Source organism: Symphalangus syndactylus, chromosome 14 (assembly GCF_028878055.3).
Source record: "Symphalangus syndactylus isolate Jambi chromosome 14, NHGRI_mSymSyn1-v2.1_pri, whole genome shotgun sequence".
Taxonomy (NCBI): Eukaryota; Metazoa; Chordata; class Mammalia; order Primates; family Hylobatidae; genus Symphalangus; species Symphalangus syndactylus.
Genome location: NC_072436.2, coordinates 69,367,797 through 69,509,587, shown reverse-complemented (window position 1 = coordinate 69,509,587; position 141,791 = coordinate 69,367,797). Strand labels below are relative to the sequence as shown.

The 141,791-nt window shown below is 48.5% G+C and overlaps 4 protein-coding genes, 2 long non-coding RNA genes and 2 pseudogenes across 9 annotated transcripts; 4 read left to right on the top strand and 4 right to left on the bottom strand.

Annotated features, from left to right (window-relative positions):
• The first annotated feature begins 26,972 nt into the window (after positions 1-26,972).
• VAX2 (ventral anterior homeobox 2) lies at positions 26,973-59,905 on the top strand. The gene is made up of 3 exons (XM_055242723.2): positions 26,973-27,281; positions 47,411-47,598; positions 59,033-59,905. The coding sequence occupies exons 1-3, from the start codon at positions 27,035-27,037 to the stop codon at positions 59,468-59,470; spliced, it is 873 nt and encodes a 290-aa protein (XP_055098698.1). The 5' UTR covers positions 26,973-27,034; the 3' UTR covers positions 59,471-59,905.
• Positions 56,578-56,690, bottom strand: LOC129463369 (uncharacterized; annotated as a pseudogene).
• Positions 59,906-62,150: 2,245 nt separating the features above from the next.
• On the top strand, positions 62,151-91,525 carry ATP6V1B1 (ATPase H+ transporting V1 subunit B1). The gene is made up of 14 exons (XM_055242722.1): positions 62,151-62,323; positions 69,874-69,929; positions 84,153-84,251; positions 84,441-84,534; positions 85,138-85,215; positions 86,058-86,197; positions 87,005-87,106; positions 87,680-87,777; positions 88,882-89,005; positions 89,267-89,417; positions 89,676-89,758; positions 90,533-90,637; positions 90,831-90,960; positions 91,053-91,525. The coding sequence occupies exons 1-14, from the start codon at positions 62,206-62,208 to the stop codon at positions 91,214-91,216; spliced, it is 1,542 nt and encodes a 513-aa protein (XP_055098697.1). The 5' UTR covers positions 62,151-62,205; the 3' UTR covers positions 91,217-91,525.
• Positions 68,229-74,906, bottom strand: LOC129462612 (uncharacterized). Its single transcript, XR_008650901.1, has 3 exons — positions 74,532-74,906; positions 73,844-73,981; positions 68,229-68,651 (listed from the first exon to the last, which is right to left on the bottom strand). It is a non-coding gene; the product is annotated as an uncharacterized lncRNA (long non-coding RNA).
• LOC129462611 (elongin-C-like) lies at positions 82,065-82,447 on the bottom strand (annotated as a pseudogene).
• Positions 91,526-101,818: 10,293 nt separating the features above from the next.
• Positions 101,819-108,629, top strand: ANKRD53 (ankyrin repeat domain 53). 4 transcript variants are annotated; one of them, XM_055241519.1, is made up of 6 exons: positions 101,819-102,187; positions 102,497-102,641; positions 102,959-103,158; positions 105,220-105,384; positions 105,861-105,981; positions 107,899-108,629. In XM_055241519.1, the coding sequence occupies exons 1-6, from the start codon at positions 102,021-102,023 to the stop codon at positions 108,586-108,588; spliced, it is 1,488 nt and encodes a 495-aa protein (XP_055097494.1). In that variant the 5' UTR covers positions 101,819-102,020; the 3' UTR covers positions 108,589-108,629. The 4 variants fall into 4 exon arrangements, with proteins under 4 accessions (XP_055097494.1, XP_055097492.1, XP_055097493.1 ...); XM_055241517.2 differs by having other exon boundaries at positions 101,883-102,187; positions 102,395-102,641; XM_055241518.2 differs by having other exon boundaries at positions 101,887-102,187; positions 105,166-105,384.
• A 601-nt stretch (positions 108,630-109,230) lies between these two features.
• Positions 109,231-118,201, bottom strand: TEX261 (testis expressed 261). Its single transcript, XM_055241983.2, has 6 exons — positions 117,950-118,201; positions 116,958-117,037; positions 115,092-115,245; positions 113,033-113,100; positions 112,198-112,300; positions 109,231-112,000 (listed from the first exon to the last, which is right to left on the bottom strand). The coding sequence occupies exons 1-6, from the start codon at positions 118,017-118,019 to the stop codon at positions 111,885-111,887; spliced, it is 591 nt and encodes a 196-aa protein (XP_055097958.1). The 5' UTR covers positions 118,020-118,201; the 3' UTR covers positions 109,231-111,884.
• LOC134732469 (uncharacterized) lies at positions 117,647-118,920 on the top strand. The gene is made up of 2 exons (XR_010115669.1): positions 117,647-118,004; positions 118,601-118,920. It is a non-coding gene; the product is annotated as an uncharacterized lncRNA (long non-coding RNA).
• The last annotated feature ends 22,871 nt before the right edge of the window (positions 118,921-141,791 follow it).

The following is a 141,791-nucleotide window of genomic DNA, read 5'->3' as shown; positions in this document are numbered from 1 at the left end:
TCTTCCTCAAAGAAAATAAGTTTGAAGCTCAGCCCAGTTGCCCCAGCCTGCACCCCATGAAAATGTTACTTTTCTGCTCACCACACAGCCCCACATAGCCTCGGCCCAAAGGGGAACAGGATGGAGTCTCCCCAGGGAGTGCGGGCTGCCTCCCTGAGGGAGTGCTGGAAAGAGAGACATGTCCTCTTCGGTAGGAGATAGCTGGTGAGAGAGCGATCCTAGGGACCGTTTTGTGCAGCTGACCTGAGGCCAGGGAGCCCTAGCACTGTCTTCTCCCTCATGGCCCAGAGACAGGGAAAAAAAATCTCTAAGAATTAGCTCAGGGCAATTTTTTCAGTCCCCATTTACCTTCTGGACCAGGTAACCTTATGCAATGCATAACATTCCCAACTGTATATGGCAGAAACCTACAACCTTCTGCTTTCATAGGAAGTAAGATCTCAGACTGTGAAGAAGACTGTGACCAGGCAGGTGTCCACTTGTCCACCTTTGCTCTCTGGGGCCATCAGGGGAAGGTGGTGGTCAATGTTCCTGTGAAAAAATACTGCTTACTCCTGTCAGTGGACCCACAATTCCCTTGTTGCTCCTTCCAGAGCAGCTGCCTCTGGGCCTGATGGTATTTACGGAGCAGTTTCAGGAAACCTGTGTCCTCCCTTTCCACTGCCTGGCACATCCCAGCCAACATGGGACTACCCACCTGTGCTTAGCACTGTCTCCTGGCAACTGTCCTTATTACCTAACTCCAGCTTCAATGCCTCTTCCTATTTCTCAAATCAGGAACATTTCTCAGTGACACCTATTTTCCTCCTAAACTGTGGTCTCTGACTAAGTTCCTGGTCCCCACCACAGACTTGATGACACTGTTATATCTGGCTAAATATGGCGTCCTCAAACATGCATGCTAAACTAAAAACACCACTTCTAAAAATTTATCTGAAGAAATTCTGGCACAAGTGCAAAGATGTATGTTTAAGGAGGGTTATGGGAGCATTCGTTTGTGGTAGTGAAAAACCTCTGAAGACTCCAGATGCCCATTAATAGGGAAATGGCTTAATACTTTATGGGTCACTCAAGCTATGCACTTCCATGCAGCTGATAAAAAGCTTTTCAAGACATTTAAAGAAGTGGAGGTTGGGAGGGTGGGAAAACAATACGAACAGTCAGAGCCCATATAGGTTTTAAGAAAATAGAGGACTACATGCAGCTAAATGCATAGACCTGGAAAAGCCAAAGGCCAATAAGCACTGGGGTGGATGCTCAAGATCGTTGGTAATTTCCAGAGACATGGAAATTAGAGCAACAAAATATCCCTTGATGCCTAGCTGACTGGCAAAAACTTGAGAGTGGGAAAATACCAAGATGACAGTGGAGGGGATGTGTGGATACACAAAACTATGTGCACATTGGTGAGTGTGCACTGGAGCAGCCATTCTGGACAGCAAGCTGACAATGTTTAGGCAAGTTAGATGTTCCTAGTGACCCAGAAACTCTACTCCTGGTATGGATCCCAAAGATATTTTCCACAGATGCTTAGGGAAACCTGTACAAGGATGTTTGTTGTGGCATTTTTTTTTTTTTTTTTTTTTTGAACAGGGTTTTGCTCTGTCACCCAGGCTGGAGTGCAATGGCACCATCTTGGCTCACTGCAAGCTCCACCTCCTGGGCTCAAGTGATTCTCCTGCCTCTGCCTCCTGAGTAGCCAGGAGTACAGGCACATACCACCACACCTGGATAATTTTCGTATTTTTTGTAGAGACAGGGTTTCACCATGTTGCCCAGGCTGGTCTCGAACTCCTGAATTCAGGTGATTCACCTGCTTCGGCCTCCCAAATTGCTGGGATTACAGGCATGGGCCACCACGCCCAGCCTGTTATGGCATTATTTGAGGAGGCAGGCGAGTTGTTGGGACCACCTAGATATCTAATCTTGGGAGAGCAGAGAAGTAAAATGAAGTGGTCCCACACCATGGAGAGTTATAGAGCCATCTGAAGCAACGGAGATGGATCTTTAAAAATATAACATAGGGCCAGGTGCGGTGGCTCATGCCTGTAATCCCAGCACTTTGGGAGGCCAAGGCAGGCAGATCACTTGAGGTCAGGAGTTCAAGATCAGCCTGGCCAACATGGTGAAACCCCATCGCTATTGAAATACATAAATTAGCCAGGTGTAGTGGTGCACACCTGTAGTCCCAGCTACTTGGGAGGCTGAGGTGGGAGAACTGCTTGAACCCAAGTGGCAGAGGTTGCAGTGAGCTGAGATTGCACCACTGCACTCCAGTCTGGGCGACAGAGCAAGACTCCGTCAAAAAAAAAAAAAAAAAGATGGCCAAATAGGAACAGCTCCAGTCTGCAGCTCCCAGCGTGATTGACACAGAAGATGGGTGATTTCTGCATTTCCAAGTGAGGTACCTGGTACATCTCATTGGGACTGGTTGGACAGTGGGTACAGCACTCGGAGGGCGAGCTGAAGCAGGGCGGCTCACCCAGGAAGTGCAAGGGGTCGGGAGATTTCCCTTTCTTAGCCAAGGGAAGCCATGACAAACTACCTGGAAAAACGGGACACTCCCACGCAAATACTGTGCTTTTCCCAAGGTCTTAGCAACTGCCAGATGAGGTGATTCTCTCCCGTGCCTGGCTTGACAGGTCCCATGCCCACAGAGTCTTGCTCACTGCTAGCACGCAGTCTGAGATCCATCTGTGAGGTGGCAGCCTGGCTGGAGGAGGGGCATGCATCATTGCTGAGGCTTGGGTAGGTAAAGAAAGTGGTCAGGAAGCTCAAACTGGGCGGAGCCCACCGCAGCTCGACAAGGCCTACTGCTTCTAGACCCCACCTCCGTGGACAGGGCATAGCTGAACAAAAGGCAGCAGACAACTTCTGCAGACTTAAACGTCCCTGTCTGACAGCTCTGAAGAGAGGAGTGGTTCTCCCAGCCCAGGATTTGTGCTCTGAGAATGGACAGACTGCCTCCTCAAGTGGGTCCCTGACACCCATGTAACCTAACTGGGAGACACCTCCCAGTAGGGACCAACATGCACCTCATATAGGCAGCTGCCTCTCTAGGACAAAGCTTCCAGAGAAAGGATCAGGCAGCAATATTTGCTGTTCTGCAATATTCACTGTTCTGGAGCCTCCGCTGGTGATACCCAGGAAAACAGGGTCTGCAGTGGAACTCTAGCAAACTCCAACAGACCTGCAGCTGAGGGACCTGACTGCTAGAAGGAAAACTAACAAACAGAAAGGAATAGCATCAACATCAACAAAAAGGTTATCTACACCAAAACCCCATCTGTAGGTCACCACCATCAAAGACCAAAGGTAGATAAAACCACAAAGATGGGGAGAAACCGGAGCGGAAAAGCTGAAAATTCTAAAAATCAGAGTGCCTCTTCTCCTCTAAAGAATTGCAGTTCCTTGCCAGCAACAGAACAAAGCTGGACGGAGAATGACTTTGACAAGTTGACAGAAGTAGGCTTCAGAAGGTCTGTAATAACAAACTTCTCTGAGATAAAGGAGGATGTTCGAACCCATTGCAAGGAAGCTAAAAACCTTGAAAAAAGACCAGACGAATGGCTAACTAGAATAAACAGTGTAGAGAAGACCTTAATAGCCTGATGGAGCTGAAAACCATGGCACAAGAACTTTGTGGTATATGCACAAGCTTCAATAGCCAATTCGATCAAGTGGAAGAAAGGATACCAGTGATTGAAGATCAAATTAATGAAAAAAAGCAAGAAGAGAAGTTTAGAGAAAAAAGGGTAAAAAGAAACAAACAAAGCCTCCAAGAAATATGGGACTATGTGAAAAGACCAAATCTACGTTTGATTGGTGTACCTGAAAGTGATGAGGAGAATGGAACCAAGTTGGAAAACACTCTTCAGGATATTATCCAAGAGAACATCCCCAACCTAGCAAGGCAGACCAACATTCAAATTCAGGAAATACAGAGAACACCACAAAGATACTCCTCAAGAGCAACCCCAAGAAACATAATTGTCAGATTCACCAAGGTTGAAATGAAGGAAAAAGTGTTAAGGGCAGCCAGAGAGAAAGGTCGGGTTACCCACAAAGGGAAGCCCATCACACCAACAGCGGATCTCTCAGCAAAAACCCTACAAGTCAGAAGAGAGTGGGAGCCAATATTCAACATTCTTAAAGAAAATAATTTTCAACACAGAATTTCATATCCAGCCAAACTAAACTTCATAAGCGAAGGAGAAATAAAATCCTTTATAGACAAGCAAGTACTGAGAGATTTTGTCACCACCAGACCTGCCTTACAAGAGCTCTGAAGGAAGCACTAAACATGGAAAGAACAACTGGTACCAGCCACTGCAAAAACATGCCAAATTGTAAAGACCATCAATGCTAGGAAGAAACTGCATCAATTAACGGGCAAAATAACCAGCTAACATCATAATGACAGGATCAAATTCACACATAACAAGGTTAACCTTAAATGTAAATGTGCTAAATGCCCCAATTAAAAGACACAGACTGGCAAATTGGATAAAGAGTCAAGACCCATCAGTGTGCTGTATTCAAGAGACCCATCTCACAAGCAAATGTAAAGAAAAAAAAAAAGCAGGGGTTGCAATCCTAGTCTCTGATAAAACAGATTTTAAACCAACAAAGATCAAAAGAGACAAAGAAGGTCATTACATAATGGTAAAGGGATCAATTCAACTGGAAGAGTTAACTATCCTAAATATATATGCAGCCAATACAGGAGCACCCAGATTCATAAAGCAAGTCCTTAGAGACCTACAAAGAGACTTAGACTCCCACACAATAATAATAGGAGGCTTTAACACTCAACTGTCAATATGAGACAGATCAACGACACAGAAGGTTAACAAGTATATCCAGGACCTGAACTCAGCTCTGCAACAAGCAGACCTAATAGACATCTACAGAGCTCTCCACCCCAAATCAACAGAGTATACATTCTTCTCAGCACCACATCACACTTATTCTAAAATTGACCACGTAATTGGAAGTAAAACACTCCTCAGCATACGTAAAAGAAGAGAAATCACAATAAACTGTCTCTCAGACCACAGTGCAATCAAATTAGAACTCAGGATTCAGAAATTCACTCAAAACTGCACAACTACTTGGAAACTGAACTACTTGTTCCTGAATGACTACTGGGTAAATAACGAAATGAAAGCAGAAATAAAGATGTTCTTTGAAACCAATGAGAACAACGACACAATGTACCAGAATCTCTGGGACACATTTAAAGCAGTGTGTAGAGGGAAATTTATAGCACTAAATGCCCACAAGAGAAAGCAGGAAAGATTGAAAATTGACACCCTAACATCACAATTAAAAGAACTAGAGAAGCAAGAGCAAACAAATTCAAAAGCTAGCAGAAGGCAAGAAATAACTAAGATCAGAGCAGAACTGAAAGAGATAGAGACACAAAAAACCCTTAAGAAAGTCCATAAATCCAGGAGCTGGTTTCTTGAAAAGATCAACAAAATTGATAGACCACTAGCAAGACTAACAAGAAAAGAGAGAAGAATCAAATAGAGGCAGTAAAAAATGATAAAGGGGATATCACCACCAATCCCACAGAAATGCAAACTACCATCAGAGAATACTATAAACACCTCTATGCAAATAAACTAGGAAATCTAGAAGAAATGGATAAATTCCTGGACACATACACCCTCCCAAGACTAAACCAGGAAGAAGTTGAATCTCTGAAGAGACCAATAACAGGCTCTGAAATTTAGGCAACAATTAATAGCCTACCACCCAAAAATAGTCCAGGACCAGGTGGATTCACAGCCGAATTCTACCAGAGGTACAAAGAGGAGATGGTACCATTCCTTCTGAAATTATTCCAATCAATAGAAAAAGAGGGAATCCTCCCTAACTCATTTTATGAGGCCAACATCATCCTGATACCAAAGCCTGGCAGAGACACAACAAAAAAAGAGAATTTTAGACCAATATTCCTGATGAACATTGATGTGAAAATCCTCAAGAAAATACTGGCAAACCGAATCCAGCAACACATCAAAAAGCTTATCCACCACGATCAAGTCAGCTTCATCTCTGGGATGCAAGGCTGGTTCAACATATGCAAATCAATAAACATAATCCATCACATAAGCAGAACCAACGACAAAAACCACTGGATTATCTCAATAGATGCAGAAAAGGCCTTCAACAAAATTCAACAGCCCTTCATGCTAAAAACTCTCAATAAACTGGGTGTCGATGGAACGTATCTCAAAATAATAAGAGCTATTTATGACAAACTCACAGCCAATATCATACTGAATGGGCAAAAACTGGAAGCATTCCCTTTGAAAACAGGCACAAGACAAGGATGCCCTCTTTCACCACTCCTGTTCAACATAGTGTTGGAAGTTCTGGCCAGGGCAATTAGGCAAGAGAAAGAAAGAAAAGATATTCAATAAGGAGAAGAGGAAGTCAAATTGTCCCTGTTTGCAAATGACATGATTGTATATTTAGAAAACCCCATCATCTCAGCCCAAAATCTCCTTAAGCTGATAAACAACTTCAGCAAAGTCTCAGGATACAAAATCAATGTGCAAAAATCACAAGCATTCCTATACACCATTAACAGACAGACGGCCAAATCATAAGTGAACTCCCGTTCACAATTGCCACAAAGAGAATAAAATACCTAGGAATCCAACTTACAAGGGATGTGAAGGACCTCTTCAAGGAGAACTACAAACCACTGCTCAATGAAATAAAAGAGGACACAAACAAATGGAAGAATATTCCATGCTCATGGATAGGAAGAATCAATATCATGAAAATGGCCATACTACCCAAAGTAATTCATAGATTCAATGCCATCCCCGTGAAGTTACCAATGACTTTCTTCACGGAATTGGAAAAAACTACTTTAAAGTTCTTATGGAACCAAAAAAGAGCCTGCATTGACAAGACAATCCTAAGCAAAAAGAACAAAGCTGGAGGCATCATGCTACCTGACTTCAAACTGCACTACAAGGCTACAGTAACCAAAACAGCATGGTAGTGGTACCAAAACAGATATATAGACCAATGGAACAGAACAGAGTCCTCAGAAATAACACCATGCATCTAAAACCATCTGATCTTTGACAAACCTAACAAAAACAAGCAATGGGGAAAGGATTCCCTATTTAATAAATGGTGCTGGGAAAACTGGCTAGCCATATGAAGAAAGCTGAAACTGGATCCCTTCCTTACACCTTATACAAAAATTAATTCAAGATGGATTAAAGACTTAAATGTAAGACCTAAAACCATAAAAACCCTAGAAGAAAACCTAGGCAATCCATTTCAGGACATAGGCATGGGCAAAGACTTCATGACTAAAACACCAAAAGCAATGGCAACAAAAGCCAAAATAGACAAATCGGATCTGATGAAACTAAAGAGCTTCTGCACAGCAAAAGAAACTACCATCAGAGTGAACAGGCAAACTACAGAATGGGAGAAAATGTTTTTAATCTACCCATCTGACAAAGGACTAATATCCAGAATCTACAAAGAACTCAAACAAATTTACAAGAAAAAAACAAACAACCCCATCAAAAACTGGGCAAAGGACATGAACAGACACTTCTCAAAAGAAGACATCTATGCAACCAACAGACACATGAAAAAATGCTCATCATCACTGGTCATCAGAGAAATGCAAATCAAAACCACAATGACATACCATCTCATGCCAGTTAGAATGGTAATCATTAAAAAGTCAGGAAACAACAGATGCTGGAGAGGATGTGGAGCAATAGGAATGCTTTTATACTCTTGGTGGGAGTGTAAATTAGTTCAACCATTGTGGAAGACAGTGTGGCGATTCCTAAAGGATCTAGAACTAGAGTTACCATTTGACCCAGCAATCCCATTGCTGAGTATATACCCAAAGGATTATAAATCATGCTGCTATAAAGACACATGCACACATATGTTTATTGTGACACTATTCGATAGCAAAGACTTGGAACCAACCCAAATGTCCATCAATGATAGACTGGATTAAGAAAATGTGGCACATATACACCATGGAATACTACGCAGCCATAAAAAAGGATGAGTTCATGTCCTTTGCAGGGACATGGATGAAGCTGGAAACCATCATTCTCAGCAAACTATCACAAGGACAGAAAACCAAACACTGCATGTTCTCACTCATAGGTGGGAATTGAACAATGAGATCACTTGGACATAGGGCAGGGAACATCACACACCGGGGCCTCTCAGGGGGTGGGGAGCTGGGGGAGGGATAGCACTAGAAGAAATACCTAATGTAAATGATGAGTTGATGGGTGCAGCAAACCAACATGGCACATGTATACCTATGTATCAAACCTTCATATTGTGCACATGTACCTAGAACTTAAAGTATAATAAAAAAGGAAAAAGAAGTGAAGCCTGAAGATGTGACTGAATTGCTGCAATCTCATGATAAAACTTGAATGAATGATGAGTTGCTTCTTATGGTTGAGCAAAGAAAGTGGTTTCTTGAGATGGAATCTACTTCCAGTGAAGATGTTGTGAACATTATTTGTAATGGCAACAAAGGGTTTAGAATATTACATGCACTTAGTTGATAAAGCAGCAGCAGAGTTTGAGAAAACTGATTCCAATTTTGAAAGAAGTTCTACTGTGGGTAAAATGCTGTCAAACAGCATCTCATGCTACAGAGAAATCGCTCATAAAATAAAGAGTCAATTGATGTGGCAAAAAAAAAATACATATATATATAGTTACTCTTCCTCTCCTGAAAATTTCATCCAAAAGCCATTAGGTAGGGCCAAGCAAGGTAAGCATCTCCATAAGGGAGAGTGTCTGCCATGGTGAATCCACATGGGTGTGTTGGGATCCAAGCCGGGAGACATCCACACAGTGTCAGCATCAGATACCTCAGCCACAGTGGGGTGAGCAGAGCCTCCTCAGTGGGGGTGGGGCACAGAGAGGCAATGCAGCCACAGGAAACTGGTTACACACCAGGAAACCGATCAAATATACATACTGAGGAAAATAGGAGACAGATTTCTCACTGTTCGAGAAGGTAGCTGTAAATACAGAAAAGAAGAAAACTAGGAAGAGCCATTCCAGCCTGGGCAATATAGGAGGACTCTGTCTCTACAAAAAATGAAAAATTAACTGGGCATGGTGGTGCACACCAGTAGTCCTGGCTCCTCAGGAGGCTGAGGTGAGAGGATGACTTGAGCCCAGGATTTCGAGGCTGCAGAGAGCTGTGATTGCACCACTGCACTCCAACCTGCGCAACTAGAGGACTCTACCTTAAAAATATAAATAATAATTAATAAAACTCAATAATATAAAAAGAAATAACCCAATGTGAAAATGAGCAAAGGATCTGAATAGATATTTCTTTACAGAAGATATACAAATGGCCAAGAAACACATGAAAAGATAGACAACATCATTAGTCATCAGGGAAATGCAAATAAGAACCACATTGAAATACAAAGTCACATCCACTAGGATGGCTATAATTGAAAAAACAGACAATAACAAGTGTTGCCAAGGATGTGGAACAATTGGAATTCTTATTCGTTGCTAGGGGGAAATGTAAAATGGGACAGCCACTTTGGAAGACAGTGTGGTAGGTCCTCAAAAATTTAAAGATAGAATTAGTTGTTTGACCTAGCAGTTTCACTCCTAGGTATATACCCAAGAGATATGAAAATATATGGCCACCAAAAACTTCTCCAAGAACATTCACAGAAGGATATATTCATAATAGCTAAACAGTGGAAACAACCCAAATGTCCATCAACTGACGAATAGATAAACAAATTGTGGTATGTCCATACAATGGAATTATTCATCCATTAAAAATGAAGTACTAATTTATGCTACAATACGGATGAAACTTGAAAACATTATAAGGGAAAGAAGTCAGTCACAAAAGACCATATATTGAACAATTCCATTTATATGAAATGTTCAGAATAGGCAAATCTATAGAGACGCAATGTAGATAGTTACCTAGGGCTGGGCAGGGGTGGGAGAATTGGGAGGTGAAAGCTAACAGGAATGGGATTTCTTTTGGGAATAATGAAAATGTTCTAAAATTGACTATAGAAGTGGTTGTACAACTCTGTGAATATACACATTAAAAAACATTACACAGTGTATTTTAAATAGGTGAAGTGTATGATACATGAATGATATCTCAATAAAGCTATTACCCCCAAAAAAAAGGACATTTGGGACAATTTGCAAATTAAATAAATAATATAGTAACAAAATATAGCCCATTGAATACAATAGGAATCCATTTGTTGATATCGATCTAAACAATGCACAAAGAGTTTGATGAGGGGCAGGATATATAGATAGTCTAAAAGTTCCTCCCTGCAAAATACTTATTAAATGCAAAGGGAAAAATAACCTTACAGGGAGAAACTTAATTCTTACTCAAGTGATCAAAGTTAACATCGCCAGTACAGGATATATCAAAATCATGTACCATCTGATAGGATACAATGAGAAGAATTCAATATCACTTCTGTGATATTCCTGCCACAGATGCATAGTCTGAATTGAATTGTGAGGAAACATGAGATAAATCCACACTGAGGGGCATTCTACATAATAACTGGCCGTGAAAGTCAAACAAAGACTGGAACTAACTGTTACAGATGGAAGGAGACTAAAGAGACATGACAACTGATTGCAATACATCTTTACTGCATCCTTTTGATAATAAAGGACATTTCCAGAACCATTGACAAGGTTTCATGGGGTCTGAGGAGTCAATTGTGATAGCATTAATTAATTTTCTAATTTTGATGATTGTATTGCAATTTCAAGGGAGAATGTCCTTGTTTGTTAGAAATACAAAATAAAGCATTATGTCAGCAACTTGTGTTCAAACAGGTAAGTGGAGGAGGGGGTTTCTTTGTAATGCTCTTGACAATTTCTCTGTAAGTTTCAGACTGTTCAAAATAAAACAAGGAACTCTAATATATACAATCTAACTAACTGGTCCATATTCTTCAAAAATACCTGTTACAAACATACACAAAAAAAGTTGATAAACTCTTTCCAGGTAAAGGAGACTAACAAGAACTTAAAAACTAAATGCAATGGGTAATATTAAATCTTGGACCAGAAAAAATAATAATATTATAAAGGACATTATTGGGACAACTGACGAAATTTGAATAAGATCTGAAGATTATATATCAATGTTAAGATTCCTAATTTTAATCATTGCAATGTGGCATGTAGGTGATGGCCTTCAGGAAATGCATGCTAAAGTATTTAATAGTAAAACGCCATGGTGTCTGCAACTTATCCTCAAATGCTTCCATAAAAATAATTTTATAAGAGAATGATAATGCAATTGCAGCTAAAAGACAGCTATACTAGAGTTTTGCAATATTCTTGCAACTTTCCCATAAATTTGAAATTGTTTTTAAAATTTTAAAATAATATTTAAAATGAAATATAAAAATACCATGTACATAAAATAAAAACACACACCAAAAAAAAAAAGCTTATTTTGTGAGAATATATGACAACAAAGACTAACGCAGTGAATACAACCCAGTGGTTTGGAGGAGGGTGTTGTGAAATTCAGGGAGGAGGAGAATGTGAGTGTTTGAGTGCTCAGTTTAAAAAGATTAAACACACAATTTTTTTTTTTTTTTTTTTGAGGCGGAGCTTCGCTCTTTTCGCCCAAGCTGGAGCGCAATGGTGCGATCTCGGCTCACTGCAACGTCCGCCTCCCGGGTTCAAGTGATTCTCCAGCCTCAGCCTCCGGAGTAGCTGGGATTACAGGCGCTCGCCATCACGCCCAGCTAATTTTTGTATTTTTAGTAGAGACGGGGTTTCACCATGTTGGCCAGGCTGGTGATCTCCTGACCTCAGGTGATCAGCCCACCTCAGTCCACCTTGGCCTCCCAAAGTGCTGGGATTACAGGTGTGAGCCACCATGCCGGGCCTAAATACACAATTTTTAAAACAGACTAGGGAGGGGAGCTGCCGAAACAATCCCCAAATTTCTCACCTCACACTTCTGAGGAATGAGATGGAGTAGAAGTAGGGACAAGCATGAAGGGAGGTTTCATGTTTTATCTTTATCTTTTGGCATTGTTTGAACTTTTATTATATAAACTACAACCACATAATTAAATATGTAATTTTTTAATACAGACAAAAAAATGGTGGAACATCTATATAATGTTACCAAGACAGCTGTTAGGAATGAGATAGAGCTGCGTCCATTAACGTGTAAGAAAACTGTGACCTAATTTTTTAAGGCAATTTGCAGAGTGGCAGGGAATATAAATCATTGTTGCAAAAAACATCTAAATAGTTCACACATGCAACATAGTAACTAAAAGCCATGCTACTTCTGGAGAGAGGATTAAGGAAGGACTTGTGTACACTTGTCTGAGTATTTTATGGGTTTGTGTTCACTTATAATTTTTAAATTAATCTTATGTGAATATATTTTAATAAAAAAATCAAATAATATATGTATTGCTTTTATGATTTAAAATACATATTACTGTGGTTAGAGAAGGAATTGTTTCTTAAAGGACAATTCGTATTTCTTTCTTCAGCCTCAAGAGTCAGAAGGCAAGACAATTAGTATTTTTAAATAAGGAAATGTAAACCACTTTTCAGTAAAACATAATTTACAACAATGATTATGTAATCATGCCTCTATTAATACAGCAACCATTTAAAATAATGCAAATGCACAATAACCAGGCTGTCTGTTTCCAATTTCCTTGGACTGGATGGCGAGAATCCCACTTTCCTGGACTTTTCCACCCACATTGATGATCCCGCGCAGCGTATAACCACTACGTACTCTCCAAACCCAACAAACTTTGCAGCCTGCGCAGACGAAGGTTTCTATGTTTCTTTCTCTAGTTCTACTTGACAAACCCCTGCCTGGGGCTGTACGCGGGAGTCACCTTCACTTCCTTGCTAAGTCAGGTGAAGCCTTACCTGGCTTTCTCCAGGCTGGGGAAAGAACCCCCACACTCCTCACCCACTCCCGGCTCCCAGTGCCTCTTCTTTCCTCTCCCCACGGTGCTCCCCACTTTGAGCGGTAATTTTTGCTCCAAAGGCCTGCCTCCCAGAGGCTTGGGGTGCAGGGAAAGTGCTCTAAGGGTGGGACTGATTTAGTCTGGACATTCCTGACCGGTAGCACCACGCCCATAATGACCCCAAAATAAATGCCTGCGTAAACTGCTTTGGGAAGCGGTTGGGCAATTTATTAAGAGTAGTGAAAATGTCCCCTTCCTTCTGAAACAGTAAGAATCTTGAAGAAATAATCTTCCCCAAAGGAGAAAACTATATACACGAAGATTTTAGGTTGTGTATTATTTTCATACAGAAAAAAATGGACACGGAAGAATATCAGGTAATTGAACGGTTAAGTAAATTACACAGTAACATAATAGAGCATTACTCGGCCATTGAAAAGTATACTTATAAGGATAATAGCACATAGCAAATACTGAAGTGTGGCCTCAAGTAGCAAAGAGTGAATACAAAGCTACATGTTCACCAGGACTAACATTATGCAAAATAAGGATGCGCATTAAAAAAAAAAAAAAAAAAGACTGAGTCTTTTAGGGGTAGCGCGGGGATATTTTTCCTGCTTTCAATTCTATGATTGCTGTTCTAGCCATGCGAATAGTGCACAGAGGTTGGAAGTGGCGTCAAGAGGAGTCTTACCATTGTGTATATGACTGTAAAACTGAGAAAAAGAAGGTATTATGAGCCAGGGGAATGCATTTCTAATGGAGGGACTTCCTGCACCTTGACCTGCCAGTCGGGGTTGGGGCCCGGCAGTGGCATTCCCAAGGGGGTCTCAGAACAAAACGAAGGCCACAGAGTCCACCTGGATGAAAGGGCAGGGAAGGGGCCCCTCGCCCTTGACCCTTGGGCTCTGCTCCGGCCACCCGGAGCGGAAGGCCGGAGCCGAAGGCCGTTTGGGCGAATGCGTGGGGTTTCTCCAGCGATCGATCCCTTTGGACTGGCTTCCCCACCAGCAACCTGCGCGTCCCCACCAGAACCAGCCGGCTGGCCGAGCGAACGCCTGGATTCGGGAGACCTTGCGGGGAGAGCAGCTGGCCCTCGCCGACCCGGCTGCGCTTTGTCTGGGGCGCGAGTCCGCCCGTTTCCGGCCCCGCCCCTCGCCCTGGTCCCAGCCAGCGCCTCCCCCTACCCGACTCCCGCGCCTCCGCTCCCGCGCGGCCGGCTTCCGCGGCTTCCCGCACTTCTCAGCCGGCTTCCGTCTCCCCTCTCCTTCCCTTCCTGCCCTTTCACGCTCGCGCCCCAGCCCCCGTCACCATCTCCCCCAAGGACTTGCAAACCGAGACTCTTCAGTTCTCCGTGGAAAATCAACCAGACCCAAAACAGAGGTCCCGGGTTTGGGGATACCAGGCCGCGCGCCTGAGCATCCGGGCTCCATTTCTCCAGGCGACATCTGCGGGAAGGGAGACCTAAAGGCCAAGGCTGGGGAAGAGAGGCAGGTGCCTGGCGTAGTGGACGGTGGAAATGGCGATGGCGGCCAGGCGTCCTGCACCCAGCGATCCCGAAAGTGCCCATGTATCCGTCCATCTGGGCTTTTTTTCTTAGATCATCCACCAAGGCAGGGGTTTCCGAGTGAGGCGCCCACTTCGCATCTCACCGTACAGCCACGTGTGTTTCCCATGAGCTCTTTAAGAGAGAACCCAAGAGCTCTTTAAGAGAGAACCCAAATAATATATGAATACCTTCTCCAATAACTTTCAAGTCAGGGGCTCAGACACACACAGACACACACACATACACATACACACACCTAAAACCTATTTATTTCGTGGAAGAGCGTGTGTCCCTCGGCTGTCCTTCCAGCGCTCCCTTGGTGCATGTGCAGGACGCACAGAAGGGTGGAGTGTGGGTTGCGATTATTTTTACACAGAAGGTGTCACACTCTGGGATCTATCCGTTCGGCAGGGAGGCCACAGGTGCCAGGAGACGGGGGAGAGACTGGCTCCTGGCAAGAACATTTCTTTGCATTGTTCAGTGCAGTTTTTTTTTTGTTTATTTCTGACTGTTTGTTTGCCTAAGAGATGATCTCCCTTGCCAGAAAAAAAAAAAGTGTTATAAAAATAAAAGGAAACGGGATTACGATGTAAAAGACGAATAGATAAACCCAGTTCTGCAGATCTGCGGCGCGCGCGCCTGGCGACCTCGGATACATTCATTGAAGTTGCCGCGCACTGGTACCTGGGTTCACCTCGCCCCTCGCTCTTTCCTCCCGACCAACGCCCATGGTCAGAGGTGTCCTCGCCCCGTGGCCGTCAGAGGGCGCGGCCTACGCTGGAAAGCTGGCCGAGCCCTCCACGCGCTCGGAACTCGGGCTTCCCGGTGAAGCCTCCCCGCGATCGCAATGTCCGCTGCCTTTCCCGAGCCGGGTCCGGAACCCGCCTCTCTCGGGGACCTTGACCTCGCGCGGACCTCGCCGCCTTGCTTAGCTCTCCCTGACCTGCTTTTGAACCCGCTAATCCCGTCCCGAACTCTCGCCCCGCGGCAATCCCTCGCCCCGGCCCCGGCGCGCTAATTCCCGCTGACCCCGCCGCCCCGCCGGCTCTCTCGGCTCGCGCGGCTGTGACCAGGATGAGGGGCTTCCCGCCTCTGCGTGCAGGTGTGATTTGGAGCTCAGGCCACGACTGCCCCCGCATTGTCCCCAGCCCGCGCTCGCACCCCCTAGGACCTAAGCAAAGCGTCTCTTGCCGCAAACATTCTGCCCTTCTCTTGCTTCCTCTTGTTTCCCTAGCATAATTCATGTATTTCTTTAAGAAACCCATCGGACCCACAAAGATGAAAATCTTCGATCACACACTAAGCTGGCGACGCTGTGGGAAAGCAAGCACTCTCCCACGTGGCTGGCGCGCAGCGAGGGTGCAGGAAAGGTAAGCAGGAGACCCGCCGCTAGGAGCCAGCGCCAGGCGCTGGCTAGGCTGGCAGGCAGGAAGAACCGCGGACAGGGCGACTTGATCTCATTTTTAAAACCGGAGAGTGAGATGGGACGAGAGCTTGAGCTTCTAGGGATGGAGCTGAGATTCTGGAGAGACACCTAGTAGTCATTTCTTAATCTTTTGTGCTGCTTAGAATTTTTTTCTCAGATGCATGTTTTCCTTTTAAAAGAAAAAGAAAAAAAAGAAAAGGCAGAGCGGGGTGGCTCACACCTGTAATCCCAACAGTTTAGAAGGCCAAGGGGGGAGAAGCCCTAGGGACCAGGAGTTCCAGACCAGCCTGGGCAACATAAGGAGACCCTCGTCTCTGCAAAAAAAATAAAAATAAACAATTAGGCAAGTGTGGTGGCGCCTGCCTGTTGTCCTAGCTACTCAGGAGGTTGAGGCAGGAGGATAGCTTGTGCTTAGGAGTAGAAGGTTGTAGTAAGCCGTGATCGTGTCACTACAACCAGCATGGGCAATAGAGTGAGACCTTGTCTCTTAAAAAAAAAAAAAGTAAAAGTCATTATTTTAAAAGTTGATGAAATTAGTTCACACCACACGCGTTTACAAACACAGGTCACACACACACACAAACACCTCCAAGGCAAGGGTCTGCATGTTTGTTTGGGGTTGTTCTGTTTTGTTTTGTAAGCGAACTGGACCCAACACAAGGCACTGTACTCCCATTTTTGGTGTTTCATTATTACAGGACCATGGAGGCTTCGTAAAAAGCATTTATTTAAGGGGAGTTGTTTTCAGAGGCTGTTTTCTAGCCAGGAAAAAAAAAATCGGATACTTAGACTTATCCCCTGGTGTGCACAACATGTAAACAACCAGGTAGAATGCTCCTCCCACCCCCAAAGATCAAACTCCAGGGTTCCAGCCTTGGCCCTGTATCAGTCTGACTGTCCCGGGAAGGCTGGCCATCTCCAGTGATGTAGGCTACATGACCGACTATTCGAATCTGTTTGGCTCACAGCTGTCCCCTAGTGCCTGGCATATTTTAGGAACTCAATAAACACTTGTTAGATGACAAATATTTCCAAGGATGTGCAACAGCTCCTGGAGAACTGTTTCCAGTAGATATAAATTCCTAGCAGCATCTTGGGGTAAGAGGACGGGCCCTCTAGGCTGCCACTTCTAGAGGGCCTTGGATAGTGGCCAGTGCCTTCCCACAGAGGCCCAACAGTCACCCAACACAGGCTGTCATTCAGCTCCTCACCCTTGCATTTTGAAAGTCCTCTCCCAGGGTCAAGAGATAGAGAATTCCTCTAGCCTGGTCCCACCCAGGCCGGTGGCTCCTAGAGACCCAGTCCCTAGGTAACCCCTCCTATTCACCATGGACAATGGGCCACTCAGCAGACAGGCCTTGGGTGCTTGTGTTGGGACCCGCCTGAGCCCGAGAGCAGAGCTTCTGGCTCACATGGTGAAGCAGAAACCAGAGAGAGGGTGACCTAGGAAGAGGTGCCAGAGATGCCTGGCTCCTGATTGCCAAGCTCAGTCTGGAACCCGCTTGCAGGTGACACAGATCACTGATTGCAAATGATTATTGCTTGAGGCAACAGGGCCCTAAACCTGAGGCTTTCCTAGCACTGGGGATATGGGAGACAGGTGGTTAGTGACCTTGAATGTACAGTGTTTTGGCTTGCACAGAAGGTATGGCAAAGACAAAAAGGACAAAAAGATGAAAAGGAGAACTGCCTACTTTGTAGTAACTAGTGGCAAAGACAAAAAGGAGAACTGCCTAAGTGGTAAGTCACTGTAGGCAAGCTCTCTGAGGCACAGTCAGGAAGGAAAGATGAGCCACTGCCCTTGATGGAAACACGGAAACAAAACGCTTCAAACCCATTCTAACAATGACATTTAAATTTGTGTTTTACTGGATTTGTTTGACTTTTAACACACCACAAATTCAAAAGGTATCAAAGGATATAAAGGCCACCCATGCTGGCCTCCAGGCCCCTCCCCAAAGATAGTCCAGAGAGCAGTCCCAGTGATCCCAGCTGCACCCTGAGCTTTCCAGGAGCACCACATGGGAAATGCCTGGGAATGATGCCTGCCCCCTCCCGTGTCTCCCCCGCCACACACACACACACACACACACACACACACACACACACACGGCCTTTGCAATCTCCCTTTGCCTCTTTGCCAGAGGACTCAGATCTTTCTTGGGCTCGAGTTGCTGTTCCTTCCCTGAATTATTCTTCCCTGGGCCTCAGGAAAGGCTGATGGATAAGCTGGGGTTCTCAGGTTGGGAAAAATGCAGGATCTGGCTTTGGGTATGAGACTGGAATGATAAACTCAGAATGCTCCCCAGGGTCTGTGCCAGGGCCGAGTTGGATGTAGAAAGACAGGGCTCCAGCCTGGGCCTCACAGCACACTGTCCTCTGAGCCCAATGGCCACTTTTGGGAAAAAGAAGGTTGAGCCAAACTGGGAGGAGAATTGCTGTCCTCAGCCTTGGCGGCCAGTTGCATTTCTCCTGCACCCACCACATGGGACGGGCACTAAGGTAGTCAATGTGGAGGGCCCTGGAATCTGGGTTCACAACCCGCATGCTGGACAGTCTCCCGCTGCTCCCCTTGGGCATAGCTAACCTCCTCATTTCTTCATTCACCCTGGCAGGAGGAGGAGAGGGAGCAAGTAGGGCTACAGTGTGTTCTTGGCTTTAAGCCTTAAATGATACAAGCTTAAGTCTTTCCTTCGGCACCCACAGAGTGCCAGTTAAAGTGCACTGGGTAAAGTGCTCTGAATATATTAATTTACTCCTCTTAACATTTCCAGAGGTTGATACTAATATTAACTCCCACTTAATGGATGAGAACACTGAAGCATAGAGAGGTTCAGCAGCCTGTTAGCAACTAGTTAAGTGGTAGAACCAGGATCTGAACCCAACCTAGCCAAGAGCCACGACTCTGAATCATTTGCTCCAGAGACTGTATTCCTCCAAGGCTGCAGTCCAGGTGGCTCCTCCCCATTGGACAAAACCAGAAAGAATGCTTCCAGAAGGTGACTGATTAGCTGGGGACCCATAGGCATCCAGTGGCATTTCCCAAGCCTTGCCGGGCTCATCTAGCTGTTCCCAGGAAACCTCCCCTGCTCTTCTGGTCAAGCTGCTGACCTGCAGGCTGAAAACCAGTTTGGGAGTCACAGACATGCTCACACAAAAGGTAGAAATTATCCAAATTTCCATCAATAATGAATGGATAGACAAAAAGTGAGCTAATCATACAATGAAATATTCTTCAGTCAGAAAAAGAAATGAAGTACTGATACACGCTACAACGTGGATGGAATTTGAAACATTATGCTAATAAAAGAACCCAGGCATGAAAGCCACAGATGATATGATTCCATTTATATGAAGTATCCAGGACAGGGAAATCCATAGAGACAGAGAGTAGATTAGTGGTTGCTTAGGGCTGGGGGTTTGAGGAGATAGAAGGCTGGGAGATGAAGATTTCTTTTTGAGGTGATGAAAATGTTCTAAAATTGACTGTGGTGATGGTTGCACATATCTGTAAATACACGAAAAACCATTGAATTATACACTTTAAATGGGTGAATTTTATGACATGTGAATTACATCTCAATAAAGCTATTACCAAAACACAAAATCAACACAACATACACACATAGTTCTAGAACTGAAGGCCACCACCCAACCACGGTAGATCCAGGCTCTGCCCTGCAAGTGTCCATGTCCTTGCAGTCCAAGTTTCCTTCAGTCTCTGTAGAGGCCGCAGCTCCCCTGCAGTGAATGATACTGCACCTCAATTCAAAAGGCCCCTCCTGGGCTGTGCCAGGAGCCTGAATCCAGCCTACCAAGAACCTCTTAGACTGGAAGAGAGCCCCCTTCACAGAGTGAAATTGGAGGGAGGGGAAGAGATTTTTGCCTTGGGAGGGCCCTTGGGGTCCCACACAAACCGGCTATGTGACCTTGGTCTCAGTATCTTCTTCTGCAAATTGAGACAACTGAGCTCCCATCCTAAATAGTCTTGTGAGTATTTCATTAAATTATGAGTCTAGCACAGCTTCTGGCACTAGCCAGTGTATTCCATGTTAGAAAACAGATGAAGGATTGAGCGAATTTGGGGGATGACATAGATAAAACCAGAGTGGTAGGAGTAAAGGGACTTAATTTGTTAAGAAAGAAGAAAAAGTTTTAGAAGATTGTCTCAAGTCTCTTGCATCTCTTTTGTTCATTTCAACTCTGCACCTAGCGGGATTGTAATTGCCCGAAATGGACAAGTGAAAGAGGGCACTCCTGGAGAGGGCAGAAGAGAAGAGGGGAAATAAAGACGCAAGAAAAGGGAGATGGAGGAAGGAGAGAGTGTTGGTGGGGAGGTTACCAAGGAAACTGCCTCGAAGACTCCAGGGACAGGAAGGACAGAATTGCCCAGGGAAGGGGTGGCTGAGGGGAGGGAGGAAGGCTAAAGAAAAGAAGGAGAAACAGAGGCAAAGGGAGGGGGAGGTGGCCAAATCATCAGGTGAGAGGGGAGGAGGAGGAAGAGTCACAGAGAACTACTGGGGAGAAGAAGGAAGAAGCCAACTAGTCTGGGATCAATATGGAGACGAGAAGATTACCAAGTCAGGAGTCCAAAAGCCCCCCTTCCAGAACCTGGGGACACTGGTCTCCATTGGCTGCCAACTGGGACCTCTCTCCCTATTCTGGCCCAGCCATCCTCTCCCTGCCCTTGGGCAGCCCTGGAGAATCCTGAGTCCTGTGGATGGAGAGGGCTTTTCAGATTAAGCTGGACACCTGGAAGTTGGGTCCAGTCGTGTCCTGCCCGGGTCTGTTCAACCATCCCCGAATGTTGAACCTCCTCCCCCAAAACCTCCTCCCCCAAAACTTCCCCCACCTCCCAGACTCCACCACCCCTGGCTTGCCTCCTCCCTGACCCCACCTAAAGTCCTGACCATTTCTCATTTCCCGAACCAGAGCATGCTGATCACCACTGGCCTTTGCTCCAGCAAAGTGCCAGCTTCCCCAGCCCTCAGGTGGTTCCTAACCAGGCTTCACCTGGAAGGCTTTTAAATATATAGATGGCCACTAGGAACCACTAAGGAGCCATTTGGTCTTCAGCTCAGCACCAGTCATTTCAAGTTGTCTGGGTGATTTAATATGTGGCAAGTGTAGAGAACTCCAGTTTGCCTCCTTCCTTAAGCTTCCTGACTTCTGGGCCAAGGCCACAGCCAAGGCAGTACTGCCTGATATATATATTTGCCTGGTTAGGTACCTAGAAGACCTCCTCAGGTCTGGCATGTTAGCATTGGTCACTCCGGTGTGGCCTTCTTTACAGCCCAGCCTAGACCCACAGCCTCCCTGGGGGAAGCCTTCCTGGGTAGGCCCTGGGGCTCAGCAGATGAGGAAAGTTGCCAGCACCTTGCATCGGGCCTGGCACATAGGCAGCAAATCTTGACGGGCTCTAGAGCTCCCACCACTTGGCTGGAATCCCTGCTGGGGCAGAGAAGATGGAGCAAAGGGGGGCAAAGCAGGTAAGTGCTGCCTTAGGGGGCTCCTTGCTGTGCCCTAGAGGTGTCTTAGGGGAAACTAGGCCCAGAAACCCACACTGAGGTGGCAGAGGGAAGGATTCAGCAGCAGTTGAAGCTACTATCCTGCAGCCCAGAGCACACAAGGCCAACTGAAGACCCTGTGGGCCTAGGCCAGAGAAGGTAAACGCCAGGTTGGATAGGTGGTGGGTCCAGAGGTGGTGCAGTGGCTGCAGTCTTTGGCTTCTCACCCTGAACCAGGCAGGTCAGCACAGCAAACTTGGGTTCCCTGTTCCCCACTAAGGGGTAACCTCTCACCCATGCTTATAGAGAGTGCCCCTACAGCCCAAGGGTCCTTCTCCTGCATAAACCCCAGAGTACAACACTGGCATCCAGCACAGACATGCCACAGTCATTTTGTGTTGTCTGAAATGAGTAGTGACTGAGCCTGCAGGGGCCAGTGATCCAGGAGGGGCCTACGCAGTGGAATTTGAGGAGCTCCCCCACCTCTCTGGACACCCCAAGGAACTGCCTATGGTCTCACTGTTGGAGCTACCTCCTTCACTTTCAGTGCTGCTACTTTTCTCAGAAATAAATATATTTTTATTGTTTTAAAAAAATAACAATACTCATTGTAAAAATACCAAAATCCAATACCATCACATCTTAAAATGTCAATCCTTCCCTAGCAGCAGGTGGGATAGCGGGTCACTCCCAAACAGGCTGGTGCAGAGGTCAGGATCCCAGGCACTAGAGGTGGGGCACAGGCAGGGGGCTGGAGAAGGAAGCCGGGTTCAGAGGCTCTCTGCCAACTCACTTATGCTCCCTGGGTGGTTTCTTTGAGGATTGTTCCTCCCTGTTCATCCCAAGCTCCCAGCTCTCTTTAGCTGCAGAAGAACTCCCATTCCTGCATCATGACTGAGCAGAATGGCAGGCGAAGACTGGATTTTTTGGGAGGAGGGCAAGTGCCGCCAAGGATTTCCCAGGGGCCTTAAGGTGGGCCCCAAAACCAGCGAGGAGAGAGGAGGGCAGAAGACCCAAAAAGAAAGTTGGTGGAGCAGAGCTGAGGAACCCAGGTTGCCTGAGCCTCTGGGGCTCTGGGTCTGAAATGGCTGGGGGGATGCGCCAGCTGAGAGAGGCAACGGGGTCTTAGAGGCAGAGAGGTCAAAGGGGAGGACAGGAAAGAAGCAGGAGGAGCCCGGGAAGGCACTGGACGCCTGCGCACCGCGGGAGAGAGGCCAGGCCCCAGGATCAGCTAGAGGGAAGCGCACCCGAAGGAGCCAAGCTGAGCAGGACAGAGTCCAGGCCTGGAGAGCCGGCCTGGTGCACTGGCCAGAGCATCACGGGGGATACGAAAGAAGAAAGAATGCTGGACACAGGTTCTGAGCACCTGAGCCGGATACTAAAGGCTGTGCCAGCGCTCCAGAGTGCTGGCAGTGAAGGACAGAACGGCTCCGCAGAGAGGTACTGGGTAGTGTCTGGGGGAGCCTGGCCTATGAATTGCACCCGCTCACATACATCCCTTCGCTCCCCTAGCACCCAGCACATGCCTCACACTGCCGACCCTAGAGAGGGCTGCTGCGGGTCGTGGTGTTGGGAGTAGGGGGCAGGGGAGTGTATTTATCCGCAGGCACCGGGGATCCAGTTCTTAGCACCACGGAAGGCTCGGGAGGTCCGTCCCTCCTGCTGAGCGGCCAAAAGGCGAGAAGGCGGGTGGTGCGGGGCTGGAGGGTCCCCGAGGAATGACCGGAACGGGCCCACGCCCCGAAAAGGCGGCAGGAATTGGAGGGTGGCGGAGGATGCTGAGCAAGGCTGAATCCAGAGAGGATGGCCTCTTTACCCGACTCCAGCCGGGCTTTGGAGAAACCCCAGGGGATTCCAGTCCTAAGGGGAGCTGGGAGCAGGAGTGCCCCTCCCTGCCGAAGGTCTTCCCATTCCTCCCACTGAGAATGAAGGACCCGAACCACCATTGCCCTCCCCGCACCGTCTGGCATCCGCCTTCCAACTCCCTTAGGTTCAGTTTCTCAATCGCCTTACCAAAAAAGAGAGGAAGTAAAGAGTCGAAAGAAATTATCTGGGCTCCTGGGGCCTTGGCGGGTTGAGATCACAGTGAGGCCGCTGGTGGAGACCGAAGGTGAAGAGGAGAGCAGCAGGCCCGGGACAGGCCCCAGCTTCGAATGAGGAATCCCTGATCCCAGTGAATTCGTGCCAGGCGGACTCACCACTCCTCCAGCTCTGCGTCCGTCTTGCACTGGGCAGGAAGTTTCCTCTAGAGCCAGGCAGGGACCCAACGTACGCACGCTTTGTTCCCCAACCCACGCACATACTCTGAAGGGGCGGCACCGCACCCCCACATCCCCCAGTACACCCTCACCATGTGTCTGTACCCGGGCACATGTGGCCCAGCCTTCCTCACCAAGGACCCGGGGGACTTAGCGAGGCAAGATGTCGTCTGTCTCTAGGAAGGGGAGGACGCGGGTGGGAGCCTAGTGGCTCCTGAACAAAGCGCCTCCTTTGTGGGGAACTAGACGGCCCAGGCAACGAGCTTAAGGAGGCACGGGGGCCGAGGCGGCCTGGGGTTCAAGAACCTGTGTTCCAGCGGGTGGAACACAGGCCAGGCTCCCAGCTCAGCCTGAAAGGGGTCTGACTGGTCAGGGAAGGGCTCGGTGAGGAGAACCAGTCCTCCTCTCCACTCCTCCTCCATACACACCCCGGCGCCTCCGTACACAGAAGCCCTGATTTCCTTATTCCATCCCCGCATGCACGTGCACTGGGGCTGGCGCCCCACTGCCCAGGCCTGCTCAGAAGAGAAAGCCAGGATTTCTGAGGGAGGCCAAATCTTATACCTCCAAGAGAGAACGTGAGAAAGGAAGAATAAAGGGTGCAGGAGAAAGGAGAAGACTGGAACACCCAAGAGTTGACACCTAGCTGGCTTGGAGAGGGCAGTGCTCCCTGCAGGGCTCCCCGGGGCAGACAGGAAAGAGAAAGCTGCCAGAACCTCTGGGGTCCTGGCTCCGAAGGACTTTATGGGAGGCCTCCGACCTCTCCCAGGAGTGTGCTGACACCTAGGACCTCATCCATGGGCCCTGGAAAAGGACTCCGGGACTGAGACCCGAGTTACTGGTGTGGAAAGATGCCATTTGTGAAATGAAAAATTAAAACGATGACAACAAACAAAGCCTGGCACGGTCCAGCAAGTGCTGTTTTTCCGTTTTTGTCTGCACAGAAACTGGGGGCTCATCTGCAGCAAGCAGAACCGCTAGAGCTGGGGGTAGGGGTGCAGTGTCCAGGCAAGCCGAGTGTTTGCTTATATTTCTGTTTATAATTTTTGTATACTAGATGCATCTTACTCAAATAATAAAAATAAACTTGAGAGAGCCAGAGAGGCAAAAAACTGAAGTGCAGAGTAGAGGTGGTGGTTGGGTGAGAGACAAGACTTTTGGGGAGCTTGGCAGATGGAGAGGGAGAGGGTCTGACCTGCATAGCGGTCCTTAAGGAGTTCACTGCCACTCCCAGGGCCTGGCCGGGAGGGACAGAGTGCAGATCTCACCGCACATCGTGCAACATGGATTCCTTCAGCCGAGCTCGGTTCCACTGGGTCACACTTTCCCCAGGACCCTCCTGAAACCTCTTTCTCACTCCTCCCTCCTACATACATATACATTCCTACAGCCCCGTGCCCCAGGCCCACAAACTCTCAGCACCTACAGGTAGTCCACGCTGCTCTCCCTCTGAACCCTGACTTAAGCTTTGGGCTCAGTCCCACCTTCCCGCCCCCAACCCAAATCACTTTGTGGTTGCATTTCCCTTCCTTCCTTTCTTTCGTTCCTTCCTCCCTTCTTTCCTTCTTTCCTTCCTTCCTTCCTTCCTTCTTTTCTTCCTTTCTTTCTTTCTCCCTCCCTTCTTTCCTCCCTTCCCTTCTTTCCGTTAGTATTACCAGCAAGACCTCCCGACCTGCCCTTTTTACCCTCCCCTTTTCCTAGGTTCCACACCCTAAGTGGAATAGTTGTTAATCATTCAATTAAATAATTGGTGTGTGTCCCCCACGACCTCACCTTCTGCCGGGAACATCTGGCATCGGAAACATGCAACCATTCACGTGCACATTGGACACACACTATGGCACTGACACATGCACACACTCATACACCTGCTTTCCCACTCACAGGGATAATGGAGGCTGCACCAGGGACACACTCAGCCATGCTACAGCCACTTTCACGGGCATATCCACGCCCGCTCTCACAGACACCCTTAACCAGATTATTGGACAGATCGAAGCACCCTGCTCACGCCAGCAGGTCAGAAAAACGAAGGAAAGTCTGAGATCGTAGTGCTTTAGGGGAAGGGTCACAGGCCTTGTTGCGCGTGCACACATTTGCACACACACCTTCGTCCTCAATCTTTCGTCTAGGCCCCCTTCTGAGTCAAAGAAGGCCCCTTCTGGTGCGTTGAGAGAGACACTGGGCTCGGGAGAGCACTGGCCTCTCCAATAAATGCTGGGGATCCGCACGCCTCGGAGGGCTGCGCCCGGGGACCCCAGCTGCTCAGCTCCTCCCAGCCTGACCCTGCTTCACTTCCAGCCGTGCTCACCTCCGCCCTTTACCTCTCCGCAGCCTCGGAGAAGGCGGGACCCGGGACAGCGACAGAGCACGGGGAAAGCTCCGCGGAGGGAAACAAGGAAATCCCCACCTTCTATCCCTGTCTCGTGGTGCGGTCCCCTGTGACGGCCTCAGACCTGCGAGGAACCCAGGACTTTGCCGCCTACCACGGTCTCAGCCTTACTCTGGGCGCCTGCAACCGGCTGTCTGTCTGTTTGCCCGTTCACTCCCCCGGGATGCGGGTGAGTCGGTCTCCTTGCCTCACTTTACTAGCCTCATTCGCCCACTCTCGCCCTTGCTCTTCCTGAAGGGCCGGGGGAGGGGGCCCTCCGGTCTGCGTTCATGAGTGTGGGTGTGGGTATAAATCTAGGGGTTGGCGCACCGAGCCCAGGCCTGCCCCCCCGCCTCCAGCACCCCCCACCGACCCCGCCCCGCCAAGCGCCCGAGCAAGGCCAACCTCCTGTTCTCTGCTAGGTCTCTCCGAGGTCGCCTTCTTTGCGCACTTTGGTTATTGATCCTGCTGAACCGCCCGGAGCGCAGCGGCTGCGCTTCTCTGGGAAAGAAGGGAGTGGGGAGGTGAGTAGGCTAGGGGAACGGTGGAGGGGAGGAGAAGTTGATCAACTTTAGGAGGGGGTGTAGGGCGTTCCTCAGGGCCGCCCCAGTCTCCCTCTGCCGGGCCTGGAGCAGGGCTAGACTAGGGGTGGAGTGGGACCACCGCTCCCCTCCCCTCCCCCTCTCCCCCTGGCGCGGAGCTCTGGCGCGGCTGGGAGTCTTGGAACCGTGACTCCCGCCCAATCAGCAGGGAGGGGAGGAGCAGCGGCCGGGGGCGGGGCCGGAGGAGGAGGAGTCGAGCGGGGTCGCGAGGGGCGGGGAGCGGCGCGAGGGGCGGGGAGCGGCGCTCCCGGCCAGCCTAGGCTGGCTCCGCCGTAGAGGGGTTGGCAGTGGCGGTCGGCATGGGCGATGGGGGCGCCGAGCGCGACCGGGGCCCTGCGCGCCGGGCGGAGTCTGGTGGCGGCGGTAGGTGCGGCGGAGACCGCGGCGGAGCGGAGGACTTGCGAGCTGATGGCTGTGGCCACAGCCCAACGGAGGTGGCCGGGACCTCAGCCTCCAGTCCCGCAGGCTCCAGGGAGAGCGGAGCCGACAGCGACGGGCAGCCCGGGCCCGGCGAGGCAGACCACTGCCGCCGCATCCTGGTGCGAGGTAAGGGGACAGCCCGCGGCCCTGCTCCACTGGACCCTCACCCTACCCATACTGGGGCCCCCAACCTAGCTGCAGCTGACACCTCCCAATTCATATATTCATTCATTCGTCATCCAGTCATTCATTCAGCAAATATTATTTTGAGCGTCTATTGTGTGCTGGACATTGAGCTGAGTGCAAGGGACAAAGCAGCGAATGGGACCGAAGCGGTCCCCGTTTCTCCGCCTCTCGGGCCAGTCCCCTAGTTCTAGGCCCACTCGGAACGGCTACTGTGGCGGGGGCAGAAATGGAGTGCGGGATGCTGAGAGCCTGGTCTCCGTCCCGTGACCCTCAAGGCAAGTGCGGAGAAAAGCGTCACGCGCGCTCCGTGGGGACAGGACGTGGAGGGAGCAGCGTAGGCAACCGTGGGAGGAAAAGGCCCCGGCTCTGCAGGGCGGCCGAGGTGCTTCCTCGCCTCCTGCCCAGCCGCGTTTCCCATCCCCGGCAATTGGGACCCGCACGGATTGCCCAGGGGGGACGGCGCGGGACGCTGAGGGTGGCGTGCGCGGAGCTAGCCCGCTGTGCTTTACTCTCTTGGTTCCCACTTCCTCGCGGCGCCTGGGCCCAGCCGGCTCTCGGCGCCGCCTTCCCGCGGCCTGGCCTTTCACGTCCTTCCCTTTCTCCCTCGGCCCTCGTCCTCCTCTCGTCTTTCCCGGCCATTCCTCTCAGCCGAACGCGTCTTCCCAGCACCTTCTTCCTGCAAGCTCCCCCATCTGGACTGCGACCGATTACCCAGCTCTTCCCGGCCTCCTCTCCGCGAGGCCGAGGCTCCCCAGGTCCCCAGCTCCAGCCTTTCGCAATGCCAAGGGCTCCACTTTCGCTCGATCTGGGCCTCGCCCAGCGAGATGGGAGGAGAAAGGGGACTCCGGGGTCTTGCCCTCAGCCCGACCCCAGGCCGCGGCCAGAGCCTGAAGTCCGTTGCCCCCTCCATCCCGAAGCCCCGGGAGCGGGAGACCCAGCGCCAGAAGAGGCCACTAGCGGTAATGGCTCCCCTCAGGCTCCTTCCTGGGCTCCCTCCTCCCGGCTTCCTCCTGCTGCCTCCTTCCAGCCTCTTCACACGCGCCGCTCCGGAGAGCCACTGGGCCTCTGGAGGCTACCGGCCCGAGCGGATTTCTTTGGCCTCCGCCTGGGGAGAGGGAACAGGCTGGAAGCTGGCCCTGGGTGGTTCCAGCGAGGGGATTAGGTTTGATCTGAGCTCGGCTACCGTCAAGCTGACTGGGACACCCTGGGCCAGTTGGGCACGACCTCTCTGCGGCTGCTGGGTGTGGGTGGCTCTGGGGACTGGAGGGTAGAGCATGCATGCAGCCCAGTGTGAGGGTGACTGATGACTGCCTTGAATACAGAGGCAGGGGCCTTAGCTCTGGAAAACATTCCTGGTGCCAGATGTCACTGGGACAGTGGGTGCTCACTGCCACTCATAGTTGACTACTTGAGTCAAGGCAGTTATGCCATCCGGAATTCCAGCAGATGTGTGGACCTGTTGGGCACCAGGGATTAAATCCGATTTTATTCTTTAGACTGTGGGATGTCCTGAGTGAAGGCATAAGCAGCCCTTTTGGTTCCATTAAAAATATCTGTAGGACTGCCAGAGAAATCAGTCCCCCAATCCCACACATTCCCAGGGGAGGATCTAAAGTCCCTGCCTGTGACACTCATCACCTTGAACCCCACCTATGGGTGGACATTTTCTTCCCCCTAGGACAATTGTGAGTTCTGTGCCCACCTAACATCCTCTCCACTCTACTAACCCTGTATGTAGAGCAAATAAGTTTTGTGTACAGATGTCAATTAAATAGCTTTCAGGGGTAAACTCATAGGAAGTGGAATTCAAAAGTGACCCTCCACCCTGTGAGGTGGGGCCACCCAAGCTGGGAGCAATCCACAGCCAGGCAGAGATGGGTTTGCACTGGATGTGAGACAGCCTGTGTGTGTCTTCAGGGGGTGTACTTTTATAAATGTATGTGCACACACAGAGGTGCCATTGCATTTGTAAAATATAATCGAAATATTAGATATAAAGCGTAGAGGATATATTTACACACCTAAAGGAAATGAAAGGCAAATGGGGCTTTTATAAATCCCTCTGTCCTTCCCTATTTAATGATACGGAGGTTATTATGGGCCTGAAACGCTCAGGATGTGATTTACCACTAATCTCTCCTAGCCAGGGTCACCTGTGTTACTGGCAGTCCCGCCATGGCTCAGGGCTCTGATCAGTGAAACAGACATGGCACTGGTGAAGGAAAGTCTGAACTGCCTTGGCCCCTGAATGAACATCCCTTCCACAGGCCTTCAATACACTTTGCCCTTGACCTCTGAGAACACATCCTCCCAAAGAACCTTTGGGAGGAAACCACTAAAAGGTAAAAGGGAGGCATTTGCCCTTGCTCTCCTGTGTCAATGTTGGGTTGGGGCCTCCCCAGGACCTCTCCTCTCTTGGGGAGGCCTCACCCCTTCTGGGTCCTTTCTGCCTCTCTTTCATTCTGCACTCCTCCACCTAAGGGCATACCACAGTGGGGCAGGTTTGTTGAGGGAGTCCTTTGGCACAGGGAGTAGGAGGAGAGCTTGGGCACCAGAGTTAAGCAAAGTTGGTTTAGATTACTGACCTTACAGCCCTTTAAACCTGAACCAGTTTCTTTGTTTTCCTTTGCTTGTTTCCTTATCTTACAAAGGGACCCATAGCCCTTACCTTAAAGGACTTGCCAAGAATCAGAGGTGATGTGTGTAAAATTGCAAACACCCAGTAGGATCTCCATAAATATTTGTTGACAGAAGGAAGGGTGTAGCTCTGAGGTGACCTACGAACCACTTTTGATGGGTGGGGCAGTGGAACTTCATTGTCCGAGGCCTCTCCCAAGTCACCCCTTTCCCCCTCCTTCTGGCTCTGGGCCCAGGGCCTGGGCTGTACTGGGAGGTGAGCACCTAGGGGTTAAGAACCTACTAATGGTAAAGGAAAATTAGCACCATCTTGCAGACCACACAGTGCAGCCCTCCCCAATCCCTTGGTGGGATCCTTTTTGGGCCAGTGACTCAAGCCTCTGCGAATACAGGGTAGACAGCCAAGGAGGCCAAACGTGGTGCGTCTCCTGCCTCAAAATGAAGGCTCCTTCATGTCACACATGGGCACGGACCAGAGCTGCTGAGATGATAGGCCGAGCGCATAACAGGCACCTCGCACATCGCACCGCGGACACAGCGAGCCCCCCATTTGGACCCTAAGGCCTGAAAAAGCCGCTCCACACCTCCGCGTGCACAGTCCCTAGACCAGTGAGGGCGGGGACGGGGAAATCCTTTTGTTTTATATTGGAAACCGCACGCCAAAGGCAGGCAGGAAGCAACCGAAGGAACAGGCCGCCTGAGCCGTGGCTCAAACAGCACAGGGCAGTGGTCAAGCACCAGCCTTTTCCGTGGAGCTGGGATTCCAGCAGGCAGAAGAGGTGGACAACTCTGACCCTAGACTCCCTACAACCCCGCGATTGACGCTCCACCTGCACACTCAAACTCACCTGTTTCCCAAATTAATCCGGACGCAAATTTAACGACCGATTTTGATAGATCCGGGAAATTCTGTCCACCAGCGTCACCCAACACAGCAACTTTTACGGACAATGCGTGGCGTCCTTTCCTGCTCACCCAAAGCGGCCTCTCCGGGCTGACAGCCACCCCTGCGGGTCCTCAAACCCCACTCGAAACCCTCCGAACCCCTGTGTCTGGGAGCAGTAGGGTGGGATGACTGCAGGATCCCTTGAAGAAGTGACTCGCTGCAACCCCACCACCAGCAGCAAAAACGCTTTCAGCCGGGAGCTGGATGGATGCGCGGATGGCTGGGGGCCGTGAGGGGACGCGTGAAGCCCAGTCCTCTTGCTTGCGCTGGGCGATTCCCGCCGTGGGACGGGTGGGATTGACCTTAGTGGAGTCCATCCCTTCGGAGAATCCACAGGCAGCCGGGACCCACGCTCCGGAAACACGCAAGTCCGAACTCGTACACACAGCACAGTGGCGTGCAGCCGCCGGGAGCCCTAACTCCCAGAGACGCGTCTGAGAAGCCATGCAAGGGGGCGCAGCTTCGGGGCTCTGGCTGGGAGGTTACTGCAGGGACAGACGCCTCGCCTCCAGCAGCCGGGTCCAGGCTCAGGGCCGGCCGGCCTCTGCTCACTTTCTGCTTGGATTACTAACAGCCACTGCGCTTGGGGAGATCGGCCCGGCCGCAGGCCTAGCCCTGCTGAGCAGGCGTTTAGTAAGGACCACGGGACTTTAGTCTCAATATCTGAGTCTGTTAATAGACCTGATAACCCAGGACCAGCCCCCCAGGCAGACGTGGAAAGGTGTAAATGGTTCACGCAAGGAACTGCACTTTGAGATTTTTGTATTTGTTTTTATTTTTTGGTTTTAGCATTTGTAGAGGGTTTCTTTTTTTGTTTTGTTTTCCTGGGGTTGCTTTACGTTATTTTTTCCTTTTACTTGTTTTCGGCAGGAGGCCCACATTCCCATAGTGGGTCTATGCCAGGCCCTCTCATTTGGGTCTTCTTTTGTTTCCCCTTTCTTCCATAACCCTCACACCCACAAACACACTGAAGCAGACCAGCAACCCGAAAAATCATCTTGTAGGTGTGTCTTGTGTGCCAGTTTTCATTTTCAGGGAGCCGTTCAGGAAGATTAGACAGCTCCTTCCCTCCTCAGGCGATTTCTGTTCCCCACCTGGTCTTGTAGACCCAGGAACCCGTGGAACCTCTACCGCATCCCCCGCCCAACACACCCGCATCTGCAGGGACGGTCCCCCAGGTAGCTTCTGGGGACTCCGAGGGGCAAGGAGGCCAAATCCTTTGGAAGCCCGGACAAGGAGTGGGTACCTGGGGCTACAGGAAAGGGAGGAGATGGCAGCGGCACGCACCCGCAGTCAGTCAAAGACACCGGGCTCAAGTCTTCCTCTTTTGCGCACCACCTGTAAGGAGAGAGGGTGTCTATGCATCATGTTGGCCTGGGTGCCACTTCCCCAATTACCCCTTGGCTGCAGGCTCCCTGTTGTTGGCTACATTTCTTTGATTTCTATTTTAATGGTGGGAGGTGGAGCATATGAATTTTGCCTATTTGCTGTTTGCTTAATATAAAATCACAAATAATGCTAGACCTGACTACCCTTGGAGAGCCAGTAGCCGGTTACCTGGCTGTGCATCTGTAGATTCTGTACCCCAGTTCAAGATGCTCTGATAGAGGACACCAAGGCTGCATGGGTCTGCCCACCAATCCCTGGGGCGAGACAGGTCTAGGAGCCTAGTTCATTCCTCATATCCCCAACCCAGCACATCTGGGAAGGCGGTTGGGGGTTTCAGTGTCCTGGGTTCTCCCACTGTTGGTGGATGCTGACTGGGGACATCCAGCACTGCAGAAAGAGGTAGCAGCCCCAGGCTTGGATGTGGCCTACAGGGCCAGGGTGAATGCACCTGGAAGGTCAGGGTGAGTGCCAGACTGGCGGAGTGCGCTATAACGTCCTGGTGGGGGCTTGGGCTTGTAAAGGCTCAGGGCCCTCCTTGGATGGTCTCCCCTGTGGCCTTAACATCTTTTGTTCTTTTTTTTTTTTTTTTTTTTTTTAGATAGAGTGGTTGCTCTGTTGCCCAGACTAGAGTGCAAGGGTGCAATCATAGTTCACTGTAAACTTGAACCTCTGGGCTCAAGCGATCCTCCCTCCTCGACCTCCCAAAGTGCTGGATTACAGGACTGAGCTACCGCGCGTTTCTTGTTCTTTAACTTATTCCACAAATATTAATGTGTACCCACTGTGTGCCAGACTGATCCTGGCTGAAGCTGCCGGCACGCAGCTTCCCATAAATGTAAGCTGTTTTTGTCCAACTCCCCCAGCCAGGCCAGGAACAGCTGGGTAGACACTTCCCCGCTGAAGTCGAGGGGGCGGGCTCCCCGAGCCCGGTTCCCTCGAAGCCAGGCAAAGACCACGTAGGAGGTGGTCACTGTGCCCACCAAATCCAGGCGATCTTCCTGGATGCTTTTAGCGCACAGTAGGCACTCAATGAATACTTCTCGAATAACTTAAACGAGACAAAATTCATCAACATGGCATAATTCTGTCGGTATTAGGAGGCCAACGCCTTCTCCCGGAAGAACGTGTGTTCTAATATTATCTTATTTTTTGACGTTGCAATGTCCTTCTTATATGAAACAGTGATCATGGCAGAACATAGAATAATTGTTAAAACATGAAGTTGACAACCCCATAGTTTTAGAATTTTGTTTCTGCAATCCGCAGTTTTGGGAAGCACTGAATTACAAAACCTGAAACTCCTCATGTATTTGGCGGCTTAGAGGCCGGCCCAGGCTGGAGCGGAGGTCTTGGGAAGCGCTGGGCCGCTCATAAAGTCAATGCTGAGTCTCCCGGCTTTCGGCGGCTGCCGAGTGTGAGGTTCCACGGCACAGCCAGCCAGAGGGTTGACAGAAATAACTGGATAAATCTGTGCCCCTGCCCCTGCCAGCTCACACGGCTGCAGCCCACGGCTGGAGCCAAAAATAACCGCGCAGTTGACTCCACGATTTCTTTAGCGTCTTGCTGGAGACATTGACTTTCAGAGCCCCTGTCCCGCCTTCCATTCCCCACTACTTGGCAGCCCACCGCGTCCACCCGCGGAGCTGCGGGAGCCAGGGCCGGGCAAAGGACACTCTACGAGGCACAGCCTCCGGCAGGGCCACACTTACAATGTAGACAGGTAAATAGAGGATTTAAATTCAAAAAGTAATACGAGCTCGATTTTTTTAAAAACCGGAAGCAAAGAAGGATCCCAGGAACAGCCACTGTTTTCAATTCTGGGCGAGTCCTTCCAGGCGATTTTTCCACGCTCTTATAGAAGAACAAATAAATGAAAGCAGAACTATATTTCATAGGCTGTTTTGCAATTTACCATATCAAAAAAAATTAATCTGCAGTGATCATCTTTTCTGCTGAACTAGTTCTTGTTGTCCCTTGACTGTAGAATTAAGTATTCCTTAAAGACTGGAGGGAACTTGGGGTTGTTTTTCCTTAATATAAACACTGTGAAGTAAGATCCGAAGGCAGGGGTCTTCTCGACCTTTGACTGTTTCTGTGGGATAAGTTTCTAGCAGTGTAATTACTGCTTCAAAAGATTTACACACACAATTTAAATATATTTCATTTACTGTAATAGGTAATTGTAAAATAGATAATTAATTCATCAAAACATCTTTTTTTCAGACATCAGGAGTTGGGGGTCTCACTATTTTGGGTTTAAGCTGGACTCAAACGCCCACATAGCTGGGATTACAGGTGGGAGCCACTGCACTTTTTAAAAAGTATCCGGTGAAAAACCTCTCCCATCCCTGTCCCCATCACCCACTTCCCACCTGGTTCAAGGACTTTCTAATATGTCCTTCCAGATAATGTTTACGCCTATGGAAATCAGTGCAGTTATATAATTTTTTTCTTCCAATATATCTTGCGGTGTAAATAACTTTTTTTTTATAGATGCATAATATTCCATTTAAGTCGACTAGGTGGATCGTAATGTATATCATATAACCAGTACCCTATTTGTGGACATTTGGTTATTTTCTTACCTGTTGCTATTATATGTAATCCTGAAATAAGTAAACTTGTTTCTTTGTCATTTCCACATGTGTGAGTATATCTGTCAGAGAAGTTCCTAAAAGTGAATTACTGGGTCAAATGGTATCTGCGTTTGAAATTTGCAAGATAATGCCAAATTGTCTGTCCTCCGTGAGATGGTAGCACTTTACACTGCCACCAGCGATGTCTGAAAGTGGTTGTTTCTCCAGAATTTTCCAGCACTGTTCACATTTTACATCTTGATAAATATAGTCAAGTTATTCTGCAGGAGAAGTTTAGTTACTTATGCCCACCCCTTTGCCCTGTCCCCACATTGGACATTTTGTATCATTTCATCTTTGTCAATCTTCATATTCATTAGCCGGTTGTATTTCTTCTATCTATTGATTCATTTCCTTTGACCAGTTTAATTTGCAAACATACCGTTTCCTTATTGATTTGTAGAATCTCTAGGTATTGTTTTCAATATGTGTTGCAATATTTTAGTTTGTAATTTATCCTTTGATTTTGTTTAGGATGGTCTTTTGTTTTCAGAAGTATAAAACATCTTTTTATTTTTATTATGTCATTATATTTTATTTTTTAGAGACAAGGGCTCACTCTGTCACCCAGGCTGGAGTGCAGTGGCCCAACAATAGCGCACTATAACCTTGAACTGCTGGCCTCAAGCAGTCCCCCCACCTCAGCCTCTGGAGTAGCTGAGACTACAGGCACTCCCCACAATGCTGGCCTAGCTTTAATTTTTTGTTTATTTTCTTTAATTTTTTATTTTTAATTTTTTTTTAGTAGAGACAGGGTTTCACCATATTGAGGAGGCCAGTCTCAAACTCTTGGCCTCAAGCAATCCTTCCACCTGGGCCTCTCATAAAATATCTTTTTAACTACAAAAGCAATCCATACTATTTTGCTATGTCAAGTAACATTTAAAAGCTTATAATTTCCCTTACATGATATATTTCCAGTCTGAAGATTACCTTCCAAACTTTACCTAGTAATTGAAAAATATAAATATGTAAGTTATATATTACAAAAATCAGATTTTTTTGTAATGGCTTTTTTTTTAAATTAAACAAATTGTCTTAGCTTGCAAGTAGAGTAAAAGAATACTTGTGGAAATCTTTCTTTCTAGAACTCCCTCATTCTTTTTAACCACTGCATAGGATTCCATTATGTAGATATCATATAACTTATTTAACTGGTCCTCTATTAATGGATATTTAGGTTGGTTGTACTTTTTCATTATTACAAACAATGCTGTAGTGAACATCTTTGTATCCTAATTTGAACAAATGGTTTGTTTTATTTTTAATTATTCTTATCTTTTTATCCCAGGCAACACCTCATTTATACCATAGAATGAGTGCTCCCTTGAACAGATGGTTTTTTAAAAATCTTATTTATGAGACAATTTGGAACATGTAAAACCAGGTGGGATATTTTATTATATTAAGGAATAATTGTCAATTTTTATTGTGATAATAGTGTTGTAGGTGACTTTTTAAAGAGTCCCCCTTTTTTAGAGATACATGTTGAAATACTCATAAGTGAAATGTTATGACTTCTAGAATTTGCTAATAATTACAGCAGAATAGAAGAAATAAGATTATTCCTGAGTTTCTAATAGTTGAAATTGGGGGATAGGTATTATATCGGAGCTCATTGTACTGCTCTCCCTAATTTTGAAAATGTTTGAAATTTGTCATAGTAAACTGTTTAAAGTAACAAGAATCATTTTACATATACATGGTATGAATATAATTACAGGATAAATTCCTAGAAGCAAACTTTTAAAATCCAAGGATACACATTTAAATTTATGATAGTATTTCCAAATTTTATACCAAAAATCTTATATTGATTTATACTCTTAGCCATCTTGTATAAAAGTGCCATTTCTCTACGTCCTCCCAACTCAGGATATACTTTATTTTTCAGAGTGAAATCTTTTCAAGTGACAGAATAATCTCATTTTATTAGTAGTTTAAATTGCTAGTGAGGTTAAGCATGTTTTTATGTAGTTATTCTTCATTTTAATATTCTCTTCTGTGAATTATTTGTATATTTAGCCATTTCTCTATTGGATCACTAATTGTTTTCTCATCTTTGTAAGTGCTACTTATATAGTAAGGAAATGAGCCCTTTTTCTGTGACATGTATTGCAAACAACTCCCAGGTCACTTTCTTAAAAAAAAAAAAAAGCAGCAACAAAAACTTTCTTTGTGGGATTTCTTTGTTTTTCTAAACTGAAATTTAAACTCTAACCACATTTAATGGTTGTTCCTTTTTGGGCTTCTAGATTCTAGCTCCTAGTTAGAAAAATCTTCATCCAGCATTTAAAACATTATATATGCATACACAAACATATTAAAATGTTTGTTACCAAAAAAATTTTATTACCTAGTCTTTTCGCCAAAAGAAGTAATAAAGACAAAAAATGAGTCAAATCTTTCCTCCCTGATCAGTTTCCACTCCTCAGAGGCAAGAGAAGAGTGAGGTGCTTCTTTTGCCAGACTTATTCCTATGTGGTTACAAAAACACAGACACACACACAGAAAGAGTTTACTTTTACTGTTTTTTTAATAGAAAAATGGGTTTATACACACTTGCCATTTCACTTAGTAGTATACAATAAACATCCATCCAGGTTATGTGTCTCATTCTTGTTAACGTCTACATATAGCCAAAGTTATTACTAGACTGTGATTTTATTGACAATTTTCCTTTTGATAAACATTCAGCTTTTTCCCCTTTTTTCCCTTTTGCAAACTATGCTACAAACGGTGGGTCTGTATTTATCAACTACGCCAACGTTTCTGTGTGATAGAAAGCTCTATAAAAATTCTGGGACAAAGGAGCTGTGCATTTTAAGTTTAGCTAGGCATTATTTCCTTCAAAAACCATATATTATATCAATTTATGTTCTTATTGACAGAGCCTGAGAGAACCTAATTCTGCTCAGCCTTGCCAGTACAATTTTCCAAGTCTGATAGATAAAATATGGCATCTCAAAAAAAGGGCTATCTCATTGCTGTTATAACTTTCATTTTTCTGATTCCTCTAGCCTGAGTATTTTTTCATATTTATTAACCACATGCATTTCTTCTTCTCTGAATAATCTGTTCGGTTTCCCACTGGACTGCTTGACCTTACTCACTGGTTTACAGAGGCTGTGTGTATACCAGACATTAGGACTCTGTTAAGAATTTATTATGAATATTTTCTCCCCATCTTCATTTGTGTTTTAATTGTCTCTTACCCTGCAGAAGTGTTTATTTTTAGGTACTCAAATATGTCATTTATTTTCCTTTTTAGAAAGTTATTTTATATTTGTTCTTCAATTTTTAGAGCTTTATTTACATTTAAATTTGTGTTTATTTTTGCACACAGTGTGAGATAAATAGCTTTATTCCAAATAATGAACTAATTGTTCAAAAGCTATGTCTCTAATAACCCTGTCTTTCCTCCAACTAATTCAAAATACTGTCTTCCTAACATACCAGATCCACATAGACACATGAATTTGCTTCATAACTCTTCTGTAGCATTATACCATTTTAGTTGCTGGAGATTTGTAACATATTTGCTGTGTGGTAATGCAAGTATTCACTACTATTGTTTAACTTTTCTTGTTGACTATTCTTGCATTTTCAATATTCCCAATAAACTTGAGAATGAATTTTCCATAAGGAATTTTTATAGCAATCACATTATATTTGTAGGTGGGGGCAGGAAGGGCCTTGCACACTTAAAAGTCAGCATATTATCGGCCGGGCATGGTGGCTCATGCCTGTAATCCCAGCACTTTGGGAGGCCGCGGCGCGCAGATCACTTGAGGTCAGGAGCTCGAAACCAGCCTGGCCAACATGGCGAAACCCCGTCTCTACTAAAAATACAAAAAGTAGCCAGGCGCGGTGGTGGGCACCTGTAATCCCAGCTACTCAGGAGGCTGAGGGAGGAGAATCGCTTGAATCCGGGAGGCGGAGGTTGCAGTGAGCCAAGATCACGCTGTTGCACTCCAGCCTGGGTGACAGAACGAGACTCCGTTTCAAAAAAAAAAGTCAGCACATTATCAGCTTATTGTGCAAAGAGACTATCTGGTGCTAGGTAGGAAAGGAAGTGAGATAGGGCTTTGGAGGTGGTGGTGGGGTGTCTATTGGGAGAGGTGCCAGAGGGGCACCGGAGGTCAGAAGCATAAGCTAACTACTATCAGGCCAGGGGTCACCACCTCTCCCAAGCAAAGGCTCTTGGGCAGAATTTACCCTCCCTCATACCCCCAGAGCTCACTACTCTTTGAGGAGACTTGAGAGGTAGCAAAATGCAGGACTCATTCCATTTCACCCTAATTGCCTACCTGCAAGGAAGCCCTGGAATGAAAGCTGTTCCTCTTTCCTGATGCTCCTCCCAAACTCCTCCCAGAAAAAGGAGCAATTCAGAAAAAGAGGACTACCTTAGTAAGATAGGCTATATTTTGCTGCAGAGACAACCCCAAATTTTAGAGGCTTAACAAAACACAAATGCATTTATCACTCACATAAATCCATCACAAGTGGACAGGGGCTCATCTTGATACTCAGAAACCCAGGCTGGTAAAGCTTCTTCACTCCTGCTCCTAAGACCATCACAGTAGAAAGGGTGTGACAACACACACACACTCTCTGGTTATTGGGTTTTGTTATTTAGGGCAGGGATGGTAATATCCCCTTATCTTATTTTATTGCCTTCCCAGCACTCATCATTGCCTTACATATTTTTTAAATTTATTTTTTATTAGAAATAAATTGCTTGAAGGCCGGGTGCAGTGGCTCATGCCTGTAATCCCAGCACTTTGGGAGGCTGAGGCGGGGGGGATCACTTGAGCCTTTTGAGACCAGTCTGGCCAACATGGTGAAACCCTGCCTCTACTAAAAATACAAAAATTAGCGGGCATGGTGGTGGGTGCCTGTAATCTCAGCTACTCAGGAGGCGGAGGCAGGAGAATCATTCGAACCCAGGAGGCAAAGATTGCTGTGAGCCGAGATCATGCCACCGCACTCCAGCCTGGGTGACAGAGCGAGACTCCGACTCAAAATAAATAAATAAATAAATAAATAAATAAATAAATAAATAAATAACTTTACATTTATTATCTGTCTCCCTCCCCAGTACACGGTTTATGGGAACAAGTACTTTTCTCTTTTGCTAATTTCTGTATCCTCAGGCCCTAGAATAATATTTGACACATAAGAGCTTATTAAATACATGTTGCATGGTTGAATATATTCAGTTGTTTTAATCTACATAAATGAGATTAAACTACACATGTTATTCTGTAACTTACTTTCATACACTAATGTCTGTTCACATAGCTTATTGCCTCATTCTTTTCAATTATTACATGGTATTTTATAATACGAATGTACCACTATTTGTTCAGCCATTTCTCTTGTGGAAAATATTGAGGATGCTTTCAAATTTTTGGTGTTTCGAGCAGTGCAGCAACACACATCATTGTTGTATATACTTTGGAGCACCTGAGCCTGTGTTTCACTAGGACAAATACCAACGAAAATAAAATCAGGCCAGGCGCGGTGGCTCATGCCTGTAATCCCAGCATTTCGGGAGGCCGAGGTGGGCGGATCACTTGAGGTCAAGAATTTGAGACCAGCCTGGCCAACATGGTGAAACCCTGTCTCTACTAAAAAATTACAAAAATTAGGGGGCGTGGTGATGGGCACCTGTAATCCCAGCTACTTGGGAGGCTGAGGCAGGAGAATCACTTGAACCCAGGAGGCGGAGGCTGCAGTGAGCTGATATCGCACCACTGCACTCCAGCCTGGGCAACAGAGTGAGACTCTATCTCAAAAAAATAAATAAAGTAAAATAATTGGAGCAAAATTTATGTGCATCTTTAATCTTGATAAATGCAGCCTTAAAATATGGACTCAATTATGGTTCTACTAATAGTGTATAGGAGTGTAGATTTCCCTAAAGTGCACCATTGTTATTAATTGTCATCATTGTTTTTAATCACCTGTTAATGTCCTTTCAACCTTATGGGATATAAAGGGCTTTCCATGGTTGCTGGAACTTGTATTATATTGATTACTATAAAGCTATGCTTATCCTTTCATATGTTTATTGGCCATTTAGCTGTCTTTTTCTGTGAATGACCCAGATAAATTACTTGACCATTTATTTTATCAGGCTATTTACTTTAATTTTTTTTTTTTTTTTTTTTTTTGAGACAGAGTCTTGCAGTATCGCCAGGCTGGAGTGTAGTGGTGCGATCTTGGCTCACTGCAACCTCTACCTCCCAGGTTCAAGCGATTCTCATGCCTCAGCCTCCTGAGTAGCTGGGATTAGAGGCGCACACCACCACGCCCAGCTAATTTTTGTATTTTTAGTAGAGAAAATGTTTCACCATGTTGCCCACGCTGGTCTCCAATGCCTGGCCTCAAGTCATCTGCCCACCTCGGCCTCCCAAAGTGCTGGGATTACAGGTGTGAGTTACCACAACCAGCCTCTTTGACTCTTAAATGTATTTTTTTTTTTTCAAATCTCTTTCTTGTACTTTACCTTGATTTTGGTGCTTTTGTCATCCAAGTTTTTAGCTTTAATATAGTCAAATACATCCTTTGTGTTTCCTTTACAGCCTCCAGTTTTTTTGTTGTTTGTTTTTTGTTTTTTTGAGACCGAGTCTTGCTCTGTCTCCCAGGCTGGAGTGCAATGGCGCAATCTCAGCTCACTGCAACGTCTCCTTCCCTGCCTCAGCCTCCCAAGTAGCTGGGATTACAGGTGCCTGCCACCACATCCAGCAAATTTTTGTATTTTTTAGTAGAGATGGATTTCACCACGCTGGCCAGGCTGGTCCCAAACTCCTGACCTCAGGTGATCCACCTGCCTCAGCCTCCCAAAGTGCTGGGATTATAGGTATGAGCCACCACGCCTAGCCTACAGCCTCCAGTTTTGTAGCTTGCTTAGAAATTTCATCCCAAGCCTAGCATTCTAAAAACATCCTCCTATATTTTTTTGTAATGCCCTTATAATTTTATCATCTATGATTTGCTCTTTAATCCACTTGAAATGTGTTGTTATTTATGGAGCGAGATAGGAATTTAACTCAATTTTATTCCAAACATACAATTTATGGTCACCAGTCTGCTTAACGTGACTTATTGACTAAATCACTCTTTTCCCATCTCGAATGCCCTTTTATGATAAACTCTATGACTATGGATACATGTGTCTAACATCCCCTGATCTTGTACTTTCCATGCTATTGTTTCCCCATATGCAGTCATTTGAGTCCCATCTTCATTTGTTATATTCATATTCCATTTATTTTCTTAATATTTTAGCATAATGCATTTTAAGATTAAATTTCCACTTTAGCCTCACCCTAAGCTTATAAAATTATAGGTATAAATTTTTTTCTAGTAAACATTAAAATAAATGCCTAACTTTTGAAATGACATATGCTTATTTATGTATAATTTTAAATCATCTTACAAACCATAAGTGGAATACAGAGACACTGTTGTGTTTTTTTTACTAATGGATTTGTCAATTTCTGTGACAACACATCACTCTAGCTTTGTGGCATGCTTTTGTTGTCAATTTTTTATTTTGAAATAATTATAGACTCACAAGGATTTATAAAAATAGTACAGAGAGGTCCCACATATCCATCACCTAGCTTCTCTGTAGATGGCATTTTACAAACCTATAGTACATTATCAAAACCAGAAAATCGACATTAATACAATATAATTAACTAGACTACAGACCTTCCTCAGATTTCACCTGTTTTTCCTTGCACTGTTTTTTTGGGTTTTGTATATAGTTCTATGACATTTTATTACATTTATAGATCCATGTCACCACCACCACAGCCATGATACAGTACTGTGGTGTCACCACAAAGGAACTTCCTCTTACTCCTCATTGATGGCCAGGTCCTTCCTCCATCCCCAAATCCTGGCAACCACTGATCTGGTCTCCACCTTTATAATTTTGTTACTTTTATATTAAATAAATGGAATCATACAGTGTATAACTTTTGGGAACTGTTTTTTCCCCTCAGTATAATTTCCTGTGTAAATTGTTGCGTCTATCAATCATTATTCCTTTTTTTCCTGAGTAGTATCCCAGAGTACAGTTATACCACAGTTTGTTTAACCATTCACCCATTGAAGGATGTCTGATTTGTTTCCATTGGGGGCTATTACAAATAAAGCTGCTATGATCATTTGTATACAGGTTTTTGTGTGAACATAAGATTTCAGCTGGGCTGAAATGGGATTACAGCTCACGCCTGTAATCCCAGCACTTTGGGATGCCCAAGCAGGTGGATCACCTGAGGTCAAGAGTTCGAGACCAGCCTGGCCAACATGGTGAATCCTCATCTCTACTAAAAATACAACAATTAGCTGAGTGTGGTGGCAGGCGCCTGTAATCCCAGCTACTCAGGAGGCTGAGGCAGGAAAATCACTTGAAACCAGAAGGCGGAGGTTGCAGTGAGCCGAGATCACACCACTGCACTCCAGCCTGGGCAACAAGAGTGAAACTCTGTCTCAAAAAAAAAAAAAAAAAAAAAAATCAGCCACACATGGTGGCAGGTGCCTGTAACCCCAGCTACTCAGGAGGCTGAGACATGAGAATTGATTGAACCTGGGAGGTGGAGGTTGCAGTGAGCCGAGATTGCACCACTGCAAGACTCTATCTCCAAATAAATAAATAAATAAATAAATAAAACAAAAACAAATATTTCATTTCCCTAGAATAAATGGCCATTTATTCTGGGCATTTATTCTGGGTTGTAAGGTAAGTATATTTTTAACTCTTTAAGAAACTGCCTGTCTAGTAGTACCATTTTCCATTCCCACCAGCAATGTAAGAGAGATCCAGCTTCCCTGCATCCTCACCAGCTTTTCCATTCTCAGTATTTTTTCTTTTCACTGTTCTGATAGGTGCTTCTTATTGCAGCTTTAATTTGCCTTTCCCTGAAGGCCAGCAATGTTGAACATTTTTCATGTGCTTATTTGTATGGCATGTTTTAATATTTGGTGGCAAGTCTGAGGTTGCCTTTCTCGTCTGGTTCATGCCTCCCTGACCCTGTGGGAGACAGCTGCACTTGGCTGCTCCCTGAGGTGGCAATCCCCCTTTTAGGTCTTGTGTAAAGAGGGAGGGATGGTTTGATCTCATGTTTAGGGACTCAGGCTCAGATGCTACAGGGTGGGCTTGAGGAGGCTGATTAAGGGGAGGGTAAGACACCAGCTGTAACAGCACCCTTCCTCCTATTCATACCCCACAAAACATGTTTGACAAAATCAGTGCCATTTGAGATGGATTCACTTGGGAGTGTTGCGACAAAGTTCTGAGTCTGCTCTCACAGTTGGAAATTATGGAACCTGAGCAAAGGAGACTGATCCAGTCACAGTGGGGTCACACATATTACCCTATCTTTTTGGAATGTGAACAGAATTGGAGCTGGGGAGCTTGAGTTGTCCTAAGAGGCCTGCAGTTTCTAGAACACATCCTTTTGATAGGCTTTGCCCAGCAGCTTGGCAGGACCTGGCCTGGGATGGGGAGGGAGGCCACCTCTGAGCAGTGATACATCCTCCACCCTGGCTCACCTTTTCCCTGAGGCTGTGAACAGGACGGTGCTTGAGAACTTGTGAGATCTGAGCCAGGACTCTTGAGACAGGAGCCAGAGAGTACCCTGGAAGGGGAGCGTCAATTTGCACTGGCAGGACCCAGAAAGAGTCAGTCTCCTGGGGTGGGACACTGGAGGGAGGGGCTCAGGGTAACCCTCTAGAGCAGGGATTCTCAAGGTAGGTCCCACAGTCCCTGTGGATCACAAGGAGCCTCCATCAGACAGCACATCCCAACTACAGCTCTTTCCATTATGTTCTCCAGGAGAGCGATGAACCCATCCAGAAGATTCCATCTTTCACTCATGACCAAGTCCTCTTCATTTCAACCTATTAATTGAATTATTAAGAATTATCAACCGAGGGCCGGGCGTGGTGGCTCATGCCTGTAATCCCAGCACTTTGGGTGGCCGAGGTGGGCAGATCACGAGGTCAGGAGATTGAGACTATCCTGGCTAACATGGTGAAACCCCGTCTCTACTAAAAATACAAAAAATTAGCCAGGCGTGGTGGCGGGCGCCTGTAGTCCTTGGGAGGCTGAGGCAGGAGAATGGTGTGAACCCAGGAGGCGGAGCTTGCAGTGAGCTGAAATTGCGCCACTGCACTCCAGCCTGGGCAACAGAGCAAGACTCATCACACACACACACACACACACACACACACACACACACACACAAAAAAGAATTACCAACCAAGGGTAGACATAAAGTAAAATGATGGAGCCGGGCACAGTGGTTCATGCCTGTAATCCCAGCACTTTGGGAGGTCGAGGTGGGCAGATCATGAGGTCAGGAGTTCAAGGCCAGCCTGGCCAACATAGTGAAACACTGTCTCTACTAAAAATACAAAAATTAGCCAGGCATGGTGGGGCATGCCTGTAGTCCCAGTTACTCGGGAGGCTGAGGCAGGAGAATCACTTGAACCTGGGAGGCGGAGGTTGTGGTCAGCCGAGATGGTGCCACTGCACTTCAGCCTAAGCAACAGAGTGTGTCTCCACAAAAAAAAAAAAAAAAAAAAGACGGTGTTTCAAGAGTTTCTTGGACACTGCCAGTATGACCTTGAGTAAATTACTTAAATTTTGTCACTCCATTTCCTCATCTGTAAAATGGGGATCATAATAGTTCCAAATTCATGGAGACATTGAGAAGGTTAAAGTGCTTAAAACAGCGGGGTGTGGTGGCTCACACCTATAATCCCAGCACTTTGGGAGGCTGAGACAAGAGGATCACTTGAGCCCAGGAGTTCAAAACCAGCCTGAGTGAGATCCCATCTCATTTTTTAAAAACAAAGAAAAACATAATTAAAAAATAAAATAAGGCCAGGCACAATGGCTCACACCTGTAATCCCAGCACTTTGGGAGGCTGAGGCAGGCAGATCACTTGAACCCAGAAGTTACAGACCAGCCTGGGCAACACGGTGAAATCCCCTATGCCCCCTGTCTCTACAAAAAATACAAAAATTAGCTGGGCATGGTGGTGCGCTCATGTAGTCCCAGCGACTCGGGAGGCTGAAGTAGGAGGATTGATTGAACCCAAGAGGTCGAGACTGCAGTAAGCTGAGATGCGCCACTGCATTACAGCCTGGGCGTGAGAGTGAGACCCTGTCTCAAAAAATAAATAAACAAAACAAAATTAAATTTAATTAAGTGCTTAGAACAGTGACTGGCCCAGAGCAAGTACTGCAGACGTTTGTCAGCCTTTGTTATGGCTGGAATGTCAACAGCCACTGCCCATTCCGGCCGCGTTGCAAACTCCGACTGCGTGCGCCCCCTGGAGGGTATTGGAATTCCTGCACCTGTGGAGGGTGGCTTTCTTCCTTGGGCTTCCTCAAGGCGGCCTTTAAGTTGGTAAGCTTCCCATTGCCAATGCTAAGTAATGGAAATTCCTGTTAGTTTAGCTTCATTATCATGGACATCATTTGTAGGGAGTGATTTTGTAAATCCTACAGGATGTGATGCTGCATATTTCCACAATCTAATTTGTAATATAAAATGTTCTAATAACTAGATTTCAAGCCAACAGTATGTGTGGGTCAAACATGGATCATCTCCACCCCTGTAGTTAAATGTTACTAAGTTCTTTATGAGGAATGTGTGGGGAACATGGGCTGCTGGGTTTTCAATCACTCTTCAGTGGGCTCCAAAATATCGGAGGCCCTGTGTGTGGAGGGCATTGGTCAGAGCCCAGGAGTGGCCCTGCTGTTCAGGACTAGGCACATGGGGAGTGGCAGCAGCCCCCCTCTGGAAGGCATCCAGCAGCCTGATATGGTAGCAGTTGTCCTTGGGCTCCTCCTAGAGACCTCAGCTCCCCGGACTGTCCTCTACCGCTCATCAGCTACCTCCTCCTCATGGACCCCAGGTCCCAGGTCTGTGGATGCATGACACTCCTTCATGTATGCATGCATGCACACACACACACACACACACACACACACACACACACACAGCGCTTAGGACCTGGCTCTGACCTCTCCAGTAAGCCTTACCTGATTGATCACACTCAATTCTAACCCATCATCCCCGATGTACTTGAGGACCCAGCATATTTTTCCCATCTGTTCCTTACTCTGCAAAGGCCCAGAATCCTGGCTGGGAGAGAGTGAGTCCTTTCTTCCCAGACCACGATGGTAGACCTGGCAGTTGTACTGAGGCCTATTACATACATTTAGCCACCCATTAGATACAATATCCTGCACTGGGTAGTTAAGGAATCTGGGCCCAGAGAGAGTGAGCAACTTGTCACAGGTCATGCAACCAGATCCAGGCCGGAGGAGCTCCACAATAGATCACACCACCTTTTATTAAGATGCTTTCTGGTGATCTCACTCCCTAGCTAATGAACTAACCTGGTTCCTTTCATGGCCTCTGCAGATGCCAAAGGGACAATTCGGGAAATTGTCCTGCCTAAGGGCCTGGACCTGGACCGGCCCAAGCGGACACGTACATCCTTCACTGCCGAGCAGCTGTACCGCCTGGAGATGGAGTTCCAGCGCTGCCAGTATGTGGTGGGCCGCGAGCGCACTGAGCTGGCCCGCCAGCTGAACCTCTCCGAGACCCAGGTAAGAGATCAGGGCCAGGCCACTCCACTCTTGGCCTGGCAGCCTGGGAACTCCTGGGGATATGAGGCCCTGTGAGCTGCTACAGGGAGACCCAGCTTCGGAGGAGTTCAGACAAGCATGAGGGAGACTTTAAGCCACAGGTAAACCAGAGTGAAAGAGCAAATAAATATGCGTCGACCACAGACAGTCAGGAAATGCCAGTGGGGGCCTTCTGGATACATCAGGCACTTTTGGATGGAATATGGAAAAAGTTCAGAGAAACTGGGGGAGAGCAGCCCTGGGGGCACAGGGAGTGGCTTGGGGGGCTGTTGGCATGTAAGAGGAGCGACAAGAAGGGATGGTGAGGGCTTGGCTGGTTGGAAATAAAGATTCTGGGGAAGATGAAACATTATAAAATTGGGCTGGGGACCTCTCGCTTCTCCATTCCTGGCCCTTTCCCACCCTCCATCACCTTCCCTCCATCTCAGGGTGCCTCAGTCTCTTGTTGGAAAGGAGGGTCTGCACACCCCCTTCACCTGGGTAGGACTAGCATTTTAACAGTAGTATGCTTAACTCAAAAGATAAAAACTTTTGTAAATTAAGCACCTACCCTGTATGAATGGAGACCCTTCAAGCTGGTACTAGAGCTACAAAATACTGCCACTACTACTACTACTAATACTTAGTACTTACACGTGTCAGGCACTAAGTGCTTTGCCTATGTTAAGTAACTAATCCCTCCCACGAAGCAGATGATGTCATTCCCATGTTACAGGTGAGAGGAAGTTATCCCAAGGTCAGACAACTAATTAGTTCCAGAGCTGGGCTTTGGACAAGCAGTCTCTCATCTTTTTGCTGCCTATAAACTGGGCAACCTTCCTTGAGATTGTCAAAGAATAACTCAGAGACCCTTCTTTCAGCCAGAACTCTAGTAGTTTGCTCTCATACATGAGGGAGATCAATCAATACATGCATTGTAAACAACGGCCAAAACAGGATTGATAAAGTGGAGAGGAAGGGAGGAGGGGAGTGAGGAAGCGCTGGTCTGGAGCAGCGTGCTGGTTTCCTTCCTGGGAGCGAGGTGGGAGGCTGTGCTGGAGTGAGGGCTTCCCGTCTGTGCTGTGTGGCTGCTGTCCTCCCCTGTGTCCCTGCCTCAGTGAGGTCAGCTCTCCCTGTTACCCTCAGCATAATTCCTCCAGCCCCTCAAATCCCACCAACAGAGTGCTGTGCAGCCCACCCCTGGGGATGGGGTAGTCAGATGCACCTGGAAGTCCTGGTCCCCTTGAGAGGTGAGCAGGTTCCTCCTGGGGTACACTGACAGTAAGGCAGAGGAAGAGGCGAGAAGGGGCGAGAGGCAGAGGAGGGGCAGGCCGGGAGGAGGGGCAGGCTGGGAGGAGGGGAAGGCCGGGGAAGGACAGCAGCTGCTGTCCTGCAGGGCCGGGTCATCTCCACCTGCATTTGTTTTTCCCCAGCTGCCACTGCAGAGCTCCCAAACAACCCTGCGGGGCCTCCCTCCAGCTGGGCTCAACAGGGGGCTGGGAAGCCAGGCCTGTGCTCAGAGAGGAGGCTGCAGTGGCAGGGCCAGGCCAGAACTCCTGGGGAAGTCACCGAGGCCCGTATTCCCTACACTGAGCTGCCCTTGGAGGTCAAGCCCAAGCCCCCCCTCTTCCAGGAAGCCTTCTGCAGGCACCTTGCCCTCTTCCCAAGAGACCTTTCCACATGGCTTGACCTGGAGAGAGAGAGAGAGAGAGAGTGTGTGTGTGTGTGTGCGTGTGTGTGCATGTGTACGTGTGTGGTGTTGGATGTCCACCAGTATTTGCTTCCCTAGGACAAGAATGTATTTATAGGCCATGGCTCCTCGTCGTGCTCCACAAGGAGCCCAGAACACAGCTGGACACATAGTAGGCCCTCAGCGAGTCCTCCACACTGTTCTCACTCACGACCCTCCTTTCTCTGTCCCCAGTCCTAGGGTTGACAGATAATAAAAGTAATGGACAGCTAATGCTTATTGAGCACTTCCCAGGCACCAGGTCCTGTTCCAAGGGCGTGACATAGTCTAACTAGTTTAGTCCTCACTACAACCTTACGGGATACGTGTGAGATTTTTCTTCCAACACCAAGTGTATGGTACGTTCCAATCACCAGCAGGCAGTGCTCCAATTCTCCAGCATCACTGAGTATATTCAACAGTTCAGTACTGACACTAATTCCCAGAGCTAGCACAGACCCTACAAGTTAAGGGCTCAGTCCCACAAGACAGTGCCACAGCAGACACAAGCTCCAGGAGCCACCTGTGCTTCTGAACGGACTGGCGTAAAACTGGGGGCTCCCACATCGCCCTCTGCAGGTTTGACAATTCACTAGAATGACGCACAGAACTCAGGAAACACCTCCCCTACACTTGCTGGTTTATTATAATTGACACAAGTGAGGAACAGCCAGATGGAAGAGACACAAAGGGCAAGGTAAGGGGGAGGTGCGTGGAGCTCCCATGCCCTTTCCAGTGCCCCCATTCCCAGCACTTCCACGTGTTCGCCAATCAGAAGTTCTCCTGGTCTCCTTGTTCAAGACTAAATCCAGGCTGGCCTGGCACAGTGGCTCACGCCTGTAATCCCAGCACTTTGGGAGGCCAAGGAGGGAGGATCGCTCAGGAGCCCAGGAGTTCAAGACCAGCCTGGGCAGCACAGGGAGACCTTATCTCTAAAAAAAGTTTTTTAAAACATTTTTTACAGTTTACACTGTAAACTGCAGGGTGTGGTGGCACACACCTGTAGCCCCAGCTACTTGGGAGGCTAAGGTGGGAGGATTGTTTGAGCTCAGGAGGTCAAGGCTACAGTGAGCCATGTTAGCTCCACTGCACTCCAGCCTGGATGACAGAGCAAGACTCTATCTCAAAAACAAACAAAAAAAGACTATAATCCAATCTCCATTCCCCTCCCCTCCCTAGGAGGAAAGAATGGGGGCGGCTGAAAGTTTCCACCCTCTAATCACAAGTATGGTCTTTCTAGAACCAGCCCCAGTCCTGAAACTACCTAGAGATCCACCCTGAATCACCTCATTAGCATACAACAGTAAGTCTTATTTATTTATTTACTTATTTATTTATTTACTGTATAGACGGGGTCTCGCTTTGTTTCCTAGGCTGGCCTGGAACTCCTGGTCTCAAGTAATCCTCCCTCCTCGGCCTTCCAAAGTGCTGGGATTATAGGTGTGAGCCACCATGCCCAGCCAATAAGAGTATATTGTTTCCACTTTAAAAAGAAGGAAACTGAGGCATAGACAAGTTAAATAGGTAACTTGCTCAAGACTTGCAGCAGGCGCATTCATGGGTAATAGTACCCATGAAGATGGCTTTGTGGGTACTATTATCCCCATTTAAGCAAACTGAGCCTCAGAGAGGTTAACTAACCTGTAGCTAGAATTCTGTGGCATTCTCAGTATGCTCACCCATACTTTTGTTCAAAAATATTATTGAATACCTACTATATAGCAGGTACTCTTCGAGGCACTGGGGCTATAGCTTAGAACAAAACAGACCAGGCACCTGCCCTCGTGCAGCTAAGATCCACAGAGACAAAGACAAACTGCATTTCCAAGAGTGATGAGTGTTGTGAGGGAGCTCAAATGGGGTCATAGGAGAGAGACTAGAAGGAAGTGTTTTACTGGGGTGTTCAGGGAAGCCCTCTTTGAGAAGATGACATTGAGCTTAGGCCTGAGTGATAAGGGAGAAACAGCCAGATGAGGAGCCAGAAGGACACGACAAGGCAGAGGGTAACTATGAAGACCGGAGGGGCAGGAACTAGCATATAATGTTCTAGGAGTATCAGAAGGCCAGAGTGGCTGGAGCTACAGGGTAATTGGGTAAGTAGGTAGAGGAGGATCATGCAATGCTTAGAGACTATGGTAATACATTGAAGAGAAAGTGACAGGAGATTATTGGCATTTTACAGGGGTTCTCTGGCTGCCACTTGGGGAAGGGACCACAGGGGACAGGAGTGGACAGGTAGGAACTATTGATATGGGTCCTGAATAGAGCAGTGGTGGAGGAGAGAAGAGTACTGATGTGAGAGGCACTCTAGTGCTGGAACCTGTTAGGACTTGCTCATGGATTACATGCACAGGGCGAGGGAAAGGAAGTGGTTTGGGTTGAACAACTGGGAGAATGGTGACACCATATAATGAGTTGAGAAAGTGGGGGAGAAGCAAGATGGTGGGAGCATAATCAAGAATTTTGTTTTGCATCAGTTAAGTCTGAGATCCCAGTGGAGATGTCAGGAAAGCACGTCAGATTTTGGGGGGAGGTCTGGTTTTTCTCTGGTTTAAGTTATCTGAGAGTCTCTGTCAGAGCTCTTTTGGGGAAAAAGATAAGAAATTCCTTCAGGTGCCCTCAGATAATGGATGGACTCCCCAGGGATAAAAACAGAAGCCATAGTCTTGTTGAAATTCAATAACAGGAACCATGGTGTAGCCAGGAATTGGAAGAGACTGGAAGCCAAAAGTTCTTTTGGGCCCAAGGGATTCAGCACCAGCTACTCACAGACCTTCCTCCCAGTGCTCTGCTGAGTATGTGCTCCAACTGCTCTCCAAAATATCTGCTTCCCTCTCTGTTTCTTCCTCTCCTCTCCTCTCTTTTTTCTCTTCTCTTCCTTCTGCCAAATAGCATCTCTACCTTCTTCCCTGGATACTCAGAGGACCCAGGCATGGTCCCAATTCAGGCAGAGAAAACACAGAGCTTGCTCAGGGCCCATTTCCATGGCTAGTCTCTTCTTTAATCTAGCATGCCCAATTCAGTTGAGTTGTCTGCAGATTTAAATGTGAAACCCACTTACAGGATTGGGCAGGCAGAATGGTAAAGCCCTTTCCTTGGCTCTCCACCACCCACAGGGCTCTACAGGACAAAGGGTCCACCAGAGTAGGAACAGTGAACAAGACACAGTGCAGCCGACCTCTGTCCCGGCCTTGCCCAGACTCCATGGCTGTGCAACGGAGGCTAAGCATGGCTGCCCTGGAGAGCAGGGGCAACCTCAGAGGAATCTCTCTCTCAAGACTATCAAAAGAACCCTCTGCCCACCTTTATCAGCCCAAGGGTAGCATGCACTCAAAGTTCTTCTCATGTCGGAGAACAGGGACAGCCCCACTTAGTCCAGTTCTCCTTGGTTTTAGAAACCTTCTGATACACCTTGTCACCATGCTTTGTTTGAAAAAGAAAGTTTGGTGTTTGATTAAAGCAGCATTTCTCAAGGTATGCTCTGGAGACCAGCTGTACGTACAGCTCCCCTGGGGTAAAATACAGATGGCTGTGCCACCCTCAGCCCAGAGGTTCCCAGTCAGATTTCTAGGGAAGACCCCACAACCTATATATTTTTCGTTCCAGGTGATTTAATGCACAGTGATGTCTGAGAATCACTGGCTTATGGAAAAGTGAGCAAATCTGACCAGATGATGTGATCACCATGTTGCCTAAAAGTCTTCATCAACTGCCAGGCACTTTACTAAGTCCGTGATTATTAGCCCACTGAGTCATCACAACAAAACTATGAGGAAGAGTTACGAATCCCATTTTACTGATGGGGAAACTGAGGCTCCAAGAAGTTAAGTAACTTGACCTAAGTCATCTAGCTAGTTAAGGGAACCAGAATTGAATCAGCGGCTGTCTGACCTCTGATTCTCCACGATAGTTTGCTACTATATATTGTCTTCTCCACTACATTGTCTGCTACTTCAACCAAAACACTTACCGTGTTGTAACACTTACTGCTTGCCCATGACCCACCCTGCTAGTGTCTGACAGCCAAGAGGGTCAAAATGGAGTTTTCTTTATTTTTGTTTTTTCAGCAACTGGCAATGCCTGGCTTGCATCAAATGCTTGATATTTCTGTGTTGCCTGAATGAATGACCAGAGTACCAGGGTCCAAGTAGGACATAAGAGGATGTGGCTGCAGAGGAAAGGAAGGTGAGAAGCTGGCTCAGGACTCCCCTCCTGTAGCTGGACTGGAGGACGTTCTCAGGGCCAGGAGCCGAGGAGCCAGGTGGAGAACAAACTGCCAAGTCCCAATACCCCCCCGGGATGCCCACCTAGCTTGGATAAGAGCTGCTCCAGCCCTTCAGCATTGTCCTCAGCCTCATGCTTGATGCCTCTGCCTCAGATGGCTTCTTCCAGAACATCACAATAGATGGTACCTTCCTAGTGCAGATTACAAAAACCAGGCCATCCTAGATACATAGATACCACTCATCTCAGATTAAGTATGGGCCCATGGTCACAGAAAACAGTCTTTAAAAGATGAATGCCATTTCCAGATCAACAATGAATCTTGGAATTTGATATTGACCATGAGCCCAAAGAAGCTGGTGGATAATCTCCGGGAAAATTCCTCTGTAGTCCTGGCAGCCAAGTGGAAACTGTACCCATCCCCTGGTGCACAGCCATGGGTCACAGTGTGGCCCAGAAGGAGATCAGGGAGGGGGGCAGTGCCATGGGTCACAATGTGGCCCAGCACGAGATCGCGGAGGGGGGCAGGGCAGCCACCAAGCACTCACTGAGTCCCAGGGAGTCACGATGGCAGCCTCCAGGAGGCCACACGGGACCCTGAGAAGACAGAGGAGGGAGACAGCCCAGAAGGTGCACTGGGCAGGTGAGGGGAGAGGCACAGCTCAGGAGGTGCGCTGGCCCCACCACCCCGTGAAGTCGGCTAGGAATGGTTTCCCAGAAGCGGAAAAGGACTGATCACTTTGGATTTAACCTTGAGAAGAGGATGAACCTGAAGCGGAAATGAAGGCTTCCTGCGGGAGGAGGGACACATTCGAGGGCTCTGAGCCTGTCTGTTCTTCAGAGAGACAGAGAGACAACATTTGCAGGGCCGTGTGAACCTACCCGCTAGGGCCTGAAGGGCCTGATAGGCTTGATGGGCCTGATGGGCTTGATGGTAGGAAGTAGAGAGTTGACCCTTCTTACTCTCACCCTTGAAGTTTGCAATGCTGGGAAGCACATTAGAATCACCCACAGAGCTTTAGAAGAATACCCAGGCCTCAGCCCCATTCCCTAGAGACTCTGATTTAATATGGGTGAGGGATGAGGCCGGGGCATCATCCCAGAAAATTCCAATGTGTGGCCAAGGTTGAGAATTCCTGGCCTAGCCGGTATGTGGCCAAGAAACAAACACCCCTGGTCCCAGCCCCTGCTCCATCTGCCACTGACTTCTCCTGTTAGGGTCCAGGCTTACCTTCTCAGGAGACGCCCAAACCCAGCGCCAGCCCACACCCGCCTCTCTTTGCTACACCCAGAGCTGCAGGAAGCTGGGATATGTGGGAGAGCACCTTGTAAATGCCTGGTCATTCCTCATCTGTCACACCCCATTACTGCCACTCCCTGAGTATGAACTGCCCTCTGTTTTTTGGGAATGAGTTAGTGCCACTCCCCCACTAGACCCTCAGCTTCCCAAGGACTGGAATCATGACATCTGTGTCTCCTCTCCCTCTAGTTCAGAAACAGAGCTAGAAACAGAGAAAGCGAGCGATAAATAACTACTCACATTTCCTGTGGGCCAGGCGAGATGCTAAGCTGCCTAAATGGGTTTTCTTCTTTCATCTCTGCAATAGCCAAGTATTATTGTCCCCATTTTAAAGATAAGATACTGAGGCTCAGGGGTTCCTGGAGGTGGTGTCTGACCTCAGGTACTAGGACGGGGAGGTGCTGGCTTGGCTAAGAGGTCAGGAAGCTTCCCAGCAGGGAGGGGGAATGCAGCAGTGTCCAGCGCTATGGTCCTTAAGGATCTGGTGGGACTGCTTCCCTCAGCAGTCAGATTCCAGAGGTGACAAATAGGAAAGGGTTTTCTTCTTTCCAGTCATTGCCTTCAGCTAGACTTGGCTGAATCTTCCTTGACCATCATTACTGATATCTTCTTCAAATGTCCCCTCTTCAGGGAGGCTGTATGTGCCATTCCATTAACAAAACAGTCACCCCCCTCCTTCCTTTCCACTATCCTGCCACCTTTCTCTAAAGCAGTGCCCCCCAGAGTATGGCCCTTGGGCCACTGCCAGCCCATAAACTGTTACCTGTCTATGACATGGTAAGTACAGAAATAAAGAATAGGTATTTAGAAAAGGCCTGAAGCGGTGGCTCATGCCTATAATCCCAGCACTTTAGGAGGCCGAAGTGGGCAGATCACGAGGTCAGGAGTTCAAGACCAGCCTGGCCAACATGGTGAAACCCTGTCTCTAGCAAAAATACAAAAATTAATTGGGTGTGATGGCACATGCCTATAATCCCAGCTACTCACGAGGCCGAGGCAGGAGAATCACTTGAACCCTGGAGGTGGAAGTTGCAGTGAGCCGAGATCATGCCACTGCACTCCAGCCTGGGCTACAGAATGAGACTCCATCTCAAAAAAAAACAAATGTATATAGCAATCTTTCTAGTAATTCATTTTAATTGTATTTTTTAAAGTATTGGTCCTCAACAAAATTGGACACATTATAAAGTGGTCCTCACCTCAAATCATTTGAGAAACACAGCTCAAAGCCCTTGCTGCCAATCGACAGACAGGCTTATTTGTGTTTGTTGTTCATCCTCTGCCTCCCCAACTCCACCACCCACTTCACGTGGCAAGGATTCACTGGGCTTTGTTCACTGCTGATTCCCTGGGCCTCAATGTATATCTGATGAGTGAATGAATGGATAAATGAAGCAATCAACCTCAAGTAGATCCCATAACTTACTGGTCACTTTTGGTTATTGAATCTGCATCTGCCAGGTGCGGTGGTGTGCACCTGTAGTCCCAGAACTCGGGAGGCTGAGGCAAGAGGATCGCTTGAGGCCAGGATTTTGAGGCTGCAGTGAGCTCTCATTCACACCACTGCACTTCAGCCCGGGCAGAAAACCAACACTTTGTCTCTAAAAACAAAAATAAAGAAATAAACTCAATCCAATGTCCTTCAAAACACCAAACTCACATCTAGTTTAAATCTCATCTTCTCCTGAAGCCCCATGCCTGCTTCCCCACTCAGAACAGCCTTGACTCACTGCTTGCCAGCAAGGTTGGAGGTTGGAGGAAAGCACATCTCACATAGAAGCATGAACACCCAGTCATCCTGCTGAAGAACTACAAAAGGACCCCTGCCCACTCTTTACCTGCTCCCAGTGCAGCCTCTGGAGGGGATTGTGATCTGTCTCAGTCACTTGCTCCCTCTCCCCCCAACAGCCACCTCCTCCAGGATCAGAGGGCAGAGGGTGGCTTCAAGGAGGCAGAGATCTTTTTAAAAGACTGGACATCTTCTGGTGTGAGGAGGGGAGGCACCCAGGCCTCACTTTCTGAAGGCCTTTGCTGAAGGGCCAGTCACTCCTAGGAGGTGGTGATGTCTGGCATGGCCCAGGTGGCCCAGTCTGTCTTGGCTCTGCCTGTCTTCTTAACCTGGGCAGCCCTCTGGCTCCAGCCTTCTCCTCCACCCATCTCTTGGCAGCTTCTCAAAACCACAGCAGTTGCTGGACTATTAAATCTTCCAAAAGCTGGAAGGAACCAGCAAGGTCTTCCTGACCTTTTCTTATTGGGCCGTCCCCTCCACGGTTCTCACCCTCCCTGCCAGTACGCCTGCCCCAGCTCCAGGCGAGGAGCAGGGTCGGCCCCTATGTTCCCAGGGAAACAAGTCTGTGTGCTCCCATGGTGGCCCCCATGACATGGGCCTGTAGATGCTGTGGCCTGATAAGTTTCTGGACTGGGGCATGAATGCCAGTCTCTCCTTCTAGTGCCTACAAGTGATTCTTTTGGGCCCTTCCCCGACTTGCATCTGCAGGGCAGCACACCCTTCCTCCCATGAGGTTTTGTGGCCCCCAGGGGACTGAGCCTGAGCTTCCTGCCCAGTTCCCTTTTCTCATGTAGACTAGGAAGAGGGTTGGAGCACTGGGTGTTGGGTGGTAGAGGCAGGGCCGGTTCTGCCTCCTCTCAGAGGCCCTGAAAAAGACCTCTTCCATGATGCCGGTGACTTTCTTCAGGCTATGGCACCTCTTTGTCCTCAGCTTTGAATGTGTGGCCATCAGAAGTCCCCCTCAACAACCTGCCACATCCAGTCACACTTGGTGTCACGCTGAGAAACTTGGCCTTTATAGGTGATGGGGTAGGAGGGTGCTGCTAAAAATTTCAAACTGGGCAATGGCCAGATTGGGTTAGAAAGAGCTCCCTCCAAAAGCAGCGTGGCAACCAGCATGGAGGCAGAGACCTCACCATCCTCAGACGGGCATCTGGCCGTGCCCCTCCCTACGGGATGAGGACTCTGCAAAGCCAAGGGGTCTCACCTGCCAGAAGCCTGTGCCCACCTTCGAGACCACCCATCCCTGCCAATGAAATGTCCAGTTTCAGAATTCCCTGCCAAATGGCCCTGAGCCACATCTGGCACCTGCCTGGGCCTCTCCAGGGTCAGTCCTCCCAAGGGCAGACCACAGACAATATTCAGCACTCCAGGCCCAAGAAGTGGCCAATGGGGGGCTATTTGCAGAGTGTGAACAGGCTGGGGCAGCCACACACATATGGGTCAGAGCCAGGGTGGGGCCATGAGCCAGAGGCTTCCATTTTTTCTCTTGCCCCCAGCCCTCTACATGTTACAGTTTAGACCTGGGGCAGAGATACCTTTAAAACACTGGTTTCTTCACCTTGGAATCACCTGGTGAGCTTTAAAAACTACTAGAGTCTGGGTCCCAGGTTCCCCTGTTCTGAGTTTATTGGTCCAAGATGAGAAGTGAGTTAGGGGCTTAAAACTCCCCAGGTTCTCATAGGCAGCCAGGGTCGGGAGGTGCTGCTGTAGAGACAATGCCATGGTCCAGGTCAGAGAGAACAAAGGGAGAGAGGAGGGTCTGCTCTAGGGAGCTGGAAGAGGGGCTCCTGCATGAGTGAGTGGAGGCAGCCATGATGGAAGAGGGAGCATGGGAAGCCTCTGTTTGGAGGACAGAGCTGCACATGTGGGGTTTGGAGTGTTTTTTGAGATATCCATGGGGAGATGTCTAGCAGGCAGGTGGATACATGGCCTGGATCTCAGTTCAGAGCTCTGGGCCTGAGGTAGAGTTGGAATTACTAGCACATAAATGGTGGCTGAGGCTGTGAACTTGACTTCGAGCCAAGGGCATGTGGGTCAAGAGGAGAACATCAGTTGTACTCCCAAACTCCATTCTCTGTCTGTCAATCCACTCCTCCATCCTAGGCCAGAGTCAGTTTAGCAGTAGAGGGGCCTCCATAATTTGGGGGACCAGAGTCCCTAATCAGTTCGCCTAAAGCAGGCTGGTTGTGGGGAGACCTTAACAACAATCTGCTCTTCTTTCCCTCTTGCTCCACCCTCACACCCCACCCCCACCCCCATCCACCACCTGCCCCAACCCCCATGTCCTTCCTCTCCTTTCCTCCTCCCACCTGCCCCCACTTTGCTTTGCCTGTCCCATCTCCCTCCTTGACACCCCCTCCCCCACCCCAAGGTGAAGGTCTGGTTCCAGAACCGCCGCACCAAGCAGAAGAAAGACCAGAGCAGAGACCTGGAGAAGCGGGCGTCCTCCTCAGCCTCCGAGGCCTTTGCCACCTCCAACATTCTGCGGCTGCTGGAGCAGGGCCGGCTGCTCTCTGTGCCCAGGGCCCCCAGCCTCCTGGCGCTGACCCCCAGCCTGCCAGGCCTACCTGCCAGCCACAGGGGCACCTCCTTAGGTGACCCCAGGAACTCCTCCCCATGCCTCAACCCGCTGCCCTCGGCCTCGGCGTCCCCCCCGCTGCCGCCCCCTCTGCCAGCTGTCTGCTTTTCCTCCGCCCCGCTCCTGGACCTGCCTGTCGGCTACGAACTGGGTTCCTCGGCCTTCGAGCCATACAGCTGGCTAGAACGGAAAGTGGGCAGCGCCAGCAGCTGCAAGAAAGCTAACACTTAAGACTCCCACCCTGTGACACTGAGTCCCGAGCACAGCACCTTCCCAGTCTCCTGTGCCCCAGCGGACTGCGCTGAGCAGGCCCCAGAGAGGAGAGGCAGCAGCCACACGCTCCTCCCCACCTGCCCCCCAGCTCAGAGACTCTCGACCAAATGGCCTTGGTCCCGCAGCTTGTGTGCGTGAGTGCAGTGTGTGTGTGTCTCTCACTGAAATAAAAGGAAAACAATGACAAGAAGGGAAATGGTGCCCACAGCACAACTACTTACCCCTCAACCCCTTCTACCCCTCTTGTCACTGGAAGGGAAAATGGGCTTAGAGTCAGAGGGACCTCAGATGGGAGAGGGCAGAAACTGGGATTCTGGGGGTCAGGGGGCTCACATGTGTGAGTCAGCAGGCATCTGACTCCCACTCAATAAAGGCCCATGGCACCAACACAAATTCTTTGGTTAAATGTTGCCCTTTACAAGCTGTCTTTCAAACATAAAAATACTTGAGAGAGGGAAACATTGTCACCTTGAAGAGGGTGAATGATGAAAGGGGAGACCAGGTCGAGAGAGAGGGAGAGAGAGCATCCAAGGTAAACCCAAGCAAGAGTCCAGATGTTTAGAGAGGGCCTACCCATCACAAACTGCAACATGAAACCCTTTAAAATATCTATACACAGCCTGGCCGACATGGGGAAACCCCATCTCTACTAAAAATACAAAAATTAGCTGGGCGTGGTGGCGGGCGCCTGTAATCTCGGCCACTCAGGAGGCTGAAGCAGGAGAATCCAGGAGGTGGAGGCTGCAGTGAGCCAAGATCATGCCTCTGCACTCCAGCCTGACAACAGAGGGAGACTCTGTCTCAAAAAAAAAAAATATATATATATATATGTATATATATACACACATATACATATTATATATATTTTATATTGCTCAAAAAATATAAAATTTTTTAAAGTTAAATAAGAGTCTCGCTCAAGACTCTTTTATTTAACTTTTTAGCTTGCAGTAATTATAGATTTACAGGAAGCTGCAGAGGTAGGACAGAGAAGTTCTTTCCATTGGCAGGAACTCAATAGTATGAGACAGATAGGCTTCATCTTCCCTAACGATAGACAGTACAATATCAAAACTAGGAAATTGGCATTGGTACCGTGTGTGTGCATAGTGCCATGTCATTTTATAGATTCGTGGACTCACCACTGCAATCCAGATGCAGACCTGTTCCATCACCACAGAGACCTTCCTCATGCTGCTCCTTGATGGTCACACCCACCCCCGCCCTCCACAGGAGAGTTCTTTGAAAGGATGGGCATTACGAGACAGGAACCAGAGACCTGAAATGGGTCCTCAGGCGGGAGGATGCGGGGTAAGATTTTGACTCTGTGAACAGAAATAACAAGCACAGTCTCCTCCAGTCTGCTCTGAGAAACATAGTAGCTGCTGCTTTGGTTTCAAATTGGCTGTCCTGAGTCACCTGGAGTGGGTGCTTGGGGACAGTGATCCCTAGGCAAACACACTTCTGCCCTTCCCTCTGCTCAGTGGTATGGCTTGGGGAGGAGATTAGAAATGCAAAAATCCTGAGCCTAGAATGAGGCAGGGGGTGACTAGAAGACCTTGGGTTGGACAGGTCCAGCTACCACCCAGGGTCCACCCTGCCTTGCCCAGCGGACCTGTACCACACTCCACTCACCAGGAGAAACCACAACTCTTAGTTTCATGACACGAAGAGAGAGTTCTTGGGAAGCAGTGGTGAGGTCTTGGGTGGAACCCAGGCCAGGCTGTGCACATAGCTTGATTTATAACTCCAGGTATTTAATTATACAATACAGGGACCTCCATTTTACTTTTGACCTGGGCTGCAAAGGTCAGGGCAGGCCTGCTGTATAGAAATCTGGAGGTGAATGTGAGAAGATGAGACACGGTTCTACAATCAGATGGAGAGAGACCAGCTCTCGTTCTCAAGAACTCTCAATAGTATGAGACAGACAGGCTTCAGGAGACCCAGGTCTGTGGGTTGAGACACAGTCTCAGCTTTTGGGGGCTCACAGCCCAGTGGCAGGGAAAAGAGAGGCCTCTCCTGAAGGGTATGACTTAAGAAAGAAGCTAGATGTGTAGTAAATCTTGGCTGCTAGAGAATCCAGAGAAGGCTTCATGTAGGAGGTGGCACTGAGGCTGACCAGGAAATAATTCTCTACAGATGTTCAAAAAGATGACAATGGAATTGTCGGGGGGCAGAAGTATCCAGGTATAGTCAGGGCAAGGAGTGCAGGGAAAGGTCAGGTTGCGAGAACAGTGAAGAGAGGGCAGCCTGCCAGAAGTTGGGTGTGGAGAGACCAGAAAGCGCTGTGGTGAGGGACGAGCGTGGGAATGTTGACAGCACCTGATGGTCCAGGGGGAGGAATTGAATTCATACAGTTTGGGGTTGACAGGGAGGAACTGCCTAGCACAGAAGAAGGAAAAAGCCAGCCCTCCCCTCTGCCCTTCTCCCTCCATATCCTCCAGCTCTCAGGTGACTGGGGCCCCTCCCAGACCTGCACAGCTTGGTGTGGGGAAAGCTTGGGAGCTAGAGCCCCAGGCTTCCTTGTTTACTGTCAACCTAGAGGACTAGGAGAGGGAGGGGAGGGGAGAGGGGAGTGGTGGCTGCAGGGGAAGACTGAGCGGCTCTCTCCAGCTCCAGCTGGACCTGAAGTCTCAGAGCTGCCACTAACAGCAGGCTCAGGCACTGGGCTCCCAGCTGGGCACTGCTCCATGGCCATGGAGATAGACAGCAGGCCTGGGGGGCTCCCCAGCAGTGGCTGCAACCTAGGTGCAGCTCTAGAACACATGCAGGCGGTCACCCGAAACTACATCACCCACCCCCGTGTCAGTGAGTAGCCCCTCCACTGTGGTGGGTGAGGTCAGGGTGGGGAACTGGGGTGGGCTGCCAGGTTCCCGGGCCCCGCTTCTTGCCTCAGAAAAGGAGGAGGACCCAAGACCTGGGGAGACCTGGAGGGCTCTCTGTCCAGCAGAGTGACGCAGTGGGGCCACTTGGACCTGGGACCACCTCTGCAGGTGAAGGGTTGCAGGTCCCCAGCCCAGCCTACCCCAGAAGAGAGGGCTGGGGAGTAGCTGTCATCAGCCCAATCCTACCGTAACACCCCGAGTCCAGAGACAGCTTCCAGTTGCCCCTGAGAGTGGGGTGTGCTGTGCACCTGCTCTTGTGTAAACATGCCTGTGTGAGGAGTGTGCACCCAAGTACTCAGAGTCAGGCGGGGTGTGATTAAGTGTACTTGGAGTGGCGTGTGTGGCAGTGTAGAGTGTCAGCGCTCTCAGCCTGAGGAAACAGGTGCCCCGTGTGCGTCACATCAATGGGTGCATGTCGTGCGTGTGTTCTGGGGAGGGTGCCTGTGTGCATAAGCAGGTAGGAGCATGTGTCTAGGGGGTGCTCCCACCTTCACTTGGGGTAAGGAAATGTGTGACTGCATGCTTATGCACTCAGGGCAAAGGTGTGTGTGTGCACTTAGGTGTGATGTACGTGTGTGCATGTGCGCTCATGGAGAGAACACTTGTGTATGTGTTCCGCAGTGTCACATATCTGAGTATGGTGAGTGTGTGTACAGCTGGGATAAGAATGAGTATCCAGGTGTGGGGCATGGAAGTGTCTACAGGCTCTGGGATGTACCCTTGTCCATTTCAGAGGGGAGGCCCTACTTGTGGCTCCTGTGCCTGTCCTGCAAGGGTGGCCCAGATGTCTGGGGCAAGGTCCAGAGGACCAAAGGGAACCCCTGCATGTCCTTGTCCAAGGTCACTCTCCCTGGCCTGGTGAATTCTCAGGCCGCCCTACTCACTGGAGTAAACCAGCGTGGCCCGCCACAGCTATGCAAAGCCAGAGGCTCACTGGAGTAAACCAGCGTGGCCCGCCACAGCTATGCAGAGCCAGAGGCTCCTAACAGGGAGTGTGGTGTGAGGGGAAGTGAGCCTGACACAGCCACCCCACCTCCCTCTGTTCCTCTGTTGCTATCCAGGCCAGGAGAGGAGGTAGAGTGAACTCAGAGGGTAGCTGAGGGGTGAGATCAGAGTAAAGGGGCCCAGGGGCGCATGGGAGGAGAGCCCTGGGGTATGGGGCACCTCCTGAGGCCTGAGGCAGGTGCTGAGGGTGGAGCACATTCCAGCTAAGAAGAAATGGTGAGAATGGGGTGGGTCAGATTTCTCAAGGAAGGCCTGTAGGCCCTGCCCCATGGAGCTGGGGGGAGGATAGGAGGTCCGGATTCTCCCTAGGCCAAAGCTGGGGTCACCAAGACCCAGAAATATACAGTGACTGGGCCCCCTTGGGTCCAGAGCCCAGGCCTGGAGCCCTGAGTTGGCGTGTGTGACTCTTGCCAGTCTGTTGTGATGAGCTCCACTCCCTGCAGGCCGTCCCTCCTCTCTGCAGGCACCGGGGAGCTGCTGGGTGCTGAGTGTGGTGTGTGATCTGCACCTTCATGCTCTGCTTTCCTTCTTCCTGGAAAGTGCCCCCACCTCCTGATGCCCAGGGACCCTATAGGTACCATCTAACCCCACACTCCTCTGGGCAGGTTGTCCCAAGCCTGGAGCCACCTCCAGCCAGCTCTTTCCCACCCAGCCCCTTATGTATAGTCAACATGCCCTGGAGGTTCTGATCCAGGCTGGAACCCAGGGGTGGCACTGCCCGCCCCCGCCCCCATGTTTGCATGCTTCCCTCATGCTGGCCTCCACCCAGGAGAATGTGTTTACACCCAACAACCCAACAGTGGACCCAGAGCAAAGGTCAGTGCAGGGGAGCCCCTCTAGGCTCTGCTCCCTGCCAGCGCCTTTACTTTTGCTGCCTATCAAGTGTCCTCACAGGATGCATTGGACTAGCCTCAGCCCAGCCCAGATGCCCTCCCACCCCCAGGGGAAGGCTGGGATTCCTTGGTGTGTCCCTTCATCCACTCCCAATCCCCTCCCCTCCCCGCCTCACTCGCTTTCTCCTCAGGCTCTGGGAGTGGGAGGGGTGGGGGGGTGGTTCTCCCTGGGGCCTGTGGACAGGCGCAGGGCTGGCAAGGGTTTGGAAATGTAGGGCTGCACCCTCAGTACACTGGAGGCAGAGCTGCTCTGCCCCCTCCACCTGTCTCCCCCACAGCCTGGCCTCCTACCCTGGGTCTGTAAGCACTCCCAGACAGGAGAACTCTGGGAGAAAAGCTGGGGGTGCCTAAGGGCAGGGAGGGCTTGCTGGGCCATGGCCATGGGTGGAGGTGAGTCCAGGTGACTTAAGAGGCATTCCCTTCCCCCGGGGAGGTGGGCTAAAGAGGCCTGAGACTTTAAGGGTGATTTCACTGCAGTGGCTGAGAGAGGATTGGCCAGAAAGGAGGAGACACCAGAAAGAGTGGAGGCAGCCTGGGGAGCTGACCCTGCCAACGTCCACCTTGGGAAAGAACGGTCCCCTATGCCTCCCGTGGAGCTAGAATTGTTCCCCAAGGGCCTTGGTTCCTGAGCTAGAATTGTTCCCCAAGGGTCTTGGCTCCCGGCCGGGGAGAAGGTATCCTGGAGCTTCATCTGTTTGGGCAGAAGATGTTGGGCTTGGAGGGTGGCGGTGCCCAGCAGGAGCAAAGGTCAGGAAGGACAAGCTGGCAGCCTGGTTGGAGGGATGAAGCCAGGTCAGATCCCCGCAGATCCCCCAGGAGCTTGAGTGCCAAACGACTGGCTTTGCCTCCCCACCTCGGTTTCCTCAACTGGAAGGGGAAGGAGTTTACAAGGAGAGAGTCCCAACAAGCAGGGTCTTGGGCTGAAGAGCCCTCAGCTTCCAGCGCCTGCCCTCCCTCCCCTAATCCCTCCAGCGGGATCAGGGAGGAGGTGCGGGACCTGCTGCCCCGGGCTTGCCCCCACCCCGGCCTCACGCATGGGCGCCTGCCTCAGCCCTCTCCCAGGACGCTGCAGGTGTGGCTGGGCCAGCGCTAATTAGTGGGCCGCGCGGGAGCCCCGCTGAGCCTTTGACAGAAAAGGCAGTAGGGAGGTGGGGGCAGGGAGGCGCTCCACCAGCCAGAAGTCCGGAGCGCAACCCAAAGTGTCAGCTAGGACAATGGAGAGGGGGTGGGCCGGGCAGCTGGAGGGAAAGTCTGCAAAGTCTCTGGAAGGCCCATGGAAGGAGCGCCCCTCGGGTCTTCTGATCCAGCCCTCTGCCTGTGGCAATGCACCCGCTTCCCTCTCCAGGGTCAAGGCGAACATCCCAGGGTTGCAGAGTGGCCCATAATCGCTGAGCGCTGCAGGATACCGTCTTGAACTGTGGTGCGTCCTACCAGAAACTAGCCCACTTTCTGGGCCTCGTTTTGCCACTCCATGAAGGGACACACGGAGGTGGCGGTGGCAGTGTACAAACAAAAAGACCGGCTTGCAGTCAAGGACACCTCTGTTGCTCAGCCCCCATTTTGGCTGTGTCCAAACCAAACAGCCTAGAGGAAAAGATCAGGCTGGCTTAACAGGGGAGAGGCAGATCTCTAAGACGTCTGAGGGGAGAGAAATCATCCCTCTAGGGTCCCAGTCTATAGTACTGTGGGACAGCAGTGGGGAGAGGACCCAGTGGGCTGCAGTAGTCAGTCAAGGGCAAGGCCATGAAGGATGTGCATAGTCCAATGCTGAACAGAAACAGCCGCGTAAGTGGATTATCTGCAATGAAGGGTCCAGGCCATGAAGAGATGTGTTCACCCAGAGCCAGGCCTGGAGGCTGCGAGAAGCCCAGAAAGGCAACTCACAGCTGAGGCTGATGTGCTAAGATGTTGAGCTTCGATATCTCACCCCGGTCACCCAAGCGGCCTGGCCGGGGAAGGCATCTGACTCCCAGAGGACCTGCAGCAAGCACTTTGCAGCTGCCTCTAGGCCCCTTCCAGCCCAGCCCCTCCTCCTGAGGGAAGGGCTGTGTGGATCCCCTAATCCTCTGTCCCCCACTCTGCTGCTGCCCCCACTCCCAGGTGGAGTTGCTGGATGTCAGGGTTAATGGGGATTCTACGTGACAGGGGCTGTGAAGTGGGGGAGCAGCTGTGAAGGAAGGGAGGAAGTTGAAAGACTTGTCTCCGGAGGCGGTGGAATTAGAAATGATTCCCTGGACTTTTCTGGTTCTTGGGCCCCATCCCCTCCCACACCCCCACCTCCCTATCCAGCCCACCCACCCTGCATCTTTTCATCACTGCTTTCTTCCCCCAGCGCAGCCCTTTGGCAGGTGTGGCATGCAAGATGCCAGCTCTCCCGGGAGCTTATAAAAATGAGGGTCTCTCCTGCCTGCCCCACATCCCTCTGCTTGCACAATCCACTAGCGATCCAGACAATCTGATCCAAACAGCATGTGGGTGTGGGAGTGCTGTGGCTGTTTGGAGTTTTTTTTAATTGGTGGGAAGGGTAATGCCCAAGCCTCTGTCTCCTACGCTTTCTCGTTGAGGAGTCTTCCTATGCCCAACAGCCCATTAGCCCAGTACATCCCCTTTCTCTTCTACCCTCTGCCTTCTCAGGAAGTATGGCTGGTGCTACGGGTGCAACCCTTTAGGCTGGTCAGTGGGACACTCTCATTTGGTCTGGAGGCTTGGGAAGTTCGGGAGGGGCACACAACGGTTCTGATGTGGGAAGTATGGGAAGGAGCAGATGGGGTCAGTTAACACCTTTCATAATCCAACCACAAAGATTTCTTTTTCTTTCTTTCTTTTTTTTTTTTTTTTTTTTTTTTTTGAGACAGGATCTTACTCTGTCACCTAGGCTGGAGTGCAATAATAGCGTGATCAGAGCTCACTGCAGCCTCAACCTCCCTGGGCTCAGGTGATCCTCCCACCTCAGCCTCCTGAGAGCTGGGAACCACAGGCACATTCCACCATGCCCAGCTAATTTTTAAATTTTTCTGTAGAGACCAGGCTTCACCATATTGCCCAGGCTGGTCTCGAAGTCCTGGGCTCAACTGATCCACCCACCTCAGCCTCCCAAAGCGCTGGGATTACAGGCGTGAGCCACTGTACCCGTCCAAATATTTCTTGAGTGGGTACCATATTCCCGGCACTATTCCACGAAGTGGGACACAACGATGAACACCACAGATGATGTCTTGCCCTCCTGGAGGTGACAGGTCTTACTGCACCTGAAGCAAGCCTGTGCATGCCAGCCCACTGCCCCTCTTTCTGTTCCCCGAAGGCCCTGGATGAGTTCTTCCTCTCCTCTGCCAGAAGTGCCCTTTCCCCAGCTCCCTGGGGGCTGGCACCCCTTGACCCTGAAGGCTCAGCTCAAACGGCCCTTCCCATAAGATGCTTCCTCCAAGCACACCCAGTCTGGTCTTCCCTCCCACTCTTGTTCACCCATCCTGATCTTTCCCTTAGGAGCACCCACTGTAGTTTGTAATTATGTTATTTGCTCTGTATCCTTCTTTTAGCCTGTAGGCGCTTCACATTTTCATTTGTCACTTTCATTTGCCTAGCTTAGTACATAGAAGGCATCCATGCAGTAGATGTGCTTGAAGAAAGGAAGCAGGGAGGGAAGGAAGAAAGCAGATCTCAGAGGAAAGGAGAGGGAGAAGTGGAGAGCCAGGCCAAACCTCGAAGTCCTCCAGCACCCAAAGGTCTGAGAGCGAGGAGTGTGAGTCTTCAGAGGAGGCTGACGGGCGGCCCCAGAGGGGAGCTTCCAAAGGGCAGTGCGCCCAGGCTCTGAGTGTAGCCATCGGAGGCCACTGAAGCCAGAGTGGAGAAGGCCAAGGAGAGGGTGGAAGGTGGGGAAAGAAAGCCAGCAGTGGGGGGCCCTGCTTGTGAGGGAAGGAGCTGGAGAAGGACTGGGACTGAGCGAGGTTTCTTTTGTACTGGAAACATCAGAGCTTCACGGGAAGACAGGAGAGGGAGAGAGAGAGAGAGAGAGAGAGGCAAGGAGGCTCTGGTCCTTCACCCCATGGAGTCATCTCTAGGGCCTGTTTCCCGGTGCAGGGGAAGGACCTGTTATGAAGGAAGCAGGCACACCTCCTTTGTGGGAATAGGAAGGAAGAAGAGGGTGGCTCAGGTGCAGGCCAGGCAGGTCTGTAAGGTAGGTTTGAAGGCAGGGAGCTGAGGGAGTTCCCCTGCTCTGGCAAAGTGCAAGTTGAACTTATCTTCTCGGGCTGTCCTCGAGGCCCGGAGTTTTCCAAGTGGTTATTACATCTGGAGGATCCTTATAAAAATCTATGCAAGAATCACTGTGCCCAGTTGATCTTCCTAGTCCAAGTCCTGGTGAAAAGAGCTTAGATCAAACAAAAATAAGAAGCTTGACCACACATATCCAGACTGGGAAGGGGAGGGACTTTTGGTTTCTCTTTGGCATGGGGTGGCTGGGGGCCAGGCTTGCCCAAAGCAAGAGGGTAAGTGAGCCAAGAACCAGTGTGGTCCAGTGAGAAGCACAAGGTGGGTTCCCAGCCCCAGCTCTGCTACAGATGTGCTGTGTGGCCCTGGGCAAGTCTTCTCACACTTCTGGGCCCCATTTTCCTTGCCTGTGAAAGAGGGGTTGGGCCACTCCCCTCTGCATCCTGCCAGCCTGTGGCTGACCCAGGGGCCTCACAGACCCCCTGCCCACCTTGCCAAATGCCTTCATCTCAGGTGTCTCATCTCATTGGTGCATCACAAGAACCTTAGGAAAGGGCACCGGTATCCCAGGACTATGGGCAAGGGACTGTCCCAGGTCTCTCAGCCAGCCTCTAGCAGAACCAAAACTGGGCTTGCCTCCTGCAAGTCCACAGCTTCTTCTATGGGAGTTAGGAAGTATTTATTGACATCTAACCCAATTCCCTCTGCAAGCTGAGCTCATTTCCCATGTGTGGGTCTCTGCAGCTGCCACATCTGCAGGCATTTCCCTCTTTCCCTTGCCTTTTCACTCCCTCCCCTCCCATGCTGAGCACCCAGTGAGCCTGGGGAGTCCAGGAACCTTGTGATGAGAGCAGAGGCCCCGTTTGGTTTTTCTCACTGACGCCTGCACCCCCTACACACCACACACACATACACACACAGTGCTCAATCAGTGTGGGGTGAATGGAGGGAAATGCAGTCCTGGTGAGGGCAAAGGAGGGCACTTTTGGGCCACAGCCAGGGGCCAGGAGCTTTTGGAAAATGCTTGGAGTGAGAGAGGAGGGAGTGGGTGAGGTGGGGGTTGAAGCCAGAGGGGAAGCAGCCTCAGGGATGAGAGGCCTCTATGTGGTGGGGGTGGACTCTGAGGAGGCCTCTGCCCTCTGCCTGGCCCTCCCCTAGCCTCCTGCAGGTGTCTGAGCAGCAGGGGCCCTGCGGGCAGGGGCATGACCCTTACAGCAATGGTGGCTGGCCCTGTCACAGCTAATGACCCTGACGGCCCAGGCTGGGAAGGAGGTGGGGTGTGGAGAGGAAGGGAAGGCAGAGGATGCCTCTGTGTGTGTGAGCAGGGTGTTTGGGGTGAGACCCCTACTCACCCCCACCCCTCCCCCAGCCTACAGGACTGTGTGCAGCGTGAACGGGCCCCTGGTGGTGCTGGACCGGGTCAAGGTAAGACTCTTTCGCTGCCTCCCTGCACTAAGGCCAAATCCCAGGGTGCCTCTCCCCTGCCCTGCAGGATTTCTTCTAAATTACCCTTTCCCTCCATGGCCCCCAGGGCCTGCTGTGTTCTCTCCATCCAGGCACCCACTCCCACTCTCCTTCCCTAGCTGTATCCCCAGCCGTCCAAGCTTTCTCCTCCCTGCCTTTTCAGTAAAAACCATAAAAACCCCACAGAGGCCCAGCCCTGGGCCTTGGGAAACCTCCTACTATCCCTAACAAGCTGTCCTGCCTCTGTTTCCCCATCAGTGGCATGGATGTACCTAACCTCCTCAGAGGAAGGCTGGACCACAGCACAGCTGTACCTAACCTCCTCGAGGGCTAGACTCTCCCCACCTGCGACTCTCACAGGATCTTCTTTGAAGGGGAAAGAGGAGGAGGTAGCAAGTCAATGCCAACTAAAATTTCTAGGGATCTTGATGGCCTCCAAAGGCCTTTGGAATATCTCAGTCTCACCAACATGGGTGGGAAGTGAAGTGGGCCCCACCAAAGGTAAGCGGGCTGTGGGCTATTTTGTAGCCCCTGGGAAACTGGCAGACACTGACAGTATCTTGAGTCCTGGCGTTGGGAATTCTTGAGCCATAAAGAGCCCTGCAAAGGTACAAGATCACTCTCTTATCCTCCCTCCACCAACCAGCCCCACTCCCTCAGCCTCCCACCCCACCTCCTGGCTGAGCAAACTGGAAGTCTCGGTGCCCCTTTGACCCCTCTTCTCCCAGACCCCACACCTGCCAGCGCCCACGTCTGTAACTCCCTCTCACCCCACTGCTACCTTGTTGTGGCAGTGGCCTTGGGCTCCCAGCCTGGCACCCTCCTATCCTGTCTCCATCCTCCAGCCCTTCAGACCTGACCCTTGCATCAAATTTGCCCAGGGCCCCAGTGCCCTCAGCTTACAGGGCTTTTCTTTTCTTTTTTTTGAGACGGAGTCTCACTCTGTCCCCCAGGCTGGAGTGCAGTGGCACAGTCTCGGCTCACTGCAAGCTCCGCCCTCCGGGTTCACGCCATTCTCCTGCCTCAGCCTCCTGAGTAGCTGGGACTACAAGCGCCCGCCACCAGGCCCGGCTGATTGATTGTATTTTTAGTAGAGACGGGGTTTCACCGTGTTAGCCAGGATAGTCTCGATCTCTTGACCTCGTGATCCGCCCGCCTCGGCCTCCCAAAGTGCTGGGATTACAGTGTGAGCCACCGTGCCCGGCTGCTTACAGGTCTTTTCTATGAGGGTGGCTGCAAGCCTTTCCACTCACTCTCATCACTCTCCCTTCCCTGTGTAGAAACCAACACCTGAAATAGTGTCTGCATGGGGCTGCCATTTGAGATCTCTGGGCACTTGCTATCATTTTTTAAAAATGTGATCAGTAATGTATGTTTATTAACAAATTAAATAACGAGATCTCACTGCCAGTTTCACTGCTATAATTTTAAAGTAGTGATGAGCACAAATACTATTTTGAGATACCTGCAACGACTGTAATGTGGTATGAAAATATCTGTGATTTCTGATGGTAACAAAGTCACAGATGCCGTGGAACTGCTAATTCTACTGTGGTTTGTTCCTTACATTCAGAACTAGAGGAAACACTAAATTTGTGTAAATGTTAATGAATGTAAAAATGTAACTTTCCCATTCAAGATCACAGAACCCCTGAGTTCTCTCTGTAGACTCTGAGATGGGTTCCAGGCAAAGAACCCTTCTCACAATTAGTTGGACAAGAGGATAGAGTATGTGGAAAGGAATGACAAAGATTGGGGGCTTGTGTCTGTGGATTTTATAATAGACACACAATAATTGTACATATTCCTGGGGTACACAGTGATGTTTTGATACATATAATGCATAGTGATCAGGTCAGGGCAATTAGCATATCCATCATCTCCAGCATCCTTTCTTTGCGTTGGGAATATTAGTATCCTCTTTCTGGCTATTTGAAGATATATATATATATATATGAAAGCAGCCACGGACATTGGGGATCGAGTCTGTTTTGTATATGTATATATATATATATATATATATAAATAACAACTATGTATATATATATAGTTGTTAACTACAGTCATCCTATTGTGGTATAGAACACTAGAACTTATTGCTCCTGGTTAGCTGTAATTTTGTGCACAGATTTTTCCCTCTGCCTCCTAGACTACACTTCTCCCATTCCCTCCCTCTGACTCATCCCCAGGGCTGAGAGGTCACCTTCTCCTGGATGCCTCTCCCTCTTCTCTACATTTTGTGGTTTTATTAGTGGCATCCACTGAGGTATTTGGTCAAGATCTGGCCACGTATCTCCTCCCTGCCCTTCCCCACACACATCGTGCCCTGCTATTGGCCATGAACTGTGTTTTGTTCATCTTCAGCTCCAGAAGCCCAACACAGCATTTTTACTGAACACGTAGGCTATAGTAGGTGCTCAGTACGTTTGCTCAAAGGAAAGGTGAGTACATTAATGAGATAAATGAATGAATAAATGTTAGCACGACTAGCTATGGACCTGTCAAAACCTGAGCCAACAATATTAAATAAATCAGACCCATTCTTTGCTAGCAAACAGATTCTGAGTTCATACGGACATTACCGCTTGACCCCCCAGTGTAAGGGATGCCCCAGGAGAAAGTGTGGCTGAGTAGTTAAGTATAGCACACTGGGTTTGGATTTTAATCCCAGATCCATCCCACTCTTTTCTACTAGCTACCTGCCAACCCTAGATCAACATCATTAGCACTGCCCAGGAACTTGTTAGAAATACAAATTCTTGGGCTCCACCTCAGACTGACTGAATCAGAAGCTCTGGGGGTAGGGCCCAGAAGTCTGTCCTCACAAGCCTTCCAGGTGAACTGATGCTCAAGTTAGAGAACCATCGATCTAGGATTGTTAATCCCAGTTTCCTCATCTATTAAATAATAATAGGATTATTGTGAGGGTCACATCAGACAAATGTAGTATTATTCTCCCTCGAGAATAGCCGGCAATATTTCTGCCTGGAATGCAGAAATGCTAATAAACCTGATTAAACAGTTGGTGCCACCTCCTGCCCCCTCTCCACCTCCTGCCCCCTCTCCACCTCCTGCCCCCTCTCCACCTCCACCACACTCTCCACCAGACCTGCCATTCTCCATGGGACCCAGTGTGGCATGGAGTCGGAACCTATACAGGTGTCCACTTCCTCCACTGTAAAATGAGGCCTATCTAGGAAACCAGAACTAGGTCCCCAGACCTGTGGTTTTACGAGTATCGGATGCATCTGTAGCTTTGGCAGAGAAAAATAATAGGGTGGTAGAGGCACCTCTCCGCTTCCCTCTCCGTTGCCCCTACCCCTTTCTCTCTTCCAGGATTTGGCAAATGCTACAATTCTGTTTCTACAGCGCCACCTTCTGCCCACATTGAATCACACAAGCAATTACTCTTCCTGCTTCCGTCCTCAAATGTAAGAACATTTGAGGGAAGAATTTTGTGTAGATCAGAGGTTCTTAGCCTAGGGAATTAGGCCCTTGAAATTGTGTGCAGACCTTTGAAGGTATCCATGAACGTGCCTGTGCATTTTTCTGGTAGGAGTTTCTACAGTTTCGTCTGATTTTCCAGGGTTTGTGACCCAGAAAAGGCTAACTCTCTGATTTGTAGAAATTGAACAAGCATCAGAATATCAGGGGTGCAGGGGGCTTGTTAAAAGGCAGATTGCTGGGCCCCACCCCAGAGCTCTGATTCAGCGGGTCTGGGGTACGAGGCCCAAGAATGTACATTTCTATCAAGTTCCTAGGTGATGCTGGTGGTATGGGGACCACACGGAGAACCTCTGTTCTAGAGAATCTTCTGACTCCTGTATTCTGTGATTCAAATTGGTCCCTGTTTGAGAATTGGAGTAAGCACTCACCTTAACCACCAGACTCGATCCCCAATGTCTGTGGCTGCTTTCAAATGAGTCTGCATCAGCTCTGAAGACAATTTCCAAAGAGGAGCTCCCGCACTGCCCTGACCATTGTCAGCAGGAGGCACCTTAGAGGAAGCATTCCTGTGCACAAATCCCGACAGGCTTGCTAAGAACTTCCAGTCCTCCATGTGTACGCAGCAGCTCCCCTCTGCCTGGCCACTTGCTGGTTGAGAGCTCAGTTGAATCTCCAGCACGGGGTTACATTGCACTGAGTCATGCCCTCTTCCTGCAGCCTTCTTAGTAACCGACAGTGAGAGTTGATGGGATCAGGCCTGCTCAGTATGCGGTTGGGAAATAGGGCCCCTTAAGATACAAGCTCCTGAACTCACTATCCCCCACCGGAATTCTCCTAGGCACCCACTGCCATAACTGGTCATGAGATCCCACCACCAACAATAACAACGAACATCCAGCACACACTTAGAGCCTGGGGCTCTTCCTAAAGGTTCCAGACACTACACCCTCCATGGCTGGGTGTGAAAACCTGATGGCCCTTCCCCAGATCTGACCATAATTTCTGCCATTTAAAGTTCATTTTCTCTGATTTTGTCCTTCAGGGACACAGAACGCACCACTCTCCTCTCCACTCTCCTCTCCTGCCACCCTCCCTCCCTCACCCACATAAACCCACATGAAAATGATCACTTTTTTTTTTTGAGACGGAGTCTTGCTCTGTCGCCAGGCTGGAGTGCAGTGGCACGATCTCTGCTCACTGCATCCTTCGCCTCCCGGGTTCGAGCGATTTTCCTGCCTCAGCCTCCCGAGTAGCTAGGACTACAGAAAATGATGACTTTTAAATCACTCCACCGCCTAATTTCTTCGGGGCACACTCTGGCCTGTGTTCTGTACAGCAACTTTTCCCCTGAGGTTGAAACAGCCCTCCGTCACCTCCAGGGAGGTGACAAACAATGAGGCAGGGCCCGTTTCGTATCGAAACACAGGTTATCAGAGTGGGAGAGGAAAACGAGCCGGGACGTTGCACGCGTTTCCCAGGCGCTCGCTGTCCCTGCTTGAGAACCCAAGACGCCTGGGTATTCGCAGCTCCTCCCACCTCGGAGCCCTCCCCCGGGCCGGCCTAGTGCTGAGACCCCACTCCGCAAGGCTGAGGGGTGGTTTGGGGAACCACAGGTCACCTTCCTGGCATCCTCTTCACAGGACAAGGAAGGACTTAAGGTAGCGCTTCCTTCCGTGTGATGGTCAGGGCTGCAAACCTTCTAGTCTCAAGTTCGACCAGCACGGGTTCCCCGGCAGAGTGGCCCCTACCTTGGTCACACCTTGCTGGGGAATTGGACCCTCCGCCCCAACCCCCAAGCCCTTAAGGTCACTAGTTTGTGGCCAGTAGGTGATATAACGATAGTAATAATGACAGCACTGTGCTGTAACATGTACTAAAAATGTATTATATTTTAATTGCAAAAATAATACATGCACCTTGTAACTTAGTGAAAAAGAGAAAAGACATGTAAAGTTAACTATCTGCCCCTAACCGCTTTATTCTCAGCCCCGAAAGACCCTGCTGTATAAGCTCAAACACAGGCAAATATGTTAGAGGTTGACCTTGGGGTCAGTCCCGCCAAGGGACTGACAGTGGATCCACTGACAGTGTCAGCGGATACACATTTTACGCATTCTTTTGGATACTGGCATAGCAGGCGATAGTATGGATGTACTGTAACTTACTCAATAGTCCCATTATTGATAGACATTCGTATGTTCTCAGGTTTTGCCATTACAAATAGTACAATATTGTATCCCTTTTAAACGGACGCTTTTGTGGTTATAGGATAGATTCCCAGAAGTGGAATTGCTGGTTCAAGTACTTTTTTATTTCAAATTAGATATTGACAATTTGGGGCAAGATGGCTTGCCCAGAAGAGTTGTGGTAATTCACATTTCCACCAACCAGGTATGAGAGGACCCACTTCCCCACATCTTTGCTGGCCCTGAATATGTTATCTCTCTAGTTTTGCCTATCTAGTAAATGAAAACTAGTACTGTCTCGCTTTTATTTACGTTTCTCTGATAACTAGGAAAGTTGAGTGTCTGTCCATATGTTTACCATTTTGATTTTGCTTCCTTCTCCGTGAAATCTTCCTATGAAGCAAGTTGTGCATACGGGAGCTCCTTGTTTATTGCTCACAGGCTATCTTTTGAAACGATAAATGAAATAAAGATTTCATCTATTGTGTCTCTGCCATACAGAAGTTTGAAATACCCATATGATCAAATATTTTTTGTTTATAGCTTCTGAATTTCTTTTCTTGCTTAAAGACATTGCTCATCTGTCTTTTAATTGGATTATTCAGAAAGATAGGAAAGAAGAAAAGCTCTTCCAGTATTTTTTAAAAATTGTTTTTACTTTATATTTAAATTTTTTTTACATGCCTGGAATGTATTTGGGTTTATGATGTGGTTGTCTTCTAACTAGATATCCTCTTATGTTCTATATATTATTTCCCCTCTGAGAATTAATTAATATACAACGTTTGTTCTATAACAGTCCTATAAAATCTGGGATCTTTTTCTGGACTTTTTTTCTTTCCTACTGATCCATTTGTCGACCTCATATCAATTTACTGCTTGACTTCAGTAGCTTTATAGCAAGTTTTAACATCTGAAAAGGCAAGTCCTCTATCTCTGATCTTTTTCATAACTACTTTGGCTATTCTCAGACATTTATGTGAACTTTAAAATAATTTTATTAAATTTTAAAATAAATAATAATCCATTAGGGTTGGATTAAATTTATATACTTTTTTAAATGATTCATATTTTTATGCTAGTAACTAAGAACATTAAGACAATAATGTTTTTCATTGTTTAGGGCTTATGTTATTCTATAATATTTTTTTCTTGTACCTTTCTTGTTATATTTATTTCTAGCTATTTTATGAGTTTTGGCCCTATTGCAGATGGGATGGTTTTCTCCATTGCCTCTTCTAACTGGTTACTACTAAAATAGAAAAAAAAGGGGGGGGGGAATGATTTTTAAATATTTATCTTATAAACAGCCAAATTATCTTATTCATTCTAAAACCTTTCTTCTAAACCAGAGCCTCTTGAGTTTTTCTAGATGTATAATATAATCTGCAAATAAAGGGAATTATGTCTCTTTTTCCATCAGTATAGTTTTACTTTACTTTTTATTTTGAAACAATTTCAATTTTATAAAATTTGCAAAGATAAAAATAGTAGTAGGAACATCCATGTCACCAACGGTTAATATATTATCTCATTTGCTCTATCATTTGCTTTCCATGTGTGACTGTGTGTGCATAATTTTTTCCTGATTTTTTTTTTTTTTTTTTTTTGAGACGGAGTTTCACTCTTCTTGCCCAGGCTGGAGTGCAGTGGCACAATCTTGGCTCACTGCAACCTCCACCTCCCCGGTTCAAGCGATTCTTCTGCCTCAGCCTCCCGAGAAGCTGAAATTACAGGTGCCCTCTACCACGCCTGGCTAATTTTTGTATTTTTAGTAGAGACAGGGTTTCACCATTTTGACCAGGCTGGTCTCGAACTTCTGACCTCAGGTGATCTTCCCGCCTCGGCCTCCCAAAGTGCAGGGATTACAGGCATGAGCCACTGCACCCAGCCTTCCTGAATCTTTTGAGGGTACACTAAGCTCAAGTACTTCAGTGTATATTTCCTAAGAATTAAGATATTCTTTTATATAACTACAGTAGAGCTATCAACTTCTTAAATTTATACTGATAAAATACTTAATCTACCATCCACATCCCAGTTTATCAGCTTACCTGATATCTGGAGCATTTTCCCACAGGCTTTCTTTGACATTTTTGAAGAATACAGTCACCTTCCACCACCACCTTTAAAAAAATAGAACATTCCACCGGGCGCGGTGGCTCACGCCTATAATCCCAGCACTTTAGGACGCCGAGGCAGGCAGATCACCTGAGGTCAGGAGTTTGAGACCAGCCTGACCAACATGGAGAAACCCCGTCTCTACTAAAAACACAAAACATTAGCTGGGTGTGGTGGCGGGTGCCTGTAATCCCAGCTACTCAGGAGGCTGAGGTAGGAGAATCGCTTGAACCCAGGAGGCAGAGGTTGCAGTGAGCCAAGATCGCATCATTGTATCCAGCCTGGGCAACGAGCGAAACTCTGTCTAAAAAAAAAGATAAATAAAAATAAATAGAACATTCTCTGTTTATGTTTAATTTTCTTTTTTCTTTTTCTGGTCTTACTGTATAAACAAAAACTTCCAAAACAATGTTAGGTAACAATTGAAATATAGGCATCTCTGTTACTGATTTTCATTGGAAATGAAAGTAACGTTAGCATTTTACCATGTACAAGGATGTTGATGTTGGTTTTGGTTAATAGTTTAGTGTTCAAGTAGTTGCCTTCCATTCCTGTTTTCTATAGAATTGTATTAGAAACAGATGCTTGGTCAGGCACAGTAGCTCACGCCTGTAATCCCAGCACTTTGGGAGACCAAGGTGGGCAGATCACCTGAGGTCAGGAGTTCGAGACCAGCCTGGCCAACATGGTGAAACCCCATCTCTACTAAAAATACAAAAAATCAGCTGGGCGTGATGATGCACACCTGTAATCCCAGCTACTTGAGAAGCTGAGGAAAGAGAATCGCTTGAACCAGGGAGGCGGAGGTTGCAGTGAGCCGAGATCTCACCATTGCACTCCAGCCTGGGGGACAGAGCAAGACTCTGTCTCAAAAAAAAAAAAAAAAACAGATGCTGAATTTCATCAGAACCCTTTTGGCTTCTATTTACGTAACCTTATAGGATTCTTTTTTAATCTATGTTGACGAACTCTCTATTATTAAGAAATTTGTTATCAAATGTTGACAAATTCCCTAATGTTGATTGCTCTAGTCTTGCATTCTTGGATTAAAACCTACTTGGTCATACATGTTTATTTAATGCACTACTTGATTAGACTAATAATTTATTTCTGCATCTATATTAATAAGAGAAATTGATCTATAGTTTTCCTCTTGGCTCTATCTTTAATGTATTTGGGAATTGGGGGCTTTCTATTTGATAGTTGTTTCCTTTTAATTGTTACTCATTTTATTTTATTAGTTTAGTTAGTCCCTCCAGTACAAGGCTGAATAGAATGAGAATAGCAGGGATTCTTGCTTTGCTCCTAATTTTAAAGGGAATGCTTTATGCATCATATCATTGAATATCATATTTCCTGTAGGGTTGGTTTGTTTGTTTGTTTTTTGTCGAGACAGGGTCTTGCTCTGTCACCGAGTGCAGTGGCGTGATCTCAGCTCACTGCAACCTCTGCCTCCCAGGTTCAAGTGATTCTCCTGCCTCAGCTTCCCCAGTAGCTAAGATTACAGGCACCCGCTACCACACCTGGCTAATTTTGTATTTTTAGTGGAGATGGGGTTTTGTCACGTTGGCCAGGCTGGTCTCAAACTCCTGACCTCAAGCGATCCGCCCACCTCAGCCTCCTAAAATGCTGGGATTAAAGGCGTGAGCCACTGCACCCGGCCTATGTAGGGTTTTTTGAGGATATTCTTTTTGGCGTTAAGAAATTTCCCTTTCATTTCCTGTTTTCAGAGAGTACTTTTGTTCTCTTTTGTTTTGGTTTTAATCATGGATGGGTTTTTTTTTTTAACTTTTTTCAAAATGTTTTTAGATGTTCATAGTTTTTAATCTTTTAATTTGTTAATAAGGTGAATTACATGAATAGATTTTCTCATATTAGACTAGCCTTACATCCCTAAAATAATCCCAACTTGATCTTTTAAAATTTCTGTTTATGTGTATATGTTTATCTTCATTTCTTTTCTTTACTATTTTGGCTTATAACTTGGTCTTTTTTATACATTGCTAGATTGGGTTAATATTTTGTTAGGATTTGTGCATCCATGTTCATGAGTGAGATTGCCTACAAGTTTCCCATAATTATTTTATTTTGGTATCAAGGCTATACCTGCCTCATAAAATGAGTTAAATACAGTACCTTCTTTTCCTGGCTTTGAAGAGCTTAAGTTTCAAATTATTTATTCCTTGACTATTAGAACGCACACTGGTAAAACTATCTGGGACTGCTTATTTAATATCTTAAAGATTTCAGGATTATTCTGGTTTTCAATATCATTTTCAGTTGGTTCTGGTTTGAGTTATATTTATTCATTTCATCTAATTTCTCAAATGTGTTGCATAAAATTGTTCATAGTTCCTTTCATTATCTTTTTAATATTATCAGTTTATCTAGTTGTGACTTTATTCCAACAATTATTTATTCATGCCTTTCTTATTTCTTAATCTGTGTTGCCAGCAATTTGTCTACTTTATTCAGCTTTTCAAAAAACCAATTGGCTTTGTTGGTCTTCTCTATTATATATTTGCTTTCTGTTTTAATAATTTCTCCTCTTATTTCCTCTACTTTCTTTGGGGTTTTAATGCTTTTCTTTTTCCTGACTTCTCACATTGCATACTTTTAGCTTCTTCAACTATTTTTCTTATCTAATAAAATCATTTAAAGCTTTAAATGCATCACACATATATTGACATACAACTTTTCACTATTACGGAGCTAAATGTTTTCTAGTTTTGATTATAAATGCTTCTATACCTAGAATGCTTTTCTTTCCAAATGTAAGAGGTTTATCTAACTATTTTTTTGCTGTTGTTACTGATTTCTAACTTACTTTTATGGTCGGATAATATGGCACAGCTTTATATCTTTCATAGGTAATGGCACAAAATGAGGACCTCCTCATTCTTTTCCAGATAATCTGTTATATCAGTTTTGATTGCCTCTAATGACAAGGAGTAATTCAGAAGAGTGCTTTAGTTTCCCAGAATATTAGGAATTTGGGAGGAAAGTGTTGTCTTTTTACCATCACTATTTTGTTTGTTTGTTGTTTTGGGTTTTTGTTTGGTTTGGTTTGGTTTTTCTTAGAGATGGGTCTTTCTGTGTTGCCCAGGCTGATCTCAACCTCCTAGGTTCAAGTGATCCTCTCGCCTCAGCCTCCCAAAGTGCTGGGATTACAGGCGTGAGCCACTGTGCCTGGCCCCATTAATTTTAGTTGGATTATGATTATGGCTTACTCCCTGGAGTAAATCAGCCACCTGGGAAGTGAGGTGAGGGAGCCTAGGGGATGCAGTGCGTTTGCTCCAGGACTTTTTCCGGGAAGAAGGTGCAGGTACGGGGCTTAGATCTCTTGGTGCTGATGACAGCTGACGATGAGTGTCAATGGGGATGGTGTGCTCTGCTAGCCCAGCTTCCCAGGCCAAGTCTGTGACCTCCTCTAGCTGTGGGTAAAGACTGGGACTGGGTGGCTCCCAGAGCGTGCACAGACAGCAGAGCTCAGGGATTCCCCAGGGCAAAGCTCTACCTGCCCATGTGCTGCCTGTGGTCCTGGAGGAACAGCCTGATGGTTTGTTGGTTTGGTTTGGTTTGGTTTTCTGAGACAGGGTTTCACCCTGTCACCCAGGCTGAAGTGGGACATGATCACGCAGTGGCATGATCATGGCTCATTGCAAGTTCGACCTCCTGGGCTCAAGTGATCTTCCTTTCTCAGCCACCTGAGTATCTGGGACCCTGATGTGTTATAAAAATTGAAATATAACTCGCATACTGTTAATTCAGTGGCTTTTAGTATAGTCACAGAGTTATGCAAGCATCATCATGATCAAATTCCAAAACATTGTCATCACCTCAAAAAGAAACCCCATGCCCGTTAGTCCTCACTCCAGTCCTCCCTCTCCCAGCCCCTGAGCACCAACTAATCTACTTTCTGTCTTTATGGAATTGCCTATTCTGGACATTTTCTATTAATAGAACTGTGTAACATGTGGCCTGCTGTGCCTGACTTTTTTCACTTAGCATAATATTTTCAAGTTTCATTCATGTTGCAGCATCTATCAGTGCTTCTTTTTTTTTATGAATTGACATGTTTGTTTATTTCTCAATTCATAAAAAATGTCCTTAATTTGTTGATGTAGCAAACAAATTTCAACTCTGATTGCTAGGCAAAAAAACAAATCTGCTTTGCAATGAACTTTATATAGTTCAACTGCATACAGGCAACACACTATATATGAAAAAAGTTACTAACTGAATTATGGGTATTAACTACTGAAAAGAGTTAACAGTCTATTATATATATGTATATATATATATATATATATATATTTTTTTTTTTTTTTTTTTTTTTTTTTTAACAATCTAGGAAGCTGGCAGCCAGCAGCAGTTCTAACACAATTTTGGGTGCTATTGGGAATTCGGGAATCTTGGTGGAGCTGTTAGCGTAGCGAAACTTGTTCGCAAAATACAAGCATACATTTTTAATAGCACATGTGAAGGAATCTCTCTAAAATTGACCTCATTGGTTTTGTTCTCAGCAAACTGATCTGGGCCATTCAACATAGCTTTTATTGTGCCTGGTGTTGATGCATGTTCTATTTTTACAATACATTCATGACCACTGGATGATATCAATTTGACATACATGGCATCAGGGCCTTCACAGCCACCATAGGTTTTCTCCTCTCCATCCATTTTGTTCTTATGAAATCCTCCTTTGCTTCCCAAGGAACTTGAGAAGTTCTTCATTAGCCCCACAGCCACCATAGCCAGGTCCCCATGTACCACCATAGCCCCATTCCAGGGCCGCCCCCAACCCAGCTGCCTGCCCCCATGGGTTCCAGGGCAGTCCCTTCCTTTTTAATCCTGAATAATATTCTATTGTAGGAATACATCATATTTTGTTCATCCATTCATCAGTTGATGGATATTGAGTTATTTTCACTTTTGACTATTATGAATATTGCCAGACTGCTTTCCAAAGTGGCTGCACTATTTTCTTTTCCTCCCAGCACTGTATGAGCATTCAAATTTCTTCACATCCTCAACAACGGTTGTTATTATTTTATTATTTTATTTTATTTTATTTTTTTGAGACAGAGTCTTGCTCTGTTGCCCAGGCTGGAGTACAGTTGTGTGATCTTGGCTCACTACAGCCTCTGCCTCCCCAGCTCAAGGGATTCTCCTGCCTCAGCCTCCCAAGCAGCTGGGACTAGAGTTGCCTGCCACCATGCCTGGCTAATTTTTATATTTTTGTAGAGACAGGGTTTCACCATGTTCCCCAGGCTGATCTCAAACTCCTCATGTGATCCACGCGCCTCAGCCTCCCAAAGTGCTGGGATTACAGGCATGAACCACCTCGCCTGGCCTACCTTTTTTTATTATAGCCATCCTAGGGTGTGTGAAGTGACATCTATCTCATTGTGGTTTTGATTTTCATTTCCCTAATAACTACTGATGAGTATCTTATCTTGTGGCTATTGGCCATTTGTATGTCATCTTTGGAGAAATGCTTTTTCAAATCCTTTGATCAAATCCTTTTGATTATTGCGTTTTAAAAGTTCTTTTTTTTTTTTTTTTGGATGGAGTCTCACTCTATCACCCAGGCTGGAGTGCAGAGGTGCAATGTCGGCTCACTGCAACCTCTGCCTCCTGGGTTCAAGCAATTCTCCTGCCTCATCCTTCCGAGTAGCTGGGACTACAGGTGTGCACCACCATGCCTGGCAACATACATACATACATATATATATATGTACCACCCCGTTTCTACTGAAAATACAATATATATATATTAGCCTGATTTTTAAAATTCCTGATCCCTGGAAGGACTACGTGAGTCAATTCTAGTCCCATGCCACTGGTACTGAAGGATGCCTGGGAGCAGAGAGTCTTTCTCCTGGTGCCTCAGCAGAGGGAAGCACTTTACCAATGTGTTTACCCCTGGTCCACAGAGGCAGAAACAGATACGCTGTCCAGGAGCCCAAGGCAGCCCCATCATTACTACATCTTTATTGAGCTTTTACAAAGTGCCAGGCACCATGTGAATGGATCTGCATATGTTATCTCATTTCCTCCCTGCAGCAGCCATGGGAAGTAGGTGTTATTATTATCCCCATTTTAAAGATGAGGAAACTCAAGCTCATTACTTATGACTTACGTATTTAATGAGTTACTGAAATTGTAAAGTAACTTCCACAAGGTCAGGCAGCTACTAAGCCTCAGAGTTTCAATTCTAACCTGGTCTTGCAACTCTGAAGTGGGTGCAACTGCCTCCCAAACAGAATTCAAGCTTTCACTTCCCAGCCCCTTGAGTTCATTTCCACAAGTGTCCGGACACTAGAGGGGAGAGAACGGTTTGGGACTGGGTCAGGGAGGGCCAGAGGAGTAGAAGGGATTTTGCCTCTGGTCTCACTGTCACGTGGCTGCTCTACCCTCCTGTCAGTTTGCCCAGTATGCGGAGATCGTCCACTTCACCCTCCCAGATGGGACTCAGAGGAGCGGGCAGGTGCTTGAGGTGGCTGGCACCAAGGCGATTGTTCAGGTGAGTGGGGTCAATGGGACATTGGCTAGTTAAATCAATGAATTAACCCATAAAGTTCCCACACTATCTTACAAACTCTGAAGGCAGGAAATTGTCAATTTCCCTGAGAACACAAAGCGGGTCCAGAACGGGTAGCCCCATTCCCTCCAGCAGGCCCCTTAGTGGAGAAACTCCCTCTTGTTCCCACAGGTGTTTGAAGGGACATCAGGGATCGATGCCAGGAAGACCACTTGCGAATTTACAGGGGACATCCTACGAACTCCGGTGTCGGAGGACATGCTGGGTGAGGAACAGGGGTGGGCAGCGGTGGGCAGGGGTGGGGGCGTTCCTCTGCCCTCCCAGCCCAGCTTCTCTGACCAAGCCCTCAGCACACTACACTGTCACTTCCTGTTTACTTCCTGCCTGTCTCCCTGGTGGACTCTTTGAGGTCTGAGGTGTGTCTTCTTCTCTCTGATTCCTGACCCCAGCTCAGGGTCTGACATACAGGTGTTCAATAAATGAGGAAGGTGGGTTCAATAAACTAGAGACACAGTAGGTAGCCACCTATTTGGAGCCAGGCTGAAAGGGACTGCTAAGCCTTGAATATTCCCTAATTCTCTCCCAAGACCCGGCCTGGCCCTCTCCTCTCTCTAGTCCTGGAATCCCCCATTAGAGTCATTGTCCTGGGCCAAGGCTTTGCCTGTAAAGGTTTCCAGGAGAGGAAGGAAGACTCTCACAGGACAGTCACTGTAGCTGGCTCTCTGGGCTACCTGTGGGCTGCAGGGGAGGGGGACACAGGGCACTCCAGTGGGGAGTGGGTGAGAGCTGGTGGCGTTGTGGAGGGTGGGCAGTAGTGAGGGACACAGGGCTTGCCTGAGGACCCTGCAACACTCCTCGCCACCCTCAGGTCGGGTTTTCAATGGCTCCGGCAAGCCCATTGACAAGGGGCCAGTGGTCATGGCAGAGGACTTTCTGGATATCAATGGTGAGTGACTGGAGGCTCTGGATGGCTTCAGGACCCAGCCCTAACACCTTCCCCACTCTTGGAAGTTCTGCCCAGACTCACAAGCAGATCAGATGTGATGGGAGAGCAGCAAAGGCCTCTCTATCCCCAAATCTTCCACTGAACCCCAACACCGCCGTCAGCACTCCATGTCCATCCCCTGTAAAATGCCATCATCGTTGGGCAGCGTTCCATGCCTGCCCCAAGGCCATCATGCCCCTGCCTTTGGCTTCCTGTCCACAATCTTGAGAATGGGCTGTGGTGATCTGTCAGCTCTCGTCCATTCAAGTGGGCACCTTCCCCAGGCCTCAAACCCTGTCCCACCTGTTTACTGAGGACATGCTGGAGGCCTGTGGGAGCCCGTGGCTTGCCCTAGACCACACAGAAAGTCAGTGGCAGAGCACAGAAGACTTATCTGCTCAGACAGGAGGCTGAGTCACCCTCGGGCCCTCTGAACCCTGCACTAGTACCTGGAGGTGGTGACGAGGGCTCTGCCCTCTTGTGTCCTAAAGCCTCAGCCTGAGTTTCTGCCTGCCTGCCACTTCCAAAGCAGAAGGGCAGCACTGTCCAAGGTAACACGGGGCCTGTGGCTATTTAAATTTAAACTAATTCAAACAGAAGGAAAGTCCCATTTCAAAGCCACATGTCATGTGCTCAATAGCCATTTGTATCTAGGGCTACCTCAGGCAGCACGGCCAGAGCACGTTTCTATCATCGCAGAAAGTTCCGTCAAACAGTGCTGCTCTGGAGTCTGGGGTCAGTGTTGAGGAGGGCAGGGAAGGGTTTGAACCCCTGAGCATGGCTCTGTGATGGCCCTCTCCCAGGCCAGCCCATCAACCCACACTCCCGCATCTACCCCGAGGAGATGATTCAGACGGGCATTTCTCCTATTGACGTCATGAACAGCATTGCCCGTGGCCAGAAGATCCCCATCTTCTCAGCAGCCGGTCTCCCCCACAATGAGGTGAGGCCTTCAGGGCCAGCAGGCACGGCTGGGGGGGGGACAGAGCAGAGGCTGGGGCTGCTGGGCCAGTGAGGACAGCTCCTGTGCCAAGCGGGCAGGGGCTGGCAGGGCTAGGGTCCCAGCATCGAGACTGGCAGCTCACGGACTCAGGACTGCACCAGATTTCCTCCAGGTCCAATCTTCAGGCTGCCCCAAACGAGGGAGCCCATGGGGAGCTCCCAGAGTAGAAAGTCCTGCTTGGGGGAGCTCACAGCCCTTACCACTGTCCCTGCACTCATCTTACTCACCCGCTCCTGCTTCTCTCAACCACCAACAGTGAACAGCCGCTTCCTCTCAGAGCAGCTGCTGTGAAAAGGTCTCTAGATGCTCCTCCAGCCACCCAGCACCCTGACCACTCAAAATGGCCTGAGTGATCAGAAAGAAGGCATAAGTGCCCCCACCCTACTGTGACCCTTCCTTCCTGGCTCTGGGCATGGTGTCTTGGAGGCCCACAGACTGCAGGCCCAGGGCAACTCTGTGCCCAAATAGCCCCCAGCAGGCTGTGGAGGGGTATGGGGCTGCCCTGTGCCAAGGTGCCCAGACCAAAGAGGTAGTTGCTCTTTGGGACTGTTACTCTGTCCTGCCTCTCGTGTCAGGCACCCCCAGCCCACTAGCAGCCCACAATAACTCCCAACCCCACCCCAGGAAAGATTGTAGCACCTGGGGCAGCCCCTTGACCTCTCTGGGCTTGGATCCCTCCCACCAAAGGCCATGAGCCAGTGGTGCTCAGTGGGGCGGGGGTCAGCTCCGACTCTGCCGTCCTCCTAGATTGCCGCTCAGATCTGCCGCCAGGCGGGGCTGGTGAAGAAGTCCAAGGCTGTGCTGGATTATCATGACGACAACTTTGCCATCGTCTTTGCAGCCATGGGGGTGAGAAGACTTAGCAGACTGGCAAGTTCTGGAGGCAGTGAGCAGGCAGCCTGTCTCCCTCAGCCCCTGGCATGACCTGATCTGATGGGGAAGCCATCAGTGTCCCGGCCAGCCAGGAGGGGTGAGGATGGGAGCAGTGACCAGGGCCATGTGTCCCTCAGGGTGTTCCAAAGGCAATCACAGTGGTAGGATGGGCCCTGGGTGGCCTGAAGGAGGAGAAGCCAGGGGATTGGGGGAAAAAAGACAGCTTCAGGAAGGGGAGGCCTGGGAGGCCAGGGAGGTGGGCAGAGCAGCAGTTGGCGACAGGAGGGGCAGGGATGGCATTGAGCAGAGCTGGACTTAGAGAAGTCTCAGCCTCTCCGGGGGGATCTGACAAGGCCCTGTGAGGACTGGGGCAGCAAACCCAGTGCCTGCCCTTTCCAGCCGCGGGGTCACCCCGTGGCCATGGTGCCTTCACCCCCAGTGACTGGTAGCTGGTCAGTCCACAGGCTTTCCTGAGGACAGCTGGGAGGGGCCAGGCCTTGCCCTCAGGCCACAGGACCCTAACTCCAGCCCACCCTGCTGTGTATCCAGGTGAACATGGAGACAGCTAGATTCTTCAAGTCTGACTTTGAGCAGAATGGAACCATGGGGAACGTCTGCCTCTTTCTGAACTTGGCCAATGACCCCACGTGAGCTTTCCCTGATGCCCAAACTGCCCTCAGGTGGGCAGACCCCGTCCCCTTCCAAGACCTACAGTACCAGGGCTCCAGGGCATCCCAGAACTACAGCCATAGGCCAGAGCTGGGAGAACAACCCTCTTTGTGTAGCTAGGGAAACTGAGGCCTGGGAAGGGCTAGGGAAAACTCACAGAGGGAGCCAGACCATGACTCTGTCTGCTGCCTGTGCTCTCTGCTCTTCCCACAACCCATGTCCAGCCACCATTCCAACTCAGGGCTCCTCATCTCTGTGTCACATCCACAAAGTCACCCCAAGAAGATCATTTCCCTAAACATTTATTTAGAAAAACTGCTATTTTAAAAGTGTAGAAAATGGGAGTTTAGATCTGGGGGTCAGGTGGATGAAAACAATTCTAATAAACTATCCTGGGTATTTCTGGAGGGTACTCCAGAAAGCAGATAATAGAATTCTGGAGGTTTTGGTGACATCCCCAAGGGGAAGAGCCACAGCTCCAGAGCTGGGAACTGACAGTGTCTGAAGCTGAGCTACGGTATTCAGGAGCACTCCACGTGGGAAGGGTTCGTAGGGCTGGCAAGCATAGGGACGAGCACGTTAGGTGTGCTTGGAGCAGTGAAAGGGACAGTGAGAGGAGCAGTGAGAGGGACGAAACCATCCAGAGGACACAGAGTGAGGGTGCTCCAGCTGACCCAAGTGTGGGTGCCCTAGGATAAGACAGAGCTAAAGCAGGTGCCCCCAACTCATCTACAGGGTGATATGCCAGAGTCCTTCCCCTTCAGTCCACAGGGGACAAAAGCTACTCTCATCTTCATCAGGCACTCCTGGCCCTGCCTGGCTTTTCCCACCCAACTTGCCTCCTGGCCTCAGCCTCTGTCCCCTTTCCTACCTTGGACAGTAGGTGAGGTGTGTGTTGGAGTCTGCCTACTCCCAGGAACCATGGCCCTGGTCCAGGGGATGGGGGCAAGGGCTCATCTTATCCATTCCTGTGCCACTATGCACAACACCAGCTTCCCAGTTCACCTTGCGCTCAGCCCCCAGGCTATGTGGTGCATTAGCCCAGGCCTCCAGGCTCTCTAAACACCTGGCCACGCCTCCAGGATCGAGCGGATCATCACCCCGCGCCTGGCGCTGACCACTGCTGAATTCCTTGCCTACCAGTGTGAGAAGCATGTGCTGGTCATACTGACGGACATGAGTTCCTATGCAGAGGCCTTGCGGGAGGTGAGCTGGCTAGCAAGGGGTGTCAGATTCCTCCCTACCCCTCCCTAAGCCTGACACCCCAGAGGGTCACCCAGCAAATAGAGGGGAGCTGGTCCACCCAAGCCTGCCCCACTCCCATGAGTTCCAGGGCTTGGTCTCAGCTTGGCCATTCCTCCCCTGCCCCCCACTCCATTTCTCACAGGGTCACTGAACCTCCCACCCACCCATCCTAGCTTCAGCCTCTCACCCCCTTTCTTACCCCAGTGCCCATGGATATTGCAGGTCTCTGCTGCTAGAGAGGAGGTGCCTGGGCGCCGAGGGTTTCCTGGATATATGTACACAGACCTGGCCACCATCTACGAGCGGGCGGGCCGCGTGGAGGGTCGGGGAGGATCCATCACGCAGATCCCCATCCTCACCATGCCCAATGACGGTAGCCTCCTCACAGCCCACTACCCTCCAGAGCTCCCCTGCCCTCCGTTTTCCAACCAGACACTTAAAGGGCCCACGTTGCTTTGCACAGATGTGCAGCAGCACTTTTCCTCCATCGAGATAGACACCGTGCTTTCCTCCACCATCCATGCCCCCCACACATCCCTATCACTCCCATGAGGGAAACAGAACCCAGGTGGCCCTGAGTGGTTGGAGACCTGGGCCCCACCCACACTGAGGCCAGTGTGTTTTCTTGTAGATATCACCCACCCCATCCCAGACTTGACGGGCTTCATCACAGAGGGACAGATCTACGTGGACAGACAGCTTCACAACAGACAGGTACTGCCCTGTCCCTGCCCACTTCCTGCTCTCAGCCCAGAGAAACACTGAGGAACAGATGTTTCACTGCCCCCAGGCATGAATTAGGAGGGGCCAGCCAAAGCGAACCTCAAACAGGAGACAGCCACAGGGAAGACTGCATGGTTCACAGACAGAAGACAGGCCTGAGCAGAATCTGGCTTACCTGGCTCTGGGATCTTGAGAAGATAATTTCATCTCTTGGATCCTAGGTTTCCTCATCCATAAAATGGGAATAATCAAATATATCACCCAGACGCATTGTGGAGGATAAAAATAAGTTGGCATATAGAAAGCATCTGGCAGATAGTAAATACTATTTGCCTTCCCTTTCCAGTTATTTGCTTTGATGGGCAGAAAACAACGGCTAACTGACACACATCCGTCCTGTGTGTAGGTTAACGGTGACCCCTATGATGGTTTTTCTCTTTGCCTGGCAGGCTTTTTTTTTTTTTGCAGCTATTAACCATTAAGCTTCAAAGTGATTTTCGTCCACATTATCAAAAGTTTTGAAATACTGAGCCTTTTATTAACTAATGCCATGTCACCTTGCCCCTCCACTGTTCTGTCTAGGGCCACATATAAGACAGCTGCATGCCCAAGCCCTAGAATTTGTGGGAGATAAGACAGGTGGGTGTGGCTGTTGACCCCTCGGAATGTAGGATAAGTGAGGAGCTTCTCCTGAGAACAATTTGGGGACAGGCAGAGCAAATCTTGAGTCCTGCTGTCCACCACTCCCTTTTTCTTCTCCCTCAGATCTACCCCCCCATCAACGTGCTCCCTTCCCTGTCGCGGCTGATGAAGTCAGCCATTGGGGAAGGCATGACAAGAAAGGACCATGGGGATGTCTCCAACCAGCTGGTAAGGAGGAGAGGGCCCGGGGGCTGGTAGGTCCTCTAGTTTCCGAGGCTGAAGGCCTGAGCCCCACCTGAAGGACAAGTTTTTGTCCTGGCAAAATTCCTTTCCGAACGGGGTCCGAGTGTGGCCAGGTTGGGGGCTACTGGACTCCCGTGGTAAGCCCGCAGCGGCCACCGACGCCTTGCCCCTCCCCCAGTACGCCTGCTATGCCATCGGGAAGGACGTGCAGGCCATGAAGGCAGTAGTTGGGGAGGAGGCGCTCACCTCTGAGGACCTGCTCTACCTGGAATTCCTGCAGAAGTTTGAGAAGAACTTCATCAACCAGGGTAAGGCGCGTCGCTGCTGTGGAGCCAGTAACCTCTTCACCCTCCTTCCGCCCCACACACCTTCCTAACACACCCTCCCGCTCTGTCCCTAGGCCCCTACGAGAACCGCTCGGTGTTCGAGTCGTTGGACCTGGGCTGGAAGCTGCTGCGCATCTTCCCCAAGGAGATGCTGAAGCGCATTCCGCAGGCCGTGATCGACGAGTTCTACTCCCGCGAGGGGGCGCTGCAGGACCTCGCGCCTGACACTGCGCTCTAGCCCCGCTCGCCGTGGCACCCCAACACCGGCAGGGAACCTGCCCCGGGCTCCCGGGTCTCCCCTCCCTCGCCACCCAACCAGAGGCTTCTGCGCCGCCCTCCGCCCTCCGCTGGCTCCGAGGTGGTGGGGTTGCCGCACGCTCCATCCCTTTACCTCGCTCGGTTCCTTTTCCCGCTCTCCATGCCTCTCCCTCGACTCCCGGTGCTGCGGAAGAACCGAAGGTTGCGGTGCCTTGCTCTGACGGGAGCATCTGTATTTTTATGTTAAAAGCCCACAAAATAAAAATAAAAGGTAACTGAGATGAATTTATCTTTGTTGAAAACAAGATTGGCAAAAGAAAGATAAAAATGAAAGGAAAAGATAATTGTTGAAGCCGGGGGCTGGGGTTATGAGTACACGGAGTTCATTAAACTATTCTCCCTATTTAAGAAAAAAAAAAAAAAAAAAGCCCGGCGCGGAGGCTGAGCCTGTTGTCCCAGCTACTCTGGAGGCTGAGACGGGAGGATCGCTTGAGCTCAGGAGTTCTGGCCTGTCGTGCGCTATGCTGATGTGGTGTCCACACCAAGTTGGGCATCAATATGGTGACCTCCCGGAGACGGGGGCCAGCGGGTTCCCTAAGGAGGGGTGAAAAAGTCCAGGTCTGAAACCAAACAGGTCATAACTCCAGTGCTGATCAATAGCGGAATCGTGCCTGGGAATAGCCACTGCACTCCAGCCTGGGCAACATAGCGAGACTCTGTCTCTTAAAAAAATTAAAAAAAAAATTAAATTTAAGCCTGGCGCGGTGGCTCATGCCTGTAATCCAAGAACTTTGGGAGGCCGAGGCGGGGGTCACTTGAGGTCAGGAGTTCGAGACCAGCCTGGTCAACATGGCGAAACCCCCGTCTCTACTAATACAAAAAAAATTAGCTGGGTGTAATATCGCACGCCTGTAATCCCAACTACTAGGGAGGCTGAGGCAGAAGAATCACTTGAACGTGGGGGGCAGAGGTTGCAGTGAGCTGAGATCGTGCCACTGCACTCCAGCCTGGGCGACAGAGTGAGACTCCGTCTCATATAAATAAATAAATTTTTTTAAAAAGCTGCATTAATGTCTTAACAGTTGACAATAGAATTTTTCTTAGGGAGATAACTATCTTCCTTAAGAAATAGCTTGGGCTGGAGCGGTGGCTCACACCTGTAATCCCTGCACTTTGGGAGGCCGAGGCAGGCGGATCACTTGAGGTCAAGAGTTTGAGACCAGCCTGACCAACATGGAGAAACCGCGTCTCTACTAAAAATACAAAAAAAAGAAAAAAAAAATTAGCCGGGTGTGGTGGCGCATGCCTGTAATCCCAGCTACATGGGAGGCTGAGGCAGTAGAATCGCTTGAACCTGGGAGGCAGAGGTTGCAGCGTGCCAAGATGGCAGCATTGCACTCCAGCCTGGGCAATAAGAGTGAGACTCTGTCTCAAAAAAAAAAAAAAAAGAAAGAAAGAAAGAAAGAAATAGCTTGATAGGCTGGGTGTGATAGTTCACGCCTGTAATCCCAGCACTTTGGGAGGCTGAGACAGGATTGCTTGAGCCCAGGAGTTCAAGACCAGCCTGGGCAACATAGTGAGACCCCTGTATCTACTAAAATAATTTTTAAAAATCACCTAGGTGGCACACACCCGTAGTCCCAGCTACCCAGCAGGCTGAAGTGGGAGGATTACTTGAGCCTGGGAGGTCAAGGCTGCAGTGAGCCATGAGGGCACCACTGCACTCCAGCCTGGGCAGCAGAGTGAGACAGGGTCACCCCCTGTCTCAATAACAAACAAATAAATACACAAATATCTTGATAAATTTCATGTGGAACATGAGCTCAGGAGCCTTGGAAGGGACAACCAAGGCCACAGAAGATGTGTGTGACTCTAAACAGCTCTGCCTGAGAGATGCTAGGTAGAATTTGGTTTGCTCCAGACAGGAAGGGAGGAGAGCTGCTAGGGAGAGGGCCTGAAGGACATGGGGGGTATGAGTGCAGAAGACTGAAGATCCCCAGTTAAGAAATGGGTGAAGAGTATTCTATAAATTAGGCTGCCTGATGTTCCTTTGAAAGCTGCCAACTTTTTTGTAATACCAGTCCCTCCTCTGTCTCCCCTTCCCCATCAACAGTGAAATCATGAATGCTTCCTAGGAAGGGAAATAAGGGTGGTTTGGGAGGATAGGACTTCAGCAAAGAGCTGAGTTTCATTTCTAGGTAAACGCGTTGTAGATGACGTCAGAATTATTGGATCAAGAGCTAGGACCAAAGGATGCCCTCCCCATTCCCATCCCAAGATAATTTATAGCCATCTTGGGGAAAGGTTTGGGTGTCTGCCGGGCAAAGAGTTGTTTTTATTTAATAACAGCTTTATTGAAATATAATTCCCATACTATACAATTTATTTACAATTGTAAGAGTGAAGTTTTTGGTATAGTCACAGAGTTGTGCATCCATGGCCACAATCAATTTTAGAACATCGTCATTACCACAAAAAGAAACCCTACACTCTTAGCTTTCACCTCACAACACCTCCCCACAATCCATTCACTCCTCAGCCCTAGGCAACTACTAAACTACTTTCTGTCTATGGATTTGTCTGTTTTATTTCATATAAATGGAAACATACAATATGTGGTCTTTTGTGACTGGCTTCTTAGCAAAATATTTTCAAGGTTCATCCATGCACGCATCAGTACTTCATTTCTTTTTATTGCCAAATAATATTTCACAGAATGGATATACCACCTCTCGTTTATCCAGCAGTTTATGGACATATGAGTTGTTCCCACTTCTTTGCTATTATGCATAATGCTACTATGAACATTCCTGTGAAAGTTGTTATGAGGACATGTTTTCATTTCTCTTAGGTAGATAACTAGCAGTGGAATTGCTGGGTTGGATGGTAACTCGGTTTAATGTTTTGAAGAACTGCCAGCTGCTTTCCAAAGTGGGTGCACCATTTTCCATTTCCCCCAGCAGTGGATGAGGGTTCCAATTTCTCCACATCCTCAGCAACCCTTATTATCTGTCCTTTTTATTATAGCCATATTAGTGGGTACAAAGTGGTATCTCATTGTGGGTTTGATTTTCATTTTCCTAACAATGAATGATGTTGGCCGTCTTTTCCCATGTTTATTGATCATTTGTATATCTTCTTTGGAGAAATATCTATTCACGTCCTTTGCCCATTTTAAAGTTGGGTTATCATTCTATTATTGAGTTGTAAGACTTGTTCACATATTTGACATACCAATTCTAGTCCTTTACCAATGATTTGCAAATATTTTCTCTCATTCTGTGTGTGTGTTGTCTGTTCACTTTCTTGATGATGCCCTTTAAAGCAAAAAAATTTTAATTTTGATGATGTCTTGTTTATTTTTTCTTTTGGTGTCATATCTAAGAACCTATTGCCTAATCCAAGGTCACAATGATTTATGCTTATGTTTTCTTCTAAGAGTTTTATAGTTTTTTGTTTTTGTTTTTGCTTTGATACGGAGTCTCACTCTGTCACCCAGGCTGGAGTGCAGTGGCATGATCTTGGCTACTGCAACCTCTGCCTCCCGGGTTCAAGTGATTCTCCTGTCTCAGCTACCTGAGTAGCTGGGACTACAGGCACGCACCACCACACTGGGCTAATTTTTGCACTTTCAGTAGACACGGGGTTTTGCCATGTTGGCCAGGCTGGTCTCAAACTCCTGCTCTCAAGTGATCCGCCCTCCTCGGCCTCCCAAAGTGCTGGATTACAGGTGTGAGCCACCAAGCCCAGCTGAGTTTTACAGTTTTGTTTTGTTTTGTTTCGAGACGGAGTCTTGCTCTGTCGCCCAGGCTGGAGTGCAGTGGTGCCATCTCGGCTCACTGCAAGCTCCGCCTCCCAGGTTCACACCATTCTCCTGCCTCAGCCTCCCGAGTAGCTGGGACTACAGGTGCCTGCCACCACGCCCGACTAATTTTTTGTATTTTTAGTAGAGATGGGGTTTCAGCGTGTTAGCCAGGATGGTCTGGATCACCTGACCTCGTGATCCGCCTGCCTCGGCCTCCCAAAATGCTGGGATTACAGGCTTGAGCCACCGCGCCCGGCTGAGTTTTACAGTTTTAACTGTTATATTTAAGTCTTTCATCCATTGTAATCTTTTATATTATGTGAGCCAGGGTTCCAATTTCATTCTTTTGCATATGGATGTTCCAGTGTCCCATGTTTTGGAGAGTCTATTCTTTCTCCCATTGAATTGTCTTAGCAAAAATCAGTTGACCATTAATGTGACAGGTTATTTCTGGACTCCAAATTTATTCCATTGATCTATATGTCTATTATTATGCTATTACTACACTTTCTTAGTTACTGTAGATTTGTAATAAGTTTTGATTGGGAAGCGGATGTGCTCCCACTTTTCCAAGATGGTTTTGGCTATTCTGGATCCCTTGAATTTCCACATGAATTTTAGGATCAACCTGTCAGTTTCTAAAAGGAAGCCAGCCTGAATTACGAGGAGAACTGCATTAAATCTGTAGATTGATTGGGGGAGTATTGCCATCTTAGCAATATTAAATCTTCTGATCCATGGACAGGGAGTATCTTTCTATTTATTCCGGTCTTCTTTAATTTCTTTCAACTAAGTTTTATAATTTTCAGGGAATAAGTTTTGTTCTTCTCTTAAATTTATTTCTAAGTATTTTATGCTTTTTGATGCTATTGTAAATGGGATTGTTTTCATAATTCCATTTTCAGATTGCTCATTGTATAGAAATACAAATGATTTTTTATATTGATCTTGTATTCTGTAATCTTGCTGAACTAATTTATTACTTTGAATCGTTTTTAAATGAATTCCTTAGGGTCTTCAGTATACAAGATCATGTAATCTATAGAGATAGTATTACTTATTCCTTTTGAATCTGGACGCCTTTCATTTCATTTTCTTACCTAATTTCCCTGGCTAGAACCTCTAGCACAGTGTTGACTAGAGGTGGCAAGAGTGGACACCATTGTCTTGTTCCTGATCTTAAAGGGAAGTCATTCAGCTGTTCACCATTAAGCATGATGTTACCTGTGGGTTTTTCATGGATTTCCTTTACCAAGTTGAGGAAGTTCAATCTATTCCAAGTTTGTTGAGTGTTTTATAATAAGAGGTGTAGAATTTTGTCAAATGATCTTTTCTGGGCTACTGAGATGATCATGGTTTTTTATCCTTTATTCCATTGATATAGTGCATTATATTGATTTTCAGACATCAAACCAAACCTATATTCTTGGGATGAATTCCCTTTGTCATGGTGCACAATCTTTTTTAATAGGTTATTGGATATGATTTGCTAGTGTTTTATGGAGGATTTTTGCATCTATATTCACAAGAGATATTGGTCTGTAATTTTTTTTTCTTGTGATGTCTTTGTCTGATTTTAGTAGCAGGGTAATACTAGCCTAATAGAATGAGTTGCAATTGTTCGTTTTTCGTTTATATTTTGGGAAGACTTTGTGAATAATTCGTATTAATTCTTCTTTAAATGTTTGGTAAAATTCACCAAACATCTGGACTTGGACTTTTTTGTCGGCAGTTTTTACTACTAACTACTACTAATAATAATGATTATCTTTAATTATTATATGTCTATTCAGATTTCCATTTCTTCCTGAGTCTATTAGTAATTCTCGTAAGGCAGGGATGCTAGCAACAAATTTTCTGAGTTTTTATTTGTCAGGCAATGTCTTTATTTTGCCTTTATGTTCAAAGATAGCTTTTCTGGATATAAAATTCTTGAGAGTTGTTTTTTGTTCAGCATTTTGAATATGTTACCCATTGCCTTTTGGCCTCCATTGTTTCTGATGAGAATTCAGCTATTAATCTTACTGAGGTTCCCTTGAATGTGATTAGTTCTTTTTCTCTTGCTGCTTTGAAAACTTTGTCTCTCAGCATTTTTAGTATGATGAGCTTAGGTGTGGATATATTTATGTTTAACTTACTTGGAGTTTGCTGAGCTTTCTTAAATGTGTAGATTAATCTTTTTCATCAAACTTGGCTAATTTTCAGCCATCGCTTCTTCAATTACTTTCTCTGCTCTTTTCTCTCATCTCTCCTTCTGGAATTCCCATTATGAATATGTTGGTGTGCCTAATGGTGCCCCCCGACTTTTTCTGAGGCTCTGTTTTCCTTCATTCTTTTTTCTCTTTGCTCTTTGGATTGCATAATCTCTACTGCCTATCTTCAAGTTTGCTGATCCTTTCTTCTGCAAGTTCAAATCCACCATTGTTCCTCTCTAGTGAATTTTTCATTTCAATTATTATACTCTGCAATTCCAGAATTCATTGGATTATTTTTTAATGGTTTATCTTATCGATAGTCTCTATTTGTTGAGAAATTGTCACCATACCTTCTTCTACTTTTTTAAATCATAGTTTCCTTTAGTTCTTTAAACATAGTTATAATGGCTGCTTTGAAGTCTTGGTCTGTTAAAGCTGATATCTGGCCTCTTTCATAGGCAGTTTCTGTTGTCTGCTTTTTTTCCCTATGTATGGGTCATACTTTCCTGTTTATTTGTATATCTCATGGTTTTTTGTTGAAAATTAAACTTTTTAGGAAATATATTGTAGTAACTCTGAATTCTGATTTCCCTTCCCCCCTCTCGGGCTTGTTTTTGTTGTTTGCTTGTTTGTTTAGGGACTTGGACAGGCTCTCATAGTGAAGTCCTGTTTTCCCTCAATGTAAATCTGATTTAAGGGGTATGACTTGTTCTTTAGGGTTCCTGTCCTGAGCAGACCTCCCCACCCCTACAATATAGTGGGCACCCAGATACCTGCCTTCCTCCAGATCTGGTCCCAAGAAGCAGACATTCCCTCTCCCACCCGTTAGAACCTGTCTTTCAAATTTTTCTTTCTCCCCCAAAAGCATAATCCACTTCCTTCCAAATGGATACTCCAGGGTGCTGTTCTGAAAGTCCTGTTTCTTACCCCATTACCACCACAGCCAGAACCCAGACTCACCACTGGAGGACTCCCAATTCTCACAGCCAAGTTCCCCCACCCTGCTGCCATCCATGGGCGAGCACGCTGCCTGGCCACAGTGAAAGTGTCAGCTTCCACAGCCTAGGCCCATCTTAGGGTGTGTCCCTTCTCAAACAAATGGATCTCAGTACTCCAAGCATAATTCTTTAATTTCACGTACCTGGCCATTTCTCTGGGGTGTACCACTCCTCCTCCTGGAAGACAGCATAGGGCCAGGTTCCAATGTCCCCTGGGTCTTCACAGTGCCCCTAGCCCACACAGCTCTTTTCTGGGACTATCCCACTGGTCCTAATTCTTTTACCCAATAGAGGCTTTAACCTCAGGAGTTTTTACTAGTCAGGCTTCAGTTGAAAGTGACAGAAGCTCAATCTAAACTAGCTTAAGCTTCAAGAGGATCCTGAGGTGGTTTAGAGAACAGATGAGGAGCATCTGGCCTTGCGCACTGGCCCTGGAGTGTGCAGACAGCGCCTCTCTAGGTTCTCCCCCAACTTCTCCCTGGTGGGCCTGCTCCCCTCAGCCTTCCATCTCCCTTGCCTAGAGCTGTAGAACCAGTTAAACTGGAGCCACACCCTTACCATCACCTTCCAAAGAAGAAATCAAACCTTTCTCTGGGCATTTTCTGCTGTCTGCCCTTCTCATGGTCCAGCTTCTGTTGTTCCACCAGGCGTTATGTTTGTCCAGTTGCGTGGCTGTGGCCAAGGTGTCTTTAGGATAACACATTCTCTCCTCCCGGGGACTCTGCTAGTTTCCTGTTTCTTCCTCCCTTACTCTATTGACCCCTCTCCCTCAAAATCACCTGCAGCCTCTTGCCTCCCTGACTGAGGCAGAAAGGCCTTAAAGTGGTTCTCAACCCTGGCTACACACAAGAATCACCCGGAGAACTTTACAAATACCAGTGCCCAGGCCCCAAACCAGATGAATTAATCAGAATCTGTAGGGGTAAGTCCCCTGCATTGGTGTTTGTACAGCCAGGGTTGCAAAACACTCGTATAGAGATGTAAGATATCCCAGGTCAAGATAGTGAGGATGTACTTGGAGAGGTACTGAGATGCTCTCTTCAACCCCACCACATACACAGGGTCCTGTTGTCATTATTAGAATCCTAACACCCCAGAAGCAACAATAGCCCAGGAAATCCTCAAACTTTATCCCTGAAAAGCACTGTCACTTTATCTCAACTTGAAGCCAGTTGCTAAGGCCCTACCTGGGGCAGATAGCCAGCATGATTTGCTAGTTTTGAAGGTGTTTGCCAGGTATGCTGAGTCCTGGCTACTGGGGTTGGGGGACAAGTGCCTTCTCAGAAGACAGTATCCTGGAAAGGGAGAAAGGTGATTCTGGATGGATAATCTGTATTCTTGTCCCTCTCTGCAGGTCACTGTGGTCTTAGGGGACCTTCTGTCCTTTTCTTAGGGGAAATACCTGGAATGCTGGGGTACAGAGGAGAGACTGTGGTAGGGGTGGAGTGATGTAGTCAGATATGCCCAGAGTTGACCCTGCAGCCACAGGAGCCTTCTTATAAACTTGGGGTCATTCCTGTTGAGAAGGGATGAGAATGTGGATGGCTCAGTAAGACAACACTGATTCAAGCAACAGTTATTGCTTAGCTACTATATATTCTAAAAAGTCAAAAGGCAAACTGAGGAAAATATTGACAACAAATATAACATACATAAAGGGTCACTATGCTAATAAGTTTTACAGATCAGTAAGAAACACATTAAGGCCCTCAAAGAACCACGTGAGTAAAAGAATTCCTAGAAGACAAAACCACTGATAATTAAATGTTTAACCCTTGTTGGTAATCAAAGAGCCACACTAGAACATCATTTCCACTACCAAATTAGTGAACGTTTACTTAAAATCCTAATATCTGATGCTAGCAATGGTTTGAATAGTTCTTCTTTGAGTAATAGCAGATTCACAGGTAGTGCTTCTCTGCTAGCACCATTCTCATTGTTTGCATTCCTTCATTCCTTGTAAAGTAGGTGCTATTATCCCCATTTTGCTGCTGTAGAAACTTGTAGGGACCAGCCCCACAGGGTGGATGGGTTTTTCTCCCCGTGTGCGGAGACGAGAGATTGTAGAAATAAAGACACAAGACAAAGAGATAAAAGAAAAGACAGCTGGGCCCCGGGAACCACTACCACCAAGAGGGCAGAGATCGGTAGTGGCCCCCAATGCCTGGCTGTGCTGTTATTTATTGGATACAAGGCAAAAGGGGCAGGGTAAGGAGTGTGAGTCATCTGCAATGATTGATAAGGTCACGTGAGTCACGTGTCCACCGGACAGGGGGCCCTTCACTGTTTGGCAGCCGAGGCAGGGGTAGAGAGAGAGAAAGGATAGCTTACGCCATTATTTCTGCATATCAGAGACTTTTAGTACTTTCACTAATTTTGCTACTGCTATCCAGAAGGCAGAGCCAGGTGTACAGGATGGAGCATGAAAGTGAAACAGGAGTGTGACCCCTGAAGCACAGCATCACAGGGAGACGTTTAGGCCTCCGGATAACTGTGGGCGGGCCTGACTGATGTCAGGCCCTCCACAAAAGGTGGTGGAGTAGAGTCTTCTCTAAACTCCCCCAGGAAAGGGAGACTCCCTTTCCCGGTTTGCTAAGCAGCAGGTGCTTTTTCTTTGCACTGATGCTACTGCTAGACCACGGTCCACTTGGTAACCGGCGTCTTCCCAGACGCTGGCATTACTGCTAGACCAAGGAGCCCTCTGGTGGCCCTGTCCGGACATAACAGAAGGCTTGCACTCTTGTCTTCTGGTCACTTCTCACTATGTCCCCTCAGCTCCTATCTCTGTATGGCCTGGTTTTTCCTAGGTTATGATTATAGAGCGAGGATTATTATAATATTGAAATAAAGAGTAATTGCTACAAACTGATGATTAACGATATTCATATATAATCATGTCTATGATCTAGATCTAGTATAACTCTTGTTGTTTTATATATTTTATTATACTGGAACAGCTTGTGCCTTCAGTCTCTTGCCTCGGCACCTGGGTGGCTTGCCGCCCACAGAAACCAAGTCAGGTAACTTGCCCAAAGCCACACTGCTGATGTGCAGGGCACCCGCTTCACTGCAGGTGGAAGTGGAAGTGAATAATAACCTTCCTGGAAGGCAGTCTGCAATCCCATATTGACAGCTGAAAAATATTCATTCCCTTTCACCTAGTGATTCGACCCCCAGGAATCCATTCTAAGAAAACAACCAGAGTTGAGCCATTTCGTTCTCGGCAGCACATGTGAAACAATGGCACATCCATTATGACGCTGGGCTCTGGTTGCCTCATAATGTACGTTTAGTATGTGGAGTGACAATGCACGCTAGCTCATAATATAATATTATTAATAAGCGAAAAGAGATACAAAAAATAGTCATGATACGCATATATATTGCAATAAACCATGATTTCTGTGGGTGGTGGGATGGTAATTTTTAATTTCCACACTGAGTATTTCTGTTTTCTACTTATCAGTTTGATAATCGGAAACAAAAGCTAAGTGTCTTTGTTGTTTGTGTGTTTGATGCTGAGTTTCCCGGGCAGCAGGACTGGGAGGTTGAATGGGGGGGTCTTGGCTCAGGCTGGGAGCAGAGCGGCGGGTGGGGAGCGGCAGGCGGGCAGGGTCCCCAGAGGCGCCCGGGATCTGCCCCTCCAGCTAGAGAGGCAGCCGAACCTTAGCGGCCTGGAAGGGGCCGGGAAACCGCCGCAAGCGGGCAAGGAGCGGCCCCCGGGGGCGGGGCGCCGGCGGGTGGGTGAGCAGCCCGTCCGGCCCGGGTCCGAGTTCCAGCCCCGCGATGGCCTCCGCGGGCAGCACCGCTCGGCGGGCGGGCTCGGGAAGCTGGCACTCAGAAAGGGGAGAAGGGAGAGGTGCTCGGCCGCAGCCAACTCCACGTGGCTCCATGCAGCGCGCGACAGTCTCCTTGAAAGCCACCTGGACTGACGCGGAGTCCAAGCAGCCCAGGTGGGTAGCAGGAGAAGGTGTCCTGGCTGCGGGGAAGGAGAACCCGGCCCAGCGCCTCCCTGATGGGCAGGGCCTGGAGCGGGGGGGGCGGGGGGGCGGAGGCTGCGGCCCAAGAAGCCCGGAGAGCCAGGCGGGGGCCAGGGATCGCCTCCTGAGAGGTGCCTAGGTGGTGGCCCAGAGTCGCTTCCCCACTGCCCCGCCCACCAGCCAGCCCCTGCCCGACCTCGCAGACCACCTCCGTGCGCAGGCGACTGCCCTCGCCACGCCGCGCCGCCCTGCCTCGCTAACCCCGCCCCGCGCGGACCCCAGCCCCAGGGGGGAGTCCGACCAGACGGCGATCGACCAGACGGTGATCTGGAGCTACTACCAGCTGTTCGCGGCGGCTGTGGGCAACGTGGAATGGCTGCGATTCTGTCTGAACCAGAGCCTCAGGGAAATCCCCACCGACTACAAGGTAAGTTCTTGAGTGTGGGGGCAAAGATCAAGGTCCCTCTCCCGCTACGCTGCTCGGAGTGGTCACCTGGAGAAGAGATGTCGTTTTCTGGGTAGATCTTCCTAATTTAACTCATCTTCTGGCTGTGGAAGGACCATTTTTGGGGCAGGGAGGTTGGGTGGGCTGATGAACACACACTGGTTAATTAGCAAAAGGGTGTGAGCATTCCTGGGGACACAGGGAAGAGAGTGAAGGTAACCCCAATAAATTTATATAAATTGTGGACCCTGGGACCTCAGTCCCACTCAGCCTCCTCCTGCCTGCTCTGGACCTCACAGGGCTTCACTGCCATCCACTTCGCCGCCCAACGGGGCAAGCTTGCATGCCTGCAGGTCCTGGTAGAGGAGTACAAGTTTCCTGTGGACCTGCTGACCAACAATAGCCAGACACCCCTGCACCTCGTCATCCACAGGGACAACACCACCGTGGCCCTCCCCTGCATCTACTACCTGCTGGAGAAAGGTGCAGCCCTCAATGCGTGAGTCCAGCCTGCTTCAGGAGGGAGGCTTCGGGCACGGGCATGGCCCCACTTCCAGGCAGGCAAATCCATGCAGGACAAGCAGAGGGGCTGCTGGAGGTGACAAGGATTGGGTCCCACATAAAGCAGTCAGGAATCCACATGGTGTAGTAAAGAGACTGGGCTTTAGCTGGGCATGGTGGCTCATGCCTGTAATCCCAACACTTTGGAAGGCCGAGGCAGGCAGATCACCTGAGGTCAGGAGTTTGACACCAGCATGAACAACATGGAGAAACCCCGTCTCTGCTAAAAATAAAAAATTAGCAGGGCGTGGTGCTGCATGCCTGTAATCCCAGCTATTTGGGAGGCTGAGGCAGAACTGCTTGAACCCAGGAGGTGGAGGTTGTGGTAAGCCGAGATGGTGCCATTGCACTTCAGCCCGGACAACAAGAGCGAGACTCCGTCTCAAAAAAAAAAAAAAAAAGATTGGCCTTTAACAGACCTAGTCTACATCCAAGCTCTGCAACTTGCTAGCAGACAGCAGGACCTTAGGCAAGTCACTCAACCTCTAAGCCCTAGTACTCTGGCTCCCAAACTTAGGTGAACATTGGAATTACCTAGGGAGCTTAAAAAATATGAACACCTGGCCCGGTGGCATGGTGGCATAGTCCCAGCTACTTGGGAGGCTGAGGCAAGAGAATCGCTTGAACCCGGGAGGTGGAGGTTGCAGTGAGCCGAGATTGCACCAATGCACTCCAGCCTGGCAACAGAGCGAGACTCCGTCTCAAAAAATAAAAAATAAAAAAATTAGGCCGGGCACAGTGGCTCACGCCTGTAATCCCAGCACTTTGGGAGGCCAAGGCGGGTGGATCACGAGGTCAGGAAATCAAGACCATCCTGGCTAACACAGTGAAACCCTGTCTCTACTAAAAATACAAAAAAGTTAACCGGGCGTAGTGGCGGGTGCCTGTTGTCCCAGCTACTTGGGAGGCTGAGGCAGGAGAATGGCGTGAACCTGGGAGGCAGAGCTCGCAGTAAGCCAAGATTGCACCACTGCACTCCAGCCTGGGTGACAGAGTGAGACTCCGTCTAAAAAAAAAAATTAAAAAATACAAACACCTGTGTTCCAATCCAAAGGCTGTGATTTCATGGGTCTGTGGTGTGACCTGGGCTTTGGAAGTCAGAAAAGATCCCCAGGTGCTTCTAGCTTGCAGCTAAGTTTGGGAACCTCTGTCTCAGTGTCTTCAACTGAAACTTGGGAGAATAGCAGTACCTATCACATGGGACTACTGTGATCACTGAAAAGTGCATGGCATATAGAAGACTGCATTCATTCAAAGTATCAAGTATGCACTATGTGCTAAGCACTATGCTGGAGTCACAGAAATGGTCCCTCTCCTCATGAAGCTGACATTCTAGTGCAGGAGCAGACAGTAAATTAGCAAACAAATAAATGAACAAAATCCTGACAGAGCACGGGAAGTGGTTATGAAAAAAATTAACAGGGTGATGATGTAGGGGGTAAAGCAGGTAGGGGGAGGATCTATTTTGGATGAAGCAATCACCTCTAAGGAGGTGACATTTAAATTGGAACCTGAAGACAGAGTGAGCCAGCCATGCAAAGAGCCAGGGAAAAGTGTTCCAGGTAGAGGTAACATCATATGCAAAGACCATGTGTTGGGAAAGAGTGGGCAAGGTCAAAGGATAAGATCGAGGAGGTTAGGCCCGGGTCATGCAGATCTTGTGGGCATACGGAATCTGGTGAGGCATACGGAAAGGGCAGGGGGCTGGTTGGTTTAAGAGTGGATGAGGTTAGCGGTCTCTGAACGAAGCCAGCTCTCCTTCCAGCAGTTCTTAACTGTCACATACCTTCTAAAGTCAGATTTTTACTGTTCACTTAGTCCAATTCCTCCCTCTACAGTAAAGGAAATTGAGGTGCCGAAAGGGAGAGACATAGCTAGGATCACCCAGTGGACTGATGGTAGAGCAGGGCTCGGAAACTGGTGTGTCCATCTATCTGATGGGCAGATGCTCTTTGTCTTTCCTTTCTGCCCTCATCCCCACTGGCGGGGCCTTCCACAGTCAGACATGCAACGGCTCCACGCCCCTGCACCTGGCAGCCCGTGACGGCCTGCTGGACTGTGTGAAGGTCCTGGTGCAGAGTGGCGCCAATGTCCATGCCCAAGATGCCATGGGCTACAAACCCATTGACTTCTGCAAAATATGGAACCACCGTGCCTGTGCCCGGTGAGAGTGTGAGAACCACCTAGAGCCTGCCCACCCCCTTCCCCTCCCTCAGCCTTTTCCCTGGGGCCCTCACCACAGCTGAGCCTTTAAGGGGAGGGTTGGGAATCCAGACAGCTGGAGGATGCGTCTACTGCCCAGGATATTTTGGATGAGGCAATCACCTCATCACCTGGGCTGGGGGGTAAGTCTGCCCAGGTCCCCTGCTCTCTGGGTTGATCACTGCCCTCCTTTCCTGCCCTGGGGCCCCTGGCTCCTCAGCAGGAGGGTGGTGACCAGGTCATCAAGGACTTTCCTCTTTCACCTAAAGGAAGTAGGGAGCCAGAGGGCCCTGGGCAATGGGGATGGCTCGTCTTGCTCATCTCCCTCTGGCCACTCCCCTCATCCCCATCCAAGCTCTCAGCAGCAGCCAGTCTTCCCAGCCCAGGTGGAAGCTCTGTCACTGTGGGATGACACCCCTGCCCCGACCTTGGCACCAGGTTCTTGAAGGATGCCATGTGGAAAAAGGACAAGAAGGACTTTGCCCGTGAGATGAGGAAAATGAAGACGTTCATGAGCCAGCTGGCCCTCATGGAGCACAACTACCTGACTGAGTATCAAGTAAGGGGGACAGCAGGGGGGCCAGGGGACAGCTGCTACCCAGGCATGTGAGCAGAGGGGGCAGTGACAGACATATTGTGGAGGAGTGGCTAGAAGCACTCCCACCCTGAAAGAGCCACCCTTTCGCCTGTACTCCCACCGTGTACTCTGACTGGAATACCACTCTTTTAAATAAGCCAGTGTTTTGGTCAAAAGACTTATCCTGTGTTAGAAAGCCAATTTAAGCAAGCTTAAATTCGCAAGTATTTCTGGGCCCCTCCTAGTGTACTGCCTCTTTCAGGATGAGAACCTTCAATGAGACCATGGCCCTGCCTGTAACTGGGGCTCACACTCTGGTTAAAAAGATCCACCCTTCCTTCCAGCAGGCACTGGGCATTCACTCTGTGCTAGGAACCTGCTAGACCCTGAGGTCTAAAGATGAACAATATGTGGTCCCCACGCTCAAGGAGTTTAGAGTCTAGCAGAGGAGGCAGGTTACAGGCCCATCAAGGAGGAGAGGGTCCAGGAGGGTGTCAGGAGGCATGATGCTTAAGAGGAGTCTTGAAAGATGCGCAGCACTTGGCTATATGAAGGAGGGAAGGGCTAACCAGGCATAAAGAGCAGCCGCATGGAAAGGCATAGAGGCACCTGGGAACATGATGTATGCAGAGAATGAAAACTCAGAGCAGCTGGGGATCAGATGTAAGTTGGAGGCTGACAAGATTTGGCAGGGGCTCACATCAGTGAAGGACCTTGGCTGGGGAGGAAAGGGGATTTTAAGCAGGCGTAATTACATAGGGTGCAAAACCCAAAAAACTCAGAAGATACTGGGAATCTTAAGTGAATCCTGGAGTGGGGAGGGCTTTGGGGCTGCTGACTCCAGCACACCAGGTCTGTTTCAGCTCCATTTCTCTCCAGTTCTCAGCCCTATCCTCCTCTGATGTCAAGGTCACCAGTCCTCAGAGTCACACACTGTCCAGAGGAGGCAAGGCCCATCTGTTTCCTGTAGCTCTAACCTTTTCCAGAAGCTCCTTGCATCTCCCCTCATCTCTTATGGCCTCAATTCGATGAAGTGTCCATTCTTGTTCCTTTAGCTAGAACTAAAGGAAAGCCATATGCTGACTGACTTAGGTCTGGGGCAAGGTCTGATGGAATTATTATGATTGGCTTAGCCCAATCAGAGCCTGCGCCTGGAGCTGGGTCAATCTCCAAAGCCTCTGATTGCTTAGCAACAGTCTGGGAGTGAGATAGTGAGAAAATGGTGGTGGGGGAGGTTCTATGACAACATATGGAAGGCTCCGTGGAGGCAAGGACAGAGCTAGATTGAGTTGCTGCCACTGGGCCTGGAGAGCCAGCCAACTGTATCCTCCCTACATGACTTCTCAAGGCCCACCACTTCCAAGAAGTGTGTCCACATCAGGCCATCCGGTCCTTTCTGCTTTCTCTTTCCAGGATCAAGGATACAGTGTGCACTTCCCATTTGCCTTTTCCCCCATCACACCAGAGACTCTCTTATGGCAGGACATGTCTCTACTATCAGACTGTGGATTCCTTTGGAGAAGAAGGGAATTGTCTTTCTGTAAGGCTTGAGGTTTTCCCTAGGGCAGGGACTGTGTCTCCCATGTCAAGTTGGAGTCTCACCTAGGGCAGAGGCTATATCTCTCCCATCAGATTGGAGATCTCCCCTTTGGGAGAGGTGCTTTGTCTCCCCACTCAGCCCAGGGGCTCCCTTATGGAAAAAGTTGTCTCCCCCATCGGAACACCAGCTCCCATAAGGTAGGTGTTGCTCCCATCAGACTCAGAGTTTCCCTCCCATCAGACTCAGTTTCCCTCATCCTTCAGACCGTGGTTTCCGAAAGCTACAGCCACAGGACCTCCTTGCACAGAAGTAGAGGGCAGCAGGCCTCCATGACTCTCTTGTGCCCTCTGTTGTTGCAGAAAGAGCACAAAATTCTCAGCGAAGCTGCTATCAGAAAGTGGCTCCACGGCAAGCTGCACCCAGGCCACTCTCTGGTCTCTAATACCAAGCAAGCCCAGGCCACCGCCCTCTCCAAGACCCCAGAGCAACGGGGATCTCAGCGTTCCAGGAGCTTCCACCCCTCTGTGGAGGCGCGCCTGCAATGCATTCCACAGCCCACGGAGATGCCCAAGCCCATCTACAGGAAGCCCACGGTCAAGCGGCCCACGATGTGGAATGTTAGCAACAACCCCACCAGAACCCCCACCACCCAGATCAGCCACTCGCAGGGCATCCGCCTGGGCGTGCATCCAGACCCCATTCCGGAGCACGACTTCAGCAGCTTCCTGGAGGTGAGGCCTGATGGGCACGGCGGTGCGCGGCTGCACACAGTGGACGGCCACTGGGTGGCGCCCGTGCCGCGGCTGCCTTTTGAGGTGCTGCTCCGCATGCTGTACCCACGTGTATGGCCGTACAGAATGAAGGTGCCCCAGGGCTTTTACCCCATCAGCATGAGGGAAGTGCCCAGGAAGCGGCACCTGGGTGACAACACCTTCTGGACTGACACTCTGGCCATGAACCTGCGTGACACATTTGATGAAGCCTTCCTGGCAGCTGTGCGATCTCATCAAGGACTCCCCGCCCTGCCCTCCCCACAAACCAACCCATAAAGTTATTATGGCTACCTCTCCCCCTGAGGCAGCCCAGTGAAGGCTGAAGTGTGGCAATTTGCGTTGTGGGTGGCGAGAAAAGGGGGAGGGGTGCCTATGGGCTTCCCACTCCCAAGCTCGAGAATAGGAGTCCCCCTTCCCAATCAAAAGCCCAGACCCCAGGCCTCCTTTCTCTCTGCAAATAAATGTCTTGGCACCACTGCCCCCCCGCCAGGAAATCCAAGTTAGGTTCAGAGTGGGGGGGTCAGGCGCTATCCTTCACCTTGGCATTGTAAAAGTTGTCACATTTTGGCACCGCCACTGCCCTCCCAGCCCTAAGGGCCCAGGCTTCCAGGATGGAAGGACCCACTGGGAAATTCTGTTTCTTTTTCAGATTAAGCCCTTCCTGCTGCAGGCTCTGAGACCCAGAATGGGGTGGAGGGCAGCTAATATGTCCCCCTGGCATGGGCTTCCCTGCTACTCTGGGCTGCCATCCTTATTGCCAGCAGCCACTGAGGTTTCTGCAGTTCAGGGAGGCATGGGCAGTACATCAAGGGAGGGGAGGGATGTGTGGTTTCCACCCGAGTCTATGAAAGCACTTGTCCTTCCTCCAGGAAGTTAACTGGCTTCCCCGTATCCCTTTGTACACATCACTACAATTCATTCATTAAACAAACATTTATTGAGTGCTTTCTAGGTGCCAGGCACCAAGCCAGGCACTGTTAATACAAAAATTCCAACACAATCCTTGCCCTCAAGGAGCTTACAGTCTACTGGGGAGATGACCATTAGGCAGGCAAGTGAGCCCAGAGTGATCGGTGCAGTATGCCAGGGTGGGGGTCAGGAGGAGAGGGTATAGCCAAAGCTCCTTGGAGGAAGTCAAGTCTAAGTTGAGATTTGACAGAGAAAGTACCCTTTCTCTGTGACCAAAAGAAAGGAGGAATCAGAGTGGCAATGGAGAGCCACTGCATCTCTGGATACAGGAGGCTGGGCCCCAGAATGCAAGAAGGCAAGTGATGAGACCAGAGAGGTGAGCAGGGACCAGGACACCATGAGTCTCACAAGCCATGCTGAGGGGTCCGGACTTTATCCTGAGGGCAGCAGGGAGCCATGGAAGGTTTTAGGCCAGAGAGTGACTTGATCAACTAGGCAATGCATTTTAGGAAGATAGCTCTGGCCACGGGATAGAGAAGCAGTAGGAGGCTGTCACGATAATCCAGGTGAAAGCTGATGACAGTGGGAGTGGCTCAAATCAAGAGATGTTAAGGTAGACCTGACCGTTTTGAGAGATTGGATGTGGTGGGCAGAAAGAGAAAACAGGAATACAAGAAGTTTCCTGTCTGGCTCCTGAGTGATCTCGGGGTCAAGGGAAGTACCCAGAAGGGATAGGTTCGCAGAAGACAGCAAGTACCATCTGGGCCGTGGACCTGAATTGTCTGTGCACCTAGAAGGCAGCAAAACTGTGGTTCAGGTGATCAGGAAGGATGTTGGGGCTGGAGGTCAACTCTAAATTCCTCACCTTCCTTGAAACTATCCAGATGGATGGGCTTCCCTAGGGAGCCCACAGCAGAACCCTGAAAGACCCTACTGTGCATGGGCAAGTGGAGAAGCCTGCACAGAAGCCTGAAAGGAACAGCCAGGGAGGTAGGACAACTAGCCACAGAGGTGCCAAGGAAGTGCCATCCAAGAAGCAAGGGGTGATCAGCCATGTCAAATGCTGCCCAGATCTAGTAAGACAGGAAAGGGGTCTGCTGGATTTAGCAACCCCTGGGAGAACACTGGCAGTAGAGTGGAGGGGGCGAAGCCACATCATCAAGGTGAGGAACCAAGCAGCAGAGGGAGGAGAGTAGGGCCAGCTGTCAGCCCAATGGGAGGATGATGCAGGCTGCCAGTATCCCCTGCCTTGTCTACCCTGGTGTGCATAGGAGAAAAGGGCCTGGTAATCTCGTTCACACTAAGAGAAGACCAACATGTGCTCTTCCTCTCAGGGAAAGGGGAAAGCTGGTATTCTTAAGAGAAGGTAAATGCTAAAGCCAAGGAAATGAAGGGCTATGATGGAACTCCAGGCATGATATAGAGGAAATAGTTTCAAGCACAGGGGTTTTTCCAGTGGCTTAAAGGTATCACATGTGTACAGTTCATCTCTGTACCTGCCAGCCTCACTTTGAGGTATAGAACATGGCCAGAAATGGCTCTCATGGGGACTTCATTCCAATATGTACTGTTGAGCACTTGCAAGGCACTATAGTTGGAGTGCAAGGTCAACAAATGCAGGTCTGTGCTCAAGACCTGGCCTGCCTTCTTAGAAGGCAGATATATCTCCCCAGGAGCCAAGAGTGCACAGAAGAGGGCCAGGCCTTGGATGCTCTTAGAGTGACAGACAGCTTCTCCCATTAGTCCCATTTCTTTAAAAACAGGCTGCCTGGAAGCTAATTTTTATTTTGTTTCTCCTTGAGCCCAAGATAGTATTCAGCCAGAAACCACTCCTTTTCCCAGGGGAAGATTTATAAATAGGATATTGTAGATGTTCTTCTGAAAATCTAGCCCAGTCCTAAATTGTCCCCTCTCCTACTCCCAGTTTGACAGTCACGGAGCCTTGGGGAAAGAGATGGAAGAGAGTGCATCAGAGAGGCTGCCTAAAGCCCCAATTCCCACTCCTTGAGCGGGCTCAGCTCCTCACCCCTGCACCCTTCCCATTAAGGGCCACAAGAACAGTCCCTTGGGAAGGGCAAGACCCAAACCCAGAAAAGGAGTCCCTGGAGCAGAAAAGTGAGTCCAGTCCAGAGCAGAAGGTTAGCAGGAAGAAAGGAAGGTAAACTGTCAGGGTATTAAGGCAAACAGTGCCACCTAGAAGCTTTATTCAAACAGAAATCCGCACTTGGATAGAAATCACCGTTCAACAGCAAAAACTATTTCTGTTGGGCATGCCAAGCCATGGCCCCTCCCCATGGCCACCTGCCCAGAGAACTTGTCACCATCTGCTCTTAAGCTTCACAGACCCTGCCCTGCCTGCCCCAGCTGGGCCAGAACCTCCTGACCCACCTTGGAAGGGACAGGGGAGGACTGAGGGACCTCGGCCTCCTGGCTAAGCAGGCTCTGCCACCCTCTTTGGTGCCCTTTGAGGTTACAGCCTCTTGCAGCATCAGATCTGAGCCAAGCTGAGCCCCCCAAGGAGGGTGGGGATGGGGCTTCAGAGTTGAGGGGAGGAAAGCCAGGGCAGGTGGTAGGTGCCGTCCCGACTTCCGGTCCCCACCTGGCATAGAGGCCCAGGGGCCTGACTCTCCTGATCTTGCCCCCACATCCTGCCCGCATGGGGGTCAGTATATCTTCTGACGACTGGGTAGAATGGCCTCTTTGATGAAGGAGAAGACAACCAGGATCCCTAAGCGTTTGCCCCGCTTGCCTTTGGTGAAATAATTGGAGACGACATCATCTGTGGAGACACAGGCAAGAATATCAGAGAGAGAGAGAGAGTGTGTGTGCGTGCGTGTGTGTGTGAACACGGCCCTCCCAACCCCGAGTCCAGGTGTCTCCAACACAGGGCTAGACTCCGGTTCCCTCAGTGGATCCCTGCCAACCCAGGTCTTGCTGGCTTGCCCCCACCTCGGCCCCTTAAAAATCCCTTCTCACCTCCTGGCTGCATGGTAGAGGGCAGGACGTTCTCCCCAGCCGAAAGTGACACAAAAAACGCAAAAGGAATTATCCACAGGCAGAAAGTGAAATAGGCCAGGACCTAGCAACAAGAGAGAGAGAAGAGGGTGCCCCGGAGGTGCCAAGATTGGGCTGGGTGTGGTCACTGTGTGTTGGTCAAGAGTGCACAGGGGACCACACCTGATCTCCGAAGGGGGCCCAGGCCTGGGAAGCGGGGAACGCCACCCTCAGACATGGAAATCCTTCTGTGGGGAAAGGTGGAGGCTGAAAATGACTGAATGTGGCCACAAACCCCACATCTTGGTCACTAGGACAAGCAACTCCCCTGGACTGAAGGAGGCAGACAAAGTGTTAAGCCATGACTGACTGACCCACACTCCCCAAAGAAGTGACCTTGCTCCTCCCAGCAGAGGTTCAAACTAGAGCAGCAGGGTGTGGAGAAATCGTGGGAGAAGAAAACCTTGGCAGCCACTGGGAAAAGCTGGGGCTCAGGGGTGCAGTCCATCCCTGCCCTGTGAGGACTGTGTCAGAGAAGGTCACCCTAGAACCCCTTCCTGACCTCAGGATGACCCCTCCAGGGGGACCCAAAGGACTCACTGAGGAAGAGCAGTGTCCTCCCCACCTCAGCCAAAGGAGCTCATTCTGTCCCCATCCACACTGCTTTCTCAAACCATCTATGTTTTGTTTTTTTCAAACATGTAATCCTTGAACAGATTCAGTTTCAAATCATAGCTAAGTTCACAAAGTAAACCATGCAAGTTCCTTTTTACTACCCTGTCCCTGTTAACAGCTGAATGTGCTGGACACTTCTTACCTCTGAGAAGGGATAATATTCTTCTGCAAAAAACTGAAATGCTAGGTAATGATTCACCACCACTAGTCCTGTTGAGGGAATGAAGAGTCAGTCAGTTTAAGGGGAATAACAGAAAGCTGTACTTTTAACTTCAAAAGGCCCTCAGAAGTTGGGAGCCTCCATGGAGTCTTAGGCCTGACTTTACACTCAACTCAGAGTAGGCTACTGCCTAGAACTGTTTCCCATCTGCTAAAATGGGAGAATGAGCCTCAACCTGCCCACTGCACAGGGCATTCCGAGTAAAATTAGAAGAAGGCTCTTTGCATGTTATAAAAATGAGACTTCTATGTTACATAATCCAAAGCATCATGATAATGAACCTCGTTTTTAGTGGATGTGAGTGCTAAAGAAAGCTCTCCCACAGTGACAGGTGGGGAGAAATCATGGGTGTGCAGATTAGATGCCCCTAAGACGCTCTACTCCAAACTGGGCAGCAGGGAGAAGTCTTGCTCAAATAAAAAGGCTCTCACTCCTCAGGAATAAAAGGGCAAGACTCGCTAGATGCTTTGAGGTGCAGTCTTCAGGTTCCTCAACATTCTGGGGGAAGGGGTCCCTCCTCATCCTGCCCCCAGGTAAGGCATACCGGTGTGAACTGATACGTTCTGGACACACACACACACACAGCCACCCCTCCTTGGTGTGTAACTGAGATTATAAAAGAGGGCACGTGTGCATACCGTGGACACAGGCTGCTCAAGAGACAGTCATCCCTGCTGGTTCCCATGGTGAGGTGAAGGGCAGGCACCAGAAAGAACATGTGCCCTGAAACTGACTGTCCCCTCACACACACCTCACAGCAATTCCCATGTCTCCTTTCTTCTCTCCTGCCTCTCCCATTCTAAGGCAAAGACTACAGTTCTGCTATGCCTAGCCACACTCTAGGGCTAAGAGATAATGGGAGGTAGGATAGTGCCTGGTGCCCACAAGATCTTTTGGAAAAACTCATTTAGGCATCAAAGGGCAGATCAAGGGAGTGAAATCGGGGAGCCTGCTGCTGAGGGGCTGGGGGCAGGACTTCTTCCCTGGGACAGAGGGGCCTGGTCTCCATGGAAGGGCTCCCTAAACAAACCTCTGCTGAACAAATTCTTTGGTGAAATCACACCAACACCCAAGGAAGAAACCAGTTTTGGCTTTAACAATACGCCCTTTGTGTGGATAATATTCACTCTCCAGGCTCTCTCATAGAAACAGAAAAGTCACTCTAAAAAACCCCTAACTCCATCTGATACCCTGACTGAAAGCTAGGGTAGCCAGCAATGATGAACAGGAGCAATGGCAATCTTGGCAACCAAAATACTTTCCGAAGCCTTTTCCAGGAATATCTATAAATACCTATGTGCACCTACTATATGCCCACTGAGTCTCCCAATAGTTCTTTCAGAAACATCCTCTCTGAATAGATGGAGAAGCTAAGGCCCAGAGAGGGCCAATGATTCCCCAGGGTCAGAAAGTGGTGGCAGGGCAACACCAAGAAGACTGGGTCCTCCACATCCAGGCTCAAGCCCGAGGCAGCAGCAGCCAGTGAGAATGAGATGAGAAGCTGCAGCCCCCAGGAGGCATTCACACCAGGCCAGAGTCTGCAAGGTGCTCACAGCCCCACGAGGCTCCAGTCCTAACCATGACTTTGGGTCAGAGGACTGGACGGACAGCTGCCTGCCTGCCTGCCTACCGGAAGGGCTTTGGGCTTTTTCTGGCCAAGTGGTTTTTTTGAGGCTGGAACTGCTCAGTTGGGGGCCCTGCCTCAGCCAATCCACATCTCTTCTTTCCCAAACTCTCCTTCAAACTTACCTCTCTGGGAAAGCCCGCCCTGTCTGAGCCCTCAGCCCCAACAAATTCTATTCACTAGAGCCAAGGTGGGCTCTAGAGTCCTCAGCAGTAAGAACCGCATCTTCCCAGCTAGCCTGGCTTCCTGGAGGACTTCAACAGCTGGCTTCCTTTTTCTGTAGCCCCTTCAGTGCCCAGGATGGAGATGGGCACACCCAACCACATCAGCTGCCTCCCCAACTCTGTCCCCTCTCACCACACGACAGGATGAAGTTAGGCGAGGTCAGCATGATGAAGGGGAAGGTCTGGAGGAGGCCAAAGTAGACGAGGTTGGTGAACAGGCCCACTCCAATCATGCTGGTGGGGAAGCGCTCAAAGACGTAGAGGCCGATCAGTACAGCGGTGGAGAACTGAAACAACCAGAGGCAGACAGTGCAGGGCACTTCTTCCAGGCAACCTTCCTGGACTCACCAACCCCCAGCCCGCTCTAGGCAGCACTAGGTTCATGCTTCAATCTCCTCATTTCACAGGTCTGGCCTCCCCAACTAGGTTCTCTGCTCCCAAAAGGCAACACTTTTTTTTTTTTTTTTTTTGAGATGGAGTCTCACTCTGTCATCCAGGCTGGAGTGCAGTGGCACGATCTCCTGGATTCAAGCAATTCTCCTGCCTCAGCCTCCTGAGTAATTGGGACTACAGGCACGCACGACCACGCCCAGCTAATTTTTGTGTCTTTAGTAGAGACAGGGTTTCGCCATGTTAGCCAGGCTGGTCTCGAACTTCTGACGGCCTCCCAAAGTGCTGGGATTATAGGTGTGCGCCACCGCACTCAGCCCATTTCTCAAACTTTTTGACAGCAACCCACAGTAAGAAAAACATCTGCCAGGCGTGGTGGCTCACGCCTGTAATCCCAGCACTTTGGGAGGCCAAGGCAGGCAGATCACCTGAGGTTGGGAGTTTGAGACCAGCCTGACCAATATGGAGAAACCCCATCTCTACTAAAAATACAAAATTAGCCTATAATCCCAGCTACTGGGGAGGCTGAGGCAGGAGAATCACTTGAACCCAGGAGGCGGAGGTTGTGGTGAGCCGAGATTGTGCCACTGCACTCCAGCCTGGGTAATAAGAGGGAAACTCCATCTCAAAAAAAAAAAAAAAAAGAAGGAAAAACATTTTACACTGTGACCCCAACACATATATACATATACATATACACGATTCAAAGCTCAAATTTCAATTCTATTTATGTTCCTTTTTTAAAAAAATGCTGATTGTGACCTACTGAATTAACTACACAGCCAAATAATGAATCATGCCTACAGTTTGAAAAACATTACTGATAATGACCTACAGTTGTCAGTGCTTAGCAAATGACAGTTGGCTGAATGAGGGGCTGATTACTGTGCCAAAACCTACAAGCTGGGCCTCTGGACCAGAGCTGAGGGCTATAGTCTTGCCTCCACTGTGAACCCCCAACCTCAGCCATGCCCAGAGTGCAAGTGGCTGCTGACACCAGGTGACCTGAGGGGCTGTGGGCGCTTTCTCTCCAATGGCACCCCTACCCCCAGCCTTTCCTGCAGCTGAAGGAAGTCTGTCCGCCAGCAGTCACCCCTATGGCTTTGACATCAGTGGCAAGGACTGTGTCTTCAGTAACAGAAGCCTCCCATGAGACCAGGAAAGGGTGAGGACAGCGAAGCTGTGCCAATCTTAGGACAAATCACTTGATCCGATTAGAAAGATGGCAATGAACATATACACAAAACTGTCTTATGGCTCCTCTAAGTTTTAAATTCTGTGAGCAGAGCAAAGGGCTGAAGACAGCGGGAGACAGCTAAGCAAAGTCAAATCTACGGTCTTGTCAACAGACAAGTACACTTGGCTGTCACCTTAAAGACTAGAGAACAAGGCCTGCAGTGAAACAATGCCACTTGGGGAAGGCGGCCAGGAAGATCTGGGCCCAGGAGTGCAGACCCAAAAGACAGCGTTCAGGGCAAGGAGGTAAGAGTGTATGCTCAGGAAACAGCAGAGACACAGGCCTCATCATCCATGCCAAACTCTCCGCACTTCTTGCTTTTGAGGCAGGGCAAAAGAGTGAGGAGGACTCCTGGAGAAAGATGCCACTTACCCAGATCATGTATTTGATGATCCTGCTGGTGGCCACTGTGTATTCTTCTATCAGTTCTGCCAGGTAATAGAGTCCAGCTGCTGCAGGGTGGGAGGCAGGGAGACTATCAGCCAGGGTCACTCCCACCATCCTGGTCACCCCTCTCTCTGCAGCCCAGTCCCCATCCACCCTTCATGGACCCCAGAAGGTCAAGAACAAACCAAACATCCCATGTGTTGCCCTTCCAAGTCTGGAGAAGTAAAACTTTCTTAGGGCAACTAAGGACAAATCTCATAAAAATCAGTGAAAGTCTGCATTTGATGCACAGTACAATGATAACCTCTGGCTCAGAAAATGGAATTTCACGTATTCAATAAACAACTGCTGGGCACTTGGCATGAGCCAGGTCCTTGGGCTGAGGATACAACTGAACAAGACAGACAAGGGTCCTTCCCTGACCCAGCCTGGGAAAGGGAAGGGGAACAGTAGGGAGAGACAGACGAGTTCAGTGTGAGAAATGTTACTTTAGGGAAAGGACAGGGCACTGCTGGACCATCAACCCCTGTGGACTTCCCGGAAAAGATGACATCTCAACTGAGGCCGAATGGGAACTAGCCAGAGGAGAAGTGTCAAAGGTGGAGAGAGCAGGAAGTACGAAGGGCCAGAGGAGCAAAGGCGGCGGTAGGCGTTGGGGAAAATTTCCGCGCGGCAGGCCCGCGAAGAGTGGGAGCCGCAGCGGTTAGCGGTCCGCAGGCGCGAGCGCGGCACTCGAGTCACCCTTTCCCGGGCACTGCCGGAGCGGACTTTGTGACACCTGGAAGGAGCCGCGGTCAGGCCGGGCTGCCAGGCTCGACAGGAGGGGCAGGATCAGGCGGGATGGGATTGGGGCGGGGAAGGCCGGGAGCGCCGGGCAGTGGCCCCCCCGAGTGGCTACGAAACCCCCGCGATGCGACCCCCAACGAGCACCGATGCCGGGGCGGGAGCCCGCGCGGGCCGGGGTCGTGCAGTCTCACCGACGGCCAGCGTGATGAAGGCCACCTGGATGAAGAGCGACAGCCAGCTCAACAGGTACATGAACCACATGGCGCCCCCACCCGCCCGCTCCCCGGCCACCGGGACGGGCCTGCGCGCTTCGGCTCCGGCGACACACAGCCGCCACCGCCGTTGCCGAAGCGTCCCCGCCCGGCGGACGGCAGGACGACGGTGCGCCGCAGTCGAGAGAAGCCCGGCCGAGTGTTGCCCGGGGCCAGGCTCGCGCTAGCGCCGCCCGCCGGAGGGGAGGGCCAACCGCCGCTGCCCCGCCCGGATCCACCGCTCCACTGAGGGGAACGAATGCAGACGGCCGCAGCCAGGGGGAGGCGGGAAGGTCCCCAGGGGCGGAGACGACCAGGCGCCCATACGGGGCTCGGAGTGCAGCCTCCAGCCCCTCCCTGTGCACTCCCGCACCAGCCTGGAGGTGGTCCAGGGCCGGACAGGGCCGCCCGACCGCGCCCCAGCAACCTCCCCAGAACCTGCCTCCCGGCAGGTTGCGGACAAATCTGTCTCTTGCGATCGCAGGTGACAGGGACAAAATTATTGAATTCCTAATATGTGCCACGCTCTGTGATAAAGGCGAGGTGTGTTCTTGTCGGACATTTGAGCAGATGATGTAAATCATTTTATAGATGGGGAAGCTGGAGCCAAAGGAAGTTGCCCTGGGTCTTGCACCTAGGAAGCTGCACAATCAGGAGTTGGGGTGATTTTAATCGGTCATCCTCCGGCCTAATTCCCCTCTAGGCTGTTCTTTTGGGGTACGTTCTGCACCTTTGTATCGCCTGCACCTCACCCCCTGCCGGGCACGCAGGGCGTCCGCTAGGCGCTGGATGCATTTACTACACCTCTGGGAGGGTTCCCTGAGGGGCACCTGGAACCGGTTAGTCCTTGTCAACAAGTCTCCCATCTAGTGGCCGAGACAGGCATGCAAAATAAAGTATGTAGAACAAGAGTCTAGTAGGCTTATTTCAGAATCATACTTTTCCTGCATAAAAATACATATTCCTAAAAAAACAATTACCGTATGAATTAGCGATTCTACTTCTAGGTATATACCCAAAAGAACTGAGAAAGCAGAGACATTTGTATACCAATATTCACAGCATTATTCACAATCGTCAGAAGAAGGAAGCAACCCAAATGTCCATCGGTTGACGAAAAGATAGACGCAAAGTGCTATAAACATACAATGGAGTATTATCTAGCCTTGAAGTGAAATTCTGACACATGCTACAACATTAATGAACCTTGAAGGCATGATGCTAAGTGAAATAAGCCAAATAGGGAAGGACACACACTGTATGATTCCACTCATATGAGGTACCCAGAGTGGTCAAAATCATGGGCAGAAAGTTAAATGGTGCTTGCCAGGGTCTGGGGGACAAAGAATGGGGAATTACTTTTTAATGGATACAGGGTTTCAGTTTGGGAAGATGGATGGTGCTGATGGCATCACAACAGTGTGAATGTGCTTAATGTCACTGAATTGTATACAGTGTTACAGAATTGTAAAATGGTTAAAACGGTAAATTTTATGTTATGCATAGCTCCCCCCTCCCCCCAACAAAATACATAAGATTACAAAGCCCATCCTGGCTAACACGGTGAAACCCAGTCTCTACTAAAAATACAAAAAAATTAGCCGGGCCTGGTGGCGGGCGCCTGTAGTCCCAGCTACTCAAGAAGCTGAAACAGGAGAAGAGCGTGAACCCGGGAGGCGGAAGTTGCAGTGAGCCGAGATTGCGCCACTGCACTCCAGCCTGGGCGACAGAGCGAGGCTCCGTCTCAAGAAAAAAAAAAAAAGATTTCAAAGCAGGCTGGGCACAGTGGTTCATGCCTGTAATCCCAGCACTTTGGGAGGCTGAGGTAGGAGGATCACTTGAGGCCAGGAGTTCAAGACCAGCCTGGGCAATGAAAAATTTTAAAATGGCCAGGCATGGTGGTGCGTACCTGTAGTCGCAGTTACTCTGGGCTGAGGCAGGAGGATTACTTGAGTCCAGGAGATGGCGGCTGCAGTAAGCTATGACTGGGCCACTGCATTCCAGCTAGGATGACAGAATGAAAACCTGTCTCAGAAAAAAAAAAAATTGCGGTTGCCGGGCGCGGTGGCTCGCGCCTGTAATCCCAGCACTTTGGGAGGCCGAGGCGGGAGGATCACAAGGTCAGGAGATCGAGACCATCCTGGCTAACACGGTGAAACTCCGTCTACACTAAAAAATACAAAAAAAAAAAAAAAAAAAATTAGCCAGGCATGGTGGCAGGCGCCTGTAGTCTCAGCTACTCGGGAGGCTGAGGCAGGAGAATGGCGTGACCTTGGGAGGCGGAGCTTGCAGTGAGCCGAGATCGCGCCACTGAACTCCAGCCTGGGGAACAGAGCGAGACTCTGTCTCAAAACAAAAACAAAAACAAAACAAAAATAAAACAAAAAAGATTACAAAGCAAACCAATTATATTGAAATGCAAGTATTAAACTATTTTTAGAAAACCAAATGTATTCTGTAATTTATATGCTTCTCTATTAATATATGACATAAGCAGACCTATTGCAAAATCTAATAACTACCCACCACAATGACAAAGTAGGAGTGAGTGTAAATGATATTTCAAGATATCATTAATCATATGAGAGAGTTATAGATAAAAATAGAAACTTTTCTCATTCCAAGTTTCCAGGTGTCTTGAAATTGTCTCCCTAAATTCTATACCTGCTGACTTCTAAGGGGTCCCTGGACCCCCAGTTAAGAATACCTGAGAGATATGTATATGGGGTGTGGTGGGGTGGCTCACACCTATAATCCTAGCATTTTGGGAAGCCTAGGCAGGAGGATTACTTGAGCCTAGGAGTTCAAGATTGACCTAGACAACAAAGTGAGACCCCATCTCTACAAAAAATTTAGAAATTATCCAGGTGCAATGGTGCCTGTAGTCCTGGCTACTCGGGAGTCTGAAGTGGGAGATTGCTTGAGCCTGGGAGTTCAAGGTTGCAGTGAGCCAGGATCACACCACTGCACTCCAGCCTGGGTGACAGAGTGAGACCTTAAAGGGCTATATGCTTTTTTTTTCTTTTTCGAGATGGAGTCTTGTTCTGTTGCCCAGGCTGGAGTGCAGTGGCACGATTTCAGCTCACTGCAACCTCTGCCTCCTGGGTTCAATCGATTCTCCTGCCCCAGCCTCCTGAGCAGTTGGGATTACAGGTGCCCACCACCACACCCAGCTAATTTTTGTATTTTTGTAGAGATGGGATTTCACCATGTTGGCCAGGCTGGTCTCAAACTCCTGACCTCAAGTAATCCACACGCCTTGGCCTCCCAAAGTACTGGGATTACAGGTATGAGCTACTGCACCCAGACTCACCATATGCTTATTTACAAGGCTTTTCAATGCAGCACTGTAAGAGACTGAAAACAACCTAAGTGTTCATTGATAGGAAACTGGTTAAGTATATCTGGCCCTAAAAGCCAATGAGGGTGTTTATGTACCTATATAGGACTATTTTTGAAAAAAAGCAAAAGAATGGGGAAAAGAATCTATATATACATTTTTTGCAGGGAGGGACAGGGTCTCACTCTGTCACCCAGGCTGGAGCACAGTGACAAGATCATGGCTCACTGCACCCTCAACCCACAGGTCTCAAGAGATCCTCCCACCTCAGCATCTCAAGTAGCTGGGACTACAAGTGCATGCCATAACACCTGGCTGATTTTTTTATTTTTATTTTTTGTACAGATGAGGTCTCATTATGCTGTCCAGGCTGGTCTTGAACTCCTGGGCTCAAGCAATCTTCCTGCCACAGCAGGTACTACTTTGGGAATACAGGCATGAGCCACGTCACCCAGGCTACACATTTCTTTCTATAAAATATCTCTGGAAGAATACATTAGAAAATGGTAATATTGCTTGCTTCCTAGGAAGAGAAAGGGTGGGGTTTGAGAGTAGGAAAGAGCATTCCCACTGTATGTCTTTTTATATCCTTAAAACATTGAACTATGTAAAGTTATGGAAAGGTGTTACCTATTCATAAACGAAGTTTACAATTAAAATGTTCATAATATGATGGGCCTGCTAGGATGTCTCCAATTTCCTGTTGTTACCCAGTCCCTATGTGAGGAAAAACCATTGAGTGGTGCCTTACAGGTAAGTTTGCTAACCTTAGGTCATGGGACTTGGTCATCCCTGGTTGTTCCAACAGGGGAGCTTCATGCCCAGATCTTTTCTATTGAGGAGTTTGTATTGGAGACACAGAAGCATCGGTGAGTAGAGGCATAGTAAAGTATCTCTCTCTCTCTCTCTGTCTCTCTCATTTATTTACCTATTTTACACGGAGTCTTGCTCTGTTGCCCAGGCTGGAGTGCAGTGGCACAATCTCAGCTCACTGCAACCTCCACTTCCTGGGTTCAAGCAATTCTCCTGCCTCAGCCTCCCAAGCAGCTGGGATTACAGGCATTCACCACCATGCCCAGATAATTTTTATATTTTTAGTAGAAATGGAGTTTCGCCATGATGGCCAGGCTGGTCTCAAGTGATCTGCCTGCCTCAGCCTCCCAAAGTGCTGGGATTACAAGCATGAGCCACCACACCCAACCAGTAAAGTCTCAATTGGTATTTTTTTTCCCTAAACATCTTCCCAGGGAAGGAGGAAACTATAAAAATATCCCCCATCCCTCTCCAGAATTGTAGATAAGGGAAACTGGAGGCCCCAAAAGGTTAAGTGCTTTCACCTTTGAACCAGCCTTGTTTTTCCAGGGCTGGGCACTTTCACTTCCCACAGTTTTAAAGCCAAAAGTAGCCTGAGAGAGGTAAGGCTGAGGATTCAAATTTCCTCCAATGGCAGGAAGAGAGAAGCCACCATTTCCTGAGAGTGGTGAGAAGTCAGGTCCACCTGACCCAACAGGACAGGGTGGGGCTCAGGGAGGATCCTCAGGCTGTGTTTGGGGAAGGAGTTACAAGGGGAGCAAACCCAGGCCTTGCCTGAAGGAGGGAAGGAAGGATAGCAGGTCCCCACACTCAATTCAAGGGACTCATTTCAAGAGTGAAAGGGTTTGGAGGTTCAAAGTTGACTGACCATTTTGTTGATTTAAATATTGACAGGTGGCTGGACATGGTGGCTCACATCTGTAATCCCAGCAATTTGGGCACTGAGGCAGGAGGATTGCTTGAGCCCAGGAGTTCAAGACTAGCCTGGGCAACATAGTGGGACCCCATCTCTACAAGAAATAAAAAAAATTAGCTGGGCATGGTGGCACACACTTGCGGTCCTAGCTACTTGAGAGGCTCAGGTGGGAGGATCCCTTGAGCCCAGGGGGTCGAGCCTGCAGTGAGCCATGTTTGTGCCACTGCTCTCCAGCCTGAGTGACAGAGTGAGAACTTGTCTCCAAAAAACCCCACAAGGGCCGGGCGCGGTGGCTTATGCCTGTAATCCCAGCACTTTGAGAGGCCGAGGCGGGCGGATCACCTGAGGTCAGAAGTTGGAGACCAGCCTGACCAACATGGAGAAACCCCCGTCTCTACTAAAAATACAAAAAATTAGCCGGCTTGGTGGCACATGCCTGTAATCCCAGGTACTCAGGAGGCTGAGGCAGGAGAATCATTTGAACTGGGGAGGCGGAGGTTGAGGTGAGCCAAGATCACGCCATTGCACTACAGCCTGGGCAACGAGAGCGAAACTCCATCTCAAGGAAAAAAAAAGAAAAAGAAAGAAAAGGAAAAAGAAAAAAAAAACACAAATGTCACCATTTAATGTTTGTAGGGTCAGGGACCAACTCCGTATATTTCGTGAGAGTTTCTAGGGGAAACTAATTATTTCAACATAATAGGTGTCTCTACTTGAGAAAACAAAGACCAAATTGCTTTTCAGGTTTTTGGCTAAGATGAAGTGCAGAAAGCAATAATTGCTAGCATTTATAGTGTTCTTTATCTGTGTCAGACACTGTTCTAAGTGATTTGTATGTACTAACCTATTTAATACATGCATCTAACACAGGCGATACTATTACTGTCTCCATCACAGCTAAGAAACCAAGGCACAGAGAGGTTCAATATCTTGTCCACAGTCATACCGCTAATATTTTAAGCAGCCAGGGCTCAAACTAGGGCAGGCTATTTCCGGAGTCCACATGGTTTTCTCTGGTCTTCCTGAGTTGAGTCACCTGACTTTGCAGTTAGGGTGATTCTGCCTGCCTTGTCATCAGGTGCCATTTGGCCAGTGGGCTGGGTCCTGCCTCATCTCCCTGCAGGCTGCCTGGTCCCCCGGGCTTTTCCTCTTCTCTCCTGTCTTTATCCTTGCAGGAACAAATGAATACACCTCAGGGTTCTGGTTTGACCACCCCTGGTCCCCTCCGCTGTCTTCACCCACTCCCCTTCTCATTCTAACAGACTAACACATTCACTATACCTGAGGCCAAGGACATCCTTAGTAGGATCTGTGGTCCCAGTGGTCCACCCACACGCTGGGGACCTGCACATCCCCAGGGGCTAGGAAGGTGCGGACAGGTGGAAGTAGGAGGCGGTAGGGCCAGGAGTTGGCCGCCAAAGTTCCCCTTGCCGGGCTGTGTTGGCTGCTGCCCTCTAGTGGCGACCAGAGGAGCTGGCGAGGACCAAAGGCAGGTTCATGGCTTATGGAAAGGAGTTTTGAGAGACAGTGGGGACCCCACTACCCGGCTCATGAAGGCCAGGTGGGCAGGCCCCGAGAGTACACACAGCAGACACCCACCCACCACACACACACAGTACACAAAATTGTAGACAGGGTCCACCTCGGCATCGGGGCTCCTGCTGCCCCAGCATGGTCTAGCTACAGACGATGCTTGTTGTGTGAGAGACACTGTGAAGTCAGACATGGCAGAGACAGGCCTGGAGGCCCAGGGCCCTCCCTCCGCCTAGTCTTCTCCTCCCCCTGTGTGGCTCTTACCTCGACCTGAACTCCTTCCCCACCAGCTCCCCAGGCCTCCCAGGAGCACAGCTTTGGGGTAGGAAGAGCTGAGGAGAGAGGTTACCGCCGGCCCCACGGCACCCTAACACATGCCATCCACCACACGATGTCCCATCTTTAAGGTGCCACATGCCGGGGGAAATTTTTCCTGTGATAGCCCCTGTAGTTGGCAGGTGTGTTGCTTGGCACCCCACCTCTAAGATCTTGGTTCTGCAGCCGGCTAGCAAGACCAAAATTCTAGTGAGAGACAAACTGCAATGAAAAACAATGACTCCTGCTATGTCCACATATGTCCAGGGAACCTAGGCCTCCCAACCTGGTTTCTACATGGTGCCTGTGCCTCACCCAAGCAGCTGCCACACAGTCCTGGCACCCCCCCATCCCTGTCACATGCCTGGGCCTCCAACTCAGGTGGCTGAGTTAAAGAGCTTTCTAGTGACAAGTCCTCAAAGGGCACTATTAATTGCCTCAGCATTGTCTTCAGCTAAACTACTAGAGGATAAAGGGCAGGGGGTGGGGCAGGGGTGAAGGGGTGGGGCTGGGGAATGACAAGAAGGAACGGGTGGGGAGGGAAGCACACACACACATGCACGCACACACACACACACACACGCACACACATATGCACGCACACGCATGCAGCAGAGCCCCTGAGCAGGGCTGCTCTAGTCCCATAGCCTGGGGCGCAGGGAGGCGGGCAGCTGGCTGATGGAAGTCCAGCCGCCCTGGGCTAGCAGCTCCTCTCCTGAGGCAGCCCCATTAGCCAGGACAGCAGGGAGCCATTCACGGTCACTCCTGTCATTAGCATAACGCAGATCACTGGAATCTCAGCTGAAGTGTCTCTCTGTCTTTATCCAAGCAGCTCCAGGGGGTCCTCCCGTGACAGGAATTCCTGATGAGAAGAAAAGGTGCAGCTCTTTCTGACAAGCTAGCTCCTCTCCTCAGAAAAAAGAAAGAAACAAAGAGAAGAGGATGACATTGAATGTATCAGAGAACTAAGAAACTTCTGCCAGCCTGAGCAACTTCTCCAGCCGGGGCGACACAGCAAGACCATGTCTCAAAAAAACAAACAAACAAAAAAAGAAATTTCTGTATCAGGAGGATGCTAGCTCTACATTCCACTTCACAACCAGGCCCTACATCAGCCTATATTTGAACACCATGGCAATTCACTACCCCACGATCTGTGAGGAAATTTTTCCTTATGCTAAACAGATAGGTCCAGTTTCCCCACTTGGGACTGCCCAGAAAAAGCCTATATATTTAATATAATTTATTATAAATAGATGATATTTGTTGGACATGTCTTTTGCCAGGCACTGGGTTAGGTCCTTTATACACTCTCTTGTTTAACACCCACAATAATTCTATAAAGTAGATATTATTATTATTATTATTATTATTATTGAGACAGAATCTCGCTCTGTCGCCCAGGCTGGAGTGCAGTAGCAAGATCACGGCTCACTGCAGTGTTGACATTCCCAGGCTCACGTGATTCTCCTACCTCAGCCTCCTGAGAAGCTGGAACTACAGGAGTATGCCACCACGCCTGGCTGATTTTTGTATTTTTTCATAGAGACAAGATTTTGCCATGTTTCCCAGGCTGGTCTTGAACTCCTGGGGCTCAAGCAATCTGCCTACATTGGCCTCCCAAAGCGCTGGAATTACAGGCGTGAGCCACCACATCCAGCCAAAATAGGTACCCATTAGATCCATTTTGCAGAGGAGGAATCTGAGGCACAGAGAAATTAGGTAGCAGCTAGCAAGTCCCAGGTAGGGCAATCCATACTAGTATACTCATGACACTGGACTTTCAGTGCTAACGCCAGGAAAGCCACTGGCATACTGGGACAACTTGGTCACCCCAGGCCCCAGTCTTCCTGGCAATAGCATCCACATGCTTACCCACTGAAATACACTGCCTTGGAACATCCACTCTTCAAATGTTTCTCACACACACACGCATGCAGGCACACACACACACTGCCCCCAGGTCTTCTTCTGGACCACGTCTCACCTTTTCACAGCCATTCTTCATTTAAGACAAGTGCCAGTCCCTTTGCCAGCCTCCTCCCTCTCTCGCCAGTGTTTCCTGTGCAGCATGTCTGTCCCTCCTGGTGCAGCTCCCCCCAGGTCTTGTGCAGAGTCAGAGTCAGATGCTGACAATCAAGGGGACCATGTCCATAGGTTGAGGGTTTGTGCCCAAAGTCCTATTTTCCTTTTTTCCTTCCCAGCAGAGCCTCTATTTTCTTTAGAGCAGCAGTGTGCCCTGCTTTTAAAAAAGCAAACACAAAATAGAACAACTCTCCATATCACCCTCAGCCCAACCACTGGAGGAGGAAGGTCTGATTCTGGGGCAGTGGGTGGTGGCGGGAGGAGGAAAATGCACAGTGAATCTCAAATCCAAACAACATGTTAGGATGGTCTCCCTCGGGGGTCCCTCCACGCCTTGGCATTCTCCACTCCACCCAGACAGAGGGGAGAGAGCTGGGCACTGTCTTCTCTTTCTGTGGGATTCTTGCCTCAGACACAGAATCCCCCCTCACGCATTACCACTTGCCCACCTCTCCACCTGAAAAACACCCACCCATTTCTCAAAGCCCAGCTCAAATATTTCTTGAGTAGGCCATGGAGTGTCCTCATCTCTGTGTCCACAGTTCCCAGCACAGGTCCTGACATGAAGAGGTGCGTGAGGTGGGCAGGAGTTATCCTGCCTATGGGGATGGCCTCTGAAGCCATATTTCTGCCAGGTCACCCTCCCTCCGTTAGAGGTGGAGATCCTTGACCCAAGCTGGCTAAATGGGCTCCTTCCCACAACTGGAGAGCGGACCTGAGCGAGGCCGGATTGGCCTGTGTGCAGTGTGTGGCACTGAGCCATCTCAATGGCAGCTTGTGAGCCCCGTGGTGGACATTTATGCCATGTGGCAATGACAGAGGAAGCCAGTCTATGGTGAAAAGGCCCTAGCTGATGCCTGTGAGGAGGGTATGGTCAGTGAGGTGTAGCCTTAGCCTTACAGACCCTTCCAGTTCCAGCTACTCCCAGCACCCTTGGGTTCTTTGAGGCACTACTGAGTTTCTATTTCTTGCAACTCAAGAGTCCTAACTGCTCCAAGAGAGGAGATTCCCAGGGGTCAACAGATGCTGACCCAGAGTCTGAGCCCTACCTGTCCCACAGCCAGCCATACCGATGTCCCTTCGTTGTCCCCCAACTCCCAGTCTGGTAGCTCTCAGCTGGGGCCGTACACTATAGTTAACTCAAACAGGTTGAATCAGACTCTCCAGGATGGGCTCCAGCATCAGCAGCTCTTCAAGTCAACCTGCTTCCACAGGGTCACGTCCCATTTCTTCAGGGCTTCCACAGGGCAGCCAGGATGGAACACAGCCCTAGAGACGGAGAAGTACAGGAGAACACTGGGCCACTAGAGTCCTGAGCACCAACACCCACCCTCTCCTATGCATAGCTACAGAGATGACAGCAGTGGAGGGGGCTGCAAGTGAGGCCAACCCTGCCCAGCCTGCCCCTCCTCCTCTTCCTCCTAACCCTACCCAGCAAAGGTGAGCCCTGGAGCTGTCCTTGTCCCACCCACCACTTGCATGCATGACACATTGGAATTACAGGTATGAGTCACCACACCCAGCCAAAATAGGTATCCATTAAATCCATTTTACAGAGGAGGAATCTGAGGCACAGAGAAGTTAGGTAGCAGCTAGCAAGTCCCAGGTAGGGCAATCCATACTAGTATACTCATGACACTGGACTTTCAGTGCTAAAGCCAGGAAAGCCACTGGCATACTGGGACAAGTTGGTCACCCCAGGCCCCAGTCTTCCTGGCAATAGCATCCACGTGCTTACCCACTGAAATACACTGCCTCCGAACGTCCACTCTTCAAATGTTTCTCACATGCACACGCATGCAGGCACACACACACACACACACAGCCCCCAAGTCTTCTTCCAGACCATGTCTTTTCACAGCCATTCTTCATATGAGACAAGTGTCAGTCCCTTTGCCAGCCTCCTCTCTTTTTTGCCATGGTTCCCTGGGCAGCATGTCCGTCCCTCCTGGTGCAGCTCCCCCCAGGTCTTGCACAGGGTCAGAGTCAGCCATGACACTTTGAGTCATGGCTCTGAATCTCTGAAGAGCCCTGTCCATCCTGTGTCCCTGCCTCCTGCACAAACCCCTCCTCCATGCCACCTGTGATCACTCCACGCGCCCTTCCTGCCCCTTCTCTCTGCCTATCCAGTCATCAGTCTTTCAAGACCTAGGTAACATCCCTGCTTCCAGGAAGCCTTCCTGACTGCTCCAGTCCATTCTAACCCTTTCTTCTCTAGGTTCCTGTTTGCACCCAGCATTCGCGGTCCTCATGGGACATACTCACTGACTCCCTCTGACTTCTCTTGCTTCTTATCTGACTTTCCAGGCCTTTAACACCTTGCCTCACTGACCAGTCTGTGAGACCCTTGTCTGCTCACCACACCCTGGCCAAACATTTAGCCGGGCCTGAGGGAGATGCTCAAGCGTCCATGCACCGGTGGATGCTCCCACCCCACTTTCCCACTTCCCCAGTCTGGAGTGGGGAATGAGGGGCCCATCCTAAGAAGGTTCCTTGGAGAATCAGGTTGGATGGGAGCAGGCACCCTCTCTCTCTCACACACACACACAGCTGTGGCTGATGGCACCAGTCAATGGTAGAGGGATGGGAGAGGCTAGATTACCTCTTAATTTCATCCCAAACCTGAAACCTCTGAGCCCAGCACACCAGACCAGCTTCCGGTGGCAGCCACACTGCCTGTCCCACCCAAGCTGCCTGTCTTTACTCACCACCACTCTCCATGCACCTTCAGGGGGAGGGGGCTGGGGGTGGGCAATGGCAGTGATGTGAGTCTGAAACCACAGCCGGAGACCAGTAAGAGACCAAAATCAATGCGTGACTAATTTTAGGGCTGCTGGCTTGACTGGCTGCATGTACTGTGTGTGTGTGTGTGTGTGTGTGTGTGTGTGTGTGTGTGTGTGTGATGACAGTGAAGACAAAGCTAAGTGCAAACCTCTGCCAGCCAACAGCAGCAGAATTGCATCTCCCGAGAGCTTCTTGAGTCTCCTTGCCATCCCCATATGCAGTGTTGGTGAGAGCTGAGCAGGCAGCTTCTCCCCAGAGAGCCTCAGGGCAAGGCTAGGGAACAGAGTGTTATAGACGTCAGAGGCTGACAGGCACAACAAACCTCGGGACATCTCACACACAGAAAGGCACATACAAGAGAGGCCCCCTGCAGCTGGCAGTGCAGGGGTCCCAGGGAGTGCACAGGTAAACATGTGGGCATATGAGGACTCACTCACAGACACTCAAGCAAGCAGGAAGGTACCAGACCAACCTAGACACCAAATACACACAGGTACCAGGCCCACAGACACAGCTTCACACCTGACATCCTCCTGAGACACCCAAATCAATCTTCCTCAGTCAAAGGCAGCCTTTGGCTGGTTTGGTGCAGTGACAACAGTCTGTCATTCCCATCTCACCTCCCTTTCTTTGCATCTACCCAGTTTTTTTTAGGTCACCTGAAGCGGGGCCAGCTGAGCTTCCCCTGCCCTAGACCTAAGAGGTTCTCTGTCCCAGGGTTGTGGGGTTTGGGAGATTGGAGGTCAAAGTTGGAAACTGGCTTTCCACCCCTCTGCTGGGGGCCAGAGCCTGCCCTTTCCATGGAGGGGAGGTGGTTGGGACAGTGAGGGCAGACAAGGCCTCCCAGCTTTCCCAGGCCCCAGCCCTGGTTGCTTCACTTGCTGGAATTGCACACCGCATCAGGCCTCTGACCCCCAGGAGAAAGTCTGGGGGTGTGGGCTAGGAAAGCCTGGTCTGGAATCTCCAGGGTCCCCTCAGGCCTCTGCGCAGGCCCATCCCATCATCTGCCAGCAGGTCCTATATACCAGAACATCCATGGGCAGCTGTGACTCTGGCCACTAGAATGCAGTTTCAAGAGCAGCTTCAGGCTCTGGTCCCAGGGTCAAGCCTGGCTGTGTGAGTCCTGATCACTCTTCCTGGGCATCTCTTGGAGCTGGACACCATGTGGACATAGCTGGATCTGCCGAGCCAGGGGTACCCACAGGGGCAGTCCCAGGCGCTGACTACACAAGCAGGAGAGGCCCGTGTGTGCCAGGCAGAGGAGCTGGGCCTAGGGAGGGGGTCGGAGCTGCCTCTCAGGGCTGAGCTGGACAAATAGGTTCTTAATGAGGGCTGCCCCCACCTGGGCTGTCAGATGCCACCCCAGATATGGTATCTCCCTTCTCCTCCTGTCCACACTACACACAGCATAGTAGAATTCCAGCTTCTCTCACTCTGGCCCTGCTCTCTGCCCTCTGTCTATAGCCCTCCTCTTTCAGATATTCAACAGGCTGCTTCTGCATCATTCGGGCCAAGATCACCTCCTCAGGGGGGCCCTCCCTGATCACATTAGCTAAACAGCAGGCCCCAGCCCATTCCCCACTTTACCTTTCCTCATAGCACTTATCACTATAAGACAATATAGTCAATGTTCATTTATTCTCTGTCTCTCCCACTGGAATGTGAACTCCATGAGGGCAGGGACTTTGGCCTGTCTAGTCCCAGAATTCCCAGTGCAAACAAAGTAGGCATGCACTAAATATGTTCGATGAACATGAGCAAGCATGCACATGCAACTGACACATGACAAACTTGCACACGCAGACACACAACACACATGCATGCACCCCCGCACGCACTTGTGAGCAGAGGCATTCTCATGTCTCACTTGGCTCAGCTCCCGAGAGCCTGAGGGAAGCGTTATCACCCACACTCTCCCACTCAGGCAGCCTCCAGTCGGAATCCGCTCAGCCCTCCTGGTGCTAACTCGGCCTGACACGCCGGTTGCACATGGGACCTCCTGTGGAAGCTGCAGCGAGCCCACCACCATTGTGGTGGCTGCTAATTGGCTCTGTGTTGGGCCGTGGGTCATCGCTCGGTCAGCCATGGCTGATACTTTCTTCCCACTTGTCTCAGGAAAGGCGCTGCTGTCCCCTCCGCTTAGTCCTCAGCAGGCCACTGAACCGCACATGCCTGGCCACATGGGACCAACAGGGCCAGCTAGCCTTTCGGATGGTGGCTCAAGCCCCACTCATTCTTGAGAGAGAGCAGAGACAGCTCAGCAACAAGACTGGCCCTGGGCTGAGTTGTTGCCCACGGATGTAGTGTAATAAAGAGGGTATGACGAAGGGCCCAAGCCCAGCATCTGTGCATAACCTGTCACGGTGCCCCTCCATCACACACCTACACACAAAAAGAATCTCAGGAAGGTGGAGAGTATAAAGGTGGTTAGCAGACGCTAGGAAGAAAAGGGGTGGGATGGGGAATGAAGAGAAGTGGATAATTGGGTCCCAAAATACAGAAAGATGGAATAAGTGAGTTCTAGAGTTTGATAGTACAGTATGAAAATTTTAGTTCACAAGAATTTCTTGCATATTTCCAGATGCTTTGGTAAGACGCTTCCTAACTTTCTCATTATGCTGGTTTTTAAACTATTCTCTTTCCGCCCTTGAAATCATGCTGGTTTTTTGTTTTTCGTTTTTTTGTTTTGAGATGGAGTTTTGCTCTTGTTGCCCAGGCTGGAGTGTAATGGTGCGATTTTGGCTCACTGCAACCTCTGCCTCCTGGGTTCAAGCAATTCTCCTGCCTCCACTACCCGAGTCGCTGGGATTACAGGCACGCACCAGCACGCCCAGCTAATGTTGTATTTTTAGTAGAGACGGGGGTTTCTCCCTGTCGGTCAGGCTGGTCTTGAACTCCTGACCTCAGGTGATCCACCCGCCTCGGCCTCCCAAAATGCTGGGATTACAGGCGTGAGCAACCGCGCCTGGCCCATGCTGTATCCTTATCTGTTGTCTGTTGTTGTTTGTTTTTGAGCCCAGAAATAACTTCTCACCTATATGTTCAAATGATTTTTAACATAAGTGCTAAGAAAGTTCATTGGTGGAAAAGCAGCCTTTTCAAGAAATGGTGTTGGAGAAACTTGATTTCCACATGCAGAAGAATGAAGGTGGACCCTATGTCACACCAGGTGCAAAAATGAATACAAACTGGATCAAAGACCTAATCCCAAGTGCTAAAAGTATCATATACCTAAAAGAAAACATTGGCCACACTTTTATGACATCAGATTGGGCAATGCTTTCTGGGATATGACACCAAAAGCATAGGCAACAAAAGAAAATTAGATTCCTTGGATTACATCTAAATTACAGACACTTTTGTGCATCAAAAAACACTGTGAACTGAGTGAAAACATAACCCATGGATTAGGAAAAATGTTTGCAAATCATATATCTGAAAAGAGGCTGATATCCATCAAATATAAAGAACAGCTAGAACTAAACAACGAGAAACCCAAAGCATCCCATTAACAATGGTCAGAAGACTCGAGTAGACGTGTCCCTAAAGAAGATATAGCAATGGCCAATAAGCATCTAAAATGATGTTCAAAATCACTAATCATAGGGAAGCGCAAATCAAACCAAGAATGTGATACCACACATTAGGATGGATATGATAAACAAACAAGCATTGGTGAAACTAGAGGGAAGTAGGAATGCTCCAATATGATTGGAGGGAATGTAAAACCGTGAAGGAACAGGGAAAATAGTATGGCCTGTACTGGAAAAATTAGGAACAGAATTATCGGATGTTCCCGCAGTTGCATTTGTGGGTACCTACCAGAAAGAATTAGAAGCCAGGAGTGGAAGAGATATTTGTACACCCATATTCATAGCAGCATTATTCACAAGAGCCAAAATGTGGAAGCAACCCAAGGGTTCGTGGACGGATGAATGAAAAAGCACACTGCAGTTCATTCATACAATGGAAGACTGTTCAGCCTTAAAAAGGCAGGTACTTCCAGCCGGTGCGGTGGCTCACACCTATAATCCCAGCATCTTGGAAGACTGAGGTGGGAGGATCACCTGAGGTCAGGAATTCAAGACCAGCCTGGCCATTTTGGTGAAACCCTGTCTCTACTGAAAATGCAAAAAATTAGACGAGCGTGGTGGCGTGTGCCTGTAGTCCCAGCCACTCGGGAGGCTGAGGCACAAGAATCGCTTGAACCCGGGAGGTGGAGGTTGCAGTGAGCCCAGATTGTGCCACTGCACTCCAGCCTGTGCGACAGAGTGAGACTCCACGTAAACACAAAACAGAATAAAACAAAACAAAACAAAAAAACAATAAAACCAGACAGGCACTTCTGACACAGGCTGCAACACGGATGAACTTTGAAGACATTCTCGTCAGTGAAATAAATAAATCCCAAAAGGATAAACACGACCAGGCTCAGTGGCTCGCACCTGTAACCCCAGCACTTTGGGAGGCTGAGGCAGGCGCATCACTTAAGGTCAGGAGTTCGAGACCAGCCTGGCCAATAGAGTGAAAGTTCGTCTCTATTAAAAATACAAAAATGAGCTGGGGTGGTGGCGCACGCCTGTAATCCCAGCTACTCGGGAGACTGAGACACAAGAATCGCTTGAACACACGACGTGGAGGATGCAGTGAGCCGAGATCACGCCACTGCACTCCAGCCTGGGCAACAGAGAAAGACTCTGTCTCCAAAAAAAAAAAATAAATAAAAAATAAAAATAAAAATTAAACACGGGATGATTCCACTTATGTCAAGTGTCTAGAGCAGTTAAATTCATAGAGTTGCAAAATAGAATGGCGGCCCCCAGGGGTGGGCGAGAGAGAGGAATGGAGAGTTTGGTGAATGGGCGCAATTTCCATTTTGAAAAATAAAACTGTTCTGGAGATGATGGCGGTGATGGTTGCTAAACAATGTGAATGTACTTAATGTCATTAAAGTGTAAACTGAAAAAGTGGAAATTGTAAATGTTTATACTGGCCGTTCTGTATGAAATAATATATATTTATCATTTGTAATATTATACATGGTCTATTTTCCCCTAATCAAAGATGAAAATTAAAGCAGTTGGACCTTGAAAAAGAAAAGCAAGACGCGAATAATACACACAGGCTTTCTCCTGATTAGAGGAAGAGCCCCAAATCTTCTGCGGACACTCACTTTTCTCTTCTTGTTTTTGCATTATTATGAGGAAATCCTTAGAGGTTGGGGAACTTGGGCGACTTTGGCTAACGAGGAGCTCTGTGCCTTGAGCCCCCCAGGCCATAGAATAGTCAATACTCAGTCTGTGCCTCCAGCCCTGCAGTGTGAGGTTCCAGTCCTGTGGGCTCCACACCCGTCACCTGTATCAGGAGGCTCATGTCTCACCCTGTCTTCCTGCCAGTCTTGAGGACGGAGTCTGAGCCTCCATCGTGCCCCATGCAGGGAGGACAGTGGACCTGTTCTCCGTGGTCATGGCCCAGCAGAGGGGAAGGGCAGTTCAGCGAGTGCTGAGGGATGGTCGGGAGCCTTGTTTTGTTTCCTCATCCTCAGGACAAACAGGAGAGTGCGGTGGGCAGATGGGAGGAGACCAATGTGCAAACTGTCAGCTCAGCAGACTGTGGAGTTTCTGTTCTTAATTGTGGTGGGGGTCTCAGAAATCTTATTCCAAATTTTGCTTTCCTCCCCCACTGGTTGTCCTTTTCATAGACATCTCACCCATGATAGCAGGGGATGAGTCCCCCTGGGACCTGAGGACTAACATCCCGCTGGAATATTATGAATAATATCACAGTGTGTACACCAGCTGTGATATTAAGAGTCCTATTTATTTTTAGGATATTAGGAGTAATATCACAGTAGGTGTACACAAATAGTGTGTACACCTTCTGTGATATTAAAAGTTATATCTCCCTAGGGTATTGTGAATAACACAGTGTGTACACCCACTGTGATATTTGAAGTAATATCTCCCTAAGATATGACAAAAAATATCAAAGGGTGGACCCACTCTGTGACATCAAAAGTAACATCTCTGTGGATATTCTGAATAATATCACAGGGTGTACACAGCCTGTGACATTAGGAGTATCATCCCCATAAGATATTCTGAGTAATATCACAGGGTGTACATCCCATGTGACATTATGAGTAACATCTTCTTAGGATATTACGAACAACATCACAGGGTGTACGCCCCCTGTGACTTTAAAAGTAACATCCCCCTAGAATATTATGAATAATATCACGGGTGTACACCCCTTGTGACATTAGGAGTAACATCTGCCTAGGATATTACGAAGAATATCACTGGGTGTACACCCTCTGTCATATTAGGAGTAACATCCTTCTAGGATATTATGAATAATATCACAAGGTGTACACACACTGTGATATTCGGAGAGATCACTCAATGGGATATAAGGTATCATATCACAGAATGTACATGCATGGTGTACCCCCACTGTGATATTAGAAGCAATATCTCCCTATGATAGCATGAGAAATATCAAAGGGAGTACACTCTCTGTGATATTAGATGTCATGTTTACCATGGATATTACAAATAATATCACAGGGTGCACACACATGAGGTACACCCACTGTGGTATTATTTGTACTGTCTTAGAGAGATATAACTCTCTAATATAACAGAGAGAGCTATAACTCTGTAATATCTCTGAGATATTACAAATAATATCACAGTGAGCATACACCCACTGTGAGATTTACAGTAATATCTCCCTATACGACTACAAGTATTATCGAACGGTGTCCACCCCCTGTGACGTTAGAAGTAACATCCTTCTGGATATCAGTAATAATATGATAAGGCATACACACCCTGTGACGTTTTGTACACCCTTTGTGACATTAAAAGTCACACCCCCCTAGTATATTACAAATAATATCAAAGGCGGTTGACGCACACAGTGTACACATGCTGTTACATTAGGCGTAATCTTTTTCTGTGATTTACGAATAATATCACAGAAGGTGTACACACATGGTGTACACTCCAGGTGACATTAGGAGCAACATCCCCTCAAGATATTAGAAATAATATTCCCAGGGTTGCATACACATAGTGTACTCTCCCTGTGACAGCGGCAGCAACATTCCCCTGGAATATTACGAATAACATCAGAAGGGGTGTACACGGATAATGTACGCACCTTGTAAAATTAGGAGTAGCATCTCCCTACGATGTTATGAATAATATCACAGAATGCGTACACACATGGCGGATACCCCATGTGATGTTAGGAGTTACATTCTTCTAGTATGTTAGGAATAATATGACAAAGGTGTTCACACATGGTTAACAGCATATGGGACAACATCCCTCGAGAATATTACAAATAAGATTCACAGGGGCTGTGCACACATGGTGCACATGCCCTGTGACATTAGGAGTACATTTCCCTGACACGTTACGAGTAGTATCACAGAGTGTACACCTTCTGTGACATTTGGAGTAACGTCCCCTAGGATAGTACGAATAATATCACAGGGTGTACATCCCCTGTGACCTGAGGAGTAACATCTTTCTAGGATATTGTGAATAGTATCATAAAACGCACAGCCCCTGTGACACGAGGAGTAACATCCACCTAGGATATTAGGAATAATATCACAGGGAGTACACCCCGCGTGACAGTAGGAGTAACCTCCCCCGAGGATATAAAGAACAAATACAGAGGATGTACACATGTTGTGACATTAGCAGTAACATCCATTTAGGATATTACGAATGTTATCAGACCCCCTGTGATATTAGGAGTAACATCCCCCTACAATACTGGGCACCATATCATAGGGTGTACAGCCCCTGTGACATTAGAGGTAACATTTCGTTAGGATATTATGAATAATATTCCAAGGTATAGAGCCCTTGGGATGTTAGCAGTAATATTTCCATAAAATATTATGAAGAATATCACTGTTTGCAAACCATAGGTGACATTAGGAGTAATGGCCCCCAAAACTATTATGAATAACTTCACAGGGTGTACACCCTCTGTGACATTAGGGGTAACATCTTTCTAAAATATTACAAATAATATTGCAAAATGTACACCCCCTGTGACATTAGAAGTAACATCACCCGAGGATATAAGGAATAATATCAGACTGTGTACCTACATTGTGACATCAGTAGTAACATCCCTTTAGGGTATTCAGAATATTTTCAGAGTGTGAACACCTTCTGTGACATTAGGAGTAACATCACCCTACAATATTGGGAATAATACCACACGATGTACACCGCCTGTGACATTAGTGGTAACATTTCTTTAGGATATTACGAATAATATGACAGGGTGAACAGCCCCTGTGATATTAGGAGTGGCATATCCAAAAAACTTTACAAATAATATCACTGTTTGTACACCACGTGTGACATTAGGAGTAACAGCCCCTGAAACTATTATGAATAACTTCACAGATTGTACACCTTCTGTGATATTAGGGGTTAACATCTTCCCAGAATGTGAAGAATAACATCACAGGATGTACACCCCCGTGACATGAGGAGTGACGTCACTCTAGGATATGATGAATAATATAACAAAGTGTACACAACGTGTATGGCGGGAGTAACATTCCCCTGGGATACGACGAATCATAGCACAGAAAGCACACCCCCTGTGACAATAGGAGGCACATCCCCTTAGGATATTACGAATAATATCACAAGGTGTACATGCACTGTGACATCAAATATCCAGCTAGTATATTGTGAATAATATCACAGCGTGTACACATTTGTGATATTAGGAGTAACATCTCCCTAGAATATTACGAATAATATCACAGGGTGTACACACCCTGCGACTTTAGGATAATCATCCCCCTGGATAACTACAAATAGTTTCACAGGATGTTAAACCCCTGTGACAATAGGAATAATATACTTCTAGGATATGATGAAAAATATCACAGTGTGTACACCCACTGTGATATTAAAAGTTATACCTCCCTCAGATATTGTGAATAATGTCACAGGGTGTACAGCATGTGTGCACACCCACTGTGATTTTTAAAGTAATATCTCCTTAGGATATTACGAATAATATCAAGGGGTGTACACACCCTATGACATTAAGATAACATCACTTTAGGATATTCGAAATAATATCCCAGGGTTTACAACCCATGTGACATTATGAGTAACATCTTCCTAGGATATTACGAATAAGATCCCAGGGTTGACATCCCCTGTGACGTTAGGAGTACCGTCCTCCCAGGATATTACGAATAATATCAGAAGGTGTACACACATGGGGACATTAGTAGTAATATCCTGCTAGTATACTGTGAATAATATCACAGGGTATACACATATGTGACATTAGGAGTAACATCCACCCTGGAATATTCCGAATAATATCACAGGGCGTACACCTCCTGTGACTTTAGGAGTATCATCCCGCTAAAATATTAGGAATAATGTCACAGGGGGTTAGACTGTGTAATATCACAGGGTGTGTACACACCCTGTGACATTAGAAGTAACATCTTTCTAGAACATCACGAGTAATATCACAATGAGTACACCCCCTGTGACATTAAAAGTAAAATCCCCCTATGATATTCCGAATATTATCACAGGGAGTACACCCCGCGTGACATAGGAGTAATAACCCATGAGGATATAACGAATAATTTCAGAGGGTGTACACGTATTGTGACATTAGTAGTAACACCTCAATAGGATATTACAAATAATATCACAAAGTGTACACCCCGGGTGACATTAATTTCTGTAACATTCCCCTAGAAGATGACCAATAACATGACAGGGTGTAGAACACCTGTGATTTATGAGTAACATTTCTACAGAATATTACAAGTAATATCATTCGGTGTGCACCCCATGTGACATTAGAAGTAACATCCCACGAAACTGTGACAAAGAATTTCAAAAGATGTACACCATCTGTGACATTAAAAGTAACATCACGCCAGGATATTACGAATAATATCAGAGGGTATACAGCCCCTGTGACATGACGAGTAACGTCTTTTTAGGATATGATGAATAAGATAACAAGATGTACACACCCTGTGACATTAGGTGTAACCTCCGTCTAGGAGACTATGAATGCTATCGCAGCAAACACACCCCCTGTGATAATAGGAGTAACACCCCTGTGGGATATTATGAATAATATCACAAGGTGTACACACATTATGACTTCAGTGCTAATATCCCTCTCGTATACTGTGAATAATATTCACAGAGGTGTACACCCCTGTGATATTACATTAGGGGTAACATCTCCCTAGAGTATTATGAATAATATCATAGGGGGTATACACGCCTTTGGTTTAGGAGTAATATTCCCCTAGGATATTACAAATAATATCACAGTGTGTACACTCACTGTGATATTAGGAGTCCCATTTTCCTAGGATATTACAAATACTATCACAGTAGGGGTTCACACATAATGTGTACATCATGCATGTATATCCAATGTGAAGTCATATGTCCCTAGGATCTTATGAATAATATCAAAGGGTGTACACCCCATGTGACATTAAAAGTAACGTCCCTTTTGGATATTCCGAATGCTATCACAGGGTGTGATATTAGGACTGCGATATTAAGAGTAACCTCTTCCTAGGATAACCCATGTGATATTAGGAGTAACCTCTTCCTAGGATATTACGAATAACATCACAGGGTGTACACCCCCTGCGATATTGGGAGTCATATCAGCCTCTCCTCTCCATGGATATTAGGAATAATATCTCAGGATGGGTGTACACCTCCTGCTGTATGGGGAGCCATATCGTCCTCTGCCTTCCTGGCTACTAGGAACAATATCAGAGGGTGGGTGTACACAGCCTGCGATATTGGGAGTAATATCACCCTCTCCACCTCCGGATATTAGGAACAATCTCACAGAAGTGTGTACACTCCCTGCGATACTGGGAGTAATAGCATTCTCTTCTTCCGTGAATATTAGGAGCAAAATCACCGGGTGGATGCACACCCACTGCTATATTGGGAGTAACGTCATACTCCACCCCCTGGAGATTATATTCGGATCAATAACACCGGGTGGGTGTACACCTACTGCGATATTGAACGTAATATCATGCTCTCTCCCTCCCTGGACATTAGGAGCAATATCACAGGTGGGTGTACACCCACTGAGGTATTAGGCGTAATATTAGTATGAATTATTCCTCATTTATTAGTAACATGAATATGAATTACCAATATTAATATTAATATTAAGAAATAATTGCTAATAAAGTTTTCAGATTATTAATATTAATATTAATTATTAAGAGCTAATATTACTGTTTTCTAATGAATAAGATCAAGATAAGTCATTAATATCAGGCGTTATTAATCATTAATATTAATCATTTATTATCATTAGTATAACTATTTAATATTAATCATCGTTATTATCAGTATTGATTTTTAAAATTATATTATCAGTTATTAATATTGATAATTATTAGTGTCAATTAATATTAATTGCGGTAAGTCACATTGCACCATTCCACCCCTCCCTCGGCAGCTCGTTTACAACCCAAAACGGGGATACAAATGCCCCTGAGAGAGCAGCGGTATGGGATAGATGAGGATGGTCACGTGGTGGAGAGGCGTGTTTTTCTGTACCAGCCCTTCACCTCTGTCGACCTCAACTGGAAAAACAATACCCCATCCTATACTGAAAAGCCACAAGCCCTAATTGATTTGCTCCAAACTATTATCCAGACCCACAACCCCAACTGGGCTGATTGGCACCAGTTGCTCATGTTCCTCTTTAACAGCAATGAAAGGCGGAGAGTCCTCCAAGCAGCAACTAAGTGGCTAGAGGAACGTGCACCAGCTGATTATCAAAACCCCCAAGAGTATGTAAGGACCCAGTTACCAGGAACCGACCCCCACTGGGACCCACATGAAAGAGAGGATATGCAAAGGCTAAACCGAGACAGGGAAGCTCTCTTGGAAGGATTAATGAGGGGAGCTCAG

What these genes read in the sequence shown, in the direction of transcription:
- VAX2 (XM_055242723.2), top strand. Translation starts at nt 27,035, where the DNA reads ATGGGCGATGGGGGCGCCGAGCGCGACCGGGGCCCTGCGCGCCGGGCG. An exon ending in CCGCCGCATCCTGGTGCGAG is followed by an intron (nt 27,282 to 47,410) that starts GTAAGGGGACAG and finishes TGGCCTCTGCAG; the next exon opens with ATGCCAAAGGGACAATTCGG. An exon ending in TGAACCTCTCCGAGACCCAG is followed by an intron (nt 47,599 to 59,032) that starts GTAAGAGATCAG and finishes CCCCACCCCAAG; the next exon opens with GTGAAGGTCTGGTTCCAGAA.
- TEX261 (XM_055241983.2), bottom strand. Translation starts at nt 118,019, where the DNA reads ATGTGGTTCATGTACCTGTTGAGCTGGCTGTCGCTCTTCATCCAGGTG. An exon ending in CTTCATCACGCTGGCCGTCG is followed by an intron (nt 117,038 to 117,949) that starts GTGAGACTGCAC and finishes CCCACCCTGCAG; the next exon opens with CAGCTGGACTCTATTACCTG. An exon ending in TAACTTCATCCTGTCGTGTG is followed by an intron (nt 113,101 to 115,091) that starts GTGAGAGGGGAC and finishes TTCCCTCAACAG; the next exon opens with GACTAGTGGTGGTGAATCAT.
- ATP6V1B1 (XM_055242722.1), top strand. Translation starts at nt 62,206, where the DNA reads ATGGCCATGGAGATAGACAGCAGGCCTGGGGGGCTCCCCAGCAGTGGC. An exon ending in AACTTGGCCAATGACCCCAC is followed by an intron (nt 87,778 to 88,881) that starts GTGAGCTTTCCC and finishes CCACGCCTCCAG; the next exon opens with GATCGAGCGGATCATCACCC. An exon ending in CCTCACCATGCCCAATGACG is followed by an intron (nt 89,418 to 89,675) that starts GTAGCCTCCTCA and finishes GTTTTCTTGTAG; the next exon opens with ATATCACCCACCCCATCCCA.
- ANKRD53 (XM_055241517.2), top strand. Translation starts at nt 102,021, where the DNA reads ATGGCCTCCGCGGGCAGCACCGCTCGGCGGGCGGGCTCGGGAAGCTGG. An exon ending in GCGGAGTCCAAGCAGCCCAG is followed by an intron (nt 102,188 to 102,394) that starts GTGGGTAGCAGG and finishes CCCGCCCACCAG; the next exon opens with CCAGCCCCTGCCCGACCTCG. An exon ending in ACTACCTGACTGAGTATCAA is followed by an intron (nt 105,982 to 107,898) that starts GTAAGGGGGACA and finishes CTGTTGTTGCAG; the next exon opens with AAAGAGCACAAAATTCTCAG.